Source organism: Pipra filicauda, unplaced genomic scaffold (genome assembly GCF_003945595.2).
Source record: "Pipra filicauda isolate LSUMZ 115617 unplaced genomic scaffold, ASM394559v2 scaffold20_size4479445_pilon, whole genome shotgun sequence".
NCBI classification, from domain to species: domain Eukaryota; kingdom Metazoa; phylum Chordata; class Aves; order Passeriformes; family Pipridae; genus Pipra; species Pipra filicauda.
The window spans coordinates 1413550-1535445 of NW_024104321.1; the positions used below are offsets into that span (position 1 = coordinate 1413550).

Sequence of the window (121896 nt, forward strand, 5' to 3'; positions counted from 1 at the left end):
AGAAAAATCACATTGCTACTGTACCTGTTTATTGTTTGGAGCAAGAATTTGTGTATGGAATGAAAGAGAAGGATTCTAGGATGCTTTAGGGGAAATGTTTTCATTCCTGACTTCTACTAATGTCACTTGTATTGAGATTGCAAAGACAAAGGAACAGACTTGGACATGAGATTAACAGTGAATTGGATTAATAACTTCCTAGGAAAAGCGACTCTTTTCTCTATGCAATTTATGGTTGCCCGATATTCAGTGTTATATCACTTAGATGTAGTTTCCTGGCCTGGCAAGCTCATTATATATTTGACATACTTTGGAGATGTCCAAACGGCTGAAGTTATTAACTTGTCTTAAGCTTACACTGAAGGACAAGGTGACCTTCAGTAAACACTCTCTTCATCAAGTTGGCTGAAGGGCGCTAGTTTATCCTCTGGCAATAGGCCCCTGAAGCCAGTGGGCAGCAGCAAGGACCTGAATCAGAGTGTCTCAATTGCTGACAGGAGGCAGACTCCATTTCAGGGTGATGTAAACTATGTGACATCCATCTTGGCAACAGTCTGGATTGCCAGAAACAATGCAGCTTCTTTATTTTGACCTTCCTGAACACTATCTGTCATTACTGCCTAGGGACCCCCATGACTGCATAGGGAGCCTCTCTGCTTCATGGCCATTGTAAGCTCTCCAGTTTATGCTAAACACTTATATTACATAGCTGTAGAGGGCAGCCTGAATCCAGCTCCCATTTCTCTTCATTGCATAAGGAAACCAGGTCTGGTAGTGTTGACTGTCAGGTGTCCTTGAATACAAGATAGGTGTCCACATGATATCTTCAGTATATCTGAGCAAAGACCCTAATTTACCGCTTCCAGAGAGCCCTGGGCTAACTATGGATCCAACAGATAAGTGTATCACTGCTGTTGAGATAGTCTGGTCTCTAATTCTTTTTGGTTTGGGTCTTTATATTGAAGCTGTCAACAAAAGAACTAATTATAATGTCAGACATTTCTCTCCATCAGGAAGGAAATAAGGAGCATTTAACACTGCTTTGGAACTTCTAGAAGACAGACATATGTGGTTGTAGCCCATCTGGATCAGATTTGACTTACTCTAATTCAAAGTCCCATTTACAAGACTCAGACTGCATGAAAATGAGGTCCATTTTACACCAGCAGGATTGTTTGGAACCTTGCAGAAGTGCAAAGAAGGGAGAAAGGTTTGAAGATCAAGGTAAAAACAGAGATCATACATGCAAATGAAATACAAGAAGGACATAGGGTAAAATAAGTAAAATTAAAGAAAATTTTAAAAAAATCCAAACAAACCTGGATTCTCTTTACTTTTTCATATTTTCAATAACTCTTATTTATTAACTAAAACTGAAAGAACATAGAAGGAAAGCTGAAGGAAAGGAAAGGACTATTCTTCCTAAATAAAGAATCCTGATTATCACCTCTTCTCTTATCTTCCAGGAAAATACTGCATTTACGATAATGTATGATATCTGTTTTTGTTTATAACAGAAGTTTCATGCTGTGCATATCAACGTAATATCAGGGTCAGCAAGGCCACGAGCTAATTTGATTTGCAAACTGTACTCCCGCTAGGCTAGGACTTAAAGCAAGTGGGCTTTGTCCTCCAGGTCGAAGAGCACAATCCTTGTCTTCTATAAGCTTCAGCTTCCCTTAAATCTTATCAGTTCAGCTGTGCAGTAGTTTTGTGAGACACGAAATCTTCCCATACAGACCTAGAAAACTATACATGTAATCTCAGCATTTCAGGCTGAAAGACTTGAAGCAACCTGAACTTGAAAGACGGAGAAAATACGTTGCTTTAGCCCTCACCCAAAAGTATCCACCATACTCTATTACTTCATCATTTTAGGCAAGTAAGCAAGTTAGAAAGTAAGACCCACAGATTTAGTATCTGAAAAGCTCCTTGAAGAAGTTGTATTATGTCAGTAAATAACAGGAGCTCAAGATAATTACCTCCTTCGCATTCCTGCTTTGGGGAAAAAAATATTAAAAATTACACTTAGCACTTGGAGACCAGAATCAAAGATTTTCATGATTAAAAAAAAAAAAAAAAAAAAAAGAAGAAGAACTGGACTGATTTTACTAGGAAGAGAAATGATATAGCTTTAGCCACTGACCAAAATTCCTTCTTCTGTTGCACAATCTTGCATATGTAATTCCTCTGTCCTACTCTTTTCACGTCCCATGACTCTGGTGATGGTGCTAACTTAAACTTTGGATATTGCACTATGCCTGCAGTGCCTGTAACTGTTCTGTTCATACTGCAGCTGTTTTTTCCCCCTGAAAAGAGACATCAGGGCAGGGAGACAAAATGCAAACACATCAGTTTCCTGTACATAAACCTTGAAAACTTTTTTAGCAGTGCATCATGAAACTTTGTGTTAGAAGGTGAGATGGAAATCAGCCTTAGCTGCAAAGATTAAAAGCAATCAGGGAGTTATCTCTTCCAACAGCTGTTGGACTCCCAAAATCTTACATCAAGAAGGGGCATAAATAACTTGGTACTCAGCTTCCCTATCTCATTGTGCTGATTTACTTTCAGGATGTAACAATTATTCTATGCTGGGTGAATGTGTGCAGATTGTGGAAGTATTTCATTCACAAATCCCTTACGAAGACATTGCATTCCCCAGCGTATTGCCTCACCCTGCATCCCATTCTGATTGCACATGCTTCAGCTTGAGAACAAATCTGGAGGCAAAAAAGGGAGTTTAAGCTTGTATTTTTCCCATTGATACTGCATCTAAACCAGTCATCCCTTTTAGTGTGAAAATCCTGCTGAAAAGAGACTGATGGGTGGGTAAGGAATAGAGATCTAGGTATGCTGGCTGGATGCATAAATTCATGTTCTCTTCTTCCAGGAACGTTTCATTTGTTGATTCAGTTCTTATTCTATTAGTCCAAAGTGATCTCAACCACCTTATGATTTATTTCTTAATAAGAATTTAGGAAATCATGTATCATTTACACTCTGTGATTGTACATAAGATTCTAAACATAACTCCCAGTGCATGTGTATTTTCCAGTCAACTCCAACCCATCCCTTTTTTCATGCCTATGCTAAACCTTGTTTTAGCTATGTCAGTGTCTGTATTCTGAACATTTGGGAGGAGGACCCTTTTGCAATATGTCAGCTTTCTAAGCCTTCAGAAAGAACTTCAGTACTCAGCAAACTCCAGTTCAAGAAGCTTAGATGAGATGTCACTGAATTTCTATAAACATGTATTATGATATAATAGCTTTATGAATGCTCCCAGTCAGTCCTGAAGTTTTCATCACACTGAAACTGATGTTCAACCCTTTTCTGGAAGAGCTTCATGCTACAGAGATTTCATGTCTCTCTAGCTCCACTATACCATACCCCTCTTGTGGGAAATGCATGGCTCCTTCTTTAGTAAATTTTGTTGAGTTAATGAACACAGGGAAGTGGTCCTCCCATGAGAGGAGAATAGGGGTCAAAGCAAGGGTTCAGCTGTGTTCCTTAATACCTTGCAAGTGATGTGCTGCCCAAGATCAAGGTCTACCTATGCTACCAACAGTGTGGAAAACTCCTGAAGAGTATGGTATCCTCCCATGCTCTTCTCAGTCCCCGTGAGTTGTGCAAGTGACACAATAGATGAGCTACTCAGGCAGATTCGGTGGAAAATGAGGTAACAGAAAACAAACAGGTCATGGTGTGCTTGCCGCTTTGGCAGATGTCCCTGCAGCTTCAACTCCCTTTTTGGCCTCCTACTCACCCTCTCTGGTATCAGCCTTTGTCTTTTTCCTGAAGGAATTCTTCCACCTTTCTCTTACGTTTAGATCACATTCCCCATTTCTCATCTTCATGTACCCTCTGGACAGCTGAGTTTAACACCCATAAAGTGCTCCACAAAACTGTTCCTAGCAACAAACCCAGCAGTTCAACCACTCTTCCCAAAACCAAACCACTATTTCTACAGGAACAGGAACATAATTTATTACACCAGGAGCAGAGCGTACGTTATTTAAAGCTTTACCACCCATCGTCTAACAGACTGAGGGATGCATTGCTCTCCAGCCAGCTAGGTTTACACTAGAGTTATACAATTTCTCCATCACCAAACAGCCTGTGGCCGTGATGTTAAACTTCCTTAAGCTCCAAGACAAATTGTGTATGGGCAATAGTCCCTAGTTTGAATTAACCCTCAGATTTCTTGGAAATTGTATGGAAGAGTGATAGGTAGGCTGGGCTGTACTAGGGACAGCTTAAGAGTCTAGTATAGTATATACCAAAATCCTACTTTGCAGTGACATTTCCTGACAGTTTGACAGCGCAGACACTCCAGTGAGCTCTGTTAGCTGCTGACCAATGGAAGAACGATTCTTTAGAGGTCCATGGGGAGGATGTGTGGCTGCAGTGTGTCTCTTTTCCAGCTGTAAAACTGGGAATTCTTCCTTTCATGTGAAATTCTTCCTGTTTTCCTATCTCTGTCCTCCAAGAGACTGTTTGTGTGGAGAGACAATCTGGATTTAAGCAGCTAAATTTAAAATTTGTTCAACCATATATGTCCAACAGAATAGGAGGAATAATTGTCTTCTCCATTCACCCCTGATGCTGAGGAATCCACCTCCATGGTGTCATGAGGTGTTCATGAATGTATGAATGAAGAAAGAAAGAAAGATGGTGCTTGCAAGGAAGCCAGCTGCACATTTACCCAGTGAAGATGTGTGTTTCCCTGCTAATGTTCCCATAGAAATGGGCTGTGGCAGATTTACACAATGAATATGAAAAGGTATGTATTTAAGATCACGAGCTCACTGCCTTGACAGAAGTTTGATAAAACCCCATGAGCTGCTCCCTCCCACCACACACTTGTGGGGAGTCTCATACCTGTAAAAGTCTGTTTCCATTAACCTGTCATATGACAGTTCATCACACCATCCCACAGCCTGGCAGCAGAAAATTCTGCAGAGCTGAAGATGCAAGACACTCGATCCTCCAAGACACTGTTCATAATTCCAAGTGAATTTAACAATCATAAGTAAATGGTGGAAACAGCCATCATCTTGCACCTATGCTCTGAGAATTCACATCAGGGTCAGCACCCTGTATAGGCAGATCTACCAGTTCTCATCAGCTCTGATGCAGGAAGAGACACCTCTGAGCTAAGAGATTGGTTACAACTCTGGACTCCAGCTGTCAGATTTGGGGCCAGCTATGGCCATGGAGTTTGTAATATCAGTCTCCATCCACATGGAAAGGAACACCTCACAGAAGTTAAAATCCAAGCATCATCTTGTGTCATTTTTAAGTATTTCTAGAAAGAACTGGGTGTGAACCAGTTATTAAGGGACAAAAGTTTGTTATATACACACATATGTGTTTAAACGGCAAGAAACACATAGGTTAATTCTACTTATCTGATCTCCACCTGTCTCCCTTGAATTTTTCACATGGTAGTGTTGAAGCAGATATTTGCTGTCAGTCCTCATTAGGGGGCTGCACCAGCTAGTACATGGCAGCCATATAGTTGTCTGGAGAAGTACACTTGCTCCTGCTCCTTCTCTGCAACCAAATTGCTAATGAACTCACTCCTTATCCAGTTACAGAGCTCCACACAGAAAGCTGGGAGGTGTTTATGGCTCCAAAGGCTTATAAACGAGAATGGTAAAATTATTCCTGCTGACTGTGCAGCAGGGAACTGAGAATACGACTAGCTCTAATACTACTGTCCAGACACCTCATGCTTCCAAGTTAAAGAGCAAACCGTGTAATTGCAGCAATACACGTGGCCAAGATAAAGCATAATATCCCTTAAAAGGATTTTCCAGTACCTTGTGTACTCAGCAAGAAGCAATTTACATGCACTCATAATTTGACTGTATTGCTTTTATTTTTTAAGAAGATTGCTGCTGTTTCAACAGCATTTGTTCTGTTTGAAGGTGTCATCTTTACTGTCTGAATTCTCCTTTTTGGGAGGGATGTGTGGAGATCTTTTGCTTTTTAACTTTCTAACTTTTCTGAAATGGGATGCACAATAAATCAAGCTTGAGACATGAATTTCTGAATGCCATTTCTCAGACTGAGGGTTTTGCAGATCCACAGGGATAACTATAGCTTTACTTTAAAATTCAGGGGCCCAGTTCTCATATTGAACAATGTTTCTGACTTAGACTGTCTATGATTTCTTAAAGGAAGACAAATACAATAGTAGAGTACAAATGAAAACCACTCCCATTGTACATTTGTAGAGACTGGACACCATTAATTAAAAATCATGCAGAACTGATTAATGTTTCACACCAGTGCAGCTGCTGCAATTTGAAAAAAAATTACCATATTTTTCAAACCTTTCTGAAGCTAAACAACATCAATTACATCATGAAGCAGCAAAATGTATTTTAAGCTCTGAAGTGCCTTAAACTTATTTGTAACACCTCAAGGTTGGCACTAAACAGAGCAAACCAGGATTAAGTTGGTTGCCCAGAAGTCTTTGAATCATAGAATCATAGAATACTTTGGGTATGACAGGGCTGACCAACTTGGTCTTGAATGATTCCAGTGACTGGGCATCTACCACCTGTTTGGGCAACTTCTTTCAGTGGTTCACCATCCTCATCATAAATAATTTCTTCTTTATCCAGCCTAAATATACCCCATTTTAGTTTAAAACCATTACCTCTCATCCTATATCAACAGACCCTACTAAAATTTGTCCCCGTCTTTCTTATAGGCCCCCTTTTAAGTACTTAAAGGCCATGATAAAGTTTCCCCAGAGCCTACCCTTCTCCAGGCTGAACAGTCTGAACTCTCAGTTTTTCCTTACAGGAAAGGTGCTCCATCCTTCTGATCACCTTATGATAACCAGATCTCCTCTGGTCCCACTCCATCAGGTTTAAGTCTTTCCTGTGCTGAGGACCCCAGACCTGGACACAGTAACCTAGGTGGGCACAAGGGCAGAGTAAACAGGCAGTATCATCTCCCTCGACCTACCACCCACACTTTTTTTGATGCAGCCCAGAACATGGTTGGCTTTCTGGGCTGTGAGTGCACTTTGCTGGCTCGTGTCCAGCTTTTAATCCACCAGTATCCCCCAGTCCTCCACAGGTCTGCTTGCAATCCCTTCATCCCCTAGCCGATATTATACCAAGAGTTGCCCTGACCCAGATGCAGGACCCAGAACCTGAGTTTCCCATGGATCCACTTCTTGAGCTTGTCCAGGTCTCTATGGATGGCATCCCTTCCCTCAGGTGTGTCAACTGCACCACTCAGCTTGGTGTCATCTGCAAACTTGCTAAAGGTGTGTGTGACCTCACTGTCTATGTCATTGTTACAGATAATAAACAGTATTGGTCCCAATACGGACCCCTAAGGGATGTCACTTGTCACCAACATCCATCTGGACATTGAGCCGTTGACCACTACCCTTTGGTGACCATCTAACCAGTTCCTAATCCACCAAACAGTCCACCTATCAAATCTATATGTCTTCAATTTAGAGAAAAGACTGTTATGGGAACCATGTCAAAGGCCTTACAGAAGTCCAGATGATATCTGTAGTTCTTCCCTTGTCCACTGATATAATCACTCATGATGTAAAACAATTGAAGGCCTCAGTGAAGCCATGCTTTGACTAGCATTTTGTTCATAATCAGTTCTTTGTAATTAAGAAGACATACCATTGCTATGAAGAAGGAAAAAAAATTTTCTGTCCATCTATTAGTTGTCTTCAAACTTTAGTCCTTTAAAATGTTTCTCATGGAAGAGGTGACCCCGTACACCATTTTTCCCTTCTTTAGTCTACTAATAAACCAGATGGCTGCTAGAAGCATAGAGTACATCTGCTGGGGAGGGAGTGAACAGAGCTGCTTATCATGTTCATTAAATCCTTTATATCTATCTCTCTATCTATCTCTCTATCTCTCTATCTATCTATCTATCTGTCTATCTATCTGTCTATCTGTCTATCCCCATATATATACCTCCATATATTTATCTCCATATATATATATCCAGTAATTTTGCAGTCCACACTGAGGTCTTCCACTTTGATGTTGCATTAATGTTGACAAGGTCATACTGACACTGAGTTTAGTGGCTGCAGAGGATATATATTTGTATGACTACTTCCATTGAAGGAAACTGTTTGCAGTGTGACTAATAAACTGTAATGTATTGCACATATATGCATTGTATAGGGTATTGGAGATGTCCCATCTTTGGAAGTATTCAAGGCTAGGTTGGGTAAGGCTTTGAGCAACCTGATCTAGTGGGTGGCATCCTTTTCCATGATGGGGAGATTGGAACTAGATGATCTTTAAAGTCCCTTCCAACCAAACCTTTCTATGATCTTATGTATATATATATAATAATTTTAAAAGTCACTTCTGCTGTACGTGGCATCTGGAATAGAGCTCAGGGTCTTCATATTCAAAACTCAGCCGGCTGAAGCAATATGTCTTCATCCAGAATAAGGAAGTTACATACATGAAACCTCCTGAAAAGATACATTTACACAGCGTTAGCAATCAAATGAGGAAATTTGAATAAAGGACTTTTGCATTTCTTAGAGTCTTTTTAAGAGCGTTAGAAATTCTGGGTTCAGTTTTCCCAAATAACTTGGAGAAAACCTCCAAATCTTACATTCCAATTCATACCACAGCATCTCAAGGACTTCCCTCATTGTGTTTTTTTCTTGTATCAAAGAGTCCCATTCTTCAGCAATATGCTTCAAAGTTATTGCTTTAGGACATGTATTTTAATGACTTCAGGATGTGTAAAAGATTTGGGTTTTTCTCACATCACAGAAGGATGTTTTAAAATGGTAAATTAACTTCTATCTCTAGTCCTCTGTTGCCCCTCTGTTGGGGTTAAAATATATGATGCACACTGATGGTGCTTGACTGTTGTCACTGATCATTCAATTCTTTTCCTTCTTCACTTCCAGTTACTCGTAAAGGATGAACCAAACCCAGCTGCTACTGAACTACTTGCAATTATAATAAAATATTGTGAGAGAATGACTGACATAAAAGCTGACATACAGGCTGTGATATGTCCTGAAACCTTCTTACCCGTCATTTGTCTGTCATCCTCTGAGATGATCCTCCAAATCCAGCAAAGAATAAGGTAAAAATAACAGGACTGGAAAAGATCTCCTGGCCACTGAGTCCTTCCCTTTTCCATTTAAGGCACAGTGCCACATGAACTCTTTACTGCCCTACTGAGACCTGCACCTGCTCTGTTGCACCACGGTTAGACATCAGGCACTGTCTCACAGAGCCACCATCTCTCCCTTGCAATAAGTAAATGCCAAGTTTAAAGTTCATAGGGACAGAAAGATAATTTCCCAGCAGACTAAGAAATTACAAAGGCATCATGTTGCTTTTGCTACTCAAAAGCCAGAATTTGTCAGGTTAATAAAGAAACCTAGTGCATTTATTTCTCCTCAAAATAAAAGTATCAAATACTAGGTCAAACTGCAGGAAGAAATAAGTATATTAATGAGGCCAGCAATAGCTTGATACTCAGAGTAGGAAAAATCCAAGGGAGGCAGCAGTACTGTAGAAGAGGAAATTACATTTCCTCATCTGAATAAGATGGTGAATTCAGTGGGTGTCTGCTTGTTGAAGAACTGTAGAGGACCTCTGTGCTGGATCTGCTGCAACCTGGGATAGCCTTGGGCAGTGAGGACCTAACAGAGCTCTCCCATCCGACTTCTGCCAAATGTCCCACACCAGGAGTGCAATCAAAACACATGGGCTCCAACCACCGCAGGTAGATGATGAAAAATTACTACCCATTCAAATTTGTTTGCAGATCCGCTCAACCAGATGTGCTAAAAGTCTTCTGAGGTTTCTGATAATTAATATTATGCACTGAAAAGTACATGGAAAAATTTGCAGACACAGTCAAACTGGGGTCTTTCAAACAGCATCCAGCAGGCCAGGGTCTGTTCAGGGCTGGAGGATTTGGGGGCTCCCCACAGTGGTGGCAGAATAGGGCCAGGCAGCCCGCACTCACCCCAGTGCCCTATCAGGGAGCAGGGCATCTGGGGCAGCCCCAGATCCAGGCATCAGGCACCTCTCTGGCAATGGGCATAGGCTGACATGTCCTCCAGCAACATTTGGAAAGTCATCATAAGAACAAAGAGGTTTGTGGACTCCACCTTCACCTTCCCCTATCCCTCATTCCTTTCTAAATGGCCAGGCCAAGCCCTGACTGTTCCTCCCCAGGATGGGAAATGCTGTGTGTTAGGAAACACTGCAGGAAATCCTTCAGATGAGAGAAGGTGGGGTGGAAAGCATCACTCAGTGGACTCTACTATCAAGTCCTGCTTTCTCAGCCTCTTCATGCAGCTGAATCACTAAAGGATCAGCAACTCACAGCTGGATTGAAAAAGCTTCCTGAGGACCCAAGACAGGCAAAGAGACCTTCATAGAGCTGTTCTTTACCGAGCTAAGTTGAGGAGAGGGTGGGGTGGATGTCTAAAGTGGAGTGATAAGAGATACTCTGGTGAAGAGGAAGGATGCTAAATGGCTTATTTACAACATCATTTCCTCTTGATTTGCAGATGCTATCAATATTTGTGCATGTGTTATATGCTTCTCTATTTCCCTCAAATTATGTCCATTTTCTGTGCCTTAATAAACAGATTTCCTACAATTAGAGAGAGCAGGGGAATGATCTCCTTGCACAGGGCATTGCTCTGTGATTTGGGGCCGAACCTTGCTCAGTCACGTGTGAAAAGCAGTCCTAGATACACTGACACTGGCCCTTTTTGCTGCTCTTAATTACCTGGCAGAGAGTTTATAATTGTCCTGGTATGTTTGCTCTGATGAAGTTTGATTCTGGACACGCCTATGAACTCTGGTAACTGAGTATTCAAAAGAGCATCAAGGACAATAACTAATTCTGCTGTGGAGCTGCCCCAGTGTTTTTCTCTGCTCTTAGACCAGCAGTAGTAAAACTAAGATTTCTTACAGATATTATAGGAATTTTAGCAGGCAATCTTACTGAATCCTTTAAGGAAAGACAAAGTGGTAGAACACGGTTGAATGGCCCAATTAACCTCAGCATAATATCATCAATTGGCAATGTAAAAAGCAAATGCTAGAAGTTCCTCATCTAAGATCATTCAATTCTCTGCCATGAATACTCACACTTTAGAGAAGACCTGAGCTGTGATGTAGATGCCTCTTTTACCATCCCTGCAGTTTAGAAATTAGTTCATTGAGCTTTTTTTCTAACAAAATAACAGTGGCAAAAATAATGCAACTTGAAACTAGCCCTTGGTCTAGGAGAAATTCAACTTTTGGATATAAATAGCAGCAACACCTGCCTAACCTAAATGCTCATTTTACTTTAAACTAGTTTAATTTAAGCAATAGAAGTTACACTTACTTTTAATGGGCAGCAGCTGTTCATTAAATTTATAATGACATTTGGGTACCCTGGTGATAGACATTCAGAAATATCATATACATGGAGACAGAAATTCATTAATATCACTACCAAGATGACTACTTGAAATGAAATTAACTTGAAAAGAGACACTTGTTTCTCCATCTGCGGTTTTAAAACCTAGGCTGTTTTCTAAGACATGTAAGTACGTCTGAGAATGGTATTAGCCCAGCCCATAGAAAGTTTGAAGAATTTTCCTTGTGAAGACATGCACACGTTTAGGATTTTTCTAATAAATTATCATGGTACTACTACCACGGAAATCTAGATTGGCTTTGCTTTCAATGATATACAGAGACGTAAATCTAGTATGGAGATGCACATTATTTCCACCAAGGAAGTGGTAAGTGCAGTAGAGTTTATGCACATTAGAGAATATGCCTGTCAGGGAAGTGCTTATTCCTAATGAGCCTAATGAGCCTAATGAGCCCCTGTCCTTCTGTCCTTCTGATGCCAGGTGAAATATTTTTAACAACTTCAGCAGACAAAAGGTTTGACTCACACATTATGGACTAACATAGAAAATAATTACTGAACTCTAGTAAACAAATAGTTTTAGTCTTTTATCATTATGAATGCAGTCTCATTACACATTAAAAACCATCTCCAGCTTCTTATCTTCTGCGTGGCAACTCCATTTCTACTCTCTAAAAGTAGTATTGCCAGGATCCACCTGTACCATGTTACCCATACAAATAAGGTACATGCTTTACAGTCTGGAGAACTCTGAAGGGGATCAGGACTAAAAATGTTATTCCTACTTGCATGTCATCAGCATTAATAAGGTAACCAAGGTCAAATAAGGTTGCATGTAAGGACCCCATGGCATTTCAAGTAGTCCGCAGTGGCAATGACACTTTTGCAACCTTTTTACTTCAGAGGGATTACCAAATGTTATCCTTTGTATTTCATTAAGCAAATCTGTTGATTAAACATAGGAATGGACTAGAACATGACTGGATTAGAAGAAAACATGAAGTGGCACACAAAACTAAACAGCACCTTTGCTAGCTTGGTTTAGCAAGGATGGAAGCAACACATTGTCACTCCCTTCTGTAGATATAGCCCTGATGATACAGCTTACATCTCTATTGTCTAATTGTGTGGATCAGTAGGAGCAGATTTATAAAGGGAAAGAGTTTAAGAACCCAACATCCACACAGCACCTGACACAGAGTTTTGTTTTGCCTTTTTCTTCAGAGCAGCTCTAGTCCAATCCCACAGACTAAAGACCTGTTTGTAGCTTCAATGCATTAGCTACACTACTAGAGAGCATTTTCCCCTCTGGTTTCATGCAAAAATAATCCTGTTCGTGTCTTCAAAAACTGTTTCACGATAGGAACCAAAGCATGGTAATTGTGAGCGGAGACATTTGTTTAAAAACACACTTCTGAACAAAAATAGTGCATTAAAGTAAATGAAAAACATATAAAGCAGACTTTTTATGTATAGAAGAGACAGCTCACACCAGAGGTGCTCTGAGAAGGACTGCATTTGAACAGCTCTGGTGAATTAGAAGCATTAAACCCTCATAACAGTTCTCTCTGTGCATTTCTCATTTTTTCTGTTGAATAAGTCCTAGTGTGGCAGGAAACTCATTAGCAAATTCTTTGCTGAAAGTAATGCTTATGTAAGTAGAAGACAAGCACATTAACAGAAGAATGCTTTGATTAATTTGCTGTTCATTAATGGTACACCTCTGTGATTGTATAGTAAGTTCTCTTTTGAAGACAACTACAAAAATTATACACAGCTGCATTTTATGAGAACCTAGTGTTCTGAGAACATTTAATCACCTCAAACAAATGTGTGGTATTGTTTACATCAGGTCCCCATTTAAACTCTGTAGCATACACTTGCAGGAGGACTGGCAATCTGAGGTCCCACAGGGCTTCTTCCAAGAAAGCTATAATTGCAGAGCCATAAAAAGTCTTCCTGGTGTTAAAAGGTGACCAGGTTTGTATGTCCTGTCACCCATGAATCAGAGGTAAAGAAAATATATCAGCTTTTCTACAGAAAACTTACAGGAATTAATTTTTCCAGCAGGTCAACTGGGACACTTACTGTGATGAACCTTAATCTGGATCATGCTTCCTTAGCATTCAATGTCATTGCAAATCCAAAACTTTGACTCTATTTCCTTTAATAATATGTATCTTTTGATGACCTTTGTCAGAATACCTAGCTAGAGTGACTGCTGAACTGGAGACATCTTTCTTCCTATCAGAATAACAGATGGGGTTTATTGTAAGTGAAAAAACCCACAATTGAGTAGCTTTGCATTTTTTTTTCCAAGGAAAGAAAGAGTTTAAATGAGGGATTTATTTCTGTACTGCATCTGTGCACTTCTCCATTTTAAGGGGTATCGTGGTGATGAAGACATCATCAGTGTTTTGACAACATATACTATCTACAGGTGCTATATCACTCTCAGTAAAAATAGCCAAGCTGGTACTAGGTAGTTATATGTGGCCAACATATTCTACTACTATATGAGGTATTCTTCACTGCAGTGCTACCATGTGCTGTAATAAAAAGGCCTCTTTCATTCACTTATTGTTTCTGGGGGTAAAATAAAAGAGTCCCCATGGACTGCATGCATTTCTAGGTTTCTAAAGAGCTTTATGATATTTAGGACAAGAGTATTTCTATAAATATAAGTAAGTATATTCTCATTTTCTCCACAGTTTGTCATCTGTTTATTTTTTTCAGTAGGTTTGCTCAGAATATGATTTTCCTTTCACTCGGTTTTGGTTAAGCCTGGTCTGCTCAAAAAACTGCTCCAAAGTTTCACTCAACTGCTGAGCGAAGATTGGCTGGAGTAACTTACCAGTTAATAATTGATTAAAAGAAAATGGCTCTTCCTCCCAGACATCCTCTCACTTTGCCAGTCTCTAACACCAGGTAAGTGGGAGTCTTCTGTCACTGCTTCTATTCCTGCTTGTGCTGGAACAAAGGGGGCAGAGACCAGCAAAAAGACACCAGAAACACAGCACGGTATTAACAGTTCTTGCTTATTAAGGAGAACAAAGAGCCATATTTCAGTGCAACAGCAAATCTGCCAAAAATCTGCACAGCACAGTTACAAACACAAATGGGTACTTTGTGATCACGCTCAAGTAATGGCAAACTTCAACCAAACAACTTGAGTGAGTAGGTAGTTTTCCAAACACCTTCCTGGTTTTCATCCCAAGGCACAATGATATGCACAAATCAAGCAGCTCAATAGCATTACCCTACAGAACGTGTCCCCAGAGTCTAATGTTCCCTCTTCCTTCTCTAGTACCCCCAAAATTTCTCCTGTTAAAACCACAACTTGTTACAGAGATAAAAACTGCTTGAGGAGTTTTGTCCTTAAATTTTCACCAAAAACAGAGGGAAGAAATTTAAAGGTGTGGCACACGGAGAAAGTTAATAGGAACATCATGGAGCTCTGTGAAACATTCCTTCCTACCCTGCTGTTAAATTAAATTAAGTATTTGTTTAATTTCTTTCTCAATAGACAGAAAAGATCTGGATACCTTCAGGTTTCAACTATTGTTAAAACTAACAGAAGGTTAAATACAGAGGGGATCTTAGATTGCTGCCCTCCAGGCCTCTGATCTGGGGAGGAAGACTGCCTGGCTTACACAGGCTGGAAATGGTGCAGCATTTCTAAAGAGATAGGTGAAAACCAGTAATCCAGAGGAAAGGCATCTAAGTCAGCAAAGCAGAAAAAGGTGTATTAAAATCCTCCCTATTTGAAACTTTTAGCTCAAAATCTTTCCCCGTACAGGTAAGCACTGACATAGGGAAATGGAGGTGGCCCTTCAGGCATCAGTGTTGTAGCAGGCAATTTTCTTCTGATGTAGGTGTTACACTGGGTGTCATTAATGATGAGCTGGTGCCACAGTACTCCTGAATCTTGCTCTGAGTTCACTTTTTTTCTGAACTGATCATGACACAGCCCTTTCATTCAAAGTTTTGATGGGGATCTGCTTCCTCTGTTGGTGTCAGCAGATATCTGAGATGCAGAGATCCACATTTAGCTTCCGCTTTTGTCCTAAGGGGGTTGAACTCTGATCATGAGAGGGCCCTGTCTGTACATCCTTTGTGGGCTGCAAAAAAGTCATCTCCTCCCTGCTGTAAAAGCTATTCATTTCTGCATGGAAGATGGGAACAAACATTTTCTCTATTGTGGTTGAGGATGCTTATATGAGAGACAAGACACCTGATTGCTACTATGGGGTTTATATCAAGTAATTTTCAATAAAAGATTACCACAGATAACCTGAGGATATCATTTTTATAACTGTTCAGGAACTAAAACAGGTTGCAGAAAGGGTTTCACATTTAGTAGTTACTGCAAATGAAACCATTTTGTCTCAATGGGGCCATGTCAGTGGAGCACTACACCCTGGCTGCTGTAGCTTACCCATCTTTTTTGGTCCTAGCTGGAGTCACAGTAACAGTTCAGGTTTCTCTGTATAGCATTGGACTGTACAGCACTAACGTATCCATGGCTTCTGCATAAAGGGGACTTGCTCAGAAGAGGTTTTTTTCCCACCTGAGCCATCTCACTGACACTAATAAAGTCCTGCCAGCTGACATCCCATACCTTTGCAATGAAAAACAGGTATGCTTCAGCAGGAGTGGGACCTAAAGTCAGGGTGTTTTTCCTCTGAGCAAATGTTACAGGAATATTCATGAGTCTTTTGACTCTGCAGCTTGCAGTCAGACAAGTTCATTACCTTAAAAAACACGTAATAATTTCCAGAAGAATACAGGGCAATTTTCTAGAGGTCTCAAGAATTATTAGGGACTGTACAGTTCTGAAATCAGACTGTGCTTTCAAATAAGTTTTCTTGTAGCCTTCCATATTACAGACTGACCTAGCTTAGCATGTAATGGAAAAACAAGGTGGACTTTAACAAAAAAAAGCCTTGTCAGCCCTTCCAGTTTTCCCACTACATTTCTTTATTCTATTTGAAAGAGACTGACCTTTTTTCTTTTGTATTGGTCTTTTATTCTTACCATATTGCACAACTGAAAGATCTGACATCCTTAGGTTCTCAAGTATTCATTTTCACCAAACTGCTCTAAGAAAGAAAATTCATGAATGGGAAACTGAAGCACCAGAGATCCAAAGAGCTCCCAGAGACATTCAGGGAGTCAGTTCAGGGAGCACTGAGCCCAGATCTCCTCAATCTAACAGCAGGACCTCAGCTATTCAATCACCCTTCCTTTCAATAGCACCATTTACCTGCATGGAGATCACTTTCACACGATAAATCTTTTTAATTTAAAAAATAGTTATATTTTCAGTGTGTGTTAATTCATAACAAGAAAAACAGAATATTTTTACTGAATTATTTTCATTCTCTATCAGTTATTTATGAATACCAGAGCTGTCACTTCTTATTTAATAAAACAGGTATGTATTAATTTGAATTAATGCAAATAAGGACCATTGATTCCTCTGACCCCTTTAATTCATTAACCAGGCTGATTAGTTTTTTAGATAAAGTTGAAGAGAAAAAATATACCCAAGGTGAATTTTGAAACAACTGTGTCAAACTGAAACTGATCCTGGAGTGATCCTTATCAGCAAACTACAGGATATTTGTTCCATTGAACGTCAGAAGGATAAAATCAGTCTAAAGTCTCATGTTAGCAATGGACAGCCACTTAAGAGCACTGCACTTGAGAACAGGCTTTACTTTATTGACCATAAAGGTAAACAATGTGTCTTATCATGCTCCTACTTAGGCAGCAAAATACTTTGAGGTGGTAATTTTCTAAGTTTTCCACACTGTAAGTATACATTTCTTAATGGGCCAGTACTTTACTGAAAAAGAGTCCTCAGCATAGACCTTGTAAAATCCAGCCATTGCATCAGTAAATATTCTGGTCATGTATTCTGATCTTTGCTTCCAGAATTAGAAGATGGACAAAGGAAAGAACATGAGACTCTTACAACCCAAGTGGAAATTTTCAAGGTGCTCAGTCTGGTGGGGACCACTCTGGTCCCAAGGGCTTTACTCACAGTCCCCACATACTGACTGTATTATATGATGATGGGGCACTTTAAAACATTTCTCCTCAGAATATATATGTCTCCTCTTACAATATAAAGAACACTTAAGAACAAGGCAGTCACAGAATTGAGTTTTTCAAATAAGCTCAAAAAGTTTGTCAAGGATTGTGGTAACACAAGGCAAGCCAGGCACATGATTTGAGAAAAAAAGGAAACTTCCACACCCTGATCTTGACCTATCAAGCTTGTGCAAAGTGTTCACTGAGTCTGGGAGCTGGGATTACACCCTCCTGCTCTGCCCACGAGGACTCAAAACCATGGTGCCTGACACTTTTCAGGGGAGGAAAGCTATCTCTTTTAGGTTACCACAGGTTGCTGGGGGTGAGGGAAGGAAGAAATCCCATTTTTCCTGTTGGAGCTGCTCATTTTATATAGGATGATTAAATATTAATTGGTTAGAAGATAAGCATCACTCTCTAGACGCTCCTTTAGGCAAGGGGACAACTGTGTTTCTATCCTGCCTCCTGTTAATGCCTGCACAGGGACAGGAATGCAGATGTCTCTTCTGTTCTCTCCTCTAGCTCAGGAGAGTGCCCAGTGGCTGGGACAATAGTCTTTCCCTTCAGCCAAAGGAACATGCAGCTACACAATGCAGTGCCAAACAGCTGCAAGAGGAGGATGGGAGAGTCCCAGCCTGAAGTACCCCACAGCCTGCTGCTAGGGCACTCACCCCTGCAACTGAGCACACAGGCAGAAGGAAGAGTGCAAACCTGCTCTTCTTACTTTTGGAGATGCAGAGAACCTGTGTGCCCCAGCTTGATAGTTGCCTTTTGGTCCGCTCCATACATCAATAAAAGCGTTGCTTTTTGTCCTTGGTTATTTAGCTCTGAGTCACCCATGAAAAAGGGAAAATATTCCTTGAAAAATTTGCCTATGTTCTTTACAATCTTATTTTCAAATGTGAGTCATAGGCCACAGTGCCTTCTAGATTCTTAGGTTATGTGAAAAAAATGAAAGATGAGACATTCCTGTGGATAAAGAGAATTTGTCACGTCTATACCACACTTGGCTGTCACCCTGCAAATCCTGGTAACAGGGTTATGAGCAGGCAGAACCAGCATGGCAAGAGGTCTATGTCCTTCCTCAGATGCAGATCACCAGCAAGAACTTCACTTATACAATAAGAATTTAATTCAACCCTGTATGAAGCAAATCTATTGGAACTATTTATATCTACCATGTAAATAATGAACTTTATGTCATGTATCATAGAAGACTGATTAATCCTTTCTTGCATTTCATATTACCCAAGTGTACTAGGTATGAACTAGTGTCTTAGATGGCTTTAAGAGATACCTTTGGAAATGCTGGGACAAATCTGCACACCACTTTTCTTCATACAAATGCATTTCAGGCCTTATTCAAAACCGTCTGGAGGAAACAGTGTTCTTTCCTTCCAGGTCAGACTCTTTCTCTGCAGGCAACATTTGTGCTGACACACTAAAGCAAAGTATTTCTAAGCTTTGCCTAGATACAAATGAGGAAACATGGGGTTTGTGGGAAACAGGGTACACACATCAATTTTGGAGACATGTTTACCACAGGTGCCAAAATCTTGTATACTGACCCGACAGGTCTTGAGTCTGTAAATGCCAACAAACTGTAAATAATAGCAACTAACATAAAAGTGATCCCCACTTCTCTCTATTTCTGAATTCCCTTCCTTTAGTAGACTATTATCTCTGTTCTTCAGGAATAGTTTTTCCCTCTCAGAACCAATTCTTTTTAGTACAAGTGGGAACAAGAAACTGGCCAAATCACTAACAAGCAGATTAGTCACTAATCCAACAGCAAATGTGGACTAACATGCGATAAACAAATCAGAGTTTCAACCCATTAACACAACTATATATACACAACTTATACCTAACTTATATAGATATGAGTTAGAGACTTCTTTCACTGCTCATCACTTTTTTGAGGGGGAACTTAGGTGCCTATTGTGCACTCTGACCTGGGGATTCACCCTTTTCCTAGCCTCCCCTGCAGCTCTTAGCCTGGTCATAAGAACTGCTGAAGGATTTCTCTAATTACTCACAGTTCTTTGCTCACCTACTCCAGCCACCTTGGTCCACAGAGGTGCCATGGCAGTTGTCAAAATGATTTTTCCCAGCACCATGGATCTCCCCAAGCTGGGGATCATCTGGATGCCATTTAAGTGGCATTAGGGCTGCTTTGTGCGGATAATGCAGAACCAAGCTGCAGGAGTGTTAGGGCAACAGTATTTGGGACTCCTTCCAGTGGTGTGAGATTTCCTGGGCATGGTGACCTGGTACTGGAAATGAGGTGCCTTACTGAGCCAAGGCTGCAGGACCTGATAAAACAAGGGTATTTCCTGCTAAAAGCTTAAAGGACCTCTCTCCTTACCTCCTCCTAATTAAAGCCCTGAGAAGGAAAGAAAAAAAAAAAAGGAGTAATTAGTTTTCATGTTTTCCAATGCTACAGAAACTGACGCATCTTAAGGGTTTTGTGGGTTTTGTTGGCTTTTTTTCACAAACTAATAAATAAAATAAAATAAAATAAAGGACTCCAGAATATTCTGAATTATACACAAATGCACAAATGTTTGCTTAGAAAAGGACCCAGGTCCAAAGGGAGATGTAAACAAACAAACAAACAAAAAAAACCAGAACAGCTGATAATCAAGATTGAAGCCAATGTACATCTCCCAGACAGCTGCCTGACAGCTAACAGCATTTGCATGAGCAGTGATTTAACTCATATTTTTATGCCTCATGCTTAAAGGCCTTAGAAAGACTTCAGCATCATCAAGGAGAGCTACTAAAACAGTTGCATCAAATTCTTTTTGATGGTTCCAAATACTTTAATTTGCCGATGTAAAATACTCACAAATGACCACTCTATAACTGCTTTGCCTCTACTTTAAAGCAATTGACTGTATAAAAAGCATATATGTTACCAAGAGAAGCAATGAGAAATTTTACCTAGAAAGGATATTTTCTAACAAAAATAGAAACCTATATTTAGGTTCTGTTACTTCATGTCTGGTTCATCTGGAGAGCATGTCCGGGAGAGCAACTGGTGTTAACCAGTCTGATAGTGTGATGCCCACAGCAATACGAACTTGTTAATCTTAAGTTTAAAATAGATCTTCACAAGCAATTCAAGTTAACTATATCTGACCTGACTAGTTTTATCTTAGACTATTCACTTCCATTTCATCTCCTCTGTTTTGGTGCTGGGAAAATCTGATCTCAATTTGATATAATGTCGTGATCATTATGTAGCCTGCATTGAATTGTAGAGACAGGAAATTTGTAAACTTTCCAAACTAATAGCTTGAGCTCGTTGGAGTTAAATGAAACAGACACTTAGATATGAAGACCATTCAGGCACAGTTATGCATGTTTCAGTGGCCCTTGCAGCTGAAATCATAAATTAGCTATGGTCCCAATCAAAAAAAAAAATTTTATTCCACTTTGGAGGTTTAGGAAGAAGTTCACCTTCTTCCAGTTTGAGCTACAGTACACCCCACAAAAGGTCCTGAAACTGATGAGGATGATAATCTTTTCTGCCTGCAGGAAAAACCTTCATGAAGTGATGGTGAATATCTGCAGCTTCCACTGCTTTGATAGGATTTTTGTGAATTTGAGTTTTGGAAAGTCATACAGTGTGTCCACAGGTGCCTAGATATAGACTTTGGAGTGAGACATAAAGCTCTAAACTGTTTTGCCTCTATCAGGCAATCTGACTAAACAATACATATTATTCTTTTGCCAGCCTTTCTTCTCTTAGGAGAAAGAAAGATCCATTTGAAAAACTGAGCTGCAAAGTGTTACATTTTTACTTGTTTTCTAGCATTTGTTAACAACTTTGATTCAAAGAACAGAAAATCACATTGGACATTCATTTAGCTTACATTATTAATAAATTTATCCAGCCTCAAGAGATCTTCAAATATTTCTGTATCACAACATCAGGACTCAGAAGCCCAGAACTTTTCCTCCCTAAGAAGTTTCAAACACTGAAGAAATGAGGTTTTTAGTTTGCTGCAATTCAGGCAGAAAATGTTGTTCATCCAGAAGCAATCTTAAGATTTTTTTTTTATTGACTAAAAAAAACTTGTCTCCCTTCTTCTTTTAATAAACTTTTAAAAATTAAGCTTCACACTCTAGTTTTTCTCATGATATCAGATATGCTTTCAGCAGCAACCTTGCCCACTGAGATGGGAGGAAGTGAACATTACTTGGTCCTTTCAGTCCCTGCTACCAGTGGCCCAGCCAGCTCCTCCACAGGACACAAATATGTATAGATTCCTGCATACACCAGTGCTATGGGCTTATTGTGCATAAAACTAGAAAGCAGACCAGTTTGAACAAATAAATCCATCATTCTTCCTCCCAAAAGCAGGTTTGTATTTTTTCAAAGACGTGTTTTCTGATCATTGTGACAGGGCAATAATAAAGCCCCAGGAGCTATAGGTCTGGGTATATTACAACCATACTAGTTAATGAAAAAGACCTTTTCTCAAGGCTTAAAGACTTTCTTATGATGTTCAAGACTGTCTTCAGACCCCTTCCAGATTGAAGTAGTGCTTTCCTATGGTCTTCACTGAGGATAAGTGTAAAAATCCTGCTTGAACTCAGGTTGCTTTGTGTGGCTCACCTCTGGTGGGAGTTCCCCGACCGTGTCTTCTACATGCAAGTTCCAGATACTTTCTGGTTTTCAACATTTTTAGGAGTACACTGTTGCTGTTTGCTTGTGCCTTACTGTCTTTTGATTACGTGGAGAGGAGATCATGAATCACAATTACCGGTGATCTCCACATGAAGAAGTCACCACGAAGAAAGCTTCCGCCAACTTTATTGCCTAAAGAATCCAGACTGCCCACTATGCCATCCTGTGAAATTAAAGCCTCCTCCCACTTTCTTGAATTGTATCTGCTTTGTTTGTTACATTAGTTTTAGGAACAGATGACCTTGAAGATTTATGTGTAGCAAAAGGGAACAACATGAGTCCTGTGTAAGAAACAGGAGAAGTACTGCGGTTTTTATATCAACGTGCAAAGCATCAAGAAGACAGACATACACATGTTCATTGTGGCTGTGAGTTAAAAAAAGTCCCACCCCGGCATCCAGAGAAGAGATGTGGTTTGCAATATTTAATAATACATCTTCAGGTTACTTGAAACATTAATTATAAAAATTAAAGATTAATCCCACTCTATGAACTTGGCTTGTCAATGGAAAGTGTATGATGAAAAAGATTGTTCTAAGTCTCTAGAAACGGTGCTGAAAAGGCTCATCGAAGTTAGCAAACTTTCCTCAAAGACAAAGGCTCTAAGTGTACCAGAAAGTGAAGAGCAGCCATGCAAAACAGTCCTTATTCTTCCACTTATCTGTACCCTAGATAATATCAGAGAAGTATCCGCCCAAAAGCCATGTAGGATATTCATGAAATAAAGAGAACAATGCAAATTTGAATGGAAAAACAGAATGAGCCTGCTGTAAAGTATATGAGCTACCCACAGTGCAAGCTTTTGGTCAGTGAAGCATAAGCTCCATAGGGTAAAAGCAGGACTTGAATGGAGCTCAGCACCAGCACAAATATTTACTTTCTGGTATGTCTGTCCTTTAGCATGCAGAATGACTTCAAGTTACTAGAGCTCTGTCTGCACCAGAGCAAGAGTAATTTGTCTTTGTACATAGGGCTGGAGAAAATCACCCTCATATGGGTGGAGGGACAAGGATAATCCCTTACTGGGGCCTCCTTCAGGTCTAACACAGGTCTGTCAGGCTGCAGCAATGCTGGTGTTAAAGTTCACAAGTTTTACTATTTCTCAGTTGGTTTATTCAGTTCTTTGTGGTTTTTCTCTGCCCATTCTGGTCACAGATTCACATATTGTTTCAGGCTGCAGAGTATCTCATTTCGAAGGCACAGCTTTTATCCGCCAGTTTTACCCTCCATGCTTTTCCATGGACTATTCCTCCTTACCCTCCTCCAGGCTGTGGGAAGAGCATGGATGTGATGAAAAGCAGAGGGACAGACATTTCAAAACAGTCATTTTGAAACTGAGTAACTGATACAGCCAGTGAGACATTGCTGAAAAGTTGTGGGAAATCTCTGGATATTATTTTCATTACCAGCAAGTTTGGGATATGTTCACTGCAGACAAACTGGCATCTGGGAGCCAGCCCAGGCACCTGAATATGTGGGATTCCTATGTTTCAGGTGAAGAGCCCCACTACAGCTAACGGTGGATCACAAAGAAAATCGGCGTAAAAATCTTGCTGATGGGACTGTGGAAGACAGGAGGCTTTCTGAGAGTGTTCCTGTGTTTCTTTCACAAGCAGATATGGGACTAGAAACCTGGAGCTGAGGTCAGTCTTGTGTTGCAATTGGTGAGACCAAGAGAAAAACACCTGGGCAAGTAAGTTTTTGCCCTAAAAGGACAGAAGTAATTTCAAGTATTCATGAAACAATTTTCCTGTATGGTTGAGTGCAAAACCTGATCAGTTGGTATGTCCACAACATGTACTTTTTTCATGTAATTTCTTTAGTTTGGAGCCATTTAAATATAGGACTAACTTTTTCTAATTTACATTGCTTCCACCTGGTCAAACCGGTAGTCTCGCTGATGGCCATGGTTAGTCCTCATTTGAGAACAGAAAGCAAGCTCCTCAAAATCTTTTCATGACAGACAGTAAATACTCTTATTCACTGATGAAGAATAATGCAGCAGGTTGGTCTGCACAGCCCTTACATTCCTACTTGTTCCCACACCACCGGTATCACATGAGGCACAGTGGGAATCACCTTGCAGTCCAAGTCGACCTCAGTCAGAAGTAACAAAGAACTTTGTGAGTCTGGAAAAGGGCTGTGAGGCTAAAGTTGTAAACTGATAACAGGTTGGACACACTGCACTGTTGTGTTGTGAAAGCCTAACGTTTAGCTTCTGTTTGCTTTAACTTGCTAACATTTTCCATTCTCTGGCTGTTGTAAATGTCATTTCTTTCCATGATCATAAAGCGAGGCCCTGATCTTTGCTCAGAAAAGGGTCCAGCTTTTATATCAAACCTTCTAATCATAATTTTACTGTAAACCTTGGACAATTTTGATAAGTGGTTATGTTATGAATTGTTAGAAGAAAAGCTTCTAATCTTGAACCTGAGTGCAGGCAGGTAGAATGGATCAAGTTTTGCAATAAAACAAAATTAATGCTTTTTAATGTATCATTCACAAGCTTACAAGAAACCACTGAGCTTATCAGGTGCTGTAATCATTTCCAGGAGTTACTTAGAAGTAGCTGTCAATCCTCTTCAGAAGTTATATGCCTCAGAGAATTAATAAAGAGATTCCTTACCAAATTTCTCTTTTCTGATCTTGAACTCATCTACAAAGTAAATTATTTAAATTTCTAAAGAACATTAAACTTTTCTTTTAAATAGATCAGAGGGATGGAAAACACTGTTAGCAAGTCTGCTTTCCCAATGTAACATTCTATATTCTTGATAAAATCACACATATATTTTAATCTGTGGATAAGAAAGGAGATAAGATGGTGGAAATATTAAAAGTAAAAAGAAAAAATATAAATTAATAAAAGAATACATAAGTCTATGCAAAAAGAGTTCATATAATTTGGGAGATAAATAGTATATAGCAGACTTATTATCCCTTTTATATGCAAGATTACCAGCCACAGATCTTCAATGGACCTTACAGCTGAACTACAGTTATAGTAATTGCATGGAAAAAGTAAACAGAGTTACATGCCTGCCTCAATAGACTTCCAATTGCAGTAATCATTGATCACACAGATTTCTGTCCATACCAAGAACCCACATTGTTGTGCAGCAGCATGCAGTGACCGAGATTTTTATTACAACGGCACTTACGTCATTTTTGCTGAGCTAGTTTTGAGTTCAGCACAGTTAGAAGATGAACCTGTTCACCTTATAATATTGTTTGCTTTATTTATTGTTTTTTCCATATTACCCTTTGAGACTCTGACCATGTAATTTTACGGCTTTGAAGTTGTGTGGGTTGACCTATAACTGTAATAAAAGAATTTGGAATGAGATAACACAAGTTTTTCCATTACTTACAAAAGGTTGAGGCTACTTATTAAACACCTTCATATTCTGTAACTTTGTTAAAATGAATACTTTTTCAAGCTACTGTTATGTTGTGGTAGACCCTTGCAGCACACGGATTGGATAGGATAGGTCTGTGCTGTGAACTCAAACAAGAAAAAAACTGCAGTTTAAGTTTTTAATTCAACCTTTATGAAGAACACTGCATTTCCTAGTTACAAATTAACAGTAAGTGATCATCCCGCACAGCTACTCTGGGACACAGGTTGTGTTTCTCATGATTCATGGTCTTCTTAAAGATCATTGAGTTCAGTTAAGAACATGTACAGAGAGCAGAGAGGACGATATTTCTCCCATTCTGTCCACATGAAATTGACCCATAAAACCATTTAATATGGACCCCATCACATCTGATGTACTCCTAAACTGCACCGCCAAGTTTCAATCACACAATCAGCTTCTCCTCCAAGTAAAATAACGCCTCATGGATGTGCCTGGACTGCAGAGCAGGTGTGCCCCAGGGCGCACCCCTATAGCCCTGGTCCCTCACTCACCAGGACTGCAGGACCTGTGGGTGTACTATTTTTCCTTTCAGCTGTCAGCTCAAGTTTCTCTGAAAAAAAAAAAGTCACATCTCAGGAAGTGAAGACTCTGGGAACAGGGACCACTGACACACATCCTGCTCTCCTCCCATTGTGGAGCTAATGCTTAGCCAAAGCATGCATACTGCCTAGTAAACCAGACACAGTCTGAGTTCTCCAGGATGTAAAGTGAAAGTGTCCTAAATACTAAAAAAAGGCACTCTAAAACCCTCCAAAGAGACAAGCAAACCTCCTAAATTAGGATCCGAAATTTCCAGCTGTCTCTCAGTAAGATGTCTCACAAGGTGGGTCTCTGAAATCTTCAGTAACTGCCACGTCTATTAGCACCACTAACATCCCAGATAACAACTTGCTGGACGACTAAACTGTGCTGAATCCACTTGCAATTATATGCAAATATACGTGATCCAAATAGTGGAACAGAAAGAAAATCTAATAAAAAATAAAACAAAAATGTGGTCTGTCATACAGCAACATAAGCTGCTAAAAATCCCATGGCAACTCATTGAAAATCAAGGATGAACACTGATTTTAACTAACATTGGGTCAGCTCACACACAACACTGGGTCCAGTGACCTGCAGCCCATCCCCAGTCAGTCTGTGCCATGCAGAGGCAACAGCTGAAGGTCTCCTCGTGCCAGGAGTATCTTTGGCTGTAGCAGTAACTTCACAGCACCTCACATGCCACCAGTGTAAAGGTATTGTGTTATTGTGGCAGGTAAGCAAGAGGAGCTGCTTTTTCTGGCATGAGTTGGGTCATTCCCAAGCTGCTTTCTACTGGTATCAGTTAAGTCATCCCTGAGACTCTTCTATATCTCATAGTAAGGGAGCCATTTACCAGCAAAATACAAGAAAATACAGTTAGGCATTATCTTGGAAAAGGTGGAGCCAAGTACAAGAATGCTGCATGGTTTCACTTGTTTTCTTCTTGGCTTCCCAGTTGGTCTGTAGTAATGTACATTATCAAATAGATCCCACCCACCTCAGGTGCTTTTCGTGGTGGCACTGATGCATTGATAACCCAGTACAGCCCTTCATGCATATCTAGCATGAACATGGTAGTGTATTCCTTCAAGATAAATGCTGTTTCCCCATTCCTGTAGCCACGGGTTGTCATGCTCCCAGCCCTTGGGAATGGCTGGGCTAGAGAAAATTGCCAGGCCAGTGCCACCCATGAGGGCTGTGCTGGGCATCCATGTAGTTCTTGAAGGAAGGGAGTTGCAATGTAAAGAATGAAATATTCTGATGGCTCTGAGGATCTTACGGGGTGGAAAGACTTGGCAAAACATGGTGACATGGACTTTGGACGTTCCTAATTTTAAGAAAACTGTTGTTGAGCATTGCCTTGTCATTATGCTGCTCCTTGGAAAGCTACAGATGAGACTGTAAGGGTATAAAGTAGTTTAAAAAGAGATGAATTAGGTCCTAGTTTCACCTGTCAAGGCCACAGCTGGAATTCACAAGTGACTCACCAATTTGCAGTTTCTATTAAAATACATTTCAAGTCCTCAAAATTATTTTTGACAATTCTGTCTTGTGCATGAAAAATATATTTGTATATAATGCTGTCTGTGAAAAACAGTGAAGGCTCGTGTACATCACTATTTCCATAATATATTTCCTGTACCAATAGCGGTTTACCGTAAGGACTGTATAAGGCAATGGCAGCATAAAGCAGAGTGTGAATTTCAATGCTGTATTTTCCTTTTCATTTTTAAAGAATAAAATTACTAATTGAAATGTAGATAAAGAAAAAGTAAGCAATAAATTGTTCTGTAGTATTAGCCAAATATTCTGAAAAGACACATTCCTCCACCCACGGGCACCCATACTTGATGGCAGTTGCACATATCTTCTAGGGCACAACACTACTACTGCAAGTCCTACCACAGCCCAAACCAGGTACCAATACTGTCACAGCTTCTCTGCCTGGTTTATGTGTCAGGAGTAAGTTTGGAGATCTTATTTGAGTACCTGGATCAAAGATATACCCAGAAAAAAAAAGTCTTCTGCAGGTTTTGGGTTCCTAGGATCACTTTATAAAACACCAGCCCATACCTATCATCTGGTCTGTGCATTAGAACTTGCAATAGCAGAATGTACTGTACTACACTCTGTATAGGTACAGGTGTTCGCCCTTGTTCAGAATTAACATAATATACACACTTTTTTTTTCTTATGGAAAACTTCCAGTTATGATGTTTTTCAGATACGTATTTTTATGTAGGAGCATAGAGGAGTAAGAGAGACCCTCTCTGTATCTGACAATCATGAAAAGGTTATAGTTACAATCTAGGAATTCAATTGCTTCAAAATGTTTCTTACTCCTATGGTTCTCTATAGAAAGGCAGAACTGCAGTGAGTAACTACAGCCAAGGACCAGAATTTCCTTCCACATCTTTCAAGACTGACTGTGGTGCTAATAGTCACTAAGCATCAAGTGGGAAACAAGATATTGATCAGGTAAATCCAGCCACAACTCAGGATCACACAAGAATTTGGCTTTTCAGAAGAGAGGTGACACAATGGTCTCTGTCTTTGACGTATCTTCTGATGGTGGACTGAGAATAGTTGAATAAACAACTTCTGTGGAGCTTTTGTGTCCTTTATGTAGGATGTGTTCATTTGAAAGTTCTTGCATTTGGGTCTCTTTTGATTTCTGTTCCACAAAATCAAGTTTGTGATGCTTGACATGATGCTGAAATGTTGGTGTTTTCTGACTGAAAATTACTTGCCCTGTTATTTCTTGTTTTTATTTGGGGGATATTTTAGGTTGGATTGCTATTATAATTGGCATATTTGATTTCCACATGCCTTGAGAAACCCTTGGGGTCTTACTAGGCACTGCAAGGTGCCTTTCTGAGAGTGAAGACAGAAGTCTGGTAGTCAGAGTGAAGTCATCTCAGAAAAGCCACATATAAAAAAAGGAAATATTAATGAAAAGCTTTTGAAGAACAGCTATGAACAGCAAATGTTTTCAAAGATAGTAATTTTCACTTCAATTCTGGGTCAAATTCCTACCTGGCTTCAGTGTAGCATTTCTGATTTCTGCCAGATATGGATCTGGCTCATGTAGCTTTAGCTAAAATGAATGGCAAGGCTTAGGCTTCTGTATATATGCTTATCACAATACACATAATTTCTGAAAATATGAAGAATTTTGTCCTTGCATAAAGCCCTCTAGAATCACTGGAAAAATTTGCATGGACTTCATTGGGTTATGGATCACATCCTGTATATATCTACATTTTAAAATCTTTTCCAGTGCTTCCTCTTTCAATGGAAATTAATAGCCTCTTGGAATTGAAATGACCAGTTTCTGATTTAGTTTTGCATAAGAAGCAGAGTCCAGTGGGATTAAATATGAATGCTGGCTTGGTAATTTATTAATCATGAAAATATGGTGTGCAGTTAGTTATATAAGTGATTATTTTTGCACGGAAATGCCTGCTACTTTTATGCCTGTGCAGAGGGATCATGTCAAGTGCAGCAGTGAGAACTTATGAACACATTCACCTTGATATACTGTTTTATAAAGAACACAAAATATATATATAAATGCTCTGTAGGCAATACTGATTTTGTAGATGTTAGCATAATGAGAGGTCAACATGTCCAAGCACCTGCACTCAGTTATACAATTATGGAGAGAAGCACCATATTTGCAAAGTTCTGGTGAGACTTCTTTCAAATCCTCCTGGCCACATATGACCTATGTAAAATATTTTATTCTGAGAACTTCTGAAAATGTAAACATTGCAGCTCCTGTTTATTTAAAAGTCTGAACAGTCAGATGAACAAGGCTGAGCTGGCCCCAAACAATGTTAAATTTTTTGCCCCCATTCAGCTACAGTCTTCTGGGTCAGAGAAAAGGAACAAGCACAAGATTTGATGCACCATTGGAAAATGGTATGCAGCAAGAAGCAAATCAACATAAGATGCAAGTCAGAGGTCTGTTGAAACAGGTTCAGTACTCGGTTTCCTTTCCTGCAGGCTTGCTGGAAGCTGAAATTCTGCACTGGATGGGGTAATTCAATATGTTTGGCGTATAAGAAGTTGCCTCATTGGCACAGACCTCTTCTATCTAAAAATGATGGAAATGCTAGTTCTACCTTTGTCTCCTTCCAGTGTCCTTGCGTCACTGGCACCCCATTTTCTTTTCCAAGTACAATGGATAATGCCAAGCTCAATTCACTATGCTTACAATTCTCAAGGCCAGATCTGTACCTGTAAAAAAAAAGCCTCATGAATTCTCTCTTTCCTGATCATCATTGCTACTTTATGGAAATGCGTTAGTTTCAGACTTTTATTTTCAAGGCAAGATGTAGGCAGATTACAGAAGTTTCAGGGTGGGGCTCCCACTGAAGTCTGCTTCTCTGAGAAAGCCATGCCTGAAAAACAGTTCCTAGATGGGAAACTGGACCGGTCATGACTTTTTATTTCTTTTTTTTTTCTACGTGGTGAAACAGAGCAGGATTGTAAGGAAATATTTAAAATGTCTTCATTCCTTTTGCAAGTATAATGGTATTTGTGACTGCAAAACTAATCTGAACACTTTTCACTAATACAAATATTTTGAACTGAAGAGATTAGTGCTCATATTCTTGTATCTTTCCTCTTAGCTGCTGCTTTGTTCATCAGCTAACAAAACACAGGCCAACCCAGTGTATCTCTTGAAGAACTCACAGCCAAACAGCAGCAACAGAAGGAGAGAAAGCTGCACATAACAGGTGGAGAAATAGGAGAATGGAAAGATGGAGGGAATCAAGTATAAGGTCTCATGATTACTTAATCGCTATGCCCACATCTTGTTCCATAATGCATACAAGATTTCAGCCACCCAATCTACTGAAATCCCTCTCAGGACATGTCAGCCTTTACTAAGCATCCACTTCTCATACCGCTGGGTTATCCACCCCCATTGGCATTTTGTTGTCTTCTGCATTATCCTATTTATGTTTATGTTCACCTTGTACATGAGTCTTAACATACTGTTATCCTACTGTTGCTCATGTTGCTCTCTTAACACATGGAGTTTCCTGGTTTTCCCAGCTGTTCTTATCCTTCATCCTTACTATACTGTCTACTGTATTTGGCAGTGTCCTGTAAGTTTTAGTCATTTTGACCATCACACATTGTAACTCAATGTAGCATCTGAGAGATAGTGCTGGAAGGAGAAAGTCAGGTTCAGTGCTTCAGAGCACCCAATGGCTAAAATGAGTCATCCCAAAAGGGACTTAATCATCATTACTAGAACAGCAAGAGGTTACCCCATTGCAGAAGGAAGACTTTTGTGAGCTGCGCTGTCCCTTCCCACCAACCCACTCCTATAGAAGGACAAGTCTGCAAAGCTGATCTACCAAAAAAAAGCTCTTACCCACTCAGAGCAGACTGGTAGTGTCCCTCACACCTATGCACTGTACTTATATTGTCTCAATATGGATATCTCAATGCCCCATTATATCTCAGAGGGAGTATCAGGTTTCAGCTCTTCAAAGATCAAGTCTATGCAAAGCTGTCTGCAGGTCTGGGTTGGGGATGGAGCAGTGAAAATCAGGCTCCTTGAACCCTACATGATGTCCCAAGTGGCTTTTTCTTTGTACTGTAACGTCCTGAAGTGCTACCAGCCACATTCTGACATTCAAGGACCCTCTTCCAACTGGAAACCTCGTGGCTAATCCGGGAGGTTGTCCTCACGTCTCATGGTCACACTTTCTACAGCAAGGGATCCTCAGCAACTCCCTCTGCCCGGGGCTCCCCGCTCGACACACGCACACCCCTCCTTGCCTCCCTCCCTCCCTGCCAAGTCGAGGGTGTCGCTTCCCGAGGGCTCAGCTCCGGGCCGGCCCCAGCCGCGGTGCCGCCGTCGGGAGACCCGGGCCCCCCCGCGCAGGGCGGGGAGGGCGCGCCGGGGCTCGCGGAGAGGAAGGGAGGGCAGCGCCGGGGGGAGTGGCCCGGCCGGGGCGGCCTCATAAATAGCCCTCGGCGGGGCGGCGGCGGGAGGAGCCGTCGGATCTGTCGGAGCCGTCGGAGCCGCCGCCGCGCCGGCCGCGGTCACAGTCAAGTCAGGACCGCGGACAGCGCCCCCCCCCCGCGCCGCCGCCCCGCGCCCACCATGACGGCGGAGACCCACCTGCAGGGCGTGGAGATCTCGGCCGCCCAGTTCTTCGAGATCTGGCACCACTACGACTCCGACGGTGACTCCTTTCCCCCCGGGGCGGCGGGGGAGCGGGGGGCGAGGGGGGCAGGCCCGCGGGAGGCTGGGGGGACCCCTCCGCTCCCCGCCTGGCGGCCGCCGCCGCAGCCTCGGGGCACAGCCCCGCAGCCGTGAAGGGGTCCGGGCGAGGGGCGCGGGCGCCGCTCCGCCGGGAGCGAGAGACGGGTCGGAGACGTCCCTGTGCCGGCGCTGGAGAGCGGAGAGTTTGGAGGGAGCGGTGACGGCAACCGTAACTCTTTGTGTTGTAGGCAATGGGTTCATGGATGGGAAGGAGCTACAAAACTTCATCCAGGAGCTGCAGCAGGCACGGAAGAAGGCAGGCTTGGTAGGTTAATGTTTGGCCCCACTTTTCCGTCTTCTCGGGAAAGAAGAGTTTTCTTGAGCAAACTCCAGTGCCCCAGTTCCTTTTGTTCTCTCTTGCCATGACACGGGTCATGCACCTGCCTCACCAGGCAAAGGGAAGTAGCTCGGTTAGAAATGAGCAGGTTGCAAATGAAATAAATCGTCTACTTTGGAAAGGTGAGCCCAGAGTCCACCCCCGTGGAGAGTGGGTCCCGCTCATGCCTTGCCAGGCTACAAGCTGATACTTCTGACAGTGCTAAAAAAGAAAAGTCAAGAAATAGATGGATGTTGTCTTTTTGTCTTGGATGGGACCTTATCCCATTGCAATTAATCTTATCTGCTCTAGATATGTACTCTTACTAAAATGGGAAAGAAAAAATAAAAAAGAAAAGATAAAGGGGGTGGGGGAAGAAAAAAGAAAAAGAAAAAAACACTTCAAGGTAGTTGGACTCTGTTTTATTTTCATACCTAACGGGCAGTACGGGCTGAAATGCATTCCTGCCCCTTGGTGGTCACTAAATAGATCTGCAGATGACTCCTAATCACTTCTTGTTCTTCACTAGGAGTATGAGTATGAGTATCAAATCCTGGCTGTTTAAACTGTTCAGAGAGACAACGAAGCTTTTGACAGCGTTGTCAAAACTCTTCTGTGTATGAGTTATCGAAACATTAATTATTCATTTCCTCCAAACTATACCCATATGAGAAAAACAACAATAAAAAAAGAGACAAAGAAAGAAATTAAAGATTCCATGTAAAGATTTGAATTAAAAGAGAAGGGAACATTTTTAACAAATAAATTGCCCTTAAAATAATCAGTTTCTAAATCAGGCCACTTTTAGCACCAAAGTCCAATATATAACCTAAGGGAATTGGTTTACATTAATCTATGCTGAAAGACTTCTGAAGAGACAGAAAATAAAATTATAATTTAACTGGATGACATGTATGCATGGATGAAATAGATTAATACTTCATAATAAGAATGCCTCCAAATTGAGCAATAGCATTTCAATAATTAACTTTGCTTTGAAAGTTGCTGTATATTTTAGCAGTAAATGCAAAAACAAAAAAAATAATCGTCATTGATTTTGTGGAAAATTGTATCTTATTAATTGTATGAGTGTAAACTTTACATATATGAAAATCTGTCTCCCAGCACAGCCTCTAATGTTACTGCAGTTTACGTACTAGTTAATTCTTCTTAGAGCTATTGGTGTAGGCTCTCGTTTTTGTGAATGCAAGTAAGTTTAAACTAAAATTAAAAATAAAATAAAACAAATCTAAAGTAAAAAAAAAACAAAAAACAAAACAAAACAAAACAAAACAGGTAATTGGGAGAGGAATGTGGTTTTTTTTAGAGGGAAGAAGTATATTTTTTTCACAGAAAAGATTAAACTCAACTTCAATACATTTAAAGTATCGCAACAGAACAAATCTCTCTTCTATACTAAAGTGCAGGAAACTTAAGTATACTCGGTAGAAAGAAGATATTAAAGCCTCTGTATATTTAGTATGAATGGCATTGTTACTAGAAATGCTAATATATTATTCAGTAGTTAAAAAATAATTAGAAGCTCAAGGACAAAAGTATTTATCGTCTAAAAATCAGATTCATTTCTCTCTCAAATTAAGCATGCATCTCTTAAAAACAGATCCTATTCAAAGCAACACAGAAAGCTTCATAGGATTATTCCTATCTGCTACAAATGTTATAATTTATGTGGGTTTTTTAAAATAACACCTGCCTGTATCTCACGCTATATTTTAAAAATGCTCAGGTGTCTAAGTTTTCCTTTCCCATTTCTCTGATTCAAACCTAACTTTGGAGTGTTCTGCTAAGAGCAATCTACAGTAGCAACATCAAATTCAGCACTTGGTCTGTGGGCTCTGAAGTACAGCTATATGTCATCTATGTTTCAGATCTAATCTGATTCTTGGATTTGAAGGCTCATTTGCCAAACAAGCATCTCATCAGTTCATTTTTTGTCTCATGGGACACTAATTCAGTAGCGTTGAATTTCTATTTTTTTGCCAGAAGGGACACATTGAAAAACTAGTGTAGGTTATATGTAATTTCCTTGTCTGTCCTTCTTTTAACACCCCAAAGCTTCTTTGTCATCATTAACTTCTGCATTTCAGGTCATTCTCCTTCTCACTATTTTTGAAATATTCAATTATGCATTCTTCATAGCTGGATTTTGCATCAGTCATGCCATATGCTTTAAAGAATCACATTTGATTCTGTCATCAAATAGGATGGTTTAATATTTCCCAATATTCTTCCCAACCATGGAACTATTCTAATTATGTTCTAATGCTAATCCCCGTATTAATCCACTCAGTAAGCCTGTACTTTCACAGCTGTTTTTTCTCAGATAGAGCATGCAGCTTGATTCAGGCTAGTCCCAATGGGGGGAATGTGTACTCACAAGTTTTAGGGCTTGGGCTTTGGTAACATTAGGCATTATGGTAGACAGTGATTTGATCTGATATAATTTCAATCATGTTAAAAGAACTGCCTCTTTTTAAAAGATAAAAGCCATATAAGTATATAAGCATCCATTTATTGTGCTCCACATTTATGCAATACATTCCTTATTTGCCAAAAGAAACTTTGAGATATAAGTGATTAATACAGAAGCTGATAAAGTGCCAATAGGTGGATGTTGGCTGAACTATTCCACATTCATTTCTCACTTTCCCTGCATATATAGATAGTGACAATATATCTCCACAGAAATACGATTTATGAATACAGTCATGTAAGTGTTTCTATAGTGTCATCTATCCTTACATTTTCAAATTATATAAAAAAAACTATTTTTTTTCTACAGTTCCACTTGTTGGACAAATTTCTCTTCTGAGGTGTCTGACTGAGGTGTGAAGGGTTAGTTTCTTAATTTCAAAAATTGAATACTGCATCTGTATCAAGTTTAGAAGTAGACTTGGTTAAATTTAAGCAAGTTTTTTTGACCAAAAATATTTATTTGAATAATATAACTCAAAAAACTCATCAAACAGCTGAAGAGAGGGTAAAGTGAACACAAAAAACCCCACAATCATTTCTGAATAATGAACTAGAGGACAAGCATCCTGTTTTGTTTAACCTGTAATTTACTCTGCCTCCTTCCATAGCTGGACACTGTCTGGCACTGCAGAGCTGCTATTAGAAAGATTAGTAAAATGTTTAACCAAGACTAATTAAAATCCAAGTGTCTAAATTCTCCATTCTACGTGCTAAGCAAACTTGTCCCCACTTTGGGATCATTAGATGAAAGGTGACTTTGAAGTGCATTGTATTAATAACCACATCTCTAATTAAAGCCACGGCAAATTACTAACCTGCCATGGATGACTTTGACCGAAATAGGATACTAGGCCGTGACTGTATCAGCTACAAGGAACTGACATTTTAGTTAGTTTTGGTAGTGAAATTTGGGACAAACTACAATGGACTTTGTACAGCTGAGATTCCCCATGTCTCCAGTGAGAGAATCACTTAGATCCTATATAATCAGATTTATTATAGCAACTAAACCTTTAATTTTCAAAGTTTGCTGTATCTTCATCTATAACCATAGAACTGTCCATTGTATTATTATAACCATAACCCTGATTCATGCTGCATGGTTTCAATAGCTCACCTATAAGAAATACAATGAAAATTAAAAGTTTGATCAGTATTGAAGGTTGATGGCAGCTCATATCAAAGCAAGAAAAGTCAATTGAAGTGTGAAATCAAATATTTAGATATTCATCCCAAGGCTGGCATCTTTTTCACAGCCTAGAATGAGGATAGCCTTAAGAGAGCAGATGTATAGCAGGGACCATAATTTACATGAAGAACAATGATGACTTTATTCTGTAAGATTTAAGATTTTGCTCGAAGTTTTCTTCCCCCTAAATCTGCCTCTCTACAGTTCAGCAGTGACATTTTGACTCTGTTTCCATGATAACCAAATACTAAACAGTGAAAAATATGATACTGTGATGAGTTCTTTTAGGACTAAAATAGCATCCATTGTTCAGGAAAAATCCACTCAAAGATGTGGAAAGGATATTTTGGTGTTCAGATGTCTTATACTGAATTTTTTCTTATTTTGAAAGATTTCACACTGCCTTTAAGTTACTAATTTAAGAATGAAAACTGAGGAAATGGACTAATAATTGCCTATGAACTACACTGTCATGCTCTTAAACAAAGGAGCTGTTATACGCACCTTCCAACACACTTGTCTTTATAGTTTTTTCATTCTGTAAACTAAAATAGAGTTCTAAGTATTTAAATGCCAATCATTCACACTGACTATAATATAATTCCTTAGGAAGTAAAATTTATCACAATGACATTATTCATGATTAAAAAATACTAATTTTCATTTAAACTTGAGGAGTCTAGCCATGATGAGTGTATTTCATTAAATGTAGCATATTATTTTGCAACTAATAGAATATTCAAGTAAGTTTACATATGTTTCTCTGTATCTTGAAGTAATGATTCTATCATTGTAACTTTGTAGGATTTGACACCTGAAATGAAAGCTTTTGTGGACCAATATGGGAAGACTACTGATGGAAAAATAGGAATAGTCGAGGTAAGACTTACTTTGTAACAAAAGACTGACATGTTTACTTGAAGAAAATACATTTAGCACAGAACAACATGAACATAACATGAGATAACCAATCTCTTTTCCTTGTGTAGCTGCTCAACAATTGTATCATTTAGGCAACTTGCTAGGAAAGGGTTTTCTTTCACTTTCACTCTTCAGCGCTGCAAGACAAAAAGGAGAATTCGTGGGGTTACAGTTTAAGAAGTCACTTTTTTGAGTTTAAATTGACAACTCGTTTATGTCACTCTGAGTGCAATGAGACTGCAGTTTTATTATTAAATGATATTATATTTTTTCCCGATAATAAGAAATCTGACCTAGAGAGCTAATTAGGGAACAGCTGGAAACAAGCCAGGCCTGAAAAATTCTACAGCGACCAACTTTGGGTCAGCAGCTAATTTTAAAATAGAGGACTGAATAGAATCTGTAAAAGTCAATAGGAAGTATCACTGCTGATATAATAGATAACGTAAAGATATCTTTTCTGTCATATGTCTCAATTTCATAAACTTGTTTAAATGCATATGTAATTATGACTAAACTACCATAGAAATATGATCAGTTTGTTTCACTTGCAGCTGTAATTGATTTTTGAAAATGCATCTTTTGACGATACTTAGTATTGATCAAATAGCTCTGCATCTAGAACGAACTACTGTTTATTTGGTCTAACAAAATGTTTGGGTTTGGACTAACAAACACACATTTATTTGGTATCGAGAAATCCTATTTAAATAGTCTTTTTGCATATGTGTAATATCAAGCATTGGATGCAAGAAGAATTTGTGAACAGTGCCTGAAAAAGACTATGCTTCTTCACTTAGGAAAGATAACTGGAACATTTACCTTTCAAATTATTTTTCTGATTCTGATATTGACTTAATGGCTAAAGATGAGCAAATCCAGTAGGGTCTGATATGGCTCACCACCCCCAGTGAAGCACCAAGCATGCTCAGCATCCACGGAAGCCACTGAATAGTGACAGTATTGAGTCCCGTGACTGAAGGGACTTTCTCCCTTAATATAGCAGTTTCCAAACCCAATAGCTATATTTTATTTCACTTACATCAGCATGAAGCTTGATTTGGAAAGTGCTGATGGAACTCATGAAAAATCTTGTACATGCAGAGCAGTATGAAATTAAAGTTGGTATTTGGATTTGATTCTCCTTCCTTACCAAAAAAAAAAAAAGTCCAGTTATTCCAGATTGCTCCTATTTACATAGCATATCAAATAGTTTTTCTACAAAACGTGTATGAATGCTGTTTAAAAAAAATGATGTAAAGCATTCAGACTCCCAACCATCATAATGAATATCCCAGTATGTGACAAAAAATGTGCGAGCAAATAATGAGTTTTCAGGAAAGGTCTGTTGACTGAGATAAAGAGGAGGCCTGGGTGGCTTCACAAAGGAAGGAGTGGATTTTCAGATCAGATTAAGCGTCAATTCTGTCTTTGCAAGCACAATGCAGTTAGTTCACTGGCTTTAATCCAGTGCTCTCCAGCTAAAGGCAAAGTCTGACCTGTTCACTTTCTTGTCATTGTGTAAGAGACCTTTAATTCACCTTTTGTACTCATTCAGACCAACGCTTTCACTAAAATGTGCTTGTGAAACCCAAGGTTTCAAAACTCGGAACTGCGGCAATTCTACATTCAAATTATTTGAAGATTACTGCTGCCATAAAAATAACTACTCGTTAGCCTAAAATATTCTTTGTCCTCCCATGTTCTATTATAGGATTTTAAAAAAGAAAATTCACTGTATTAGGTGAAAGTAATTTTAAATAGCATTAAATATAATGGAATTTACTTAGAGAATGATTTCTAGAAAAGAGTTATGATTTAGGCAATGAGAGTATTTTTTCTGCTAGGTAACTTATAAAGACACATCTCAGCCTGCAGCTGAGCAGAGAGGAGTCAAACCAGTGTCAGGCTTTGTGGTTGTCCTCTATTATTTGTGATACAGAAATAACCAATGCTCTCCATAAAAGCAGCAAAGTTCACTAAACTACTATTGCTGCCATACACGGACTCGGAGTGGTCTGCACTCTTGCTCACACATTCTCATGAAGTCCCCCTATGCTTATCCTCACAAAGAAGTAATGACTTGAAATAGATTTCCATCTTTCTTCTCAGTAGCAGTATAAAACTGGGAAGTTGAGCCTGTTTCCACATGACCTCTTCATCCCTTAATACTGCAAAGTTTTCCACGAAAAACAATTTAATGCTTTCCCCTGAGACATAGAAAGAGTGAGAGGTATAGCTTAAAATAAGGTCATATATTCTGTACCTCAAATACAGTTTGGTACTGCTAATAAGCTGTTAATGATTCTTTGGACAGTTACTATTTTACATTCACCCTTGCACCTTGTACTATTTTACAGTGTCCTTGCAAAACTCACAGGAGTTACCTATGTCACTGAACGACATCTTATTTATAATTTCCACACATGCAAACCCTTTCCCACTGTCATAATCAGTCCCTTCCCCCAAACTCTGCTTTTTGTTCTAAGCAGTTCTTCCATTCCATTTGCTATTAAATAGGAATGTACTCTAAAAATCAAGCTTGTCTGTCACAGGAGAAATAAAAACATTTTTCCATAAATCAAGACACATTTAGCTACTGCGTCTGTATGAATGTGTACTTACCCACATGTGTATATGCTATTTATAATGGAGTAGATTTTGAAAGCTGCTGACAAAAATGCATTGTTCAAGTTGCTTTTGGTTTGGTGTTCAGCCATTTAGCAAAAGTACTCAGAAGGCTCTGATGGGTCTGACAGCCTGTCATCAGCTGCGCCATTTCTGTAAGGAGAGTGCTCTGATGTGTCTTTTCAGTTGTACCAACAATCAAAGAATATAACTGATTCCTTGCATATATAATTGTAGAGAAACAAGAGATATGTCTCCATAGCCTCCTTGTGCCTGTGGGGTGAGAGCTGAACTCACTTATGGCTCTGCTGGATCCCAATAAAAAAGCCTCAGCAATTAGGCAATAGCACTGAAATAGGCAGAACAAGGGATTTGAAGATGTGAAAGGAAGGCAGAAAAACAAAAATTTGATTAGAAATTTTAAGATGGGACTCCAGGAATTCTGCAGATGTCATTTTTCATTAAAGAATTCAGTGAAGAAATCTGTCTTTCTCCATTTTCTCTTCCTAGTAAGCACAGCTGGCCTATTCTTCAAGTAAAAAGTTTTCTTTAATCAAAACACATTTCATACATTTTGAGGACAGAAAAAAAATATTGGGCTTTTGTTAAAAACAAATCATGATTTTACATTAAATTATACAGCAATGCTTTCCATCTTCTACATTTGTCACTTGCCAAAATTGAGTTATAGTAAATGAACATTTGCAATAATCAGTACAATAATGTGTCTGATTTTAAAAAAAGCCTTTTGTAGAGGAGAGGCATTGGAAGAACCACCCCTGGTTTTGCAGGGCTAAAAACCCTTTTGATTTCTTTCTGGTATTTATAGCTCTTCTTGAACACATCTCCAAGTCCGACAATTGAGCGCTGGTTGCCAACCCTTACCCTCCCTGTTTTCTTTTTTTTCTCCTGGCTTTTCCTTATATTTAACCATTTGCCTTACACATGTGTTCTTCATGTCAGCGTTCATCTCTCTTCTTGCTCTTCCTTGCCATTGTGAGTAGTCTGTTTTCCTCACTTTCTTCATTCATAGTCCTTCACACCTATCGATGCATTCTCTCATTATGCTTTCCCTTCATGCCAATTCAACGGTTTTCAGTACAGATCCTAGCTCTACATGGGTGAATTCATTTTTTCCCCTTTCCTCAGCTACCCTTTTTGTAAAGTGCTGCCTCACTCCCTCCTCTCAGACCTCAGTTAAGTTTGACCTTGATGAATATGGCAAAGCTGCAAGCCAGAAGCCTTTCAGAGCCTTCTTCCAAACATTTCAGCTAGCAGGATGAAGCTTCCTATGGGGCCACTATAGGGCAGTATGAGCACAAAGAATTTCATATGCTTTTAAAAAGCTTCATGCTGTATTACAGGCTCAGCTGGCCTAGTGAAGAATCAAAATTTAATCTTGCATAAATTGTGTTACAGCTTGCTCAGGTATTGCCAACGGAAGAGAATTTCCTGTTGTTCTTCAGATGCCAGCAGCTAAAGTCAAGCGAAGACTTCATGCAGGTACAGTATGAAAAGTTGCCTGTTGTAAAAGCATCCAAGACTTGCTTGCCATAAATATATCATTAAAGCATTCATATTCTGATTGCAGACATGGAGGAAATATGACAGCGACCACAGTGGCTTCATTGATTCTGAGGAACTTAAGGTAAATCAATATCTCTGAGTATGCATGACATGAGAACAGGTGTTGGATTACAGCCCTGCTGCTATCTCTTTCTTCAGATGCATGTTTTTGCATTTCAAACACAACAAAAAAGGAATATAATTAGCTGATGTTTTTATCACCAGTAAATTATTTAAAGCGAAACCCTAATCTTATCAATGTGGTTTAAAACATGTTTTGATTCAGATCAAGTTTGTCTCAAGTGACTCAGGACAGCAGGTAGCTTAGAAGTAAGAAAGATTAAGAAAGTAAGATGGGCCTCTGGAAGCTATGTTGGTTATTTTTTTGGGTATATTAGGGAGGAGGTCTCTTTTGTTGGGTTTTTCCTAAGGGCATTTCTACCATTAATCACTATGCTGCTGGACAGATTATGCTCTCTCAAGTACCATGTAACCCTACAGTTTCCTCTGTCATACTGTTAGACTAATACAAACAGAATTGGACTGCCCTTGCTTGGTTAGCCTAGTAGGATTTTGGTATCAGCTTTAATATGCACAAATAAGAGCAGAATCGAGATTATTCCATTGGTCATCTCAGACTTGCAGAAGCATTAAAACTAGAGTGATTTTACTTCTCTAGTCATACAACCAACAGCAATTTGTAGATGCTGTGATTCTCTGTCACAGAATCACAGAGTGGTTGTTAGGGACCTCTGGATGTCACCTGGTCCAACCCCCCTACTCAAGCAGAGCCACTTAAAGCCAGTTGCTTAGTCACCCTCATAGTGAAAACATGTTTCCTGATGTTCCTCTTGTGTTTCACTTTGTGACCATTGCCTCTGGTCCTGTCACTAGCCTGGCTCCATACTCTTTGCACCCTCCCTTGAAGTATTTATATACTTTCACAATGTCACCCTGAAACTCCTCCAGGCTGAAGATCCCAATTCTCTCAGCCTTTCCTCATAGGACAGATGGTCATATTCAATAGCATCTGAGTAGAAAGGTGCCATTTTCCACAGTTAATTGTACTTGATTCATTACTGTAGCTTTACATTCAAAGGAATCAAAGCAATTCATAGCAAGAGAAAGGCCTAGCAGTGCTTATCCATCTAATTTGGACTATTCTCCCCATATGTCATATAAAGAAGAGTTATGTAAATTTTATTAACTAAAGGACCAGGAGATCAAACTTTCCAAAATCATTACAGATCTTCTGTTCAGAAAAGGAATCCACATCAGTTTGGTATCTGTGTGATATTTGCTGAGGATTTAACCTTAAGGTAACCCTCAGGCAGATGAGTCTATTCTCCTGATGACTGGTTGCAGGAGGTTGGTATGTCTAAAGTTGGTAGGATCAGGAGGAGGTAGCCCTTGAGAACTCTCCAGCTGTTAGATAATGCCTTAAGGACTGCTGCTAACTGCTATAATTTAAAATAGACTTTAAAAGGCAGGGCTGACTGAGGACCGGCTGAAGAATGAAGACATTTTAACTGAATGTCTTCATTAATGGTCCCATCTCTCTTGTGTTGTGAGATTTTGTCTGCCTCAGAGAAACAGGTCATTTTAACATGTTGAAAATGAGACATAAATACACAGTTTTATTTTTAGATCAGCATTTCTTGACAAGCACAAGCATTTTAAGTATTTGCTATGTGAGGAGTACACCCACGGACGACTTTGTAAGTGAAATTCAAGCTGGAAATCAGGAAAACTTTCTAACAATAGTAATGGCAGTAGAATATGTTGTCTAAGATGGAGGCAAACTCATCATCACTGTGTTTTGGAAAGGTTTGGCAATAGCTCAGATCAGACAGTAATTTAGGAAGTTTAGATGTTTCTTGAGACATGGAGATGGACTAGATAGCCTTTCAGTGTCCTTTCCAGTTCTATTTTCCATCAAAGGACACAAGATTAAACGTGTCTCCACAACATCCATTTACTGCATTTCAGTCATGTTCTTCCTATACAAACTACCAGGAAGGGCCTCCAGCATGGAGGGGGCCAAACTCAAACAACTACAGCGGGTATGAGTTGTATGACTATCGACATGGTTGCATTCCAGTTGAGGACAACAAGTATGTTTTCTTATATGCTTTCCCATTTTCTATCTTGAAATGTGGCCCAAAATTCCAAAAAGATAATGACACTCCAATTGATGACAGGAATTAGGTGCTTCATTGAGCATTGACAGGCATACAGACATAACAGGTCTTGTAATGCCCTTGCTAAACAATTTGGTATCTTTCTTTTTTTAATGTCACAGATCTAGTGCAGAAATTTAAAACACTGAATAGGTGAAAAGCATCTTATTTTTTAAAGTAAAAATGGTTGGTGTTTCAAGTAATGTGACATCAAATTCTCATTCTAAAATGCAATGAAATTGGCTACACACATTTAAAGTACAAGGTAGGAAGGAGCAATGTTCATATCTAGCAATGGGTACTGCCATAGGCAAGGACAAAACTTGATTAATCATTGATCCTTTCTGTAAAATTGTTCCTATGTTGCAAGAAGTGAATAGGCATCCAAGTTTAAAAGGAGACCCAAGGTTAATTAGCTTAGTTTACTGATAGAGCTGATTAGGAAGCAGTATTCTTGAAAGCCAAACTTTTTTCCAAATTCACAATACAACACATGGTATACAATGCAGAAAGTTTTAGGAGTCACTTTTTCCAAATAAAATGCAGTGTAGCTGAACTTATCAAAAGAAACTTATATTCTTAGCTGTAACTATTTTTTTTCATACTTATTTGGAACTTAGTAAATACTAAAGTGGAAGTAAAATAGTATTTTCCATTACCTTAATCTGAAGTTAGCAAGTCAAATATTTTATACTGTAGATAAAAATTCACCTATTCTTCTTCTATTTAACAGAGCTTCTTGAAAGATTTATTACAGAAAGCAAATAAGCAGATTGAAGACTCAAAGCTAACGGAATACACAGAAATAATGGTAAGATTATTCAAAGAAATAATGGGTTAATCTAAACTCCGTTTAGCCACTAGAAGGCTCCAAATGACTTGGAGACCAACTAAGTCCCAATCAGGCTAGCTATGTCATTGCAACAGAGAGACAATTGTGGCACTGCAAGTACTTCTGCAGCTATGGAATTTCGATGGGTAGTTTTCAGTGCTGCTTAAAAAACAAAAGCTCAGGAATTTCTAAGCTTCTTGGTATATATATCTGGCACATCATGCTATTTTCCCGTTTTGTTTCCTTGTGCCATTAGTTGTAAAACTGAAATCTTCGCAGTTAGGAGAAAAACTGTTGCTACTGTCATAATTACATTATTATGTTTAGATCAAATTAATTTGGAGTTCCTGTCTATATTTTGCCTTCTTACAGTGCTGTGATGTCTGTCTCTTGTCTTAGAAGCCATTACTGCATGGTGGTTTCTTACCAGACTTACAAACATCTCATACTTTCCTTCTCCACCTGCTTCAAGAAGGAGAAATTGATGTTTTAGATAGACACTATAACAAAACTGTTGCTTCCCTGACCTTAAATCAGCCCATCCTTGGAACACTCCTTCCATCCCACTGCTATGGTACTCCACAGTGAGGACTAGTACTGGCTTCTGTGTGGGCTTTTCAAGAAAAAAAAAAGACAGAATTCTGGTCTTCAGGAAATGTATATCACTACATTTATTGTTTTATCAGCTTCTTTTCATCCTAAAATATTTTTAGCAATTTAAAACATGTTAGGTAAACACTCTAACCCTCACACTGGCTTAAGAATGGTTGAACAAAACTTGTGTTTCTCCTGGAAGAAGTCTGCTGATTCGCTGTACCAGTATGAACCATTTATTTAGAATTGTCACTGTTTATTCGCTGGTGAAGATAAAATGTATCCTGTTCATTCAGGGAGCTTTTTAACCATCATCATAAAGTGTTTTATAAGTTCTGGCCTCTGTGGAGATACACAATCACAAAGAATTTTTTTATAAGAAAAAAAATATAAGCCCAGCTCTTCATTAATCTCAGAAAACAAAAGACTAATGGAAAATGTACAGTCCTGAGCAGCTGCTGGCAGGTACAGCCAGCCACTAATAACCCAACAAAATACAAAATACGTTGACTTCACAGCTGCCACTGCTTACCTTGTCCAAATGCAAATCTGCTTTCATGGGAAACACATGCAAGGCAGATGCTTTTATACAAAAGGAAAAAAGTATTAAAAGGAACCAGGGTGTTACGTAGAAATAAATGTTTGTAGAATTGGTAACTTTTTCTGGTATATTTTGCCATTTATTGTCTAAAGTGAAATTAGGTCTTTTTCCATTGCATTGCATTAATTTTCTCTTTTAAAGGATATACACTTAGGTAGATATGTCAGTACAGAATGTTGCTTCTCCTCTTATGTATAAATTACATCTAAAATTACTGCAATTGCAAGTGATGGGATGGAGTGTTGGTGGAGGTGCTTTCAGCGTTTTGTAGTCTACTGCTTTTGTGACTCTTTTATACAGCAAATGCAATATAGTGTTTGAAAGTAGAAAAATGGAACCATACAGACATAAATACTGGGAGAGGAAGTCCCACGCAGGAGCAATATCTCCATCTAGTTCTAATAGCTAATATAAGCTGCTAGTGCCTCTCAAGCAGCAGGAGATCATACTTTCAAGGCCTCAAAGTAAAATACTTTAATACAAGAGAGTTATTAAAAATTATTATTCACTTATTTGGTCAAATTACATTAATATATTTATTCCTGTAATTTAATTATGTATAGTTGGAGAAATTTATTTTCCCATTTTAATACCATCAACAAAATCTCATCATCTGCAGGATCACCCTTTTTTTTTTAATATATCACAGTAACAGAACATTATTGTTACTTAAATATTTAGACCTAGCAGTCAATTAGATGAAATGTCTATTATTTTCTGTCCTAGTAGAGCTGAAAGCCTGGGATTCTATTGAACTTTATCTGATTTTTGTTCATCTTTATGAATAGAGAATAATAATTCTATTATCAAATCATGACATGAAGTCAAAAGTAAAGTGTTATCACATCAACACTCCCCTCATTTATAAACAATTACACGTGCGTTTCTCATACAGGACATTCATCACTGTCTTAAGACTTACCTTACAGTAGGTTAATCAGAATTACTATAAATTACTTAGTCAGTACTTAAAATAAATGTATTACACAGCAAATGTGACAGATTAAAACCCAGGGCCATCATTTCAGGATAAAGATAATTGATTTTAAGTTTTCTAAGTAAGAGTTTTCTTCATTATGTTGATTAATTTTCATTAGCAATGTAAAATTATATATTTTTTCAGCTCAGGATGTTTGATGCAAACAATGATGGAAAGTTGGAGCTTACTGAACTGGCCAGGTATGTCTTCTGTTTCTTTTCATAACAAATACCATGTACCAAATGCTGTAATGGAAACAATTAAATATTTTGACCTTTGTTTTTTCTCTCCAAAGACTACTCCCTGTACAGGAAAATTTTCTTATTAAATTTCAGGTATGAATATTCACATTTTTCAGTTAACTTGTCATCATCACACATAACTGGTGTCATTAATGGATTTGTTTTCCTTTCGGCATTTAGGGTGTCAAAATGTGTGCAAAAGAATTCAACAAAGCCTTTGAGATGTATGATCAAGTAAGTCTTCAAAACACCTTTTTAATAATAGTGTAGTTTAATGGCACTTATTTTCTGAATCTGTGGAAAACTAGCCATAACCTCAGAAATGAAAAATAAATTTTTAAAATTATCTTTAATGGTATTTTTCAGGATGGCAATGGCTATATAGATGAAAATGAACTTGATGCCCTACTGAAGGATCTCTGTGAAAAGAACAAAAAGGTAATCCTAGAGGACTTTTTCCCCTTAGAGATTAGATTTAATTTGGATTTTAAGGACACTTTAATCCATCCTAATAAGATAAATATAGAGCTTCTAAGTCATAATTCCTGAAGTCAAAGTACAACTAAAAATTGTGGTGGAAATAATAGCAGTGTAAATCCTGAACTAGGGAAGTTGTGATTACACAATGACACTGTCAAAATCTTGCTTGCTTCTGAGACACCAGCTATCAGCAAGCTAACATATGGCAATAACATGGATAACATACAAATAAATAACATTTACAATGTGTTACGTTTGGACAGGCTGAGAATACCCTTTTTTTTTCTTCTCATTTCCTGCCATTGGAAGTAAACTTGTTCATGCTGATAACTAAACAGGATTATAAAGTATTATCTGTTCTTTAAATAGGAATTAGACATTACCAACCTTGCAACATACAAGAAAAGCATCATGGCCTTGTCGGATGGAGGAAAGCTTTACCGAGCAGAATTGGCTCTTATTCTTTGTGCTGAGGAAAACTAGAGCTCTTCTATCATGTCCACTTAACTAGTGATGTACTCTACACAATAACTGTGCACTGTAAGGGAGTAGGCTGTATTTTTAAACTGCATATAGAAAATTAGCCAGGATGTGTGGCACATTCCTTTCAGTTTGTTTCTATACTGTTTGTAATGTACAGTTTTTGTAACAATAAGACTGATAAAGAGAATGTCTATGTTTGGGCCAGTCTGTATATTCAAAAAGAAACTAAAATACGCCAGGGTTGGTTTTGGTTGGGTTTTTTGCTTTCATAAACATGGCTGGATAAAAATTAAACCTGCTGACATTGCTGTGGTCATCATATCCTTTGACACTTGCAACATTTCTTGTTGAACTACATAACAAAAAGATCTACAGGCATCTTTCCCATTTCAACTAGAGGTGAGGTTTTTAAACATAACACGAATTCAGATTAAACATGATCTAGGTCTGAAAGAGGAAAGAGACATTGACATGTCTGATTTCCAAAACTTAATAAGGCACTAAGAAATATTTTCAGTTGTCAAGCCGCCCACTTTCAGGTCTGTGCTCTCTGCAGTTTTACAATTACTCTTCTCATTATGAATTCATAGCATATAGACAAAGCATTTATCTGGAATAGATCTCCATGCAGTAGTTGATAAAAATATAGTGTTTCCAATCTAGTTGTTTTACTGAATTTAAACATAGGCACTTCATAAATAAATGCCTTTAATCCATCTTGGAATCCTGGCTAAATGACAGGTAGTATAGTTAATACACAGATTAACATATGATATTATAAGTGTACCTTTCATGACTATTGCTGTGTCAGAGAATATGACAATCCATTTTCTAAACTATTTTCACATTTTGCAGGTTATAATTATTCTAGTCAATTGCTGTTTTTACATCATATTCTGTGTAATCTATAATTAAATTTAATATCCTAAGATTGTTGGTGTCTAGTTTGTGTATCTCCTGAATTCTTACTTCTGTACCATGTAAAGGACAAATTGACTATTCTAAAAAAATGTGCCTCCTTGGATCTTACACTGAATCACTAGTCTACAATAGTAGTATTAAAACTTGACACTAAATGAAAAAAATAGTAAAGATTTTGTAACAATATGGTAATTTAGTTTACATGGTGGGTTCTGCTTTTTATTATGTTAGAGATGTATTTTCTAATGGGAACTATACTACAAAGCATCCCTCCCTTCTTGCATCTTTTTTTTTTGGCCTGGCTCCCTTTTTACTTTACACCAATTTTATGCCAGACAACTTCATGAATGTCCAGGCCATTGCTCTCAGTAAGTGCTGGAGAAGGAAGGAAATTGGGCTGTCTTAAGGCCAAGAAACCTGTGCTGCCTCCACGTACAACTGTTTTGGAAGCAATTCCAGGTTAGCAGATTAGCTATGTGCAACTTCTCAGATGCATCTCTGCATCTTACTTAACAAATGGAAGCAAATGCATTTTATTTGAAATGTGTCTCAAACAATGAGACTCAGATCCTTTGGTATTACAGTCAATGCACTCCCACTGAAACGAATCCTTGAATTCCTCAGGTGAACTCAGGCAACTAAACACCATTTCAGGAAAGGCTTAATAGCCTTGGGCTCTCTCCAGGCTGAGCCTTGGAAAGTTAAGGAGTAGGTGGTGCTGGATGGGGTCTTGCTGGCAAAAAAACACACAAAACATTAAAATAAGGTTAAGCTAGCTCATACTCACTGCTTTTCTCCCACTCCACGCACAGTGATTTAACTTCTCATCTGCTTGTCTCTTTTCTCTATGCAATGTGAAATACAACTGTGTACGTTAAGTGAAGGAACAGTGAATTTGCCTATCAGTACAATAAATGATTGATCTTGTTCATATTGTGCACTTGAAACCCTGGATTTTGCTTTATTTTAAGAGCGTAAAGAAAAAACCCTAAACCTTGTGTGTCAAAATATGATGTTTGCTAAGTGGAAGATAAAGCATTTAAAGTGTTTTGACAAAGAGTTACCACAGAAACTGAAATCTGTCTTCCTGAACATGAGTAAAGTTAAGTGTCACATATCTGTTCTGAAGACACCCTTCTGCTACTGCTGCTGCCCACGAGCTGGTTCTGCTGTGGAGCACAGCACCAAAACCAGGTCTCAGTCACCCACAGACACTGTTTCCTGCAGTTATTTCTCATAAATAAAACTTGGACTAGAAGGCAGTAATTAAAAACCCCAGTTCTAGCAAAGGTGCTAGTATTAAATGGGTTACATCAAGTGAACGTACTTACTCTAATTATATAGATCTTGTGGTTTTCACTACAAAAAAACTCCACTGTAGGTTGTTGGTTATTACAGTAAGAGTTACTGCTCCAGTTAACAGCCCACTGCTCCTGCATATAATTACATCTTCGACAGCTTATGTGCTATTTTAGGTTACAGGTGATAAGGTACAGATATGACATGGAATCCTAACGGTATTTCTCCGTCAGTGCAAAGTAAAGCCTGACAAGTATGGCTAAGTCAAAACTGCTGTAAAAACTCCAGGTTTTAAATTCTCTAAATCACTCCTGGGCAGAGCTTTTAAAAATGTCATGGCTGGGGCAGAAGGAGGCTTAGAATAAAAAGAAAGGTGGTGAAAGGGAAGACTGCAAGCTTTTTTCTTCTGGTAGATATCTGGTGACCAAAGAAAAGTAAAATTGTAGCATGCAAAAAGATGTGGTGCAAATATTTCATATTCCAGCTAAACAGAGAAACTGACTAACACAAAGCTACCTGGGCTCCACTTTATTGAAGCTATTAACCATTTCTGCTGTCTAAAAATATGTATTTTATTAAAATAAACATTCAAATAAGCATTCAAGCTAACAAATGCTCAAACTGTCCTACAAATTACACATATGCTGTAAAAAATTTTAGCCCATTCTAGTTTAAATGTGTACAGATTAAAATTTAACACAGTGCTAGGTATTCAAATCAAAGAAGGTGATTTTCAAATAATTTTAAAGCACAAGCCCGCAAATTTTCAGTAATACTGAAAGAAAAAAACAAGAACAGTAACTATTAGGCCCTTCATAAACCTTTGGCATTATAAATGCAGTGTTTGCTGACAGAAGTAAAACTTAACAGTACCAGGTCAGGCAAAGTGAGTGCCTGCTTCTAGCTGTGCCCACACCACTGTCCATCAGCCCACCTCAGGGGTCACTAACACTGCCCAGCTGACCATTACAGAGAATATCATGTGAATTTTCACCGATGACTTAACTGGGATTGAACACAGACCTCGAAGTAATTTGGTTTTTGTTCGCTCACTGCTGCACTGTTCTATCCTCAACAGTTCATGTACAGTACACAGCACTGATCTAATCCTCCCTGTTTACAATTTAGTTATGCATCTTTAAAAAGATTACCCACACAAGCTTACAAAATTTCGGAACAGCACATTCCATGGTAAAATGTCAAATACAGATCAGGCTACTGACAGTCAGCAGCACTTTTACGCAAAATGAACCTCGCCAATGAACAAGATACATACATGCTGCTGCTGAACTCCACTTAAACTTGGATTAAGTCTTTGTTTCATTACACAAGGTTTGCTTTTTCTGATTTATACTAAACCCTCATCGTAATCATGGTTATAATCCCTGGTTATGGAGGCAAACTGAAATCCACATCGACTTGCAGTGTCTATGAGGAAGCACAGAATCCCTATTCAGGCACCCAAACATAACTGGCCCGAATTTCTGAAATGCCGAGCACATCCAAATCCCTCTGAAATCAACTGAAGTTGTTCTGCACCGTGTGCACACCGGTGTACTGAAATCCCAAAGACTATTTTACTGCATATTAAACAATCACATAAAGGACTGTGGGGTTACCCTGGTTGAAGTGGGATTACACGCTTAGCAGTTACAACACAAGATGCTCTATGGAGTCAGATAAAGGCACAAACTTCCTTACAATTCAGTGTCTTTACTTATATATTATCAATATGTGAAAACAAGTAAATATAAATGAGCAGTTCATGTGACAATGAACATGGAAGCCAGTATGGACAAGTAGGAACACCACTCAAATAGAGTCATCTTCTGCTTATAAAGCAAATTCTTGAATTGGAAACCATCAGCAATATTTTCAAAGGTAACTGAAATATTTAAGAGGAGGGAATTGCCAGAAACAGGAGAACCAAAGACTGATGGCAGTTCTAGTATCACAGTGAAGAGGTAATACAACTGGTCTCTTTCATTTGCAATCTTAAATGATTTTTATAACCTGTTTGTAAGCCTCTACTGCCCTTACAGCATTGAATTAATCTAAGAAATTGTAACAGACAGGTTCAAAGACAGTAAATCATCAGGAGAAATAAAAAGGGTAATTTCAGGATTTAATCAAGCAGAAAAGATGTACTTTTCAGTTGAAAACAGACAATGAATCTCCTTTGTGGGCATCTCCAAGTTTAATTCATGGAAGTGATAACACCTTTGACTGATGGGTCATGCAAAAATCATTTTAAAAAAAGGTATTTGGAATCCAGGAAAATTTTTCCTTAAGATTCAAGAAAATTAAACTGTTTCTGCAACCCTACTGACTCCTGTTGCAATCTCCAGTGTATACCATCACCTTTTCTGACTCATTCCTCCACCTTCCTGTCCCTCCAACCTCATCTCCATAGAACAATTATGCCACAAATAAATACTTTTTTTCACACTTCCCTTTACATTGTAGCTCACTGGCAATCTCAGATAGGATGAGGAATGTAACAATCTCGGGCAAATATGCCAGTCTAAGACAGCATGTTTAACGTGGACACTATCTCCTGCCAGCTTTGCTACCTTTGGAATAAAGCAGCTGTGATGACTGTGAGTTATGTCAGTCACTGTGCAATACCCAGCTGTGGAGCATGCTTATGGATTGGGCACCTCTTGGGTTTTTGGGATATTTTATGCCTTTTCAGGACAGTCTAATTCTCATTAGCATTAGGAACAGATTCTTATGGAATTTTCAAGCCAAACCAGTTGCTATAGTCACTCGCTTTTGTTCTTTTCCTGTGCTCGGATGTCATATGTTGCTCCTTTATTTATACATTAAATTGTATTTAGGCAAAACAAAAACTTGAGATGTTTAAGAGATGTTTAAGATTCATGTCATCATTGTAATGTTCCTTTCCTGTCCCTACCAAGTCTTAATGAAAGAAATGCATCCCAGTCAGACTATTCCATTGTCCTGCAGACGTGGATGACAAGACCAGAGTTAAGTCTTTTCACTTAACCAGGTCTATGTATTAGGCAATATTTTGTAAACTATCCAGTAACATATAACTCTTAAAACATTATATGCCAATTCTAAAATCACCATCAACACATGGTATATATCTTGCTAGAATGTTCAGAAACTAAAAGCAACTAACTTGTGCAGTTTGAAATGGATGTCCTGGTATAGGCAAGATAAAAGAAAGTCTATTCTTATTACAGATGCTCATTAAAATTTAAAATGTGCTTTCTGGTTCCATCACTGAATAACACATGCTTTAAAAATGTTTTGTTGTCACATTACAATTAATAATTCATTTAGCTATGAACAGTAAACAGGTAGAAGATGATACTTCAGAAGAAATACCCATTTCTGCAAATGACAAATGTTCTGTTATTGAATAAATCTCCCGTATCTATTTACAAGACAAGTTTTAAGAGGCCTCCTTCAAAATTTTGACCTTATCAGATAAAGCAACTCTTGCCATCCTTTAAGGATATGTTGCAGTAACTCTGACGGTTTGCTGAGGAGCTTCACTCCCTTAAAGGTTCACTATAAATTGAGTTTCTTCCAGATGCAAAGCTGGCCTTAATCTCTCGGATGAGTAAAAAATGAAAGAAAAGATGTTTTAATTTTTTAATTTTTAGATCAAAAAGCAGTCTTCATTTTAAACTGCAAAATCCCTTGACATTCTTTAAGTACTTTTGCATAGGAACCCACTGCTTTTGCTGCGGAAGAGAAACATTTCCAAAATGAGCTCTGCCAAGTTTGCTTTCTAAACAAAGGACAGACCGTGCACAGCCCAACTCCAGAGGATAACCTACTAAATACTGCAGAGAAATACTTGATGTTACCACAGCTCACAAACATATATTTGAATTTTTTTTCTGAAACACTTGTTTTTCAAGTGTCAAAGTCCTACCATGCAACTGTGCCATACAAAGAGAAAATATAAGTATATGCAAAGCATGATGAGCAAAAAACAGTATATATGGGCCTAACTTCTGAATTAAATCACTTTTCTGGGGAAAAGACACGGATATCATGTTAGAACTCAATCTTGATAGTGGGCCTAACAAACCCAAGATACTACAAAAAAGCTTTGCATTATGCTCAATAGACACCTTGAAGGCTACTATGATAAACATGTTTGCTTGTTTTTATTATCAGTGCCAGAGACGCAATTCAATCCCCCACAGGACCATTACTCATAGGAGAAAGCTGGCACATGGAAGCCTGCACTAGTGTAGCCAACACTTTAGGCAGAACACATACTGCCTTGCTTCAGATTTGTAATAAGGCAATCAAGTGACTTCAAAGTCAGATGTTGCTATATGTAAGTATGTCCTGAATTGTGAGGAAAAATACATGACCACTGCCAGCACCTGGAGGAAGGCATCCTTGAATTGCTCCTATGGTCTGGACTCTTAAATCACTGTGTCAGTCTCAAAGCCCACAAAGCTAAGTTCACACCTGTGTGTGTAGACAGGCTGGAGCTCTGGTTAAACACAAAAAAAGAAAAAAGGCATTGATTTCAGGCTGTAAAGGCCAGAGCCTGACAATTTCTTTGAAGAATTCCAACCACTGTCTGAAGCAGGAGGGAAAACAACTGGCAACTCTCTAATCTGGAAAACGTAATACTAAAAGAGGGACAGCAACTTTTTTATCACCTGCTTATTTGGGATGGACAAACTGACTAGATTCAGAGGTAATGTCATCTTAAAATTTCTTTAGTACCAGCCTGTGAATGCAAATGAAACCTAGGGATTTTTTCTAAATCTCAACAAACGAGTAGCAACACTTTCAGTCCCAATCTACCAATGTCCATTACTAGTCTTATACAAACCACTTTTTATGGAGAGGCTCCCCTAGTCACACATATGTTAATAGTAAATGATTTTTAGTTTCTCATTTTCAAGAACACTGTTAATCATGACAAAGAATGAGCTCCTCAGAAAGGCATTTCAGGTCCTCAAATGCCATTTTTAAAGTTCAGCATAAGCTAATTAACAGACTGAAAATGTCACAAAAGATGAGACCAAGACAGTTAGACATTTCAAGATTTTGTAAGGAACCACAGGAGTTACATCCTGTCTCAGTGTATTTAGTCCCGCTAATAACTTGAAACTTTACTTGTAAGTTTATGACTTTTTATTGAAGTGTGAAGATTAAGACTTAATTCTGGGGTTTTTTTTTCTTCAGATTAATAATCACATTCTGTTATGACAGTGCTGAAACACTATTAAAATTACAATATTAAGAGACACTTGCATATATCTGAGGAAAAAATCCTCTGAAAGATAAAAAAAAAAGCTAACTGTAGACCATGGTTGTGTAAGACAATCTAAAGAATAGTAAAATTTCAGGTACCAACTATTGTTCACTACTGGCAACAGATTAGATTTTAGATGGGGAAAAACACATAAGCTATATTCAAATTACAACAATTTCAAAAAGTTTTATTAAAATTAGCATACAAAAGATTTTGAAGGCTATTTCTCAAATGGTTATTTATAAATATTAATGAAAAAGCAGTGGTTCATTTCCAAGAATTTCCACCACACAGTTACGTACTTTAAGAGCCTTTTGTTTTTCTAATCATTGCTTCCATCATATCCCACTGCTCTTTGGTAACCTAATAAAAGAAAAAGAGCATTTTATTGGAATTCCATATAATAATTACACATTCGAGTGTTTGAATGTAAAATAGCAAGAAAGGAAATGAATACCCTTTTCAAATCATTGAATTCTCCTGCCATAGAAACATATTCTCCACCATCCATCCTAATAACCTAGAAAAAACATAAACAGTGTATTTAGTAATAGTGGCTTTTCTGTAGTCTTCCCCTGTTATGAACTGTGAAAGTAATTTTTCTTGATTTGGGTGAGAAAACCCCATGCTGAAAATAATGCAATTCAATCACTTTTAAAAGTTCTTTTTAAAAGTACTAACTACCATGCACTACAATCAAAAGGTGAATAATACTTGTAAAGGATTTCAAAGTAAGATGTTTTGCTTCATTTCTGAAACCAGTGCTTTAAAAAATATCAGCAAAACTCACACCATCATGGGATTAATTGTATAAACGAGATCAACCAAAACTCACTGCTCCATTAACCCAGCTTGCATAGTCGCTGCAGAAATAGGCAGCAAGATTTGCAATTTCTTCTACAGTTCCCAGACGACCACAGGGAATCCTCTCAATCATCTTCTTCTCAAATGTGCCTGTTGGGTCAAGGCGGCTAAAAGCACCCTGAGAATTAAGAGAAACATTAAAGTTATAACTACATCAGAAAATAAAATCCAATGGAGATTTGACTCTGCAGACGCAACATGGAAGATAACATTTGTGAGTAAGCTGTCTACACCCTCTTTGTCAGCAGCATGAATAAGTAGGGAGTAGGAAAGAGAAAACAATTTATCCCTGTTGCAACAATTTATCCCTGTTGCAACTACTGAGGATGATAAACTGGAATTTGACACTTTTGGGATACTCACCCATCATCTATCTGTGAAACACATATGGGATTAATGATCTTTATTTCTCAAACACCCTTGGTAAACATTTGAAGAAATAAGCAAGATTCAAAATTGCTGCAGGGACAGGGGAGAAGAGAGCAGGAAAGTGGCCAGAAATAAATTATATATGACAGAGTAAATAAAATGAAAAAGAAAAAAAAAAAAGATCGAGTTCAGTTAAATTGCAGCAATTGCTAGAACTAAAGTAAGCCACTGGAAGTTTTAGTATTTGAATAGCTTAAAATGGCATGCAAAATAGAAAGGTTTTTTTTGTTCTTCCTGGCTCCTCCACAAGGAAAAACCTCCTAATGTGAAAAATGTAAGAGTAATATTTACGTTGTTACTGAAGTTATGAGTTAAAGCACACTGTAATTTATGTAAATATGGTTACAGTCATGCCATTTAAGTAATCTATTGCCATGTTTTTAAAAGCCAGTTTATAACCTTAATGCTATTGAGCTTGTATGCCTTTTTCTTTTCCCATCATGACTTACAACAGTATTTTTTAAATAAATGGATACAGCCCCTAAGGCAGAAAACTTTGATTTTGCGATATGCTGTCTTAAGTAAAGCCTTTTTATGTTTTGAGGGAAATTTGAACTTGGAACCAGTACAACAAACATAGTACTTTATTAAGAACACACAGTATTTCAAGTGTGTTTTACACTATTCATTTAAATAAGAAACATTAACAGGAGGTAGTAATATTGACATTTAAAGCACTTAACTTGCCAAAAATTACGAGAATTTATAAATCGAAAAGATCTCATGATGTGATATAGTGGATGCCAAACATTTATATGGATTCAAAAAGGAACAAGACAAGTAATGGAAGAATAAAATCTACGAAGATAATTGCAATATGAAGAGACAACAACTGTATCAAAATCCCCACAATGCTAGAGGCTGATGACACAAAGAAATGTTATTAAATGTTTTTCTTCTACTCTTGTCTAAAAATCCACAAGATACAAGGCCTGGTGGACTTTTGGTCTGATCTTATAATGCTATTTCAACATTCTTATAACCCTGCTGATTCTGCCATTTGCTTTTCTTTACAGTCAAATGAGTTTTAACTAAGTCGTACAGCGGATCTAAAACTGACAAGAGGAGAAAAGGAAAAAAAAAGAAAAAAAAAGAAAAAGTAAAAAGAAAAGCAACTGTGCACCCCTACCCCCAAAACAACAGTAAAACCAACTGTGAAACATTTTACAGGTAGTAGCAATACCATTATTAGCTGTTACTGCTCATAATTGTAATAATTTGATTCAATGGGAAATGGATCCTCCTCTCTCCTCCTACAGGACTGCTCTCTTTATTCTTCCTGTTCCAGCTGGTCTGGATTACTTCCTTCAAACCCTCCAGTCCTCCTTTTCACTCACATCAAAGGTTCTCATTTCCTTGCCAACTTAAGTTTTTCTAGTTTTGAGATTTTCAAGAAAACTAGTGAGATTCTGTTCTCATATACCTAAAAGAGATTCTGAGATTTTGGAATTAATATTTTGTCTAATAATTAGGAGTTCAGGCAGAAACAGGCACTTTACCAACTGTCCAAATTCACTTTACTTGACAAACTAGGTACGAACAGTTGATAAGAATCAACATTAAGTATTTTGATATACAAATTCTCTGAAACACTAAAAAGGGTTCAGTTTAAATCAGCTGTAGTAGAAAGGGCAGTGGCACATTTCTGAAGTTCAAGAAATCCTATCTTACAAAAACATCTGAGTGAGAAGCGTGTTCAATATTCCAGCAGAGTCTTGACTACCAAGGAAATCATACTTGAATTTAACAGCTATAGAAAAGGTTAGACTATGTTAAAGTTAAGTCTGTACTACAAAGCATATTCAAGGCTGTGTTTTACTTCATGCTATGTACCTTTGTTTTTATTGGACCTGGTTGAATCACATTGAATCTCATGCCATATTTACCCCATTCAGCCGCAAGAGACCTAAAAATTCATTAACAGAACGCATCAATATTTTAAACACAATATTTTAATAATCCTATTCAGAAAAAAAAATTAGAACTTTCCTGAAACAAGCATTTCTTTTAAGGTTTTATTCTTGTTCTTAACAAAAACATTTCAGAGAAGAAAAAAAACCAAAAAAAACCCGCATTCACAAATAGGAATATTGATTTAATAGATGTATCATAGATAAAGCAGCATTAAGGAGCAAGTCTTACTCCCCTGAAGATCACAGATGATTTCAGCACCTAAATTCCTTGACAAACAACTGTTACACCATCTTTCTCTGGCTACTTGGACTATCCCACAAGTATACTTTTCTAACATTTTCAACATAGCACTCACACTGAGTGTTTTGAAATAACACAAAACAGAAGACACACTCTAATATGGGACCACTAAAATAATTTTGCTTTATGACATTTTGTCTGCATAACAAGTATTTTGGATAGATGATTTACTATGGTGAATTAATTAGCTGAGTCATAAAGTCTCTGAAAAGTACACACTTCAGTTACAGCTCCATAGAACAGAAATCAAAATCATTATTCAGTCCCTCATTTTTTTCTGGATAAAGATTTCTAGCAGTAACTTTTCTAGCAGAAAGCTGCCAAACTATTCAATTCCTTCTGCTGAAGTGCAGAGGAAGGTCTATGTGCTATAGACTAGCGTGAAGTTAATAATGAGAGAAATCCTTTTGTTTGCCGAGTAACATGAATACCTTACACAATACTGTTCTGAATTAAGTATAACTGCAGACCTTAATTTAAAATAGTGACAGGAAAGAAATTTCTTGATGAAACTAAACAGAGGTAAAGCCACAGTATAGTGTACCCAAATGCAAGCACATCTTTTCCTAAGACAAAAGAACATGCAAGGTACTATAGACCTTGAACAGTTCCCTTAATAACTGTCTTAAAGTGCTGGTTCACCTATAAGAACGCAAGAGAATCTGAATATCAAAACTCTTTAAAACTGAAACTTTGGAACTTGCTATTGCCAAAAGTAGCAGTCCTACTTGTCTGTATCTTTGCCTTGTGATAGAAACTATCACAACAATAACAGTTAATACTTTTTTCTGTAAGAAGCTGTCAGTATACTAAGATATTGCTAAGACAAGACTGGAGCCTGAAAGGATCTTTTATGGTACAATGGAATAGGAGGATTACACCAACTAGCTCCACTTTTACGCACCAATTACTCTACCTCTAAAGGATGTGAAAACCAGAGCACACATTTTGCTATATTACTTACTTGCTCATTGCTTCTACGCCAGCTTTGGCAGAGGCACTTGGCAACACAAATCCTGAACCACTCTCTGCATAAATTGTTGTAATAGCCAAGAATGCTGCTCCTAGAAGTTGTAAACACATTTAAAAAAAATCCCACACTAAACAAACAAAAGTACATGAAGATCAAACTCTGAACTTAAGGTAAAAGTAATATCAGTGGTATAGAAGGTAGCAGTTCAAGTGTTAGGGATGCCATTTCACTCTGGGTTGTGAAAAGGCATTTTACAAATATAGTCGTGGAAACTTTATTTTCAAGCCTTTTTATTTCAGTTCCCTCTTTTGCAAGACTTTTAAGAGTTGTTTCAGGTAAGTGTAAATAGCTATTGAGAAGGTTTCAAAGGTCTAAAGCCTCACACTTCTACTGATTAATGAATTTAATGCACAAATCAGTCTAACTGGAGTGAAGGCCTAAGATCTTACATTGTTTTTTTCAGAAGCTGCACTAGTCTAGTTATCAGTAATCAGGTATTTTGCCCTAATTTCATCAATTCCTGAGGGGGGGGGGAAATCAACATTTATGATTAGGTTTGGCATAATCTTAAAATGACACAGTTGAGGCCTTGAGTAAAAGTTTATGCAGAAAAAAGGTAATTTTTTAAAGACATTTTCAAAAGCTTTTTCTGCAGTAGAGCCTATTACAAAGTTAACCTGCATAACTTTCTCCATTATTATCACAACAAACTCTGTTATAAAAAGACTACTTTCTTTTATATGCTGTATTTTGTAACAAGTTTAGCAAAAAACATTCTGGAAAATAATGGAAACTGCAACTGTTTATTTAATCTTTCTTTTATAGAATCCTGCAAATTCCAACTGTCTGGTCAATGACTAGTATGAGCTTACTGTAACTGGGAAATGCAGGACAAGGGATGACAGTTCACTACTTATGCCACAGTAACTAAAATAACTGTTCTACTTTCTATATTTTAAAAATAATTTAATTAGAAAAGCTACCCAGGGGACATTTCTAAAACAATATACATCACTGATAGACTGTATGTGAAGTAGAAACTCAGGTAAAAAATTACAGTGTTACACAAAAGAAACTAAAAAGAACCATAAGCAAGCATGATTGAAATGCCAGCAGATATCCAGAAACCATGGATCCTGCTTATAAAAATGTAATCTAGAGTGAGAGACTCTGAAAAGAAAAATCAACACAAGGAAAAAAAACCACAGAACAACTCTGAAGTTATCTAGAGATGATTGCTAATTATACATTTCACAGAATTAAACTACAGATTTTTTTTAAATACAAGTTAAATAGAGGTGAGTTAGGTGAATCTAATACAGAAGCAAGAATAACTGATAAATTTACAGCTCTGAAGTTTAAAGTACACTTCAGTTCATACACAACTTTTATTTGTAAAGCCTATATTCATAAAATGGACAAAAACTCAGCAATTAACTTCTCCCTCGTTGTAAAAATACGTAACACACTAGCAGAATAAAAATTCCTTTTAAATACCAGCAAAAACTTGGGAGTCTAAAAGCAGAAAAGTTTTATTATTTACATTAGATTTAATGTAGGTCATGCTGCAGACCTAAAGGATGTGCCAGTGTTTTAGAAACTGTCAGATTCATAGTATCCTCACAGACTGCTCTAAAATATCTGCATTAGTTAGCATCACCATCACATCAGAAACTAAGGTAGCTGCTCAAAATTAAAAAAGCATGCAAGTAAGAAGAACACGAAGGTGGAGAATGAGGGGACAAAGAGGTGCAATTGATTTATTTGCAAAAATATGTCTTAAAGAAAGCCTTAAATAAAAAGTCTTACTTACAGATGGAATCCCCTAGAAAGAAGGCATGCGAGTAATAGCAAAAGAAATTCACATGTTTTATAAGCTTAGAAGCGAAAGCAAGAGAGATGACATGAAGGTGAATAACTTCTGAATTTTATCAAATCTGAGGATGGAAGAAAGGAAAGTAGTTTTTCATTCCACAACAGCAAAGCCAAAAGCACGTTTGAAGCCATATTTCACATTACTACACAGAGACACTGCATGAACCTGGAAGGCCATAAGGCAAACTATTAAAATGGTCTGCTATAATTATATAGTAAGTCAGAACTGGGGATGGGTTTCTAATGTGGGAATATCGACAGTTTTTAGAATGGTGGAATGATTTTTTCATGTGCTGCTAAAATATAGGAGGGACATACCTATATACTAACAAAAACTGTTACAGACCTACCAAAATAACATTAACTTTATATTGTTATAATTACATAGTATAAACTCAATGAGTACTTTTCGGAGAGAAGTTTTGAAGAAATTCAACTAATTCAGAAGTTAGAGAAATACAGTGCAAATACCAAAGTAGTACTGCAACACAGTGACTGTATCTAGAAAACAAGATTCAGAAGCGAGGGCACATGGAAAACCATAATACAGCTACTGCTTTTAAATGAATTTGAGATTATATAATTCTGATCAAAAAACCACCCTCATTGCTTTTCAATTTGTAACTGGAAGATAATATAAAATGAAAGCAGTTCTTTGTATATAATCTACGAAATAACATAGAAGGGCATACATTATCTTTCCCTTAAAGACAATAATCTTGTTAAGCAAATCTTTGGCTCAATAGTATAAGAAAGAACTGTCATATTTTTAAGGTAAAGCTATGATATTGGATTAAACTCCTAGGTAGTCTAGAACTAGGGTTCTGGGAAAATAAACTCTAACACTGATTTCAATTTTGAAATTATCTTTCAAATTATCTCAAAGGTAGTATTCTCTACTACTATTAGTCAAATAGCACAGCTGTAAATTTTACTTATTTAAGTGTAGGAGGAAATTTCAAGGGGATATCCTGACTTGCTGTTCATGTAAATAAATATCCCATGTTCAGTTGCTCAATGAAACCAACACAGACTTAAAAGAAATAACAGCACTTGTTTTACACAAAGCCTTATTTTTTTAGTTTTAAAAATGTTTTACAACTAGAACTCCCATTTTTATATTCAACCTCATGACTTCTGGATCCAATTGTAAGGCCTGATGTTACAATGAAATAATTGTTAGCCAGATCTACTGTGTGATACCTACGTACAGCTTTCACTGATAGTGAAGTTCCTTTCTAGAAGAATGTTAAAAATTGTATTTCTTTTCCAACTACTATAATAATAGCAAGGCAAGGAAAGCAAGTAATAACGTGTCACAGTGCTTATCTTAAGATACCTTTTTGGGCTTTAATGAGCTCCTTTCCGATTTCCAGGGTTACAAAAGCAGTACCATTAAGCACAATATCTGTTATTGTTCTCCATGCATTAGCAGAAAGTCGTTCAGAAGGGGAAATAAAGTTTCCAGCTGCGTTGTTTATCACAACCTGAAAAAAGGAAAATTTGAGAGTTAACTAAAAAGAACTATTCCCGAGACAAAACCAAAGAACTTACAAGGAACTTCCTAGTGCTTCCAGGTACAAAAGCAAAAATATCCTCATCGAATGAGGCACAGGGGGTGGGGAGAGAGAGAAAATAATCCATCAGAATTTTAACATCTGCAGCACAGACATGTGTCAGTAACAGAAAATGAGTCATATTTCCAAACTACTGTAATTACTAGTCTAGTACTGAGGAACCATAAATGTAGAGGGTGACTTAAGTCACTGTTTTCCACAGTACCTCAAGTGCATCCTAACAGAAAAGTTTGTCCCCACCAAGTTCCAATATCCCATATATTTAATATAATGGATACATGGGAATAAAAGCAAAAGAAGTTCAGGTAACCTGGTAACTAAAGTCTGGACTGGCTGACTGCTGCATAACAGGAAGTCAAATCAGTCATGACGAGGAGATTCTGATACAGTGTGCCACAAGCAACGGCTATGAAACTTTCACTGAATAAATGTACATTCCTCACTTTCTGCTTTTCTATAAACAATAATTAGGCAGAGAATACTTTCACTTTATCATTTGCTTAGCCCTTCAAGCCAGTAAAGTAGATAACGTTTTAAGCATCACATAAGCAGTTTTCAAACCAAAACCTATGTGGCTGGATCCTGTATATTTAGTCATATAATGTGCTGAAGCAATAAAATGGTGTGTTAGTTAAAGAATGGCACCTCAATTCATGAAGGTTTGCATGTAAAACAAAGTCCTGAAGAACTTCCAGGCTAAATGAAGACATTAGAATTTTCAATAACAAAGTAGAGCACAGCACATATAACATGAATATAAGACTAGTAATATACAGCAGTTATAAATTATACATATGGATAGCAAATATAATTTAAAGGCCTCCCTGGAGTTATGAAGAAAAAAAAATCCAAACACCTCAAGATACTGAGGTGGTTACTTGAATCACTGAATAAATACAGCAAAGACATAATAATAAAACTAGTGAACTAAGGACTGCACAATACAATCTTTGAGATATACAGGACTGAAAAATAATCCATGACAAAAAAATTATTGCTTTCTAATTGGGAGTTATGATCTTAGGAGCAGAATAAATAAAGCAAAGCTAGAAGGACTATCATACTGCCATTAACTTCTATTTTTGAGATCTCACCTCACATGCACAGTGGCAGGGAGTGATACCCAGGCTTGCAGTATTCATAAATTTACATCTCTTGTCTGTCACTAAAAGAAAAACTGGACAAAAATAACTGAATATTCAATTTACTCTGCAGTCTATCTTAAATACACAGAATATGGGAAATTAAAGAGAAAGTAAATGCTAGTAAAGAACAAGTCATGGGAAGTACTTATTCAGAGACTACTTGTGTACTAAAAACATAAAATACAGGAAAAAGTCTCCTCTCTCTCTGCACACACTTAAAATCTGGAGATCATAATGTGTTTTGGCTAAAAATGGCATTTAGCAGTAGTCAAAAAAATCCCAGAGTATCTTGTCTACACATCAGGACAGTGAGCTGCCTTATTTCTAGCACTGTTATAGTAAACAGCTGCAAGAAACAGTTTCTCCACTTCTTAATATATTTAAAATTCAGTAGTTTCTCTACCACATCTATAGGAAGCTCCTGGTGAGTGCAAATTGTCTACAATACACATACAACAATTCTAAATCTACAGTAAACAGTTTTAAAGCTGACTATCCTTTACAACAATGTTAACAGCCTCATCCCACTTTCTATCAACTAGTAGGATCAAAGTTGTTATCTCACAATCAAATCAAAATTTGGTGCCTATCATGCTTTGGACTCCACCAGAACACCCTTCTCAGAGTCTGATGTAAAGAGTCCTGTGTTTTGTGCCAAACTATTAAAGAACAGATGCTTAGCTTGGCTGAATACTTTTTTCTTGATTTTATGAGAAATTAGTCTTCAAGTTTGAACTTTCTTTGTGTATATTAAAAAGTCTAAGCAAGGATCAAAGAAGATGTTTATGATAACTTCCATTTCTAATTTGAGAGACATTCTGTTAATAAGCAACAGCTGCAATTCAGTAAACACAGGTAAGTCACCTTTTCAGGAGGATTTAAGGGCAATATTCTGTTCACTTAATTAATTCAAAGAATCCCATCAGAATTGTCCTACTGTTTAAAAGAAAATGTTAATCCTCGGAGTAAAGATAAGGATGTTTTGTCTACCTGGCCTCTAAGTATTTTAAGAACCACAGGAATAGAGTAACCAGTCTAACTATTAATGTTTGCTTTACCTTGAAGTACTGCCACTGTTCGGTCTAGTGTCTCTTTAGATTCCACTAACTTTCCAGCATAGTAGTCTTCTTCATACCTACTATGTAAAGTATTTTCAGTAATGAAAAATGAAGTTCTTTCCTTTCTGTAAAACACTTACATCAGGATGTCCTGCCAGTTGGATTGTTTCAGCAACAGCATTCTTAACTGAAACTGGATCTCTCACATCACACTGGATGGCATGAACCTGCATAATAATCGAAAGGCAGTTGTTAGACTTGAAAACTATGTCACTCATAGGCTAAACAAGTCCACAGAAGCACATCAATGCAAAAAAATTCTAAAAAGTACAATAAGTAACATATTCACAATTCCTTAAAAATGTACCTTATTCCCTGTTTTAGAAGAAATTTCTTCTGCTGTTCCTTTCAAAACATCAAGCTTCCTAGAAATAAGTAGACAACATCCCTTATTTCAGTTAAATGCAATTACCATTCAGATTAATAAACTCATGATTTGCTGAGCAGGGATGAGCTACTACTTAAAAAAGGTGTTTGTGCACATGCATGTTGCTGATTTTCACAAAAACTGAGCTTTAAGATTAAGACTATGTTTAGGCACTAACTTGCTGAATGAAAACTTCAAAGCTAAGTAATTTCTGGTTAGTGCTACTTCAAAGCAACTCAGAAGTGACTACAGTAAGAGACTATCTAAAGATAATCACGTGTCACAAGCTAGAAAAAGTATTTTCTTTCAGAATATACAATCATCACACATAGTTTAGCTACTACTCTACTAGTACTAATTAAGAGATGCATATTGAGATTTAAAACTAACTAAACCACTGTTTGGATGAATGTCATAATGCTTCTGTTTAATTTGATTAAAAATTAGATTGTTTTTCTAGACTTTACTGCAGTGCTACTTAAAAGAGCTGCAGAAAGATCATCTTCATCAAGGGAAAACCAGGACTCTTGTTAAAGTCAGAAGAGGAATGGCTTTAATTCTTTATTGCAATTCAAATCTGTATCAAGAACGCCTGTAATAATATATTATTTTTTGTTCTCCTTAAGGCTTCAGTTGAATTTATGTTTAATATTCAGGGTTGTTTGCTGCCACATTTCACAGAAAAGCATTTGGTTTATTTCTTCCTATTGTTTTTTACCCAATTAGACATCTGTAGATGGATCTGCAAGTTTATAGAATCCAGAACATGACATTATAATTTGAAAGTGCACTGAAGTAGAATAAATAGAATAATTTTTTCCAGTTTATGAAGAAGAAAACAGATCTATTCAGTATTTGGTACTAAATGACAGCTCTAAAACATCTTCATTAATATTTACCGGCTTGCTATAACACACTTGGCACCTAAACTGGACAAAGCTGTTGTCATCCCTTTGCCAAGCCCAGTACCTCCACCAGTTATAAAGGCCACTTTCCCTTGGAAGGTATTTGGTGGCAACATCACTTTTTGAAGAGGTGAAAAGAATGAAGCTTGTGGTGCACTGCTGTCTTGATGCAGCACATTTGGCCCACGGCTGAAAAACTGAAAGAAATTAAGAGAAAAGTTAGGGTTTTTTCTCCTTTCTGTATACACGACTGTTATGCAAGATCAGATTTTCTTATGCCAGTGGAAGTAACAACCATAACTGCCTTAATTAGAAACTGAATGTAAGAATGACCAGATTGTATTATAGCAACACACACGGACCTTCACTTTGATGCTAACACTAGACTAGGAAAGCACTTGAGCTATTTTTAGATATTCCATTGCAACTAGAGAACTACTGAAAAAATATTTTAACCATGATTCTTGCTATTTTGTGCATTTTTGTGTCTATAGCTTTTACTAAAGAATGTGGAAAACTATTACCAACTAATTATTGACTCCCAGTAGGATTTGGGCTTCAGATTCATATCTGCACTGAACTTTATGCATAAACAAATCCATGTGATTTGGAGGCTACATCTGTACATATTTACAAATTGAAAACCTTTTGATCCTTTACTACTGCAAAAGATTTCGATCCTCTACTACTGCAGGCAACAAAACCACCTTCTTTACTGAAGAATGGGACAAAATCAAACTCCACAAGAGCTGTCCCAATTGGTACTGGTGCTGCTAAGGAAACCAATGTCATCTCCCAGACAAAACTGAGTGAGGTTAGGTTACCAGTATCACACTCTGTCCCTGCAGAAATACCATTTACAGTAAATTAGCCTCTCAAGAATTGGTCCCTGCAAAAAAGACATATTTGGAATGTGTTTTAAAACACACATGAAAAGAGAAGAAAATTCAATATTACATCTAGCAAACTATACCAGTAAGAAAACATCCCACTAATGCAATGAGCCATTTTGATGTCACCAAGAAAGTCACAACAAAAACAGCTAAGAGGATATTTCTAGCATCCCAATACATTAAACTAACTCAAGCCCTAATCTAATGGGTGAATTAAATGCTTTGGGACAGCAGCATTACAGTAACAATTCAGAAATTCCCTTATTATTTAGAATACAAAAATTACCGTAACCTGAAGCTGCAAACACTTTCAAGTACGACAAAACTAGACTTGATTTGCAAAAAATTAGAAGACTGTAAATTACATTTATTTTCTCTAATAATAATCCGTACTAACATTTTCAGCACTAAAATTAAAAAATAACACTTTTAGTGGTAGACGATTAATCTGTATATGCCAAAGCTACAATGCACTGGGGGTTTCACAGGGCTTAAATCTGGTCTGAGAAAGTGTGCATGTGAATCTTTCTGTGTGGTAATACATCTGCATAAGTAATACAAGGGAAAACAGAGAGAACAATCATGGAATTACAGTGACAATTTAATGGAGCCTAAAGCATGATGCTAATAACACCAAGGCTGCAAGTTCAATCCCTGTACAGGCCATTCACTTAAGAGTAGGACTCGATGATCCACGTAGCCCCCTCCCAACTCAGAATATTCTGTGAAAAACTAAGAGTGAAGAAGAGCTGTGGGTAACAAAATTCAGAAAGTAAAGCTTGAACCAAAGCTAGAATTATCACAAAAGTAAAGCAGTGCAGTAAGCCCTACAGCATTTGTATCAAGTGTGTACTTTAGGGATTCTTTCTGGAACTTGGACTCTTCAGCTTTGTGCAATAGGTTTGTCACAAAAAAATAAAAAAAGGAAAAAAAAAGAAACAAAAGGTAGTTCTAAGGAACACGAGTAGACCAAAAGGAAATTCTGAAGAATATCACATTTTTCTGAAATAATACAATTCTTCAGATCCACTACTAAAAAATTGTAAAGTTTGTAAAATACTGATTTTTTTTTTTAATTCTATAGTGAAAATAAAATTTGCATACTTTGACAGAGTACCACAATATTACTAAGCCTCCAGAAAAGGGAAGTATGAAGGTTCTCTCTTGGGACTTTCTTAGTTTCCTACTCATCCCTCTTCAGGAGAAAAGCTCCCACTGGAGAACTTCAGCTGAAGGCAGAGACTGCAAATCAAGACAGCACTTGCACTCCCTCTTCCTTCAGGATATGGACATAACCCCTAGGCAGTCCTGAGGCTCCCTGATTAGGCGCTCTGTTAAATGACAGACACAGCCCACTGGTCTTGCTCAACACTACAAAACCATGCAAGCAGCTTTCCTTCTGCTCCAGGGAGGAAGATTAGGAAACAGGCCATAGCAGGGGCTGGCAGAAGACTGCACCAAGACTAATAAAGTACTGTAATGATACCCAGCAGCCAGTGAAGTGAAGTTGGTATAATTCAGTAATCTTTTCATTAGACAGCTATCGTCTCATTACTAGCTTGCACAAGGGGCACAGGATCCACTCAATTTAATCATTCTACTATTTAAGGTCAAGGTTTTAAATTATGCCTCAGGTGTAAACAGAGATATATAGAAGCCAGGAAACTGTTTCAACAAAACCAGAACAAAAAAACCAAAACACCCAACAAACATCCAAATCATAGACGAGCCAAAAAACAACCCTCACTCAGGAGGTAGAAGTGACTTGTGAAATTACTGCAGAAAGTCATCTCAGAAACACATAAGCAGTCACTGGTAAGAAGCACTGTGCCCTGGGAGAACTCACTAGGAACAGCCTCCAGCAACCCCCAATCACAGAATGGTTTGGATTGGAAAGGACCTTAAAGATCATCTAGTTCCAAAACTCCTGCCATGGGCGGGGACACCTGCAACTAGACCAGGCTGCTCAAATCTCATCCAACCTGGAAGTGTCTTGAACACTTCCCAGGATGGGGCATCCTCAACTTCCCTGGGCAACCTGTTCATATCCAATACAAACCTACTCTCTTTCAGTTTGAATACATTCCCTCTTGTCCTGTCACTATATGCCATTTTAAAAAGCCCTTCTCCAGATTTTTTGTAGGCTCCCCTGAGGTACTGGAATGCTGCAATAAGATCACCACGGTCACAAGTCAGCCACGCCACAGTTTGGACAGCAACATTCAAACCACGTTACCCAAACAGCTTTGGTATTGGGGGCAAAGGGCGACGCCAATGCCCCCACAGCCCGCACTGAAACGGGAGACACGGGAACTGCCCGGCCGTGGGCAGGGGCCGCGTCCTCTGCGGGGGCTCCGAGACAGAGCCGGGAGCTGAGGAGAACCGAGGGGTGTCCCCACTCTCGAGGGGGTTCCTGGCTGTTTCCCCAAGACCAGCGGCCGGAGACCTCCTCCGGCCTAAGCCGCCCCTCGACACAGCTCCGACGACAGCAAGAGCGCTTTCTCCGCGGCTGCGGGCGGAGCCCGCCGGGCAGCACCGTCCGCAGGGTCCCGCCGTGCTTGAGAGGGGACAAGGGCGCCCCGGCAAACCGGGGCAGGGGGGCAGGAGGTGGCGAAGCACCCCCGAGGCACCGCCGTCCCCGCTGAGCCCCAGCAGCGCAGGGACCGCCTTACCCTCCCGGTGCCACAGAAACAGGAGCCGCGCACCGCGCGCCGCCACAGCCCCGCCGCCGCCACGGCCGCCATCTTGCCTCGCGGGGGCGGCGCTGCGGGCGGCACCGGGCGGGCACCGCGGCCACGCCCGTCTGAGCCGCTGAGGGCACGGAGCCGGCGAGGCCGCCGCCACCTCAGGTGTTGCGAAGTGTGGAATGTGTAAAAATTTTCTTAAAAAAGGATGTCCTTTGGTGTTTGATCTTTGTACACTTTCAAGCGTAATCCACAAGAAAGGAGATTTAGTCCGTGAAGCAGCAGCTAATAAGCAAGCTGTAAGCGACGTCCAGGTGTTAGAATGGCAAATTACTTGTCGGTAGAATTGCCTTGTTAAGGGTTTAAGGCTATCTATGTTTCAGCTATCTCAGACGGGAGGTTAACAAAACTCGGGAAAAAGGATGTACCACTGATAGTGGACACGAAGAATGCAGAATTTACAGACCACAAGGACATTTGGCAGAACTCGAAGACAAGAAAAAAACTAATAAAGACAACTCAGCAACTATGGTGAAATCAACTCCGACTGGGTAAAAGTTAATTCGGCAGGGGAAGACGCCCACGGACCCAAAAGAGAAAGACTGAGCCTGCGGACTATTTAGTTTGAGAAGTGACAGAATCATTAACCAGTAGAAGATAGAATACTCTTTAAAAAGAGGACAATGAATGTTAATGTCTTTATTTGCTAAAATGTATATGCAGTGAAAAGTTTTGGTAGTCGTTTTGCTGGCTTTGTGGATTTATCACCCAGCACCCCTTTCTGCACAGAACTGTAAATCAATCAAATACGTCGACTCTGTGAGGATTTGGCCTCTTGCACACTGGGAGAAAGAACCTATTTTGGATAACACAGGGGCACCTTCATGGCCACTGCCACCACCTTGGCACCTCCAGTTCCAGCTGTGAGGGTCAGGGTTCAGGCTAACTGCTTCACTGAGTTGGGGTTTTATTATTGCAAGTGATTTACTCAACACTACTTAAAGGACACTAAATAACTATCTTCTTCCTTTTGTTGTGGTTGGATTTTTTTGGTTGGTTTTTTTTTTGGGTTGGGATTTTTTTGTTGTTGTTGTTTTGTTTTCTTTGTTTTGTTTTGTTGGTTTTTTCCTTGTGATCTAAACCCAGGATTTTCTGTGCCCTCTACCCTTAGCATGGTGGCCAGTTTTTAGTGTGTGTTTTTGGGGGAGGAGAGTTGTTTATTTAAGGAATGCGAGAAAAGGGGTGGCACAGCTGTCTGATAAATGGGATTTCAAATGGAGTGGGTAACATGCGGCCTGATTTTGGGGTGAGATTGTGCATTCACAGATCACTCCTGGGCAGCAGCACAGAGGCTCTGTGCTGGCTCCACTGCACACACCAACACTGGCTGACTGCCATGAGGCAAAGTTTATCAGAAAGATCAAGATTCCTCATTTCAAATTCAGCACTGTCAAGGGAGTTCAGAAAAGGCCTGAGCAGTCTGTGAACATTAAGCCATTCAGTGACAGGGGATTATGTTGAGGTAACGAGACATTCAGTTTATCTATGTTGAGCACATAGACCGGCCAACCAGAAAGGTGATGACTGACTGATACCTACCCATTTGCACAGCCTGGGTAATAAGGCAGAGAAACCTGCAGAGTCATATCTGCCCATAAGGAATGAGAGGGTAAGGGTGGGGGGAAGATGAATGGTACCTGTAAGAACATAGAGATTTAATAAAGCTGCTGGTTTTGAGGGGAAGAGACAACACTTGATGAATCTGTGCAGTTACAAAACTTGCCATGAAAGACAAAAAAACTATCACTAGGTCTATGCTATCAATTTTTGAATTCAGGGCAAACTGAACACACGCTGCTATGGGAGTTCAGAGGCATCAGACTTCAAATCTTACAGCTTAGTCATCATTGCCAAATGGCCAAACAGCTATTTTTCTAAATGTTCAACATTTAGAAAAAAACCAAAAAAAATAATGTTGATGCTCTGTTGGTGCAGTAAGTTCTAGAGTACCTAACATCTAGGTGCTGCACACCATCTGGCAGCCACTGAAGCAATAGTGCCACACCGCTAGGCAGTAGTTTCCACAGTACCATTACAACTGCATATCTGATAGGTGTTAGAGACTCTGACATTCTAAGATTTACATGGTAACATTTGATTAAAATTAATCAATTCAAAACATACTGAGTCTCAAGAGATATGTAATCACTGAACTAAAAATAAAAAAAAAAAAAATCACCTAACCAACAAAAAAATCTAAAAATATAATTGAAGGGAGAACTACCAGCATTTTACAAGGAAAATAAATTGGCTTAATAGGCTACTAACCCACTTTCTAAAATTCTACTTCATTTTGGGTGATTTACAAGTTGAGAAAGAGTTTAAGAACAGCTTAACTGAAATACTGAAGCATCCAATCTCTGTTTTAAAGCATGCCAGGAGGTTTAAAGCAGAAAGTATCTGTTAGGATTTTTGGTGGGGTTTTTTTGTTTGTTTTTTAATCTTCTAGGGTAACATGAGAAATTATAAGACTAAATCTAACATCTGTAGGGGAAAAAGTAATCAAAAAATGTAATACCCAGAAAAGCATGATCTGAAAGTGTCTGTCTGTCACTAGACTTCTGCAAAGGTAATGATGTCTTAATCACCTCTTACAGAAATACCTAAGAGGTGATGAATATGTAAGAGCTGGCAGGCATAATTTAGACTTTCATGGATTAAGCCAAGTGGCATAACAGAGTTCAGCAGAAACCTCAGTCACCATTGTAAACTTGCATGCCAGTGCTGTTTCTGCCACTCAAACTACCTTGTTGAAAGAAATGCATAGCACCTGATGATAAAGTTTAAAAATAAAAAAGAGACTTTTGACACAAAAGACTACTAAGGAAAAAAAAAATCCTAGGTCATGAATAAAATATGGACATAATGCTGACCTAAATTTCTGTTAAGAGCAAATGTTTAATGAAAGATTGCCTTGATATTCTGTTTAGATACGGTTTCACAGGCGTCAGGTGTGGTACTATTTCAAAAGTTAGATGCAAGTTAAGCCTGTGGTCCATATGAGTATCTGAAACGCCCCTTTCTGCTCTGATAGTCTCTAACTTTTGAACTCTGCTGAATCATTTATTTGTGAATTGAAAAAAGGAACAAATAGAAAACCAACAAATATTAGAGGACAGACAGCTAGGTCAGTCAGACCGCAAGAACTCACGAAGTCTAGAAGGTAAATGAATGGGAAACCATGATACCAGAAAAATAAAGTAAAATAAAATTGGATAAATGCAGGAAAATTTAAAGGGGTTTATATGATTCATACAGTTTCTTATGATTAGGATTTGTCATATGGGTTGGTCACAGAAGTCAAGCCAATAGGTTAAATAAGACATAAAATAATGACAACAATACAGAAAATACTTAAGTACAGTTATATAAAGCTGAGAAATAGTCTCATTCAGGTTATATTGTATATTTCCGGTCACCTTAGCTCAAAACTGAAATGGCAAAATTATGAGAGACTAAAAAGAACAAGCAAATAAGATGGAGAAAACTCAGAAGGAAAGAGATTAAGGAGATTGATCATTTATCTTAGAAGTGTAGGAAAATATAAAAGGGTATCTAAATGAACATTTAAGAACCAAGGATACTTAAAGTCACATGGAGATTAAACAGATTATGATATTACAGAAACATTTCTGGCAGCTCATATTAACATTTCTGTATGTTTTAGATTAATATTTTCTATTAGAAAAATGTTATCCTGAGTTTCCCCTCCCCATTTCAACTCCAAGGTGGGTTTTTTTATACTAAAACTTCTTAACTGTGGTTGTAACTTCAAAAGATTTCACTATTTTGCAAAGTTAAGGGGCAAACAATTACCATTATTCATTATTTGAGAAGTAAGCCGACTGCCCGGTAGGAAGGAATTTGCTCTCCAACTGCGGCTGATGTGATGATGGACATGAGGAGTTTGATACTCTGCTCCCTGTGAGCTGCCTAGCACAAGGAGAAATTGGTATTTTGAGCCATTCCTCAAATGTGTGTGACTGCAGTCATGCACGTGTGGCTTCCTCTGCTGTTTCCAGAAAAGTCAGTGTAAGTCAAGTCTTTGGTAATCTGCCGAATGGCCTTCGAGCTCCCAGGTGTTTTTTATTTAAAATTCTATTTTTTTTCCAAAATTTTCTTTCAGTTAAGAGATGTCTAGCACGTTTCCTGTTCCGCATGCAATGCATTTTATTAGGGATATGAGCGCACTGAGAAGGGCAGGACAGAGGGACACAACCCACCCGCGGGGCCTCGGCTGAAAATGTCAGTCCCGGCCCACGCTGAGACGGAGCGGAAGGGACCGGCAGCTCCCCGGGGGTGCCGGGGGGTGCCGGGGGGTGCCGGGGTGCTCCCCGGGGGTTCCGCCGTGACAAGGACACGGCCGTGACGGGGCCGCGCTGGGACGCGCCGGGCCCACGGCCGCGCACGCGCGCGGGACGGTGGCTGCAGCAGCTCCACGGCCCCGGTAGGCGGCGCCCTCCCCCCCGCCCCGCCCTCGGCCCGGCCCCGCGCGCGGGGTCGCGGCGGCGCGTGGGGTTCTCCTTCCCCGCTCCGGCCTCGTCCCGGCTCGCCGGAGAGCTCCAGGATGTGGAAGCTGGTGCCCGCCTCAGGAAAAGGTGAGGGAGCACCAGGCGCCGTCGCCGCTCCGGCGGGCTGGGCCCGAGCACGGCGGGCCCCCTCCCCGCCTGGCCGGCGCCTGCGCGGGTCCCCGGGCGGCGTGAGGCCGGAGCCGCGGGCCCGGGCGCTGCGCTCGGGTGCCGGGAGTGCCGCTGTCTCGGCTGCCGCCGGGGCTGGCTCCGGCCGGGCTCGCGTGTCCCTGCTCTTCGGGCAGGGCCGCCTGGGGCCGCTGGTGTCCAAGTCCTCGTTGCCCTGGGCGCTCGTCCACGGCTCAGCCTCCGCTTTTCCCTGGAGCACTGCAGACCACAGATCCTGTTAAATCTAATAGGGCTTCTTTTCGAACCCGTATGGGGTGTCTTCAGGTGCTGCTTTGAAATGCCTGAAGAGTTGAGCTTTGAGGCAGCAACCTCAGGTGTTTTTCAGAAGCGATGTTTAACTATTGTATTGATGTTTCAAGGACCAAGTATTGAACTTCAGGGAGTTTCTTGGATGCAGAGTTTTGAAACTAAATTGCCCCTGTACTGTTCCTGGTCCATAAGAGCTTTAATAGTAGGTATCATATAATATATACTTTCCTTCTTTAGTGTTTGCTGTATAAGGAACAGTTCTATCCCAACTGGATCTGCTTTCTATTTCCTAGTTCACTGGGACTGAATTTGGGATGTTTGATGTATCTCCTAGTGGCAACAGTACCTAATCCTATTGAAATGAACTGAGTTATCTCTTACTGCCTGGAAAATCTTAATGAGGTGGCAAAATGCTACTATTTTCATTGTATTCAGGATGATTATTTCTGCACAGTTCATATTTGCAAAGTTATTTGCCCGGGGTTGAAAACTAGAATTTAATCTGTAGTTACTCATTTCCATCAAGAAGCATTTCTGGCTCTGTTTACCAGAAGTAGCACACGTTTGGGGTGGAGTCAGTCCATTCACTGGGAAGCCACCATGCAGTCCAGGTGACAGGTACCAAAGATATGCTAAAACATTGGTCAGAGGCTGAACTTACTAAGGATCAGTTTGGTTTACACTGCAGATATCCTTAGATTAATTAGGAGGACATTTTTCTCTGAATCTCTTAATCAGTCATGTAAATAAATTATATACCCTCAAAAACTTATGTACTCTTAAAAAAGGTGTTCTTTGGAAAAGGTATCTTACATTGTAATCTTTTTTTCTTCCATATGCAGCACTTAATCTTCAAAAAGTAATACTAGAGAAAAGTGAAAAGGCAGAGTATTAGTAAAAATATATTGTTATTGAAAAAAATGTGTTGCCCCTTTTGTAACTGCTTTGTGCCCCTTTTGTAACTGCTTTCTTTATCATAAAATGTGTCCTTTTATGATGAACAAATCAAGGGAGAGAGGAAAAAAGATGTTTCATCTATAAACTAAATGTATAATTCTGATCAGCCTAATAAGTGATTAGTTACAGAGTTGAGTCTCAGATATACTACACACTTCTGAATGTCTCCTATGTGCTTTGTGTATTTTAGCATTTTTTGTAAACTGATATTTTTCTGTTTCTTGTTTACTTCCAGGAGAGCCATATCGGCTTTTAAGTGGTACAGAATATGTTGTTGGACGCAAAAACTGTGCAATTTTAATTCAGGATGATCAGTCCATCAGTCGAAGTCATGCAGTTCTGACAGTAAGTCGTCCTGAAACAAGCCCTGTAAGTAGCCAGCATTTTACTGCATTATCAGTGGCCTGTGTGACAATTCAGTCTACCATGACTGTGCATACTCTCATTTTCCTCTTGCCAGCATTTTATGCTCTGAGTAGAACTGTTGATCACCTGCCTTTTTTTAATCTTGAAATTTATTGTTGTTTCCTTAGGTTTGCTTGTCTTTGTTGAGAAATATAGTGGCATAATTTTAGTGGTCCAAACTCCCTTTTATCCCAGAGTGAAGATTTACTAGCAATTTTTATTAAAATAATCATAGCAGGATATTTATGCAATTAAATTTCATTATATGGACAAGTTTTAAGTCTTGGTTCTGGAAAGTGCTTCAGTTGTCTTACTGCAGGCTTAGTTTCTGTTTCATTTCACGTCATTAATTCTGTATTTGCCTAGGGCGTGGAAAATAAAAATGTACTGAGGAGAATTAGCAAACAGCAATTTACTGTTACTTAAGTGTTGCAGCATTTGTGAATGTTTTGAAGCCAGTCAGTAGGAATTTAATTTATTAACCTTACATTGAGTTTAAAATAAATTACATAACATGACTTTGTCCTTTTAATACTGCACATACTAGATGAGTCCAGCGGAGGGCTACAAAGATGATAAGCGAACTGGAGCACCTCACTTATGAGGAAAGGCTGAGTGATCTGGGCCTGTTTAGTTTGGAGAAGAGAAGGCTGAAAGGGGCCTTATTAATGTCTACATGTATTTGAAGGGAGGGTGTCTAGAGGATGGAGCCACGTTCTTCCCAGTGGTGCCAAGCAATAGGACAAGAGGCAATGACAGAAACTGGAACACAGGAAGTTCTACCTGAACAAGAGGAAAGAATTTTTTTACTGTGTGGGTGACTGAGCATTGGAACAGGTTGCCCAGAGAGGTTGTACAGTCGCCATCTCCTGAGATACTACAACACTGCCTGGGAATAACCCTCAGTGACATCCTCTAAGGAAATCTGTTTGAGCAGGCAGTTGGACTAGATGATCTCCAGTGGTCCCTTCCAACCTTATCTGTTGTGTGATTCTGTGAAATAGCATGTGACTGTGTGGCAGAATGTCATAAAACCAAGCTAACAATGTTCTCATTGGCTTGTGAACTATTCTGGAAATCTGGCAGTGTCTAACATCTTCTCAAAAGAAGCCGATGTCTCCATGCCCTGCAGCTTGGGGAAGACTAGCAGTCCTTGTGGAAGGAAGTGAGGGAAAGGGCTGAAATATAGGGAAAAATGTCGATAATAAATCTGGGAGCCTTGCTAAATTGCGCTATCAGATGCTTTGGGCCAGTGAATGATTGCCTCGCACAGTCTCCAGAAAGACTGAATGTAAGAAGCACAGACAGTCTGAAGCTAAACACGTGTGTTTTCTCTCATTCTTCCACAGTGAAAACCAGAAGATGAATAATTTAGTCAGCCTCGTTGTCAAAAGTCTTTATTTAAGATGGTATTTTGTAGGCTACTTATTTATCCAATGCTTTGTTCTATAATAATAGCAACCTGTTTCTGACAAAACTCGCATTCTGATAAACTATAATGGTTTGTTTATGTTTATTTTCAGAGTCAATCTCTCTCAGTCCCTATATTAACAGTAAAAGATACATCTAAGTATGGTACCTTTGTTAATGGATCAAAACTCAATGGCACTTCAGTGTCTTTGCAATCTGGTGACAGAATCAACTTTGGAGTATTTGAGAGCAAGTTTAGGTAAGTGCTTTGATTATAAAATATCAAGTAAAAAAAGTTCAGTTTTTCAAAAGAGTATTTTAGCACATCATATGACTCAGCAAGCAATACAGCAGTGATGAATTTTTAGAAAGCGAAGGAGACAAGTAGTATTCTGCCTGTGTTGCACACCTGTTTCTGAAATAGTCTTCCATTATATTTTTATAGTATAATTTATTTTGGCATTAAGAGATTTAAGTTGTTCATAGTAAAGCATTGGCATTTTAGAAGGTGTATCATGTACAGTGACTGTTTTCAGGCTATTGTAGGCAAAGAAAAACATCCTAAAACATTCTAATAAAGGTTTAGGGAATGGAGGGAGCTTGTCTGAGCCCTTATTAGCTGCTGATAATGTAATGAGGAAAGAACAAAGCTGGAGGATGCTTTGTGCAGTGCTAGGCGTTGAATGCTTGTTCCTGTGACGTATGCCTGCTCTCTTCAGCAAACCCAACTTGTTATTGTTTTCAAATTTACATGGTAGCCAGTGCTATCTGTTTATATATAGGAAGCGTTCCTTGAAGTGAAGTGGCAGGTAAACAGAAAAGGTCTAATGACCATCAAAGTCAATGTTAAAGCAATGAGCAGGTGGCTTTGTGCCTTAAAATTTGATTCAGTTTTATCACTGCTGCTGGTATTATTTGTTAGAAAAAACCCCAGCATTCTCCTCAAATTACTATAATAAATTATTGTTTGTATTTTAGAGAAACATACCTGAAATGTGGTACAGGATTCATGTCATGAGACCAGATACATCGTGGCTGTTGTACTACATTTCTTTCTACTTTGTAGACTAAAATCAAATAATGGAATTTGATATGCTGAGTTTCATATAGGAGATCTACAAATATAAATAACCTTATGGTCAAGGGTAATGACAGTGTTAGGAAAAAATTACTTGAACTCGCATTCTATGACACTTGTATTTTTTAAGTACTAATCTGTTGATGAACTGTTGTGTTGAGCATGCTTTTGCTTTTGGAAGCACACTCAAATTTCTTTTGATATTCCCAGACTTTGCACTATTCTTGATGCACTAATTCTGCATGATGTCTGTGAAAGATCCAAAAGTCTGTAGAAATATTTGAGACATCAGGTCAAAATGTCATCAATTTTTCCGAATAAAAATTGGTATTTAATTTCTCTTCAGGAAATTTTGTAGCACAGTCTTTTATCTAGGTAAGAGTATGGGTCTTTTTATTTTTAATTCAGATTTCCCTGAGACACAAACATGACAGTTAAGTCAGCTCTGTCCATCGTAATGATTGGCTGGAATAACTAAAGCAGTTCACTTTTACTTGTTCTTTGCAGAGTGGAGTATGAACCTTTGGTTGTCTGCTCCTCATGTTTAGATGTAGCTCAGAAAACTGCTTTAAATCAAGCCATTCAGCAGCTTGGAGGCCTTGTAGTGAATGAATGGACAAAAGAGTGTACCCACCTTGTCATGGTATCAGTAAAAGTTACTGTTAAGGTATGTTGAACTTTTGCATATCGATAGTGTTGCTTTGCAGTTTTCCCACAAATGAGATTTAAATTTTAGGTCTACTCAAGGTTTTTCTCTGCAAAATTATGCACTCAGCTCTTCCAAGTTTAGAAGAGGTATATGTCGATGGGAGATTGGAGGGGAAGAAAACGAAAAAAGCCAAATTTGAAGAGTTACTGATTTTCATCAGTTACCTTCTGCATTTTCATAATTTTTGTCAAAGCACCAGTTAAAAGAGCTAGGCTGTTAGAAGCAAAACTATCCTGTTTTTCGGTAGCAAAAATCAGTATTGTTTTATTTGTTTGTGTGACATTTTCCACATCTAAGATCTCAGAAAGCTAATGTCAGTTGAACCATATTCTATGTGAATTTTTTCCACGCAGTAAACATATATTTTCTTGCCTTCCAGACTATATGTGCTTTGATTTGTGCTCGACCAATTATAAAACCAGAGTTTTTTGTTGAATCAATCAGAGCTATTCAGTCCAGGCAACAGTTGCCAAATCATGAAAGGTAAGTTGCCGAATCATCATTTTTACTATGTCACAGGATTAAATTCATGGGAGTTAGATTATCAAACAGCTACAGTTTATCTGATAATTTTTGACAGAATATGTGATTCACAGTAACTTTATTTGTGGAAGAATGCTTAACATGACACACATTTTAATAGTCAGGCCATTTTCTTGATCTTGTGCCTAGATTTATAAAATGAGCTCTTGGAATTGACTATACACTTAGAGGTGTTACCGTCTCTAAGTAAGAACTTGTTTTGTTAGTGAATTTAAATGTTGATTCAAATACTTTTGGGAGTTGATACATAAAAATAAATGACATTTTTATAAAAGAAATTGTGTCAAGCTTATTTCATTATGTAAACATATTTTCCCAGTGTGTGATTAGTTACTGAGTGTACGGTAAACTTTGGTCAAAACAGAGTTAGCCTGACCCTTGAATTCCCTGAAACATCAGAGGTTTTTAATTATCTGTTATGAAATGAAGTGATACTAATGTGCATTGGTCTTCACTAGATGCGAATAAAATACTCATTGTTTTCATGGTTAAATTAATTTGAAAAGGGAATTGTTACTTTGGAATAAGTAAATACCATGGAATGTGATGAAATAACTCTCTGGTTATTTTCTCTGTGTAGGAAAGTGTAATATAGTCCCATTATTGTATTTGACAATTTTATCTGAGCCTGTGTTGCTACTATTTTTACCTTGAAAAGGGTTGTGTTTTGTTTGGGGCTTGCGTTGTTTGTTTGTTTGTTTTTTTTTTGTAGGAACACATGATTTATGCAGGTGAGAAATTTTCATTATGTATTTTTAAAAGGTAAACTGCCTGGGTACATTTTTTTATTGCTTCTGTTCTTCATGTTCTTCATGCTTTGGACAATACTGTGAAATTAAATAGGTAATGAATGGAAATCGTAAGGTACTTGGCATTTGAAAAATAATGTTGAACTTTTCTTCCTGTTAAGTGACGTTAAAAACTTGTAAAATTGCTGTAAATGACATCATGATTTTTCTGCATGTGTTGTTACACCCAGGTGAATGCTGGACACTACTCATTCAAGTTGGGGGAAATAAGTGGTGAAGAATAATGGGAGTCAATTGGTTTTATAGCTCTATGGATATACATTGATATGTGTATCCATAGGCATATGTGTTTGGACACAGCAATTTAAAATATTTTCTTTAGTGGGTCTGCTGGTAGAATAGTTGAAGAATAGTTTGAAGAAGGAGGCTTGGGGGGAAGGGCAGCTGAAAAAACCTGATGCACATGTGGTAATAGACACAAAGCTGCAGAGGTTTCACAATAAGCTGTGCTTGGTGTATGGTAAAGTATATTTCACAGAACGTGACAGGACCTGGTTAGAACAATATAGGTGCCAATCTGGAGCAATTGGTAGGAAGTACTCTTTAGTTTCTAGGTGCTGCTTTACATTTGCAGGGGCTTATGTAATGTGTCAAATCAGTCATCTGTGAGTGGTTTAAAGCTCATTTGCTCTTCAGTTTCAGAAGAAAGGCAGAATCTTAATGAATTATAACTTTCCCTTCTACTTAAAAGTCTGCATTGTTTTATAAGAATGTGAGAAAACTAAACAAACTATTTAGTCCTCTCTGAAATACTTTTTCTGGCAGATCTTTTGTGGGGTTTTGGTTTTTTTTTTAGTACAGGTTATGCAAGCCATCAAAAGCTATTAATTGGTTGTGCAATCTGAAACTTACTCAGTCTAGTGTTCCCTGACTGTAAAACTGCTGTTCCTGTCTGTTACAGTAACAAGCAAACAGGTTCTTGAAACTGGGAAATGTGTTGTCCATTCCTTTAATACAGAAGTGACAGTATAATTGAGCTGTTAAGTGCTGCTAAAATAGAAGCAGATGGATATGTTTCACTTTTTTAAATATTTCTGCTAACTCTTAAGACCCTGAGAGGAACTGAGTGACACTAGCAGTATATCCATCGTGTAGCTTTCAAAGAGAGCTCTGCATCAAGCTAAATGAGACAGCTGGTGTCATACACAGATCTATGTTTAAAATAATTGCTGTGTTTTAAATGGCTAATATTTTTGAGATGTAGTTTGTGGGAAGATACCGAAAATTTATGTAGCAGCTATTTTAATTCAATTTCCAAAAATACTTCCAGCTTTGACGGGGAATCTCTACACTGTAGCTAGAGCACTGTAGCTAGAGCTGACCTGAGCTGTAGCACTGTAGCTAGAGCTGCACTGTGCACTGTAGCTAGAGCTGACCTGAGCTGGTACATCTGCAGGACACTAAACCACTTGGGGCAATGGTAGTTTGGGTATGAAATAAGAAAGGTATATTGACGTGGTAATACAGGGTGACACTGTTAACTAAATCTTTACTATTACTGGAGATCTGGTCCCCTCAAAAAATCGAGGGAAATATTATACTAAAGTTCAAAAACAAAACCAAAACCAAAAAGAGCTGTTTTTTTATTAGTACTAAGACTTCACGGAATTGCAAACCTACAGTTCCTGTATGAATGTGAGATTCTTACTTCAGGTTTTTTTATGGTGAAGTGCATTGCCCCAGTCCTCTGGTACTCTCTGACAACCTGTGCAAGGTAGAACAATGACTGAAAATTTCACTAATGGCTGCATAAGTGCAGCCCTGTATAAAATAATATATTTTATTCCTGCAGTCCAACAGTAATAGTGCAGGGCTTTGGAAACGTAGGAAAGTAACTGAATCTTTAACAGAAATTCACCAAGAATTAAAATCTGTTTATTCAGAGATTCAAGATTGTAATGGGTCTTTTCTGGATACTGGTATTAGTATTAAAAGCCTATGGGGCCTGAGTACAAGGAGCACTTTGGAATCCTAAGATGGTAAAAGACTGTTGTCTTTTGAACATAGATCAGCTTTGGATAGGAGTTTCTATGGAAAATCAAAGGTTTTTTTGAGGAGGAGATGATCAGTTGAAGCTGTCTGCTGAAATTAAAAAACCATAGATTTGAAATGTATTTATAGAGAAACTACAGTCTGGTTTCAATGTTATGGAAACTGCTGTTTCTCCTTTTGTATTCATCCTTTTGTCTTTAAAGATGACTTTGTTCCCTGTATTTATCTTAATAACTGTCTCTATGGGACTCAGTGTCAGAAGTCTTCTGGCCTTATAACTAAAGTCTGAGTTGCCCTATTTCTTTCCTTAAATTAGTAGGCTTTTTCATATCTATTTCAATTTCAGTGGAACAGTATTTTTGTAAACCTTGAACAGGCTGCTGAAACTTATCAAATACTCTTGTTTTGAAACCCGATGGATTCAGGCTGATTAATTTTCATTGAGTATATAAAGCTTGAAGAATTGATTGTGAAGAACACAAAAGAAGAGATTATTTAAAAGGAACTGTAATTATATAGTACGATCTAGCCTATCGTAATTGAGTTATGTATTTGGATGCAGTAGAAAACTTACATGCGTGTTCTTCAGATAAAAGTCTATGAATATTCAGTGTCTGAGGAATGGTTTTATGTTTACAGGTGCTCCGTTTTTTCCAAGAACTTCAATATTTCAGCATTTCATGGAATGCATTTCTTGCTTAGAATCTGCTAATCTTTGCTGTTAAAGCAGATTTTGTTAGTGTGTTTCAGCATCTTTTTTTTTTTCCTGTGTATTAGTGTGAGAAGAATGTGTAATCAGTAGTCAGAATAAAGATAAGTAGTTCTGTCATCAGCCAGACGATGTACATAAACTGCTGTTCAGGTACAGATGTAGTATAATATGGTTATAATTGACCTATAGTTTCCCTTCTTTCTAGCATGTGCCTTCACCTTACTCTGTTAGGACTGCTGGAGTAGTGAGTGTGTGGCTCAAAGATCCCATAAATACTATCCTGAAATTATGAGTTAGATACTTGTCTTAGATGTGGGCATGCCATCATTACCTGGAGCTGAGATCACAGGCTGTGACAAAAATGAGAGCTTCAGGGTAAAATTTTACTTTTGCCTAATCTGTTCCCCAGCTGAACTCCTGCTGACTTTGTTTGTATTGGACAAAACAGTTGAGAATTTGCAGGGAAATTCTCTATCCCACTAGCAAGAAAAGTGTACTTGCCTTCTGTCACATAAGTAGGCTGTTATCGAGTGTAGTGGTACAGGATTTCTTGACACAGCAGAAGAGAATGAGGGGTGGCTGTCCCCAGCTGAAGGTTACAGAAAGCAAGATGACTAATTTTGTGTGGAGTTTTATTATTTCGAGTAGGTTTGGGATGAGGTTGCAGTCTCATTTGTCAGTATTGTTAGTGAGAATGTGAATATGTATGCAGCAGATTGATTGAATACATTCCTAAAAGTGTTGTTGTCTTAGTTACTGAAGTAGAAAGTCTTGGTCTAATCTTAGATGTTGAGAAATTAGGGGCTCTGTTTCTTCCTAACAGTCATCTTGAAAAAATATTTATCTAAATAGTTTTAACAGCACAATGCAGTATTTTAATTTCAGAGCTTTACTCTAAAACAGAAAGGACTGTGAGTCAGTACTGATAAGCAGATCTGAATTTTGTAACTTTAATTTTCTGTTCTTGCAGCTTTTATCCTCCAGTTGATGAGCCTTCCATTGGCACTGAAAATCTGGATTTATCTGAGCATCATGAAAGGAAAACAATATTCAGTGGAAAAACTTTTGTATTTCTATCTGCTAAGCAGGTAATCAGGCTTTACATTGCAAAAATATTGCAGGGGTGGCTAAGCACAGATTTGTTCTCTCTGAGTTATACACTCTCAGGCACATGATGTGACTCTTGGGGATGGTCCTGTGCAGGGATAAGAATTGGACTCGATGATCCTTGTGGTTTCGTTCCAACTCAGCATATTCTGAATTCACACTCATTCTGGGTTTGTTGGGAAAGAAGGATTTCTGTGTATTTATCCTACAATACAGTGGCCTAAGTAAAGTGAAATGTAGGGGAGAAACAGAACACACTACATCTGCAGTAGTGTATCAGTGAGAAGCACTAGGATCACAGTTTAGTATTCTGATGCTTCTAAGCTGACTGTATTTTAAGATTTTATTTTTTTCATTTGCATTCTCTTTTTAGCACAAGAAACTGGGTCCAGCAATTATTCTTGGAGGAGGAGAAATAAAATTGATGACAGAAGGAAGAAAAGAAACACCTTTACTGATTTCTCCTGAAGTTTGTGTTGTTGATGTGGGTTTGACAAACTCTCAGATTGCAGGATCTGACTCTATGAGAAACTGGACTGATTCCATTCTGACTGTCTTGCAAAGGTGCAGCATTGTTTTCTTGTACAGCCGAAGGGTAATTTCAGAATTTCTGCAGAGACTTAGTCATGGTGTTCACATACATATTTGAGCAGGAGGCTGCTTATAAAGGGGGCATTTTTTCATTCCTTTCAGTACTTAGCATAACTAAAATTTCTTGAAGCAGGAAAGAAGAGACTTGGCAGTTCTGTGAGGATTTGATGGGGGTCTTGTTTCTTTTTCATTTTTGGAGGGTCCAGTTCTACAAAAATTCATTGTCATGAAGTTTCTTTGAAATTACAGACAGCAAATAGTTTTTCTTCTACTATTTAAAAGAAGTTAAAATCAATATATTCTAAGAATGGAAAATAGATAATTATGATATTTCAATAAGTGTATGTACTTCATCAAAAAGAAATGAGATGGCACCTTGAGGTCATGTGGCTCATTGTTGTGTAATTATTTACATACAGTTTTTCTGAAGAGCAGCTGCTGTTTCATGAAAATAAGTTTTTGTTTTGGTGGTAGGTTTTCTTTGAGAGGCCAGCCTGCATATTTTATATATGTTAGGATTTTCACTATGCCATTTTATTAAAACAATGAAAGAAAACAAAATCTCAATCCTTTATACATAAACCTAGTTTCCCTAAATTGTCCTGGTAGATAGAGAAGACTACTCAAACTCTTCTTATGACTGTAGTACAGAAGGAGGGGATATTGGGGGTTGTGCACCTGACTTGTAAGAGGTGCTTAGATCTTTCAAGTCACTTTTTCCATTCACACATTTTTGAATCCGAGGGAGAGCACAGTTAGTTAGATGCCCAAAAATCTGGAAGGGAGAGGTGTATTGACCAGATTACTGGGACTAGACAGTGGCTAAAGGAGCAGGAAACATGGGAGTTCATACATGTAGGACATGGCTCTAATAAAGGATAATTATGCTGATTTACTGCATTGTGAAAAATTGTAGTGTAGACTGAAAGGAGGAATGGAACATTTCATACTTTGCCATACCTGTGCCCATTTGCCTATTCATCTTTGAATATGTACTGAGAAACATTTTTTTTGTCTTTTTTTTTATTATTTGTATATTAACAGCAAGAATCTCAGGGCTATTCCAGAGGCAGAAATTGGATTGGCAGTTATCTTCATGTCTACAGAAAAATACTGCAACCCTCAAAAGCAGGCTGGTACCAACAAAGGTAATTGGAAGAAGGGTAGTAATAAGTTAACAGCCTTAAAGAGGCAGAATTTCTTTTTCTGTAGGGGCATCATGTTCAAGTTCTTTTGTTTTGCAAGACCACTAAAATGAAAAAAGTATGCAATGCTGAAGAGGTAATTGTTTTTTAGAGGTCTTACAATAAATTACAATGAAAATTATATGGCTTAGATGTAAATAAAAAGTAGATGTAAAATAGCGTAAAAAGCAGATACATTGATCTTGAAAAGAAAGGTACTTCAAAAAAGTCTTTTGAAGTCCATATTTGTAGTGGCCATTGAATTCATATGTATGTGGTAGTTTGAATTCCATGCTGTTCTATCTTTTCATACAAGACTGGGGTAATAGAGGGGATAAAAGATCAGTGTTAGAAGAGAATAAGAATGGAATTAATTTGTCAAGGCTTGCTTTTTTTTTGTCTTTGCACATAAAGGAATTGGCTTTAGGAAAATTCAAGCACCTCCCACCCAATTCAAAACTAAAAATAATCTTGTCATAAGAAGTAAAAACAATGAGACATGATTGTCATATTTGCTAAAGTAATAGTTTGGGGGTAGACATTCCAAATTGTGACTTGAGGCTTGTATTTGCTAATGTGGTAGTAATAAAAGTCTGAGAGACAGAAAAGAGGTTTTGTTTGTCTAAGTCTCTTTTCATGTTACTCTGTATTTTGTTTCTGTAAAATTTTCACAGTTACATTTTACAGGTTCTCTTTTGTTCTATGAAGTGTTGTATCAGGTAGCAAATCCTACAATTATTTTTTAAAAAATCAAAAGAAAAAACCCATAAATTTGTCTTTACATGTGGGAACATTACTTACTCAAAAATGTGTCTTGAAGAGAGAAAGACATACATGCAGTACCTTGCAGAGCCATGAAAAATATTTCGGTCAAATGATATTCTTGTATGAATAACTTGTAAATAATGTATTGTCTGAACAGTTAGTTTAGAAAATAATACACAGTTAATTCTCAGATTAAATTTCTAAAACTCTTACCCCGCAAACACTGAATGAATCAGAAACACTGACTTATTTCCAGTCTGAATGATTCAGTTGGATAAAAGTTGTCATCTGATTAAATTGTGTAAGTGGACTGTATATCAGGCTTTTAAAGGGAACTGTGTTTACAATTGAAAAAATTGTATCCCACATACAATAATCATGTTAGAGAACACCATAAAGGAGTAAATGTAAAGAATTTTGTGCTTTGACAGTTTTGCATAAAATATATATCACGTGATTTACTATGTATATCTGTGTTAATGTATGATTTCTCATTATGCTTAATTTTTATTTAAGCAAAATTCCATTACTTAATTTAGTGGAATATTTGACTAAGGCTGAATCCAAGAACATGGTCCTTTGGAACTGGGGTTTTTTTCATGTTTTTTAAATTAATAAATCTGCTTAATTTTTATATTAAAATTGCTCTAAGATAATTTTACAAAAATCTCACCTGATCAGTTACTAAGGTGTGATAACAGGTGTGAAGAAACAGAGATTTGATATTAACCTTCTAATTCTTCTCGTGTGCTGATCTTGCACCTGTAACAGAAAGTACTCCTGCATCAGCTGTTGTGGGCCGAGCCATTTCTCAGAGTTTGGCTGTGGATGAAACCATAATGCCAGCTGCTGCAGATAGCAGCACATTGTACATAGCTGATACAGAAGAGCAGACATGGTAAAGTATTCATGGAAATAGTTTCTAATATTTGCAAATAAAGCAGTCTTTTGTGGCAGGGGAACTGTATCATTGGCAAGGGCAAAGATACACAGTGTTAGAAATGGCATTTACTAAATTGCTGTCACTTGTCTGCAGTGAGATAATTTCTGCTTTTGAGTGCTAGATAACAAAATTCGTCACATAGGACTTGCGTCACTTTTGCAGATGTAAATATAGATACTGTGTATCTGATTTGACTGTCTTAACTATTACAAATTTTCAAGCCATTTCACAATTATAAAAATATATTGATCATAGCAGATTTTACAGTTTGTTTTTAGCACATTGTTTATAAGTATAAAGTACAGGTACAGCTTTTATAAAAAGTGGTTTTCTCGGTATGTCTCTGGTAACTTCCTGTGTGTCATTTAGTATTTTTTTCTCTCTAATCTAGTATGGAGGTAGAGAATACTCCCCAGATGGATAAACAACGGAAAATGGCTTTCCAGGATACAACCACCGTAAAGAAAAACACTAGGACAAGTGGCAGTGTAAATGCAGGAACAGCCATATTTAGAGGGAACAGAACATCTGGGTTGAGTCAAAAAAGTCAACCTGTCTCACCATCTAAAATTTCAGAAGCTGGTAAACCCAGCGAGTGTGCTTCACGTCACCAGTCCAACTCAATTACAAATTACTTCCAGGTAGCTAGAAAGAGGTACGTTGAAATGTTCTTGACATTGCTTCCCTTATTGTTATGTTGGTGCTGTTTCTGGAAAATAATTTTACTTCAATCAGTGTGCTTTCAGGTTGAAACATTCTTAAAAAGGTAATCTTTTAGATCAGATTCCTAGAATGGCAAGGTTTTCCTTAAGAGTACTTTAAATTTCACAATGCAGTCCCTAAAAGCCGAGGAAGTTGTTATGTTACGGATACAGCTGGTCATACTCAAACATGCTTTTGTACTTTCTTTCTGGCTAAGGGAAAGAGCTGAAGACGAAGAGGAAACATCTGTACCCAAACTAGCAAAACTGGAGGAAAGGTCATCGCCTCTTTCCAAGTGCACTGAACCCACAACTTTATCGGTCTGGAACAGTGACGCAAAACAGCATCAGAAGAAAAATAACATCCTGGACCCAAACCCAAATTTTGCATTAGAAGATGTGGGTATAAAGCTTAGGAGGGAAAGTGTCAAAGTAACAAGTGATAAAACAGACACTAAAACCACTTCGAGTGAAAGTCATGCACCACAGAAGAGAAAAGAGTTAGATGATTTATCTGAAGATACAGAAGCGCTGGAAATTGTGTTTGGAAGTGGAGACCTAGACTGGGAAGATCAAGTGGCAGATCATGACCAGGAAGCTCAAGGAAATACACGAAAAAAAAGATGTTTAGAAGCCAAAGGAAGCAGGATTCAAGAAGTAAATGTAAATCAGAGACAGGAGAATAAAATGTTGGTAAGTTTTATATTCTTCTCGTGTGCCTAATCTTGAAATTTGCAACTCTGTTAGAAGGATGCAGTTAGCTCCTTTAAGGATGAGGCTGCCTGCATACAGAAAATGGCTTTGTAAAGTTTGCCTAAATTTTATACATCAATTTTTAGTTCAGAGTGATTAATCTATTACATGTGAACATTGCAGTTTTCCACCTACCTAAATGTTTTTTAATCTTCAGGGCATTTTTTCTTTGTGAATTGAAAGCTGCTTGTATTCTGAAATCTTTCCTCTCCTTTTACCAGAAATACTCTAGGTAAGACAGCAGAATATATCCCTGGTCCAAGAAGAACTTCTCATATTTTTTGTTATTGTGTTAATCATAATGTTGACATTTATACTAAAATAGTACTCAATTACTTTTATGTAATTAATTTTCTGAAGAAACTTTCAGTTGACTTCTTCTGTTGAATACCACAGTAATGTTCAGCAGAACAAGCCAGAATCTTTAGACATCATGTGAAAGATTATTAAAGTTCCTGTATGAGGAAATTTTAGAACAAAAACCAAACCCAACAAAAACAACAGCAAAAACAAAACACAACTTGTGTTTTCTTGAATATTGCTCTGGTTTACTTTTTGAGACTAAAGGTATTTTCTGAAAGATATGAAGAAGACAGTAGATTTTGAGTAAACAGTGGTCACTTCATTAAAAAAAAACAAAAGCAGATTTGTAGAGGAAAACAGTGTTGAGAGTGCTAGACTATTAATGATGAAGAAGGGAATAAGAGAAAGAACAGAACAGGTTTAATTTTTGTTTATTTAAAATGTATATCCTAAAGTGTCCAGTTCTTATATGGTGTAGGCAGTGTTTAAGTGTTTAAAAGTTTGAATATATGATTGAGTAACTGGAATTTGCAAGATACTTTGGATCATGTGAGAATTAGTAATTGTCTGAGCATCCTTAGCTCAGACCAGCTTAACACTCTGTTGATACTTAATTGGAGCTTGCTTCTGGCGAAGTGTGAATGTTGAACTTCATTATAATGCTGATTTTTGTGTGTGTTACTAACAGGCAAATTTTAAGAGAGACAAATCATATAATTTTAGAGAATTTTGCTTCTTGCTTTTTATACTATCAAATAGTAGGTGCTTTTTATTGGCCCTGACCATACTGAGAGACTAAAATTGCTGCTTGCAATAGTCTATTGAATTTTGTTGTGGCCTGGAAAGATTTTTTTGTCCAACTTCTTGTCAGGATCGTGAAGGAAAAAAATCCTTATGTCCAACTAAACTGTTACTTTACCTGATGTGTACTTAATGACTTTTGCTGGCAAGAAGTCTTCTAATAGTTTAATTAATAATGACCTATTTTATGCATGTAAAATATAATTTATGTGAGGCAAATCTGGTTTCAAGCTACAGGAGGTAATCAACCTGCAGAATACTTTGTTATCCTAGTAATAAAATGTCCTTTCTGCACACATGTACATTTAAAATATCAAATTGAAAATGCTACTTTTTATAGTCAAAAGCCTTTGCAGTTTTCAGAAACTGTCAGGATTTTGAAGATTATACAGATGGACAAAAATTGCTACTGGTATAAGAAAGAAAAAAAAATGAGAAAATACTAGTGAGTTTTTAATAGAGAAAAAGGCTAATGATTGTTAAATGTACATAAAATCATAAAAATTTTAAAGTACAAGGGAGTTTCTCTTCTGTCTAAACATTTACATTTTTTGAAAATGCTTATTGCACTGTAAAGAGCAGAAAACTATTTTTAACTATTTATTGTAATTAAATTTCCGTTTAATTTCACTGTTTTATTTTAAAAAATTTTTAATCAAATAGAAAGAAGAGGAACTTGGATCAGTTGTAACGTCAGAAATGAAATGTAAGATCAAGCAAGAGTCACCAGTCTTGGTAAGAAACCAGTTAATTTTAAGTTTGAACAGTGAACTTTAAGAAGCATTACAAAAACACATCAAAATTTTCCTTTTAAGAACATAATATTTGTGGATCCTATTTCAGAATAAAGGAGGTTCAGAAGACAGTACTCCTTAACATAATCATACATAAATTTGAATAGTACAGTCCAACTTATTGACTGTGAAAAACAGAGCACCTGTAGTTCATCTGTGTGCTTCTGTAATGGCATTTGGATGGTGCTTAAAGTGACTGAAACTACAGACATAATGTAATTGTATTAACCCTTCAGTGTTGTTAATGCTTGTACTGATTAGGTTACTGCTTAAAGATCAGACAAGGACATAACCTCCTTGTCTGCTCTAAGGAGATCACAACTAGAATGGAAGAGATGGACCATTGAGAAAATAGATGTAATATTGACTGATTAACAGTAGATAGCGTGCTAACTTGTTATAGGGGAGGTGAAGGAAGAAAGGAGAGGAGAATTTCTTGGAATGGCAGTGAGGCAGAGGAAAAGGAGATGAGGCTAAATGAAACTGGAATTGAAAAATTCTGAAGAGAAAAAGTAGAGTGCAGCCAGTCAACAAGGGGCAGAACGATACCTTTTTTTTTGCATACACACAGAGAACAGTCCAAGAAGAAGGAATGCTGTGCAGGGTCAGCTCAGATTAAAGGACTTTTATTTTATACTTTGCTGTAGAAGAGCTATACTGCATCTGGGCTGGAACTGTCCATAAAGATAGTTTGTTACTTGTGAACTTGTCCTGCACCCACACATCCTTTTTAATCCACAGAAATGTAGCCACAGGCAGCAAAGAGTGCATGCAAACTTGCTGGCATAGGAACATTCTCATGTACGAGAAGAAATTGCTTCATTGATCAGATTCAGCTTACAGTGCTAGAGTTGGCCAAAAATCTGTAGGCTAGAATTGAGCTGAAGATGTTTAACTTTGTCTTCCATGGAGTTAGCTGGGGTTGCCATTGGAGTACACATGGTTGATTGAATTAGTCTGGGTAAGAGACAAGGTGGAGAGGAGGAGAGAAGGAACTCTTAGATATAAGCTAAAGTGAGGGAAAAAAAGTCTTACTTTAAGTTGTATTCTGAAGTAAAATCCTAGTGAAATGGAAGTACACTGACTTCAGCATTGTTACTGATCCTGTCTTTTCAGTGTATTTAAATATGAGAGAAAATGTACTGAGCTCACAGCTCTATCCATAGTATATAAGGATCTGAGAAGTTCATACATGTTCTTAGCTTCTAGCACTGCTGCTGCTTCCCCTCACCCTTTTGTAATCATAACTTTTGTTAAACTCTGCTCCTGATAATTTCCCTAAAGTTTATACTCTTAGGTATGCTGTACGTCTGTTCATACACTTGAATGCTTTTTCCTTTTTCTTCCCCCATAAGAACTGCAGCAAACTGCAAGATGACTCCAGCAGTCTTCCTAGCAGGCTTCTGGTGACTGAGTTTAGATCACTGATTGTCAGCCGTCCAAGACAGAACAGTTGCCTTACTGGAAGTACCAGCTATGGGGGAAAGAAAAATTTCAAAACGTTCAAAAAGGTTAGTGCGTATTTGAAATGGTCACAAGATGGCACTATTTAAAAATACTAAAAAGTGTTGCCTTGAGATTGTAGAAATATGTTAAAGATTTTTATTTTTTATCTTATTTTTTATAAATTGCTAGCTACAGAAAGAAACAATTTAAATACCATATTATACTGTTAACTTTCAGGGAGCAAGGTTTCATTTTTAGAAAATATTTTAAATTTCTGATAGTATTTTCTGCTGTTTTGTAATAGATACCTATGCAGTTTGACAATAAAATATAAAGTGATTTTTACCAATATTTCAAACTCCATTTGATGTACTATCAGATTTATTTTGTATATTTAACTTCTCAGATTTTTGTTGTTTGTTTCTTCTGGTAAAAAGAAGGAGTTACAGCTTTCTGTAAATGCTTTTTTAACTTCAGTTGCTTTAAAATATGACCTCTGAATGTTATTGAAGAAAAGACTGGCTGACTTTCTTCTGTGATATCTGAATAGACTTTCTGAATTTCTCAGATCTTTTGCTTGTACTATGCTTGCCTTGTAGTTGTAATAATTTATTGTCCAACAGGTAGCTTATCCAGGAGCAGGACAACTTCCATACATTATTGGAGGATCAGATTTGATTGCTCACCATGCTAAAAGGAATTCAGAGCTAGAAGAGTGGTTAAGGCAAGAAATGGAGGTAAGGAATTATTTCTTAAGGATGATCAAATAAAACCTTGACTTATGTAAGTGGTCATACCACCCTGTGGTTGTTACTGAAGTACTTCAGGATTTTATTTTTTAAGTAAAACCTCAGCCAGTAAGCTGTCCACACATGCTCATAGGAACATGTACTTTAGGAAAGTTACTGAAAGTCAGAGGTCAGTGGTAAGGCTCATCTTTTTGCTGATTATTTGAATTGATTTTACGTGTAACATTCATATAATCAGAAATACTGATGTAAAGAAAATTCAATAACCTAAAAGAGAATGACCTTTTTTTTTAATGACCTGTTTTTGGTGAGCAAAATAAGCATTGTGGAACTTGTGACTTGTAAAACATGACAGGGAGATAGAAGGAGCTTCTGTATGGTCAGCTGTGTTCAAATAGTTCTGCAGTACAATTGATAGTCTACTCTTGAACAGAACAGAAAATACCTGAGTAAAATTCTGTTCTAAAAATATTCACCTTTATATGTAAAAGTTCTAAAAAAATATTATTTTATCATAGCAGTTCTATAGCACTGTTTCCCAGTAGTTTCCTTCAAAATACTTGCTGATGAGTCATATACTGTTTTCACAGTCTGATTGGTATCCAGTTACAGCAACACTTCTTGATTATCTCACCCTAGGTATAAATCATGCTAATTAACTTAGAGGAAAAACTGTTAGTGCAAGAATATATTGTGTTGCTATATGGTTCATTAGCTTCATCCTTAACAATCAAATAATGAATAAACTTACTTTCTCAGGAGCAGAACCGATATGCAAGAGAAGAATCACTTGCTGATGATCTCTTTAGGTAAGAATTTTATGTTTGTACTTAAACAAAGTGTATTTTTTGCATCACATCTTTTTTTTTTTATTGGACAAATTTTGATTTTGTAAGAGACTACTTTGACTATTCTTTTCAAAATTCCATGTATTCCCATGTAGGGAATATAGTCAAAGTGATTCAACAACTTAGCTTAAATTTTCTTATGTCTTAAACTTTCAATTTCATTCAGACTTGCTTCAATTTTTTAATAAGAGTATTCTCAAACAGAAATGTTGCTATTTCCTGGCTGATATGCACAAGCTTGATTGTTCACAAAGGCCAGAAGATGTTCCAGGGTGGTTTTAGAGCCTAATGAAGCATTTTGATCTTACCATTCAGTCATCTGAATTGTGGAAAACAAAATGATGGGTTCTGCCACTGTTTCATTCTGGCCATGGCACTTGTCTGTCCCTGTGCTGAGTCACTTGAGGGAGCTAAAGCCACAGAGTACTAGTTCTGTGAAAAGCAACTGCTTTTTCCTTTTTGGGTCTTTGAAGTAATGACTCCCAGAATTTAAAGTAAAAACTAAACAAAACCCCAAAAGCTAAGTAAATCCTTCAGTGTGCCCCCTCTGTGTCCCTTATCTTCGAGACTTTAAGCTGCTTTCAAACCCGTTCACAATGAAAGAGCTCTTACCTTTTTTTAACAGTTAGAAACTCCCTCAACATTTTACCATCTTTCCAGTGTACAGACAGAGGTGGCATTTTGAAACCGATCATGCTGTGCTTTTGACAGTGTAGAAGAGTTATTGATTTTGCTTTAATCAGTTCTTATGTCACAGGAGTTTAGAGATTTCTTTGATAGGCCCAGGTTCTCCTTGGCTGTTTGCCCTTGCTTTTTGCCATTACACATTACATTTGCCTCTAAAATTCAGTCTGTTTCAGCAGTTTTCTTTCAATAACCCTCACTTCAGTTGTCTACCACTTTCCCTAATGTCTCTTTTGAAGGAGAGAATCGTCCTGCTCAGTTAATTTCCTATCCAATTTACTTTCAATTGTAATCCTAATTTAATGATTTTTAACCCCTTTCTAATTAGAAAAAGTTGTAAGCCAAGTTTGCCACTTTATCCAGTTTTTACATCTGCAATGCAGCCTTTATATATATATATATATGTCAGTTATCATTTATAACAACGTGATGCAGCTAGATTGCTGTGCTGGAATATTAACTGGCTTAAAATATCTTGGTTCATTTTTGCCTTTTGAAACGCAGCAGTGAAAACTTAGATAATTTGCATGCATGAAAGTTAATTCTAAGCATGAAGTTTCTACAGTCAAAAATATTAAAACACACAATTTAACATTTAGCAGTTTGTAACCTTCTAATTTTGACCTTAATCTCGAATAAAACTACTTGGCATAATGTTAACAGCTGCAGATGAGCTAGAAAGAAAAGCTGTGCTGGGTACATACTGAGACAGAGGAGGAAGGGAAAGTATATTATACTATCTACTAACAGTACAGTTAAATGGATTATATTCAGTAACAGCCTTTTGTGTCCTCCACTCCCTGTTCCTAACAAGGTCTTATGTTTCTTTGTGCATTCACTCTCAGTAGTGGATTCTCTGTAGTCCTTTTTCCTTTTCAGGTCATAGGCACTGTACAGTTTCAGATAATGTTGTTTGATGTCTTTCCCTCTGGAAAACAAATACCATCCAGGCTTCATTTAACATGGAAAATGGCTGGAGGTGAGGTGGAGGATATAACATGGAAAGACTGTTCATGACTGTCTGTGTCAGCATCTCTTTAGACGGTCACAGACAGGGTTGAAGCTGCTGTTATTCTGATGAGGGGTTTCCGTCATATATCATCCCCTTTTCCTATGTGCTTATCTTCCTGTCCCTCCCCCCTCTCCCCTTCCATAGAATTTGGTGCCCAGGACACATTTAGTTAGAACTAATGTTACAGTGCTATAGAAATAAAATCAAATAAATGGTTTGAGATTTAATATAAGGATCTCATTTTGTTTAGCAAAGATTTCGTTACTTTCTGTGTTTTTTATGTGAAGAAACAAGGGACCACTGTTTGACTTCTCACCTGCCATGCATTTGACTGACACAAAAAATAGTGCATTTAGGTAGAAAAAATGCATATGGAGAAGAAGGATGTTTTTTCCAAATCACTGTCAAAGAAACATGATACTACATATGAACACATTCAGAAAATCTTAACATTAACAATTTGCTCTGTTAATTAACAGTTAATGTAGAGCATTTCTTTCAAAGGGTATCTATATTATTTTTGTCAGAAGTCTGAGTTGTATAGGAACAACAGTGACTTCTAATAACCTTCCAGCTATGTGGTGATGTAATTTGGCTCACAAGTTGTCGCATTTTCCTGCCTAAGCAAAAAGTCTTGATGAATGAGAGCAGAACTAGTGGAAGTAAAACTGCCTGATCATTCAGTTGTGTCCATAAGTTATTCATGCATGAGTACAAACACATCAGAATTTCAAAGAGGCGACATAGGATTTTGAGTGATGAAGCACAAATGAAGAGAAAGGGAAGGCCAAGGGATAGCAGTGTCAAGCAGAGGCAAACTCTAAGCAAATTACAGTAAATCAGGTAACTATTTAGTATATCCAGAAAGTAGCTCTAAATTTCTAACAATCAATCCGAAGCTGTATAAAGGGGAAGGTAAGGCAAGGAAATGTTTTATGTAGGAGTAGGAAGCAGCAGAAAAGTTTTGTCTGAATGAGTTGTGGCCAAATGCTGTATATTGGTGTGAATATACAGTAGCGCTTTCCCCTCCTCCTCTTTTGGTTTTTGGTGAGGTTTTTTTAGTAAGGAACTTAATGTTGGGTCATTAAAACTTGGAGAAACTTGTTCGTGCATCAGATTTAAAGATTATAGGTAGCTGGGAAGTCAGTGAAAATTTTATTAAAGGTTATCTCTAGTTCATGCACAGGTTCTACCTTACACATCCTTCAGTCAAATAGTAGCAACTGTAGCTAATTATAGGAGTGTAGTCAGGGAAAGGATTGAACACTGGACATTCCCTTGTTGTAAGTACGTAACAAAGCTATTTACATCATGCTGTTAACTTTTTGAATATCATTAACTTATTTGGACAAATTTTCTTTTTTTTTTTAATTGCAGATATGATCCTAATGTGAAAAGGAGAAGATAAATTGTGACCTGGATTTACAGTGTTTCTCTAGCAAAACCTGCTTTTCTGTTCCTTAGGTTTCTTGTGTTACAGTGTGTATGATGTTCCTACATATGACCATTTGAACTATCTATTATTGTAAGACTTGTTTTTTAAGTCTTGCTTTTATTAAAGAAAAAGAAAAATTTCTTTCACTGCTTAATACTTATGGATTGCACATTTTCAAGACTTTAACACTACTTACTTCAGAGTAATGCTCAGTAAAATACTGTAGATACTTAGGATTTCATTTTAGGCTATTTCTAATGTTTGCTAATCAGTACTGTTTTGGGGAAAAAAGGGGGTTACCATCAGGCTGTGTTTTATTTGTTGGTTTGTTTTTTTTTTAGAAAGGCTTTGTTAATTAGGTATTTTCACGGGTATTGTCTTAAGAATTGGAAGTCTGTTGAGAAAGACTGAAATGCAACTAATACTTGATCATGATAGCTTTCTCAGTGGTTCATGATTTACAGCAAACACTGTTACTGTTACAGAAGATCTTGGAACTGAAAAAAACAGTTTTTTCCTCTTGCTTAAACATATTTTCATTTGCAACTTTAAATCAGTGCGTGTGAATGTTCAGTTCTTAAAACCTACTTGCAAGCCAGAGGATGTCTTCAAGAGCTATTGCATTCCAGTTTGGAATTTTAATTATTTGACCCATTTCTTTCTCTTGTGCCTTTACTTTTTGCAATCACTGTGTGAATATATGGCCTTCAAAACATCTACACATTCTTGGGTTACGAGACCTCATTTTAATGATCCGAGAGTTTGCAATTTGAGAAATTCCCCTGGAAGTACAGTGAGGAAACCCTTCCAGACTTCTACTCAGCTGTATGAAGTGATCACAAACAGATAAAAATGAACAGTAGCTCCACTGCATCCATTTCAAGAGGCAGGATGGTAGGATCTCCTTCTTCATGTGAGGAAGTAATTTGGTTGATGTAACTGAATTTAAGTACACAGAAACAAAACTACTTCCTCTGCCAAGAGCTCAGAGCGTGCAAGCAAGATGAGCTGAGCTGTTTGAAGGTGCTCTGTTGTGTATCAGATTTGAAAATCTGTGAGATCTGTGTATATCAAGATAGCAGATATGCTGAAGTCAACATGGTCGCAACATGCAGAAAATATTTAGCCTTCAAGAGCCAGTGTTTCCTCAGGTCTGAATTGGCATCTTTTTGATCACCTGGTCAGCGATGTCCAGACTGTTACACAGCACACCAACACTGCTGAGTTATGCAATAGCCACAATACTATTTTGGTATTGTAACTTGCATCAGGGCACATAAAATCTTTAAAAAGACTTGTCCAAATCTTTAAAAAGACTGTTCTTAAGCAGCTGAAATTCTTGCTGGAGGAGGTGACTGACTGCAGTTTGTTGCACCCTCAGGTACCTGAGTTTTTCTATTGTCACAGTGAGAATCTCCAGGTTTTCTGGTTGAAGACCCACTGGTCCAACAGAGCAGCTCTTGTAGACTGCTAACGTTTTTCAGTATTGTGATTAAATATCAATGGACAAGATTCTTCAGAAAGGTTGTGTTTACAGTTGCAAAAAACAGAACTTGAGAATTTCCAAGGTGAAATGACAAAACATACAATCTACAGGGGCCTTCTATGAGAAAGTAAAGGCCAAGTCCTTTGCTCCTCAGACCTGCAGTCTGCTAGGGTTCAAGCAACCCTGATGGCATAGCTGAGAGCACTCTTCTGTTCACTTTTTATGAGTTAGGACTCTTCAAACCCAGATCCCCAGACAGCTAAATTTAGGTGTTTTGGTTTTTTTAGTTATTTAAGAGTTGGAATTGATGATCCTCATGGGGCCCCTCCAATTCAGAATATTCTGTGACTCTGTGTCCTAGGACTGATGGACTCATCCCACGATGTGATGGGGAGCATCCACAAACCGTTGTAGATTTCTTCATAGATCTAGTTTGAGATGTCTTCTCTGTATCAACTTTTCCAACATCAGATTTCTTTGCAGTCTTTCACAGGCAGCTCTGTGGTCTCTAGAGAGTAGAGAATTGTGGGGATTTCCACCGTAGTGCTGAGGAAAAAAAAGAGCCTAGGATCAGCAGTTGGGTAAAGGCACACCCAGTTTATGTTCCTGTTTTGGGTCAGACTTGAGGGTGCCTAGTAGGTGATGGTTTGGTTTGTAATCCACTTGCAGCTGCTGTCTGGTTGATGAGAAGCCTGTACATAGTACACTTGAGCCTTCTGCTATTTCAACATGAAGTTATGCTTGCATCAAAAAAACTTAGACATGGAAACCTCTACCCCTTAGCCATGGTTTGAATTGTAATTCCAAAATCAAGTCCTATTCATAACTCTGAAGTCTTTCTTCCATTTTAAATTACTTTTGTCACAATTTTCAGGTCAAAACATTAGAGGAAACATGCTTCTTGGCTTACTGGTTTGGGCCTTCTGTTACTGAAGTTTCTCAGGTAGATGATAAAGGACATGAATACATGATCCAAGTCTTGGGAGCCTGAACATCCAATAAATCACATCAGTATTTGCCTTACCCCTGGAGATATTGCATTAACATCACCTAATGTTCCCTTTATTTTATAAAACATACTGTTGTGGGCTAGCTCCAGTAGGCAGCCAAGCTCCATGCAGCCACTCACATGCTCCCTCACAGCAGGATGGGAGAATCATAGAAGTAGAAAAGGGAAAGTGGGAAAACTCATGCACTGAGATACAGTTTTATAGGTAAAGCAAAAGCTGTGAGCACAAGCAAGGGCATTCAGCTTTGTATTCTGCAATTCGAAAGTTTTGCTGTATGCTCTGTTTTCACTCTGGAGCTTGTACCCTGTGGTTTCAACAGTCAGTTCAGTTTTCAGAGAGAACTTGTGTGGTGTTTATTTTCTTTAGGTTAAAAAAAGTTCAGTAACTCAGAGATGGTATCTAAGGTTTCTCTCATCTGCCACAAACCACAGTCTGCAAGCATACTCACCATTTTGCCAAAATTATGTTCTTCACCTAAACATACATCTGAGCAGAAACTTCAGTTTCTTGCATTTTTGTGTGTAATGCCGTTTGAGGGTTTGTTTGGTTTGGGGTTTTTTGTAACATTTATTATCTTTGTTGCCACTGCTCACAGGAAGGAGATGCACACAATACATAAACTAAATGTACTTTTTATTAGCAAGGCTCTTAAAATACAGTCTTGCATTCAGCAGCTTAGCTGATGAAAACAGTTTAAAGCAGATTGAATTACTCCATTTACCACTAAAACCAAGCATAGGTGCTGTATCCCTGCAGGAATAACATGCTTAATTTTCAGCTTATTCATAGTAGTTTCAGCTGACTTCCCGTCTTTCCCACATCAGCTGGGGAAGCCACTGCCTTTTTATGGCAAGACTACCACAGTATTATTCTCACTGTTGAAGTTTGATTTCTATTTCTGTCCATTCATATCTGTGTCTGCCCTTTTTTCTCCTACCTGTAGTCCCCACAGCGGGGCTGGTGCAGCAGGGCTGGCCTCTTGTGGATCATTGCACCAGTTCCCATATGTGGAATGTGTTTGCTTCAGTTTCTTCCATCCACTGACCACCCCATCAACTTCCTCTAAAGTGCTAGGCCCCCCGTTAATTCCTGAGACAGTAGCTGAAGGTTCTGCTATAGACCTACCTCCAACCCTCTCCCACCTCTCTCCAGTCCATATTATACAAGTGATTTCTCAGTCCTTATTTTTCCTGTTTTTCTCCCTCTCTCATAAAACTGGAGGGAGTTTTTCACCTTCTTCACCTGCTCTGTTCCATTTCTTGTATTGATCCTTAGTCACATTTGGCCCCACCTGGTTTTTCATTCACAAATTCCGATTGTGTTCTGGTTGTTCTGGTATCTCCTTAGAACTCAAGCCAAGTGTGGTAAAACATGAACCATATTCCTTACTATTATTCCTCCTCTTCCTCTTAAAATCTTTGACAGCCATCACCACATTCCAGTGAGATAGTTACAAAAAATGCTACACAATATCAGATCTCCCTAACTAGCAACTTTCCCTGCCACTTTAGCGCTCTGCCCATACCACTCTGCCACAACCTTGACTGCTGGAATCTCTGTCATTGGCTACAGCAGCAGGTCCATGCAAACCAATGCCTTCTCCCTCTTCCTGAACATTGCAGCTTTATGAATCTCTTCCTCCCCAGTTTGTTCTTTCCTTTGACTTACTAGTTCCCCACTTCTCAAAACCAAAATAATTGACTTCTAGGTGAAACTGTTTTAATATTTCGCACGTTCAGTCCACCATCAGTTTTCACACATGAAGATAAAACAAGCTTGGCATGCAAACCTCAGGAATGTTTGTTGTCTAATCAAAGCTGAGATTTTGCTCACAAGTTGCTTGCTGCTGACAGCAAAAGTTCTGTACACATTTACATTGCTCATCTTAGAAAAAATAAAATAGTATAACCCAAGCACACTCCAGCAAAAGCAGAAAACTGAAGCACTGACACACACAGAAGTGACTTTTACATAGTATTTCCAAGCTCAGATGTGTTGTCTGTGAACATGCATATAGGTAAATGAATATAAGCCTTTATCTAATTTAGAACTGGAATTCCACAACCACCATACCAGGATTAACAGAGAAACAGGCAAGATCAGGGTATTAACTTTGTAAATTGTGCCAGGGAGATGTAAGGTAGCAGGATCAGTTCATGAACAGCAATAACCCGATGTTCACATAGAAGCTGGTCTAGCATCCAAACTGGTGAAAAATGAACCATTTCCCTCTCCTCAGAGTATCCCTTGGAACTGTATCAAACCTCTTTCATCTTGTCTCTAGCTTAGTCTTTGTGGACAACTATTTTTTTTCTCTATGTACCTAGTTAAAAAAGAACCTAAAAATGCCAGGATGCTGTAATATTCTGTGAATATATACCAAACCTAGCTTTTAATTTTCTTTATGCTGGCATGTAAGTCTAGAGAGGGTGTCCAGAAACATGAAGCTGAATTTTAGTTCATTGAAGCATCCACTGTAGGCAGCATAGGCTGGTACTTACACATTGCCAGTGATCTCAGAATAAAGAGATGGGAGAGGAAAGTGCAAATTAGAATAATGTAGTCTCCAGAACAAGTAATTTCCTGGTTTTGATGACTACTGAGGACCACTAAGTTTTAGGAGTTGGCTTATTATGCCCTGAAAATACAAAATCATTCATTATAAAATGAGCTAATATGCAGACAGGTATAATGTGAACTCAAGTTCAAGGTTTGCTTGAGATTAAATGTTCCAGTGTCTACAAAGACAAAGCTATCTCTACAACAGTGCTTAGCTTCACTGTGACTAAATTATACTATAAATTATTTTCTCCCCATAATCCTTGTTCCTTACACCAAATTCATCCTTGACTGCACAATTCCCTGTGTAATTCAGGCTTCAGAAATTAAGTGAAACACCTAAGTGTAACATATTCCCCAAAATACACACTTTTGCAGAAAAAGAGCTGTTTATAATTCAACATTCTCACTTCAAAATTTTACCCCTAATGACACCAAAGCCTTCCTTTCTCTGTCAAAGATGTTTTAATTTCCATTGTTTCTGCTAAACAGAATCAACTATTATGGTTATTTCAAACAAAGCATGACTTTTTTTTCAGGTTGGGCAAGGGGAAATGGTGGAAGTACAAAAAGCTCTCACATCAGTTGAGTGCTCCCAACTTGCTCTCACCTTAAAATAAGAATGGAAAATGATGACAGAACATTATTATTGTAAGACTCTAAATATACTCTAAATTAAAATATAACAGTATAAACCTTTTTTTGTTCCATTTTTTTGTTCCATTTTTTTGTTCCATAACTTACTTAGAATTAATCATTACTACATAAACAATAATGAAATCGAGTTTAAGGCATATGTGTATTACCTCTTGCTGCTTAGAAATGTTTGGGAGCACCGTACAGCCCCAGATCCTGTTATTACATGAAGATACCTGCTTGCTTTCTCAGAGGGTAGAAAATACAGTTGCAGAGCAACAAAGCCTTATCTCTTGGCACACCACCTTACTGATCAGTCCTACAGCTCAGTGAGCAAATACAATTGCTTCCAGTCTGTATGTTGCATTTCAGTGCACTTCAGTTAATAGCCAGTTAAACACATATGGCAACATGTAGGATGACCAGCTGCGGTGCAGAGCTCCGCAGTCACAGTACACAGATCCTCACCCAAATGGATGGGACACCACCAGCCTGTCAAAGCTGTGTGGACACACTTCAGCACCCCTCTGTCTGCAGTTCAGATTGCACAGGTTCTTTGCAGCTTTCCTCCCATCATTCCTCACTCGTCATTCTCGTCATCAGTGAATACTCACTAGCAGTTTGCAAATTTTACACCCTTTCATTCTTTCCCAAGAGCAGCTGGCCTAAAAATGGCCTTTTCTTTCAACTGGATATGCAGCTCGGGCTTACCTCTTAAGTTTGGGTCTTAATCCTCCAGCTTTGAGTAAGTACTCTGCATTTCTAGCTCTAACCTTTTCACAGTTCTTGAGCTGCGAGAGAAAGAAGTTACAGCCACCTCCTCCAACAAAAGTGCTGAGGACTAGGGACCGACTAGGGACCTAGAGCTGTGGGATGCACTTTGGTGTCCCTTACTCGGTGTACAGCCATACACATTCCATGCATTCACTGGCAAGCCCAGGCTGCTAGTCCAAAGCAATGCATTTTCCTGAGAGAAAAATTCTGGTGTTATTGTCACCACTCTCTGGATTACTTGCAAAAAGGATTTCTGCGTTTACTCATCCGAGTTAAACTTAGCTTTCCTCTGTTAAGGAAATCTACTATGACAAATCTTAGTCCCAGTTCAACAGCTGGATACTACTTAAAATAATCTTAGCAATAATTTAACTCTCAAACACAGTCATAGCATTAAGAACCAAATCCAAATGTAAGAGATGTTTTTCCACTAACCTACTAGCAAATACACAGTATGGGTTAAGACAGCTTCACAAATTCTCTAAATTCAAATTAAATTATATTCTTCCTGTCTGTATTTTATTAATAAAGCTTAAGTAGGAAGCATCCTTTTAAAATCCAGGATGTTTAAAAGCTTATCTTTCTCACTGAAAGAAGAACTGAAAGAAGCAATCTCCCTTCTGGGAACTATTAAAACACAGAAGTTCAAATGTTTGTGGTGTTTTTTTTAAATCGGAGAAACAAGGTGTTTCCCCAAAAGACAACAACTCAGTGCCAACATCTAATTCACAATAAATGCAGCGCTTTAGGTAAAACTATCTTAAGGCAAAGCTTGAATTTTTGCATCTCTTAGTCCCTCAAAATACCAAAGAGGAGAGAGACACAAATTTTTCTCAAAATAAGAAATACAAAAGTGAGAAAGTCTGGCTACAATTTTAAATCTAGCAATTCCTAGAAGAAAGAGGATGATCTTTTGGTAAAGCTTTGGTTGAAAAAAGTATCTTTATAACGGCTTAATAAACATTAACACTGAGAAAATTTCTCTGTCCACCTAAGCAGTCTCACATGCAACTTTTTATCTCAAAAATACTAAGATTGATAAAAAGAAAAAGGCAATTAAACCTCAAGGTGCCATAAGACTGCAGTGAAAGATAATAATCTGTAATAAGAAGTCACAGGTCACAGATCTCTGCTACAAATTTGCCACTACAACACACACAGCTTGTTCGCAGCTGCAGCTAGAAATCCAGCTGTTTGAAGCTTTCTTCCCCTTTTTGCAAAATAATTCTTTAAGTAAATTCTTCCTTTGTTTTGGTGGCATTTTACACATCTCATGACAAATGAAAAAGCAGTAATGTCACAGTATGTTGTATTTGGATATTTATATTGACACAAAACTGAAGGAATTTAATCACAGTGTAGGTGTAGTCCCAATAAGTTCTATAATCAAGTACTTTGCACTTGTAACCAATTCTCAGTTAAAATTATTAGATATCACAGGTTTAGAATAGGTTTCTATATATACAGTTTCTGCCAAAGAAGGCAAATTATAGAATCTCAATTGACTTGAGATAAGCCTAGAATTGAGTAATTGATTAAGCCTAGAATTTAGCATAATTAAAACCAGCTCAAATATCAGTAAAAAAAATTTTCATAACTAGTATCAACAACGTATGATTAAAGTCAACCATGTGGGCAATGCAGAAATTGATGGAAATGTTCCTTTGTTTGTGTTTATTTTAATGCTATTAAGTGGCTCTTAAATTATTAGTAGTAGTATCATGTCATAAATTGCTTTGGACTTCACTGAAAATAAGTAATTTTAATCCTTACATACTGTACCTTCAATTTCTATGTCCAAAGTCTGAGCAACTTACTCAAATGTGTAAGGGCCTGCAGTAGCCACAGAACTCTAATTCAGCAGGCACAGAAAGCAGGCATGAATTGAATACAGGTATATATAACTTATGAAAATTAAGACAGCTGGGAAACCAGCAAGCACTAGCAGTTTCACAAAGCCTAAGCCTTATTTCCTTTCTTAAATCTGTCTAGGCTCTAATATGAAGATTTTTAATCATGCAAACACAATACCTTAAACTAACATGACATTCTTTAACACAAAAAAAGCTCCAAACAAAAAAACATCTATTCCATCACATTGGACCCGAATTAAAAGGTTTAGTAATAAATCAGTTGAACCCAAGCACTTTTGTCTATTGAGAGTTCTGGAAGTTCACTTTTCTAACTAGCTGTTGATTAACCTCACTATGGTTGAGTGTGTTTAGATAAACTAAATACTCTAAAACCCAGTAAATGAAATCTAGGTCTTACGTAATGGAGCAGAAGGGTGAAACTTGGATTCAGAGGTAGGTGCAAGTTGCCTTTGTCTTTCATGACAAGCTCTAAGATTTAAAGAAACTATGGCACGTTTGTTTTGAGTTTGGTTTATTTTTTCGCTGGCTGTGAGATAATGACCCTTTTTTAAGTTTCAAAAACTGCAGGATAAAATATGTTACAATTATGTGCTGCTTTATAAAAAAAGAAAGAGAAAAAAACAATCCTTGGTCAAACAGGAGATGAGAATATCTATCACCCAGCCCACCTTCATCAGCCAAGTGATCCCCTTCAGTCTTCCTGAGCTAGGAAGCAAAAAAATCTTTAGTTTTCTCATGTACTTAACTCTTGATAGTACACTAGATATTCACTATATTGACACTGTAATAAGAGCACTTACATCAGTACTTTATTACTGTTTATGTTAATGCGTATTCTCAGAAATGTACATATCACTGTAGGGGAACATGTCATGGTAGTCTTTGTGCACTCACCAACTCTAGGCATAGTGTGAAGAAACATTAATGGATTGTGTCAAATCATTGTTAAAGATTAAATGGGAATGCTTATTCTTTTTTTCCAATTATCAGGATAACTTAAAACTATTGAGGAATACTTGCTTACAGAAAGCGTTCTTACAATAGAAACCATTTTACTAAGTGCTCATTCCAAGTATTACTGTAGCAAATAAATAGAATCCTTGTTTCGAGCAGAAGGCTCCAAATTTGCTTTGGGACCACGAATCACCTTGTACTAAGCAAGCTTTCTGCTTTTAGAAGTTACTTTAATTTCATGGTAAGAGTGCTTTTGTCACATTGGACACTAAAATATAAAGCCACTCTGGTAGGCATTGCTTTTCCCAAGGAAATCTGCTCTTGTAGCTGAGCAGGAGATGACAGGCAGGTCAATATAAGTTAGTCTAGTCTCATTTTCTGTTTATCTGGAAGTAATTCCAGTTGAAATAAGTTGAAATAGCAGATCAAGTTTTTCTATTTTGAAAGGGTGAAGTATTGTAGTATCAGCATCCTTTTACCAAGCAATACAAGCGCAGGTTACTTGTACACGACAGAAATGTGACTGCTATCAACTTTCGCTGCCAGTGACTGTTCTGTTAGACTACACCTGTAATCCTGGATGTGAAAATTTCTAATGTCTCATTTATGGTACCCCATCACCTCCTCCATCCCCACTTTCAATCAATTCATGTTTCTTCTTTTGTCTTATTGCCAGGCATCGTGCAATGCCCAGCGCACCTCCTTTTAAAAACCGTACAAAGTTGTCTCCCACCAGAGGACCTAGAGCAAAGAGGTTGGCTTCTTTAGTGCATTCATAAGTGTATGGATCAATCTCTATAGGATTCCCCTTGCATGTGATGGGCTGATTAGAGTGACGACCTATGCTATGTCCTTGGTCCTTTAGAAAGAAAAGATTTGGGTGAGAACCTATCAGAACTAAGGCTACAGAAAACTTCAAAATTTTCTTCAGTCCAGAGGCACTCTGAAGAACACATTTCATTTCAGGCTTGAAGGAAAGTACGTTGTGTTCAGGGAAACTAGTGTAAGCAGAATGTTGATTAGAGTCCACAGTATGGGACTGAGTACACATCATATGATACACCTTATGGTATTCAGGGTAAAGCTTTTTAGGTAACTGTTTGAAAATTAGGCTTGTATCAGTAACTCTTCTACGAAACACGTGGATTACTGGGATGTTGTTGTTACAGGCACAGAGTACTGCATCAGCTGCTGTAAGTCCAGCACCCACAATTAACACAGGGTCTGCCTTCCCACGTAACTTTCCTTTGCTGATTGCAGCTCCGAAGTCAGACATGGAATGGAGGACAAAAGGAAAGTCTTCTCCTTCAACTTGTAATCGGCCAGGAGAATCAAAGGTTCCTGTGGCAAGAGCCACATTCTCAGCAAAGAGGCAGAAGGGCACATGAGAACCATCTGTTGCTCGCTGATAACCTCTGACTTCCCAGTTTCTCTTAATAAGTGATTTCTGTCCGTCTTCCATTTCCAAATGCTGTGTTGAAATATCTTCATTTCGCTGACTTCTATCTTCATCCTCCTTTCCTCGGTAAAGTCTGGACACTGATGTTATGTAAACGTTGTCTCTGAAATTCTTTTGGAGGCCCATGACTTTAACATAGTGTTTATAATAACAAGCTATTTCCTCTGGCATTACTCGATCACTCTTTATATTTCTGAAACAAAATTGAATCGTTCCAGTTAATATACAGACCTTATTGGTAATCTGAATATCATATATGACATGCCACAAGACAAGTCAAATTTACAAGGATTAAATCTGTCAGTGTAACTGACACTGAGTTCAATATCTTTAAATGCATTTGATTTATTTGTTCTCTTGATTCCTGTTACACAATATAAGGTAGTGGGTTTTTATATAGTTAAAAGTCTTTATACAATGTAAAGTGCTATGGTGATTAACAAATCAGGTATAACAAAGCTCTGCAGCATCATGGTAGCTCCATATGGAAATGTTTTATAAAGACAGTTTAACATCACAACTATCAACAATACAATACCGGCTAAACCTGTGCTCAGTGAGAATACACTTGCTTAGGATGTAATTAGTAAAATATCATAGTTAAGTGCTAATTTTGAAACTCTACGTTCAATACCTTACTGGAGCCAGGTATTTTTCATTATAGTTTGCAAAAAACCTCTCCTTTGCTAAGTTCACTAAGTATCAAATGAAGTAGTTCCATATCACATGAATGCATAAAGCAAGTATGGCTCAGAGTGTTACTGCAACAATACAAACAGGATTGTGATGTTGAAGTGTCCAATAAAAAACATTTTTGCACTGTAACCTCGGTATTACATCTATGCTTTTTTCATGTTTATTGCATTCTCATTTATAAAAAAATAAGCTGACAGTATAATTATTTGGAACAAGTGCATGAATTTTGATGCTTCTTTAGAAGTAAGCTCTAGGAAGAAGGCAAAATAAACAAGAGTGAACATCAGGATTGACACTGAATTACACTTAAAATCTTATAAATAAGTACTCATTCTCATAGTCTAACAGGATAATAGCATATGTACTTTTAAATGCTCAGGTTTACTACTGTGAAAATCCTCATGAGGTATTTATTGAAGAGGAGAGCATGACAGTGTGACACCTCCTACAAAGAAACTTAGGAAACTACATGACTAGAAATTTTCACTAGCATCAATTCTTTTAAATATGTTTGTTTAATTGTAGTATAACAGGTCAGCATTTCTGGTTTTAGCACTGTCAAAAACTATAAAATAAACAAATTAGCTTCTGATAATAAGCAGCTTATGGGATTTCAGTTAATAAGGAAGCAAGATTACTTGGTTATCTAAGAAAACAATTAAAGAACAAAGGTACAGTTTCTTCACTGTAAGTGGTGTCCTGAAATGAGTAACAGTCTGCCCTTAAAGACATATGCCTAAGTAATTCTACTTCTTTTCCCATACACAGTACTAGAAAAATTTCTTTTATTTTGATAGAACAAAGTCAGAAAAATTAAAATTTTAGAAAAAGCTTACATAGAGTGTTCCTAGGTTCATTTGCTGACACAGACCTTTATGAACTAATTGTATAACTGAAGTAAATTTTCTTCTCATTTTTTTCAAGAAACTTACTACCAGAAAATAACATTGTGAAATACTGAATTATGCTCTTAAAATTAAAATTCATACATAACAACTTTTCAGATGTTGTTCAGCTTTGTCTGTAAAAGCAAATACTGAAATGTACAACTTCCTGAATTACAAGAAAGCCAGTGTCCATAGCAACTTGTTGCATCTGTGTTGAAAGAGGAACTTGCAATACTTCTGTAGATTTGAAATTCCTTCCTCCATCTTCCCTCAACTCTGATCAGAACTGCTTTCAGTAACAGTGCCTCTTTGTGAAATGCTGCTAGTATGTATGCTTTCGGTGCACTCACAAGCAATTACTCTGCCTGACCATTGTCCATTTTTTTTCCATCAGAGTACACACCACCAAAAGAATTTCCAGTGCCATCAGGCAATTTAACAAACAAAACAAGAAGCCCTCCTGTGAACAGTGAAGTTTGAATGTTTTCCAGTTCTTCAAATAATGTTATCTGGATTTTTACAGCAACTAGGATTCCCAAACAGATTAAGCAATATCCCTACCTGCGTTTGCTAGCTGCCCACTCCTTAAAGCTGAGGCCAGGCAATTCCATCCAGTCTCCAAAACTGATGGTTAGCATAGAGCCCTCCATGGACTGTAGTGAAAAAATGAAGATGCATGACCAGACACATTTCAGATGCGTACATTTATGTAAAAAACAAAAAAGTTCTTCTCACTGTACACTCATTTAGAGCAATAAAATACTAGAACACAACAGAAGACCAGGACATTACAGGAAGCATTGATGAACTACTTCTGTGTTACAGTTACGTACTGTTTGAATGAGCAACTACATGAGCTAATAGAGAAGAAAGGAAAAAGACAGCATGTGAAAGGGAAACTAAAAGCAAGTTATTTAAAATACAAAAGAGGAAGAAAAACATGAAACCAGAAGCATATAAAGACATCAAGATTTTATATAAAATCATCTGGGAACAATGCAGACAAGAGAATAAAGGTTAGAGAAAATATTCTTTATTATAATTTTATAATTCAATAAATTTAAACTAGTAAAAAAACATAATAATATAAGACAGCAGTCATATGCCCAAATAAAGGACAATTTTTTCCTTCCTTTCTTATTTCTGCAACATATTTGGGCTTGGGTAAACAAGCAGTTGAAACTACAACTGGCATTACCATCTAAAGCAGAGAGTAAAAGATAGTAAAAAAACAGAAAGTAAAAAAAAATTCAACAGTAAAAAAAATCCCAAACCACAAAGTTATCAAGTTACCCCAGAAGTGATATGAAATTTTTACTCACATGCCAAGCCCCACCAGGTGGTCCTTTACCAAGCACTATATGGGGAATATAATTATGTTGTTCCAGCTTCCAGTGCAGAACAGGCGGGTAGTCATACCCAAAGTCAGCATCGGGGTGAAGCAACGTATCAAAAAGTACTGCAACCGGGTTTGAGGAGCGTCCTTCGAGGCCTTCTGACAGGTACTCCAGATCCTGAAGTATGAAAAAAATGTGACATGTTCATGCAACTTCTGCTCTTCATCATGCTGTTCTGGCATACAGAAGTTGAATTGAAACAGAAAGCACAATTAATCCAAGTTGCATTTTAAGGAGAGATAAGTATTTAATGTAGAGATTCAGTCAAAACACTTTTCAGGAATAACTGCTATTATTCAGTTCTTCTGTAACTCTGAATAATACATTTCACTCATTTAAAAATTACATATTAATAAACCAGTAATACTTGGGCAAGTCAGAGTTTGAAATTCTTTGCAGAACAAGAAGCAATGGACAAACATTAAGAGATCAGAGCAACTTAGTTATATATATATATATATATATGTATGTATGTATGTATGTATGTATGTATGTATGTATGTATGTATATACCAGACTACTTTTAACAAAGAATTGCTAATATTTTTAGGAGCCCCATTCTGATCAAGCAAAATTGGAATCTAAAACCATTAAGTTTTAAACATCAAGTAGAAAAGCTCCTTTGACAGCTCTTAGCTAGTTCCAACACTAACTTTACTATATCTTAAAATAATCGAGGTATTATAATATTATTTTTAAACATTAAAATTAGGATTATTTTACGAAGCAGGCAATGTTGAGAAAAATTTCTAGAACTTTATAAAATGTTCACATTTCAGTATCTATTAACAATCCATGTTCTAAAAAATTAATGATGCAATAGCAAATATTTGGAGAGATAATAGAGATTTGAAGGAAGAATTGGCCATAAGGCCAATTTTTGCTGACAAAGATGGGACAGTTTAGCTTCCTAATTAGGCAAAATATCAGGGGGTCAGGGGAGGATGAAGTACATGAAACATCTGTAGCCAAAAGCTTAGGCAACTGACTCTCCTGCCAAAAAAAAGACCTTGAGACTTAATGTAAACATTACATGCAAACAGCACAGCACTGAAACAAAAACACCCTCCAAAATCCAAAGCCAAACAAATCCCTACTTACCCCCTACAAACACAAATCCATGTTTGTATTTCAAATAAATTAGTCACAAAGGAGTCAATACAGTTAGTGACAGCATTGTCAGTATCCATCAGGAGTAGAGTGAAACCAGTAGAAAACAATGATAACATGACAAGTGGAGTGAAAAACATTGGAGAAGATTTAACTATTATCAAATCAGGCAGAAAAACTGGATGTATACAAGGGTAACAAATACAGAACAAGAGCAACTATTAGTACAACACAAACACTGAAGGACGCATACTGTTCTTAAAGGAAAAATACATTGTATTAACAGAGGATATATGTCTCTAATATTACTAAAATTGAAATCTTAATGAGAATTGGAGTATTTGGGAAGATTTTAATTTGAACTATGTATATTTGAAGTGTGTTAGCAGCACATGTTCTTTGGTGACAGTGCCCAAACATCCTAGGACATGAAAGGTGGAATTCCTGCATGAGCCGCTCACTGACCAAGTGGTAACTTTAGACACTCCTGTCAAGCAGTACAAACACAACAAAGGGCAGACTGTAAAACCAAAAAACACCACAAAAACACCCACATGCCACAGGTTTGGATCTAATAGTCATGAGTTGATTCTATTTCAATTAGCAGAATAACAAAATACCTTACTAATGCATTACAAATGTGACTAGGTAAATAGGCTGATTCTTCAAGATGCAATCTGCAGAATGTTTTTGGATAATCCATTCTTTTCATCTGCAGTTCTCTACATGTAATTTGTTACAAGCCACTGAGGAAGGTATATACTGCTCGTTATTTTACAAGTAGGAAAAAAAGAGGCCAAGAGATAAAAGTTTTTTGAGGCCACACAGTTACTGAGCTTTACTGTGGTCTAATTCTTTGTGGAGTGAGAATATTAAGCCTTTTCTTGTCTATGGCACTACTTAATAAAGCTGCAAAAGCATTTTAAACAGGGTCATTAAAGAAAGTCCACTGTTTCATAACCCTGCTTGCAGTAGGAAAAGAACCAGATAAGATGGCAACCAAGGCTTACTTGATCAACAATGGAAAGATGTCGAGCTTCTTCTAATTTCGTATGTAGAATGGGGTTTGGGTGTATAGCTTCAGGAGACAAATATGGCCTGTATCCAGAGAGCAGGTAAGAAAGACAAATTCCTGAAGGTCCATTTCCTATTAAAGAAAGAAGTTACTGCTTTAGTAAAAATTTCAATAATATATAGTTTGTAAGTCACAAAATATACAGCAACAAAGTAACACTGAAGTAGTATAAAGCCATACCGTCCTGAGCCAAAGCATCTTATAAACCCTGCAGTAAAATAAAGCCTTACATAGGACTGTCCTCCAAGTAAAGAGAGCAAAATCTTTAACAAAGAACCTTTGTATGACTGTTTACATCACAAAACAAAATGCATATAAAGGAGTTCCATAATTTAGTACATCAAATGCATTATTCTTGTGTTAAAGTGGCCCAATGGATAACGGTCTGCCTGTCAATCACAGTGATACCTGAATATTACTACCATCTTACAATTCTGTATTCCCACAGGCACTGTGCAATACAGAGCAGAAAGACAATTCAGAGCATATGCTCTTCAGGTCTGCCCATTAAATGAAAGGAAGAAAGAGATAAGCAGAAAGCTGAAGACTGGAAGTCAGATGAGAAGTTACAGACATGGCAAAACAGTAACATAAATGCTAAATGAAGACAGATACAGTCACTAAGTGGTAAAGTACAAGAAACTCATGTAAGACCACATTCATCATTCAGCAATAATATCAAGTCAAACATGTTTATCCTTTTTGTAGCATTTTATAATCTGTACATGTGCATTGCTGCAATTTTAATAGACACTTATTTTTAAAATGTTGCTAAGGTATAAAACAGATAGGACCAAAACATTACCATAAAGTAAACATCTCTATTTATTTGTCTAGCATTAAACAAAGTAGGAGACCATATTTATCACATGCAAATACAGAAGGAACACTCCTGTTGCAAAGTCAGATATAGAAAGCTATGCAAAACAAAAATCAGGAAAGTACGTGCTATGATAGAGAATTTAAATATTTGACTATGTATTATTAATTCCATAGCTCCTCTTCCTCATTAACTGAATGAAAAGCACAGTGTTCTCCTAATGAGGCACTCATCAGTATTTTGTCTTTGTTTGCCTTCTAGAGTGGCACTCATGGTATTTAGCACACACTATGCAAATTCTGGGCTTAAGTTACTAATTTATTCATGCTTTTTGTACTCATTGTCTGACATTAGCTCTTACTTCTAACCATTTCAGCTCTTGATGTCAAGAGTTCACATGTCATTTCCTGTTCCCCAGCACCTTTGCACACACTATTCTCAGTTCCTAAATCCCCCATGAGTTTGCTGAGACCCTGTTCATTCTCTTCATACCTTGGATCTCTTTTTCCTCCTCCACCAGCCTACACTCATCTGGTCTCAGTGGCAGAATATCCCACAGTTTATTACAGTGCAGTGCACACAGATTGGTCACAGCCATGGCCTACAGGAAAATCAAGCAGGCTCACTACTGATGAGTTCTTCAAAGGCTAAGGCTGTTAAGTTACAAGAAATCTTCCATAAGCACGTTTTCTGCAAAGGCCTAGAATCCAAGTGAGCATGTGAGAGTGCACAGTGGCTCCTATCAAACAATTTAGTTTTTGTATCCAAACATGGAGCCAAAAATAAAAGCATTAGAGTGCCTGTTTACTACAAAGGCCATAAAGCACTGGAAAACGACTGTTTAGGAAAGCTGTCGATTTCCATCATTGGATACTGTAAGATAATTAAATCAAAAGTCTGTAATAGAAGGTTTAAATATTGGTGATCCTGCCTATATTATTTCCCAAACCACTTCAATTTCTATTTTGCTATTTACAAAAAAGCCAATAAAGAATCTAAAGACAGTGAAAAAGGTCTTGCTTACTCTCACACTCTTCTGCCCTCCCACAAAAAGGTCTGCTGGATATGCTTTAGTTCAGGAATTTAAAGCTTACAGCTGATACAAGCCCCTCCTGTCACTCACTTGCCACATGAGATGGAAGTGAGAGAACCTTAGCAATACAGTGAAACCATCCATAACAAAATCATATGAAATTATGAGCACACTGTAATCACACAAATAGTCCAGAAGCATTCCCACGACTGAGTAAATTCTTAACTGTTTTTAGAATTATAAACTTGTGCACAGTAAAGAATTTTCTATCTTTTTACAAGTGCATAGCTAGCTTTTTTTTTCCTACTGGGGCATAAACAAAGCTAGTCCACAATGGAAAAATGTGTTCCATATCCAAGCATGTCATGCTAAAGATTATTTCTACTGGAGAAGACTAAAAAGAACCAAACAGACAACAAAGGTTGCAAAAACAAAGGCTAGCAAAAGACAAGGAAATTATTGAGGCTGGGATTATGTTAAGGTGAATTACTGTCACTGAGCTCCCTAGCAACTTCCGTGGGACCATCCAGAGAGCTGATCCAAACCCAGTTCCTATTCTTTGAGCAGACTGTGTCCAAGGTAAAGAAATTTCCTGGAGGATACGCTGTCAAGAACACAAAAAATAAAGGTTCAGCTGCAGAACATGCTCCAAACTTACAGCTCCAGCATGAAATTCTTCAATCCCAACTCATTCAAAAGGAATGGACCATTTCTTCCCAAGAGACAGGTACTGCACAGAAGTTATTAAACTACTACACAGTGTGTTTGTATATGGGGGGCATGACAACTCTATTTTCATTCTCTTCTACTACATTATTTTTATATCCCTGTGAAAGCTCTTTGGTGAGACAATGAATTAGTGATAGCAGGCTGCCAATGGAGAAGATCAGCTCGCAAAGTGGTTCAAATATATCTGTGAAAAAGCACTGGGGCAATGTACTTGTTTTTCAAGAAGAAATAGTCAAGGCAACTGTGTTTGGTGTCAGCACCTTGCAAGGCACTCTAGACAAAACAAATGTTAAGCACAGGTATTTGCATAAAGCAGATTTGCAAACCTAAACAGTGAAAACTGAGTCATTAACCATATGGCAAACCTATACTAAGGCTGACAAAATGCCAGGAAACCGCTGCTCTTCAACTATGATGCAGAACTTATCAAGTGATTCACGTCTGTCACATCCACTTAAGTCTATTTTAAACTATCATGAAGAGAGCTTTGAGAACAGGCATTGTACAAACATCAGTCTTTCAAAGTTGTGGAAACTTACTGTGAACACGATTATGCTGAAATATCAACCTCCACAATCTCTGCTTGTTTGCAGGTCCGGTCCTTGCTCTAGTCCCAACAGCTTTGGACTAGATTACTGAAAACCTTCTTTACTCCAGATCTTTTCTTTATCCCCTCATGAAGTCACGGTGATAAGGAGCTAGTGACCAGCTGTTGCTGAAAAACCTTGGTCCAATATACATCACCCTGGCACCCTGAATTAAGCTATGTACCTATGGAGTCTGCTCCCTCTGCTATCCTGTCATTCAGCAACATTTTACAAGTACTAGCCTTTAAGTGTTTAATCAAGACTACAATTTATTGTTTTAAACTGGCTGAGTTGACTCGGATTCATTTTGGAAAAGATGGGGAAATACTCAGACATTAGTGATTGATAAAACAGAGAAAAAGACAATTAATGAGAAGGTAGCACCTGACCAACACACAGCACACACTTCACATTATGCTTTTCACTGTCCCATGACCCCAAAAATTTCCAGCAGTGTACCATCAACAACCTCCAGACATCCTGAAGTAGATATATCACATTAATCAAACCCTAGAATCAGTACAGTTCTTCCATTAAGACTCCCATATGTGCTGCCAAATAACACAGTTCATCTTGTCAAAGCACAATTTGAATTCAAATATACTCCCACAAGTCCCTTAATATAATTTTATGCTATTGTTGTTAATCACAACTGTATTACTCTAACAAACATCTTCACTGTAAGGATGCGCAGCATTACTTATTTAATGATAAATTATTGCATGCAGCAGGTCTAAAGCCAATGGCAGTGACAGAGAATCTTTAAAAAAGTGAAAAAAACTCACCTATTATTACTACAGGCAGAGTAAGGAGGGAGTCTCCAGGCAGAACAGTTTCTTCAATTAAAGGCATTCTTTTAATCTTCCTCCCAAGGCTGTCACCAAAATACTGGACAAAGGAATTCAAAAGCTGTCCCTCGGTTTCAGTGCTGCTGTACGTTCTAATTAAGAAGAACAGATGGGAGAAAACTAAAATGAAACAGTGAATTGTTGTCAGAACAGTCGTTTCAAAAATAAAGTTGCTTTTGATGTTGTACTTTAAGAGCTATGAAACTGGCAAAATCGAGACCAAAACAGATATGTTTCACCCAATCTACAAAATTTTACTCTGCAGCACAGCTTTTCTAACAGAAGATTTTTTTAAAAGTCCACTTTCTCCTACCAAGTCTACAAAAAGGCACAGATGGCTCTGCAGAAATGCATATTTCTAATTGCAGTTTATACAAAGCCAAAATATAACCACAAGCATTATTTTGATCCCGCACACAGTAGAACTCATTCCTCATTATCCTTATCAAAGGAGGAGATACACACTGCCTAGCCAATTAACAACATTAAGGCCAGCCAAAGCCTGATGCAGCTGCTAAGGTATTCCTGTCTCTTCCCGCTGGCTGAGCAGCACACAGGACTTCGCCTCAGCAAATTTCCATTCGGGGAGAAGTAATGCTGGTTAAAGCTGGCGGTGGTGTGAAGATGGATCCTTGTGAAGCGATCCCTTTAAGGCCTAGACACAACCCATCCTACCACTGTTAAAAGAAAAGCCTTTACAAAAGGAATTGCCATGCAGCCAGGTCAGCTCCTGCACAGCAGACGGCTTTCATCCCTAGCCGTTTTCCTAGATTTCTCAGTTCTTTCTCTGAGCAACATCTACTTGGGTTTCCCTCATAACTCTTCACCATCTAAATGTGCTTCTAGACTTCGAAGACTCGTTTTATACTGTTTTCTGTTTAATTATTTAGGAGTCCTTTCTGAATCCTTTCCAGGACATTGAAACAGAACACACTAGTAGTTTAGGTTGAAAGGCAGAGGCAAACCAAAAACAGTTAAGTCTTCCAAATAAAGGCAACAAATTTTTAATTAAAAATATCCAAATCAACAGTTCTAAACACTTTTTTCTTTACAAACAGTTGCAATTATTAACAATAAATAAAAGTACTCATCTATTTCCTAAGAATTTGCATATCTTAAAGCTATTTTAGTGTTTCAGGAATTATTTTCTACACAGGACCAAAATCATAAGACAATTATCTAATTCCCATGGCCTTCAAGAAGCCACATAGACTCTATACTGCCTCAACTCCCACGGCACTGAAGGTTCTGTTTCCTCAACGGGGAAGTCTGAAGTAAACTAGAGACAGAGCTGGACAGTAACAACAGCGCTAGTACACTCCCCAATACATCTCTCTGATGGCCATGTCTTTGTTAAAAAGAGCGGGGAGCTATTCTAAGGTTGCATTTATTTTGGAAAGTACTTGGTATCTGTATTCCCTGCAGTACAACAAAAAAAGTTTGCAAAGTACGTGCTTACTGTTTGAGTACAGCTGCACATTAGCTCTTGAAGACTCCTAACACACAAACAGCATGAGTTAGATGAGGATGAGAAGATGGCAGAGAGAGGATATCTAATTATCATACTGATTTTTTCACTTCCACTTTTAGATAGGCATAGGTAGAATATTTTACTTTCCACCCTTTGTTTAGAGTTAACTCAGGCAAGCATACCTGAAGGATGGGCTTAAAGGAAGCATGCACGTTTTAGTGTGGTTTTATCATACTTGCTGTGCCAGATGGAATATAAAACCAAAAGAAACATGTCAAAACCTCTTTTATGGTTATATGCACAATGCTGTAGGCCACAAAAGAATCTTTTAACAATAAAAATGTTGCTTCTGTGTAGCTCAGTGCATCACAAACTACCAAACTGGTAATTTTGCACAGAAACATCCTCATACAACGAGCAGTTTCTCGGTTATGGTGCATACAAAGGACTGTTGTCAAGAGCATGTTTCTCCTTTGCAAGAGCATGATATCAGAACCCAGCAAGATCTTAAGTTAGGGGCCACTATCTTCCTAACCTCTGAACAACACCGAAAGCCACCAAGTACCAGAAATTTTAATCTTGATAAACTCATGGTAGACAGCTTTGCAGTGGTGGGGATTGGGTACAATTATCTATAGCTCTAGTCCTGCAGAGATGCAATTGGGCACAAGATGAGTCACTTCCAACGCTAATGCTCAGTTTATCTTATGCTGGTCACACCAAATAACCTCGAGAATTACATTCTGTCAACTGCCTAGATTCTAAACATGTGCAAACGTGAATCCTTTTTTTTTTTAATGTGAAAAAACCTTTAAGAGGAAAATCACAGCATATATATAACAGTTTTTCTCCCATCTGAAAAAGGTAATAATAATTATTTACTAATACCTACTAATTAGCTGCAGGTTATTGAAATAAGTGGTGTCATTTTCAGGTAGCAGTTTTGAAGGATCCTAGAATTCCCTACGTACTTTTAAGAAAAAAAAAAAAAAAAAAAAAAAAAAAAAAAAAAAGAAGCGGACTGTGATGGGCGGTTAACAGAAAAACTCGTTATATAAACGGAATTTGATTTTGGTCTCGAGCTGACACTTCGGGAAGCGAATTTCACGCCGTCAGACGGCAGGGTTTTTTCCAGGTGCCCGGGCGGCGCGCTGCCATCAGGGCCGGCATCCCCGGCGGTGCCGCGCTGCGATCCCGGCGGGAGGCGCGGGCAGCCCCCGGCCCGGCTGCGCCCGGCGCTGCCCAAGGTCACGGCGCGCCCGCCCGGGCCCCGCCGCCGCCATCCCCTCCCGCGGCCGAGGGGCCGTGCGGGGCCGGGCAGCGCAGCAGCCCCGCGGAGGCCGCGGCATCGCTCCCCGCCCGCCCCTGTGCCCGTTCCGCTCCCCTGCGACCGCCCCGACCCACCGCCCGCTCCGTGCCGCCGCCTCACCTGAAGTGACTGGCCAGGGAGCAGCGGCAGCACCACACGGGCATGGGGAGCGCCGGCGGGGCCCAGCGATGAGGCTGCGGGGGGACAGCGCGCCCCGGATCCCGCTCCTCCGCCTCCTGCAGCCGCCGCCGCCACAGTGGGGCCCGCGCGGCGCCGTCCCCCCGCCCTGCTCACAGGCGGCAGCGGGTCACACGCGGGAGGAGGAGCCGCCGCCAGCACCGGGAGGCAGGGAGGGAGGGAGGAGGGACGGGCTGGGTGAGGAGACGAGAGGATGGGAGAGCGCCGCTTCCTCCTCCCGGCCTCGCCGCGGCCCCGCGCGCCCGCTCTTCTCAGCAGGATGCGGGATGCGCCGCCTCTCCCCGGGAAGGGGGGGTAGAACGGGAGCCCCGGCCTGGCGCGGTGGAAGGGGGAATGGGAAGGCGAAGCAGCGGCGGGAGACACTTCCTTGGGCCGGGGAGGGGGCTGCGGTTCCTGAGGCGACTTACACCGACCTGCGGTGGCCAGTTAAAAATTTTTGATGCACCTTTTGACTAACCTTTTGGCCTATTCGGGAACAATGCTTCCTATGGGATCAGTTAGTTGCTTTAAATTGTGTCTTCTTATAAATATTTTGCAGGTTTGCTTATTTGCGATAAAGCGTTCCTTACCTAGTCTTTCCCCGGTCACAGTGACTGCGGCTGGCAGCACCTCGGGAGGTCATCCCGTCCAACCCCCTGCCCCGGAGCGTGGCCACTTGGGTTTTGAGTATTTCCGAGGCTGGAGACTTCGTGATCTCCCTGAGCAACGTGCTCAGGGGTTTGACCACCCTCACAATGAAATCGTGT

At 38.1% G+C, this 121896-nt stretch overlaps 4 protein-coding genes across 6 annotated transcripts; 2 read left to right on the forward strand and 2 right to left on the reverse strand.

The window, feature by feature from the left end:
- The first annotated feature begins 32194 nt into the window (after nucleotides 1-32194).
- On the forward strand, nucleotides 32195-49842 carry CALB1 (calbindin 1). Its single transcript, XM_027737340.2, has 11 exons — nucleotides 32195-32387; nucleotides 32656-32732; nucleotides 37273-37347; nucleotides 41437-41520; nucleotides 41609-41665; nucleotides 44497-44574; nucleotides 46914-46969; nucleotides 47065-47104; nucleotides 47192-47245; nucleotides 47378-47449; nucleotides 47861-49842. Exons 1-11 carry the CDS (start codon nucleotides 32306-32308, stop codon nucleotides 47972-47974), a joined length of 789 nt encoding a protein of 262 aa, XP_027593141.1. The 5' UTR covers nucleotides 32195-32305; the 3' UTR covers nucleotides 47975-49842.
- Nucleotides 49843-55321: 5479 nt separating this feature from the next.
- DECR1 (2,4-dienoyl-CoA reductase 1) lies at nucleotides 55322-70564 on the reverse strand. Its single transcript, XM_027737339.2, has 10 exons — nucleotides 70490-70564; nucleotides 66919-67121; nucleotides 65960-66017; nucleotides 65733-65819; nucleotides 63152-63299; nucleotides 59929-60028; nucleotides 58584-58656; nucleotides 56293-56439; nucleotides 55915-55977; nucleotides 55322-55820 (listed from the first exon to the last, which is right to left on the reverse strand). Exons 1-10 carry the CDS (start codon nucleotides 70559-70561, stop codon nucleotides 55761-55763), a joined length of 1011 nt encoding a protein of 336 aa, XP_027593140.2. The 5' UTR covers nucleotides 70562-70564; the 3' UTR covers nucleotides 55322-55760.
- Nucleotides 70565-75064: 4500 nt separating this feature from the next.
- NBN (nibrin) lies at nucleotides 75065-103993 on the forward strand. 2 transcript variants are annotated; one of them, XR_005563435.1, is made up of 17 exons: nucleotides 75065-75159; nucleotides 76700-76833; nucleotides 78393-78538; nucleotides 79865-80024; nucleotides 80446-80549; nucleotides 85093-85210; nucleotides 85603-85793; nucleotides 86865-86968; nucleotides 88541-88667; nucleotides 89104-89367; nucleotides 89632-90106; nucleotides 91934-92005; nucleotides 93420-93575; nucleotides 94134-94247; nucleotides 95019-95068; nucleotides 96671-96770; nucleotides 98181-103993. XR_005563435.1 is itself a non-coding variant. In XM_027737331.2 (16 exons), exons 1-16 carry the CDS (start codon nucleotides 75129-75131, stop codon nucleotides 98209-98211), a joined length of 2277 nt encoding a protein of 758 aa, XP_027593132.1. In that variant the 5' UTR covers nucleotides 75065-75128; the 3' UTR covers nucleotides 98212-103993. The 2 variants fall into 2 exon arrangements, 1 of the variants encoding a protein (XP_027593132.1); XM_027737331.2 differs by lacking the exon at nucleotides 96671-96770.
- On the reverse strand, nucleotides 101351-121210 carry OSGIN2 (oxidative stress induced growth inhibitor family member 2). Of its 2 annotated transcripts, none has more exons than XM_027737333.2 (6): nucleotides 121073-121210; nucleotides 118110-118264; nucleotides 114091-114227; nucleotides 111896-112087; nucleotides 111135-111226; nucleotides 101351-109183 (listed from the first exon to the last, which is right to left on the reverse strand). In XM_027737333.2, exons 1-6 carry the CDS (start codon nucleotides 121114-121116, stop codon nucleotides 108136-108138), a joined length of 1668 nt encoding a protein of 555 aa, XP_027593134.1. In that variant the 5' UTR covers nucleotides 121117-121210; the 3' UTR covers nucleotides 101351-108135. The 2 variants fall into 2 exon arrangements, with proteins under 2 accessions (XP_027593134.1, XP_027593136.1); XM_027737335.2 differs by lacking the exon at nucleotides 121073-121210 and adding an exon at nucleotides 120536-120611.
- Nucleotides 121211-121896: the final 686 nt, after the last annotated feature.

Coding starts and splice junctions, on each gene's coding strand:
- CALB1 (XM_027737340.2), top strand. CDS start 32,306: ATGACGGCGGAGACCCACCTGCAGGGCGTGGAGATCTCGGCCGCCCAG. Junction 46,970..47,064: donor GAGCTTACTGAACTGGCCAG/GTATGTCTTCTG, acceptor TTCTCTCCAAAG/ACTACTCCCTGTACAGGAAA. Junction 47,246..47,377: donor CCTTTGAGATGTATGATCAA/GTAAGTCTTCAA, acceptor GGTATTTTTCAG/GATGGCAATGGCTATATAGA.
- DECR1 (XM_027737339.2), bottom strand. CDS start 70,561: ATGGCGGCCGTGGCGGCGGCGGGGCTGTGGCGGCGCGCGGTGCGCGGC. Junction 66,018..66,918: donor AAGTGTGTTATAGCAAGCCG/GTAAATATTAAT, acceptor ACTTATTTCTAG/GAAGCTTGATGTTTTGAAAG. Junction 55,978..56,292: donor CAAGCTGGGTTAATGGAGCA/GTGAGTTTTGGT, acceptor TGTTTTTTCTAG/GTTATTAGGATGGATGGTGG.
- NBN (XM_027737331.2), top strand. CDS start 75,129: ATGTGGAAGCTGGTGCCCGCCTCAGGAAAAG. Junction 76,834..78,392: donor GTCGTCCTGAAACAAGCCCT/GTAAGTAGCCAG, acceptor GTTTATTTTCAG/AGTCAATCTCTCTCAGTCCC. Junction 92,006..93,419: donor AGCAAGAGTCACCAGTCTTG/GTAAGAAACCAG, acceptor TTCCCCCATAAG/AACTGCAGCAAACTGCAAGA.
- OSGIN2 (XM_027737333.2), bottom strand. CDS start 121,116: ATGCCCGTGTGGTGCTGCCGCTGCTCCCTGGCCAGTCACTTCAG. Junction 118,265..121,072: donor TCCCTGGCCAGTCACTTCAG/GTGAGGCGGCGG, acceptor CTTCTTAATTAG/AACGTACAGCAGCACTGAAA. Junction 111,227..111,895: donor CACCTGGTGGGGCTTGGCAT/GTGAGTAAAAAT, acceptor TTTTCACTACAG/TCCATGGAGGGCTCTATGCT.